We start from the raw sequence: 144,179 nt of genomic DNA, 5'->3' as shown, positions 1-144,179 counted from the left end.
CCCCTCAGGCTCCCTGCCGCTACTCTTCCCCCACAGGGAACGTGACATCCTCTTCCCAGGGTACACACACCTGCAGAGGGCTCAGCCCATCCGCTGGAGCCACTGGATCCTGAGGTGAGCGGGCAGTGATGGAGGGGCGTGGTGGAGGGGAGGGGCCCAGCCCAGGCTGCCCTGACCCTCCTGCCTCCTGGCTTCCCACAGCCATGCTGTGGCACTGACCAGAGACTCGGAGAGGCTGCTGGAGGTGCAGAAGCGGATCGACGTCCTGCCCCTGGGGAGGTGAGTGAGGCCCAGTGCTCCAAGGGCGGAGTGGCTGCCACACAGTCAGCGTGGTCCTTGGGCTTCCAGAGAAGAGGAGGGGCCGGGGAGGGCGGAGGGGGCAGAAGCCAGGCAATCAGCCTCCCTAGCCACGGTGGGAGGGGGACCACAAATGGACCCTCAGCTCTAAGGTGGGGACGATGAGTGTGTCACAGCCAGGCCAGGGCTCTCCAGAGAGCCAGCCAGCTGCTCACATCGTGCCGTTTCCCCTGCGTGGGGACAACTCTCTGGCACCCAAGCTGACCAGGCCGCAGCCCTGGCAACCAGAGCTCGGCACAGGTGTGCATGCAAGTACGTGCCAGGGCGTGCCTGCCGGGAGCCCCGGTCACTCAGATCCCCTCCCGTCTCTGCAGCGGGGCCATCGCAGGCAACCCTCTGGGTGTGGACCGGGAGCTGCTCCGAGCAGGTGAGGCACCCTGCCCCTCCTTTCCCAGGAGACCACCCTCTGCACTTGCCAGGTCTCACAGACACACACCTAGAGAGGGCAGGGGTCGGGTAAAACTCTGGTCTATTATCGATGGACAGTGAGGCTGGAGAGGCAAGGGGAGGCCACGGGAGAGGTGCGTGGTGCCGGGGAGACTCAGGGCTCCCGCCTCCCTCCTGGGACCTGTACCAAAGACCTTCCCAACCTCCTGCCCCTCCCTACCACTCCTCCCTGAGAGGGGGTCGTGGGGGGTGGGGCTGGGCAGCCTGGTTGGGGGGTGGGGGGGGAGAGAAGGCCCCTCCTCGCCCTTCAGCCCAACCCTGTTGCCTTCCCCTTCCCGAATTGGCCAGAACTGAACTTTGGGGCCATCACTCTCAACAGCATGGATGCCACCAGTGAGCGAGACTTTGTGGGTGAGTCCTGGGCGCTAGCCCGCCCGCCCTCCAGGGCCAGTCCCCTGCAGTGTGTGCTGCCTTTGTCCCCCGGCCCTGCCTCCTCTCCAGCTTCCTGCCACCCCCGTATGGCCCACCGGACCTTCTCCAGGCTGGGTAAGGGGTGAGGCCTGGTGACCAGACAGCCTGCTCTCCCTTTCCTCCCACAAGCTGAGTTCCTGTTCTGGGCTTCGCTGTGCATGACCCACCTCAGCAGGATGGCCGAGGATCTCATCCTCTATGGCACCAAGGAATTCAACTTGGTGCAGCTCTCAGATGCCTACAGGTAAGGCTGCGCCTGCCCTCCCCCAGCTCTGCGCCCACCAGCATGGCTTCTTTCCACCTCACCCCAACCCCTGGGCAGAGCTGCCCAGCAGACCAGCCAAGGGGCACCGGAGCCCCTTCAGCCCCGGCATCTTGTCTCTAGCACCGGAAGCAGCCTGATGCCCCAGAAGAAAAACCCAGACAGCCTGGAGCTGATCCGGAGCAAGGCAGGGCGAGTGTTTGGGCGGGTAAGCAGGGCAGGGAGTTGGGGCAAGGCCTCTGCGCTGAGCCGGAGGGTCCTGAGGGCAGGTTCAGGACAGGCTCCGAGGCCCAGCCTCTTGATCCTCACTGTCCCTCCCCTTAGTGTGCTGGGCTCCTGATGACGCTCAAGGGACTTCCGAGCACCTACAACAAGGACTTACAGGTGCGAGGCTGGGCACCCCGTTGCATACGCACCACATACCAATTCTCGGGGTCCTGCCTCATCTGGGTAGGGGCCCCACAGAACTGCCACCTCCTGTCCTGCGCACCCAGCCCTGGGAGTGCTCTCCTCTCCCTTGGTGCGGGGTGTACAAGGTGCTGAGTGTTCCCAGTGGAAGGCAGTGGGGCGGCCTCACTGGGGACCGGGCTACTGGGCCCTTACCTCCTGCCACGTGCCTCCCAGGAGGACAAGGAAGCCGTGTTTGAAGTGTCCAACACCATGAGCGCCGTCCTCCAGGTGGCCACTGGCGTCATCTCTACACTGCAGGCAAGACACGCCTCTTCTCCCCGAGGCCCCTAAACTCAGGGCTGGGATGCCAGGAGGGTGATCTTGAGAGGAGGCAAGCGTGGGTGGGTCCAGAGGCCGTGGGGCAGAGGGAGGGGGTATGTGCTTGTTCCTGCCCTGGGAAGAGCGAAGAGACACACTGCAGTAGAATGGAAGTGGGTTAGACTCAAGGAGCCCCATCAGCTGGCCTGGCCAGATTTCTTCTTTAACCATTTACTGTGGGAAATTTCAGTATACAACAGTTGAGAGGCTGTATCATGAACCCTTACGTACCAACACTCGGCTTAAACAACAATCAACCCATGGCCATTCTTGCTTCAGCTGTCTTTACCCACTGCCCCCTCCGCCGTTGTTTTTAAGCAAATCCCCCTCATCATTTCATTCCTAAATAGTTCAGGATGTGTCTCTAAAGCAGTGGTTCTCAAAGTGTCGTCCCGAGATCAGCAGCATCAGCATCACCTGAGAACTTGACAGACCTGCAACCCTAGGCCCCCCTCCAGACCTGCTGAAGCAGAGACTCTGGGTTAGGCCACAGAGATCTGTATTCATTATAAACCCTCCAGGTGATCCTGATGCTAAAGATAAGGAGGCAACCCCAGCAGCAGAGCTAATAATTATCAATAATTATGAAATGATGGTTCAAGCAGAGAAAGCAGAAGAGGGTGGGTAAGAGGGGATCTGCCCAAGGCAGGGGACTTCCTGGCTGAGGCGGGGTAGGCCTTAGGCTGGCAGCTCCAGGACCAAGGGCCCCCCAGATTCACACTCGCCTGGCCTGCTGTCCCCAGATTCACCGTGAGAACATGGCACGGGCTCTTAGTCCTGACATGCTGGCCACTGACCTCGCCTACTACCTGGTCCGCAAAGGGGTGAGTGTGGGGCGGCCAGGGTGGAGGGGCGAGGGGGCGGGGATGTTCCTCAAGCTGGGGGTGGCGGTGGTCATGGTGGGGGGCGAGCGCCGGCACCCCCATCAGAACAGGGAGCTCAGGAAGCCTGCGTCAGCACCCCTCTCCCCCCGCGCCCCCAGATGCCATTCCGCCAGGCCCACGAGGCCTCCGGGAAAGCTGTGTTCATGGCCGAGACCAAAGGGGTCGCCCTCAACCAGCTGTCGCTGCAGGAGCTACAGACCATCAGGTGCGCTCCCCTCGCCTCGCCTCCCCTCCCCTCCCCTCCCGGAGGCCAGCCTGGGCCCACCCCCTCCTTTCCCCCCAGCCCCCTGTTCTCGGGAGACGTGAGCCACGTGTGGGACTATGGACACAGTGTGGAGCAGTACGCAGCCCTGGGGGGCACCGCGCGCTCCAGTGTCGACTGGCAGATCGGCCAGGTGCGAGCTCTCCTGGGGGCGCAGCAGGCCTAGAGCCCTCCCCATGCCTCTCCCAAATAAAGTGGGCCCGAGAGGAGGCTGTGTGTGTTTCCTGCCCAGCCTGTCTGCCTCGGTGGGTGGGGATGCAGTAGGGGCCACAGAGGAAGTGGAGGAACTGGACACGCATGGCTAGAGTCAGGGATGGGGAAGGGGGGAGGGGATGCGCATCGAGCCTCCACCCTGCGCAGGCCCCACCCCCTTCACCGCGGGCCTCACAGTGACTTCCTGCCTTGGGTGTCTTGGCGGGACTGGCTTCCTGGGAGCCCTGGTGGGAGCTGATGGGCTTGGTTAACCCAGTAAGCCCCTGTCCATCCCCCTTCCTTCCAGTGTCCTTCTTAGGCTGCCCTGCTCACATTCTCCCCTTGCTTAACCCACCCTTCCCCAGACCATCAGGGTCCTGTACCCTCTGAGGGGAATGGTGTATCTGGTGGTAAAGTCGGTCGTCTGGCTAGCATGTGATGCCAGGCACTAGGTGAGCTGCATACACAGGTAAAGAAGACGCTTCCTCCACCCTGAAGAGTAACGTACAAATTCCCAGACACTAACCGTGAGGTGAGGGCCACGGACAGGTGGTGCCAGAGGGGCCTGCCCGTGCTGCAGTCAAGGGAGGGACGGTCTCACTGAGTCTGCAAAGAGCCCGAGGCCAGGCCTAGGACATGGTAAGTATTCAATAACGGTGGGTGCCCAGAGCCAGCAGAGATGCAGAGGCCTCGTCTATACAAATCTCACCAAAATCCTGACAATAAAACATAAATTTCAGACGTTTCTTAACAACAAAGGTAAGCAAGCTAAACACAAAGAATAACTCCTCCTGAGCGATTCTGGGAGCAATGAAAAGACTTTGTAAGCTAAAGAACCAAAACTCCAGCAGTGGGGACACTACACCAAATTCCGCAAAGGGTGAAAGCTGTGGGTCACACATAGAATCTTCTAGAGTGGTGGTTCTCAAAGTGTGGTTCCTGATTATTATCATCATCATCTTCAAACTTGTTAAAAAGAAAATTTTCAGTCCTCACCAAGACCTACTGAATCACATTCTGGGTGGGCCCAGCAGTCTGTGTTAACAAGTCCTTGAGGAGATGCTGACGTGTGCTTAGGTTTGAGAGCCACTGATCTTCAGAACCTTGTTACACAAAGTTGCTGCAGACGAGCAACATCAGCCTCCTTGGGCCCCTGCCCTGACCTGCTGACTCAGAATCTGCAGCTCAACAAACTCACCAGGTTATTCTTGTGCACATTTAGAGTCAGAAGTGCTGATCTGCAGATAAACAACAAGGACTTATTGTATAGCACAGGGAACTATATGCAGTAACTTGTAATATCCTATAATGGAAAAGACTCTGGAAAAAAAAAAAAAAATATATATATATATATATAAAACGGAATCACTTTGCTGTACACCTGAAACTAACACAATATTGTAAATCAACTATACTTCAATTTTTAAAAATAAAAAATTAAAGAAACCCAGAGGGGTCAAACAGAAACAAAATTGTAGGATTAAAAAAAAAAAAGTGCTAATCCAGAGAATGCCTAAAATCTAGTCTCCAAAATGAAGGAGGGCCTCAGCCATCCAACAGCAGACAGGATTAAAATAACTAATACATTTAGCACAAGGAGAACTGGAATAGAGGGAGGCAGGAAGTTGCTGCAATGCCTCCCTCCATCTCTACCGCCTCCATTGAGGGGGCACACCCCAGTCTAAATGGGGACTCTTTCCAGACAAACCTGTTAAAAGTTCCTCCTTAATTGAATTGCAGTCAGCCTCGCTGGGCTTCCCAATCATGAGACTGGCCTGACCAGAAGGAATGGCCTGTCCTAGCTAAGGAAGGGCAAGAGTTTGTGCAGCTTTTCTCCCAGACTCTGTCCATACATGACTGAGCTACTCCCCACATCTGCCTCTTTCTGTTCTGCTACAGACTGGCTACATACTTTCCTCTTGTCTACTGTGTTTTTAACCTCAGAAGCTGTTTACACCAAAGCTCAGTGTGACCTTGTATTGATTTCCTATTGCTGTAACAAAGTACCACAAACTTCATGGCTTAAAATAACATAAGGGACTTCCCTGGTGGCGCAGTGGTTAAGAATCTGCCTGCCAATGCAGGGAACACGGGTTCGAGCCCTGGTCCGGGAAGATCCCACATGCCGCAGAGCAACTAAGCCCGTGCGCCACAACTACTGAGCCTGCACTCTAGAGCCCGCGAGCCACAACTACTGAGGCCCGCACGCCTAGAGCCCGTGCTCCACAACAAAAGAAGCCACCGCAATAAGAAGCCCACACAATGCAACGAAGAGTGGCCCCCGGTCTCTGCAACTAGAGAAAGCCTGCACGCAGCAATGAAGACCCAACGCAGCCAAAAATAAATAAATAAATAAATAAATAAATTTATATATATAAAAAAAAAACACTTTTATAATTCTTGAAGTCAGAAGTCTGAAGTGGGTTTTTTGTTTTAATTTTTTTCATTTATTTTTGGCTGCGTTGGGTCTTTGTTGCTGCGCGCAGGCCTTCTCTAGTTGCGGCGTGCGGGCTTCTCATTGCAGGGGCTTCTCTTGTTGCGGAGCACGGGCTCTAGGCGCGCAGGCTTCAGTAGCTACAGCACACAGGCTCAGTAGTTGTGGCTCGAGGGCTCTAGAGCGCAGACTCAGTAATTGTGGCGCACGGGCTTAGTTGCTCCGCGGCATGTGGGATCTTCCCAGACCAGGGCTCGAACCCATGTCCCCTGCACTGGCAGGTGGATTCTTAACCACTGCGCCACTGGGGAAGTCCCTGAAGTGGGTTTTATTGAGACAAAATCAAACCTCAGCAGGGCCATGCTTCTTCCAGAGACAAGAGGAAAATCTGTTTCCTTGTCTGTTCCAGTTTCTAGAGGCCATGTGCCTTCCTTGGCTTATGACCCTTCCTCCATTTTCAAGGACAGCAATGTAAAATCGTCAAACCTCTTTGACCCTCTGCTTCCACTGTCACATCGTTTTTTTTTTTTACTTTTTATCGACGTGTAGTTGAATTACAATGTTGTGTTAATCACTGCTGTGCAGCAAAGTGACTCAGTTATATATACATTCTTTCTCTTTTCCATTATGGTTTATCACAGGATACTGAATATAGTTCCCTGTGCTATACAGTAGGACCTTGTTGTTTATCCATTCCAAGTGTACCAGTTTGCATCTGCTAATCCCAAACTCCCTCCAACCCTCTCCCATCCCCCGCCCCCTTGGCAACCACCAGTCTGTTCTCTATGCCCCTGATTCTATTTCTGTTTCACAGATAGGTTCATTTGCATTGTCACATCTTCTGACTGACCTTTCTACCTCCTTATAAGGACCCTTGTGATTACATTGGATCCACCTGCATAAACCAAGATAATCTTGTCTCAATATCCTTAACTTAATCACATCTGCAAAGTCCCTATTTATCATGTTAAGTAACATAGTTACAAGTTCCAAGGATTATTATTCAGCTTACTACATTCTGTCTGGCTCTCAAAGATTTATGTCCATCCCACATGCAACATACATTCACTTGATCCCAAGGTCCCCCAAAGTCTCAACTCATTACAGCATCAACTCAAGTTCAAAATTTCATCTAAATCTCATCAGCTCAAAAGTCCCATATCTCATCATCTAAAATGGGTATGACTGAGATTCTGGGTATGATCCATCCTGGGGCAAAATTCCTCTCTATCCATGAACCTGTGATTGTGCTGAGGATTAAATGAGTTCACACACAAAAATTCAAGACATAAGTTATCTACTCACTTTCTAAAGTAAGATGCTGGTTTAGGTACAGTATAACAGTTATAGACATTTCAATTTAAAAAGGAAGAAAATGGGAATTCCCTGGCAGTCCAGTGGTTAAGACTCAGCACTTTCACTGCCATGGGCCTGGTTTTGATCCCTGGTTGGGGAACTAAGATCCCACAAGTTGTGTGGCGTGGCCAAAAAATATAAATAAATAAATAAACAAATAAATAAAAGGAAGAAAATAGATAACACAATATTGTAAATCAACTATACTTCAATTAAAAAAAAAAAAGGAAGAAAATGGAAAGAGAAAAGGAGTCACTGGTTCCAAGCAATTTTGAAATCCAGCCTAGCAAACTCCATTAGGTTTCAAGGCCTGGAAATAATCCTCCATGGCTCTCAGCTCTACCCTCTGGACGTGCACCTCTGGACCTGCACCTCCATCCTCACAGTCACCACTCCTTTTTCTTGAAGGGTAGCACATGTTTGTAGCTGAGTAACATATAAGCATATTAGCATATTTCCTAATATTTTGAGAGAACTTTTAGACCTTTCTTTAATTTCCCCCTCTCTTGTTCCTTTTAGTCCTTGCCGGCAGAGTTTTTGCTGATATAACATCCTCAAGAACTTTGTGGGTCTCCTGTGTATGTCACAGGACACTTCACTGGACAAGAGAGTCCTCTTTCCTAGATAATCCCATCTCTATTCCTGGCTTCTGCTGAAATATCTGGAGGGATCCATGAGTCATGTGCCAAATCTCTTAAAGAGCACTCTTAACAGGATACTCTGGCCTTCTGATCCTTTCCAGGCAGTAGCAAAAGTTTGTCCAACCACACCCTAGGCTTTCTCTCTAAAGCATGTTTTCCTGACAGTGAATCTCCTAATTTTAGCATCTTTTTGCAATCTAGATAGGCTGAGCATTTCCCAAATCATCAAGGCCTGTTTTCTTCTTGCTTACCAGTTCTTACCTCAATTTATGTCTTTATTCTTGCATTTTATACTCAAAGCTGCAAGGGATGCTGAGGAAGCAAGTACCTGGCAAAAGGGAATGAGGTTGTCTTATTGGCTCTTATACTAAACTTTAATCATCCCTTGGGACGGGGCAGGGCCCACTTCACTGTGCCTGTTGTCTCTGAACAATATTAGGGTCCATAACTAAGGAAGAAGGGAGAGGAGCAATGACTGTTCATTTAGCAGACAATGGAGTCCAGAGTGGGTGATTACTGTCCTGTTGAAGCACCAAGATGGCACTGACATGTTTGGCAATCACAAAGTTGGTAGACTTCACAGGACCGGGGTCCGGTGTGGAGAGCCCTTCATACAGGGACACAGGGCACGGCTGGAAAGGCAGCCACCCCCTTGCCCATCACATACTGCACGTTTGTGGGGACACTGGTGCTAGATCATTCGTAGACGACCTGCTTCTGGGCCGGGGTTTTGTACGTAGCAGAGCAGCTCCCTTGCCGCCAAACTTTTTTTTTTTTTAACTCGTGATTTTTTTCTTTTCTTTTTTAAAATAAATTTATTTATTTATTTTATTAAAAAATTTTTGGCTGCGTTGGGTCTTCGTTGCTGCACACGGGCTTTCTCTAGTTGTGGTGAGCGGTGGCTACTCTTCGTTGCGGTGCACGGGCTTCTCACTGCGGTGGCTTCTCTTGTTGCCGAGCACGGGCTCTAGGCGCACGGGCTTCAGTAGTTGTGGCTCACGGGCTCTAGAGCACAGGCTCAGTAGTTGTGGCACACGGGCTTATTTGCTCCGCGGCATGTGGGATCTTCCCGGACCAGGGATCGAACCCACGTCCCCTGCGTCGGCAGGCGGATTCTTAACCACTGCGCCATATCTTTTTGAACTATAGTGTTGTCTGGGTATATACCCAGGAGTGGGATTGCTGGATCATATGGTAATTCTATTTTTAGTTTTCTGAGGAAACTCCACACTGTTTTCGGTAGTGGCTGCACCAACTTACATTCCCACCAACAGTGAAGGAGGGTTCCCTTTTCTCCACACCCTCTCCAGCATTTGTTATTTTATAACAGCTCTATTGAGCCATAATTCACATGCCATAAAACACAACATTTTAAAGTGTTCAGTTTAATGGTTTTTAGTATGTTCACAGAGTTGTGCAATCATCACCACAATCAATTTGAGAATATTTCATCACGCTAAAAAGAAGCCCACAAGAAACTTGCCCTTCAAAGGAAGCGAAAAGACACACAGAACAGATGTGTGTAAATCATATACCTGATATGGGTCTCGTATGCAGAATATAAAAAGAACCTTTAAAACTCAATAATAGAAAAGACAAATAACCGAATTAAAAATGGACAAAATATCTGAATAGGCATTTCTCCAAAGAAGATATATAAATGGTCAATAAGCACATGAAAATATGTTCAATATCATTAATCATTAGGGAATAGCAAAGCAAAGCCAAAATGAGAAATTACTTTATACCCACTAGGATGTGAGTTAATTTTTGTATATAGTGTGAGGAAAGGGCCCAACTTCATTTCTTCTCCATGTGGAAATGCATGTGTCCCATCACCATTTGCTGAGATGACTGTTTGTATCCAGTTGACTTGTATTAGCACCCCTGTCAAAAATCAACTGACCAGGAATTCCCTGGCAGTCCAGTGATTAGGGCTGGGCACTTTCACTGCCAGGGCTGGGTTTGATCCCTGGTCGGGGTTCTAAGATCCTGAAACCTGTGTGGCACGGCCAAAAAAAAAAAAATCAACTGACCAATATAAGGGAATTGTATGGTATGTGAATTATACCTCAGTAAAGTTGATACCCTTCCCCTAAACTGATTATTCTTTTACTTTTAACAAATAAGTGTTTTCTACATGTGCCAGATGCTGTGCTGAAGGCACACTAGTCTATTAAAGTATTTGTGGGATTCACCTTCTTCCCATTCGTGAAAACTTAACGGTCCTTCCAGCCTACCCTGCCTCACCAGCAGCTACCACATTGCCCACAGTAATTCTGAAAAATCATCAGCTTGTCCTCAGTTACCCTGATCTCTTACCAACTCCTGTGGCCGTCTGAATGTACAAGGTTGGGCTTATAAGCTCAGCCAAACATTTAGTTTTCCACTTATTCTTGCTCAACTTTTCCTGCCCTCCCCTGAGGGGAGCTAATCCAAAGGCTTCACACCTTCTTCAAGCTCCCAACCTTATCCAAACATCTTCCCCAAACCCCCAGAAACTACTAATCTACTTCCTGTCTCTGTGGACTTGTCTATTTGACTTTCATATAAATGGAATCACATAGTATATGGCCTTTCGTGCCTGGCTTCTTTCACTTCATTCATCCATGTTGTAGCATGTATCAGAACTTCATTCCTCTTTATGGCTGAATAATACTCCATTGCATGGATATACCACATTCATGAGTTGATGGAAATTTGAATTGTTTATACTTTTTGGCTATTATGAATAGTGCTGCTAAGAACATTCAAATACAAGTTTAACAAAAAACCTCTTAATAACAAAATCCCCTTCAGTCCTTCCCCTACTTGACCCCTCTGAGTTTCCTGACACTGCTGACCATTCCTTCAAGAAATCTTTTCTTTAAAAAAAAAAAAAAAAAAAAAAGTGCAATATGCCACAGTTTTAAAAATAACAACATTAAAAGGATTATATATCATGACCGAGTGGGACTTTCCCCTAGAATGCAAGAATGGTTCAACATACAAAAATCAATCAGTGTACTATACCACATTAACAGAATGAAGGGGAAAGAAAGCCACATGAATATCTCAATTGATACAGAAAAAGCATTTGTCAAAATTCAACACCCTTTCATGATAAAAATACTCAACAGACTAGGAATAGAAGGAAACTAACTCAATATAATAAAAGCCGTATATGAAAACATATACACAGCAAACATCATACTCAATGGTGAAAGAAAGTTTTTCCTCTAAGATAAAGAACAAGATAAGGATGGCTCACTCTTGCCACTTTTATTCAACATAGTACTGGAAGTCCTAACCAGAGCAATCAGGCAAGAAAAAGAAAAGTCATTCAAATTGGAAAAGAAGAAATAAAATTATCTCTGTTCACAGATGTTATGATCTTATATGCAGAAAACACTAAAGATTCCACAAAAAATCTGTTAAACCTTATAAACAAATTCAGCAAAGTAGCAACCTACAAAGCAACACACAAAAATTCAGTTGCATTTCTATACACTAACAATGAACAATCCAAAAAGGAAATTAAGAAAATAATTCCATTTATAATAGCACCAAAGAGAATAAAATATTTAAGAATTAACCAAACAGGCAAAAGATTTATACCATTAAAACTATCAAACGTTGCTGAAAGAAATTAAAGACATAAATAAATGGAAAGACATCCCATGTTTGTGGACTCTAAGTGATCTATAGGTTTGATGCAATCTTTCTCAAAATCCCAATGACATATTTAACAGAAATAGAAAATCCCATTGTAAAATTCATAATGGAATCCCACGGGACCCTGAATAGCCAAGCAATCCTGAAAAAGATAAACAAAGTTGGAGGTCTCAAGCCTTCTGATTTCAAAACTTACTACAAATCTACAGTAATCAAAACAGTGTGTTGAAAGATCATTGGCCTAAAGACAGACATATGGACAATGGAATAGAGTCCAGAAATAAACACTTGCAAATATAGTCCAGTGACTTTCAACATGGGTGTCAAGACCATTCAGTGGGCGAAAGACAGTCTTCAATAAACGGTGCTGGGAAAACTGGATATCCATATGCAAAAGAATGAAGTTGGACACTTACCTAACACTTTATACAAAAATGAACTAAAATTGATCCATGACCTAAATGTAAAATCTAAAACTATAAAACTCTTAGAAGAAAACGTAGGGGGAAAACTGCATTACATTGGATTTAGCAATGATTTCTTGGATATGACACCAAAGGCACAGGCAACAAAGGAAAAAATAGATTGCACTTGATGAAATTTTAAGAATTTTGTGCATCAACAGGCATAGCAACAGAGTAAAAAGGCAACCCACAGAGAAAATATGGGAGAAAATATTTGCAAATCATATATCTGATGAGTTAATATCCAGAATATATAAAGAACTCCTTAATAATAGAAATAAAGTGCACAATAAATGTAAAAAAAAAAAAAAAAAGAACTCCTACAACTCAACCACAATTAAAACAAACAAACAACCTGATTCAAAAATGGGCAAAGGGGACTTCCCTGGTGGTCCAGTGGTTAAGAATCCGCCTTCCAATGCAGGGGATGCAGGTTTGATCCCTGGTTGGGGAAGTAAGATCCCACGTGCCGCGGGGCAACTAAGCCCTCACACCACAACTAGAGAGAAGCCTGAATGCGATGTAGAGCCTAAGCACCACAACAAAGACCCGACACAGCCAAAAAAAAAAAAAAAAAGCCAAAATACATTAAAAAAAAAAAAATGGGCAAAGGAGTTGAATAGATATTTTTACAAAGAAGACATACAGATTGCCAATAAGCACATGAAAAGATGCTCACCATCACTAATCAATAGAGAAATGTAAATCAAAACTACAGTGAGATACCACATCACACCCATTAGGATGGCTACTATCAAAAAACAGAAAACAGCAAGTGTTGGCAAGGATGTGGAGAAATTGGAGCCCTTGTACACTGCTGGTGGGAAGGTATAAGAACACTAGTCGGGCTTCCCTGGTGGTGCAGTGGTTAAGAATCTACCTGCCAATGCAGGGGACACAGGTTCGAGCCCTGGTTGGGGAAGATCCCACATGTCGCAGAACAACTAAGCCCGTGCGCCACAACTACTGAGCCTGCGCTCTAGAGCCTGCGAGCCACAACTACTGAAGCCCATGTGCCACACTACTGAAGCCCACATGCCTAGAGCCCATGCTCCGCAACAAGAGAAGCCACCAGAATGAGAAGGGCACGCCCTGCAATGAAGAGTGGCCTCCGCTCGCCACAACTAGAGAAAGCCCGCGCGCAGCAACGACGACCCAATGCAGCCAAAAATAAATAAATAAAAATAAATAAGGACACTAGTCATTGGATTTAGGGCCCATCCTAATCCAGTATGATCTCACCCTAATCCATTACGACCCCATTTTAACTATAACATCTGCAAAAACTCTATTTCCAAATATGGTCACTGTCATGGGTTAAATTGTGTCACCAAAAAAATAGGCGTTTGAAGAGGAAAAAAAAATCAATGAAACAAAAAGTTGGTCTGGCTTCCCTGGTGGCACAGTGGTTAGGAATCCGCCTGCCAATACAGGGGCCAAGGGTTCGAGCCCTGATCCAGGAAGATCCCACATGCTGCGGAGAAACTAAGCCTGTGCACCACAACTACTGAGCCTGCGCTCTAGAGCCCGCAAGCCACAACTACTGAAGCCCGTGCGCCTAGAGCCCGTCCTCCGCAACAAGAGAAGCCACCGCAATGAGAAGCCCGCGCACCGCAACGAAGAGCAGCCCCCGCTCGCCGCAACTAGATAAAGCCCACGCACAGCAACCAAGACCCAACGCAGCCAAAAAAAAAAAAAAAGTTGGTTCTTTGAAAAGCTCAACAATATTAACAAAGTTTTAGCTAGACTGTCTTACTCTGGTCAGGCTGCTATAACAAAACACCACAGACTGGGTAGCTTATAAACAACGGAAACTTATTTCTCACAGTTCTAGAGACTGGAAGTCCAAGATCAAAGCGCCACCGTGACTAGGTGAGGGGCCTCTTCTAGGTCGCAGACTCTCATTATCACATGTGTAAGGAGCCAGGGATTTCTCTGGAACCTCTTTTATAAGGGCACATATCCCATTCGTGAGGGCTTTGCCCTTATGACTTAATCACCTCCCAAAGGCCCCCACCCCCTAATACCAACACATTCAGCATTAGGATTTAATAGACGAGTTTTGAGTGGACATAACATTCAGAATATAGCACATACTTAGAAAGGAAAAAGAGAAAGCTGCAAATAACTGAAATCAGAAGTGAAAATGGGGGGCTTCCCTGGTGGCGCAGTGGTTGAGAATCTGCCTGCCACTGCAGGGAACACGGGTTCAAGCCCTGGTCCGGGAAGATCCCACATACCGCGGAGCAACTAAGCCCATGCACCACAACTACTGAGCCTGCACTCTAGGACCCACGACCCACAACTACTGAAGCCCACGTGCCACAACTACTGAAGCCCAGGCGCCTAGAGCCCATGCTCCACAACAAGAGAAGCCACTGCGATAAGAAGCTTGCGCACCACAATGAAGAGTAGTACCCACTCGCCACAACTAGAGGAAAGCCCGCGCGCAGCAACGAAGACCCAACGCAGCCAAAAATAAATAAATAAATAAAATACAGCTAAGAACATAGTCATAAAAAAAAAAAGTGAAAATGGGGACATTATTACTGAGCTTTTTGAGATAAAAAGGGTTTATAAGAGAATATTCTGAACAACTGCACACCAACAAATTAGATAACCTAGAAGAAATGGACGAATTCCTTGAAACACACAAATTACCTAAACCAACTCCAGAAGAAACAGGAAATCCCAACAGGCCTATAACAAGAGATTGAGGGCTTCCCTGGTGGCACAGTGGTTGAGAATCTGCCTGCCAATGCAGGGGACACGGGTTCGAGCCCTGGTCTGGGAGGATCCCACATGCCGCGGAGCAACTGGGCCCATGAGCCACAACTACTGAGCCTGCGCGTCTGGAGCCTGTGCTACGCAACAAGAGAGGCCCGCGCACCGCGATGAAGAGTGGCCCCCGCTCGCCGCATCTAGAGAAAGCCCTTGCACAGAAACGAAGACCCAACACAGCCAAAAATAAATAAATAAATAAATTTATTTTTTAAAAAAAAGAGATTGAATCAGTAATCAAAAACCTCCCAACAAAGAAAAGTCCTGGACCAGATGGCTTCACAGGTGCATTCTACCAAACATTTAAAGAAGAGTTAACACTAATTATTCTTAAACTCTTCCAAAAAACTGAAGAAGAAGGAGCAGTCCCCAGCTCATCCTATGAGGCCAGCATTACCCTAATGCCAAAGCCAGATAATGACATCACAAGAAAATAAGATTACAGACCAATTTCCCACATGAATATAGATGCAAAAATCCTCAATGAGATATTAGCAAATTGAATCCAATAACATATTTAAAGAATTATTCACCACGACCAAGTAGGATTTGTCCCAGGGATTCCAGGGTGGTTAAACATAAGAAAATCTGGAAATTCCCTGGCAATCCACTGGTTAGGACTCCGTGCTCTCACTGCCGAAGGCCCGGGTTCAATCTCTGGTCAGGGAACTAATATCCCACAATCTGCGCAGCGCAGCCAAGAAAAAAAAAGAAAGAAAGAAAAAGGAAATTCAATCAATGTAACATATCACATTAGCAGAATGAAGGAAACAAAACTGCATGACTATCTCAAACGGTGTAGAAGAGGCATTTCACAAATCCAACATCTTTCTATGATAAAAACTCTCAGAAAAGTAGGAATAAAGGGAATAGAATATTTCTCACCATGATAAAGGCTATTTATGAAAAACCCACAGCTAACATCATACTGAAAGACTGAAAGCTATCCCCTTAAGATCAGGAACATGACAAGGATGCCTGCTTTCACTGCTGCTATTCAACACTGTACGGAAGGTTCTAGCCAGAGCAAATACAGTTGACCCTTGAACAATGCGGAGGTTAGGGACACCAACCGTCTGAGCCATCAAAAACCCACACGTATAAGTTTATAGTTGGCCCTCTGTATCAGCGGTTCTGAATCTGCTTGTTAACATTTTATCTCCTTTTTTGTGTGTGTTTTGCCCCTCTCACGCTCTCACTACAAGCCAGGTCTCCATTTGGCACTGGACCTTTGTTTCTGTCATCCCTCTACTCCAGCTCAGCCAGAACAATTCCTTTCCCCACCCTCGGCTCACTTGAGATTGTCCAAGTAGAACCTGGATTTTGAGGTCTCCAGTGCCATCCTCCTCCTTAGAGTATCTACTTCACACCACGAGTTGGCACTGCAACAGGCGCTCACCTTCTTTTTTTCAGGATCTTAGTTCCCCAACCAGGGATTGAACCCACGCCCCCTGCAGTGGAAGCTCATAGTCCTAACCACTGGACCGCCAGGGAAGTCCACAGGCGCTCACTTTCAGGTCTTGTCCTAGAGTCATACGATTCCTGCCCAATATTTGAGACAAAGGATTGTCATTTTTGCTGGGTAAAGGGGCTATGGTGGAAGCAGGGACTTGGTTGACCTTCCCTAAAGGTGAAGTCAGAGGGAGAGGATCAGTTTGACGAGTTCCCTCCTGAGGGTCAGGACCCAAGCAGAGCTTCCATGTACCACCTTAGCAGATGTCCATCCTGTGGCTGACCTTGAAGGACACCCCACCCGCTGAAGTACGCTGGGGCCCCCCTAGGCAGGCTTGAGAGCTGGTTGGGCCTGTTGGCAACTGCCTCACTTTCAGCCCTTGCTCTGACAGTGTTCCCTCCTCCAGGCAATGGGACTTTCACCTCTTCTCCACTCTTGTCTCTCTGCATGTCCGCCTCTAAGGTGTCCTTGGGCACTCCTCCTCTGGCAGGCAGCTCTGCAGTCTGCACGTGGGGGAGGAGAGGCAGCCCTGACCCACCTTGGTGGGCTCAGACCCCATAGCAGGCAGGGCCTGGAGATCAGGGGTCTGGATGATGAGAACCTCAATAAAAATTCAAAATGTCCCAAATTCCCTGGGTTGTTATTTGTCCTTCTTTTCATTTTGTTTCCCCTAGAATGATCTCCTAAAGAAAGAGTCTCTGGGCTTTCCTTCAGAGAAGGGAGAAGAAAATATAACTTACGGGTTTGCTATAATGTTCTGCTAATCTTGAAAAACATGTAAAATCACAGAGTTAAAAGCACTGTTTCTGATGAACTCTGGTATAAAGCAGAATTACAGTGTAAACACATTTAATTTAAAAACATTAAGAGGCAAAAGATCACATATTACATAATTTACATAAAACATCCAGACTAGCCAAATCTGTGGAGACAAAAAATAGATTAGTGGTGGTTTAGGGCTGGGTGGGAGGGATAGAAGGATAGATAACTAAAAGGCACAGGGTTTCTTTTTGAGGTGATGAAAATATTCTGAAATTGATCATAATGATGGTCATACATATACACAAATATACTAAAAATCATTCAATTGTACACTTTAAGTGGATGAATTATATGATATGTGAATTATATCTCAATAAAACCGTTTAAACACAACATTGTAAATCAACTATACCCCAAGAAAAATTTTTTTTAAACTGCTTAAAAAATAAACCTTAAGGGGACTTCCCTGGTGGCCCACTGGGTAAGACTCTGCACTCCCAACGCAGGGGGCTGGGAGGTTCGATCCGTGGTCGGGGAACTAGATCCCGCATGCACGCCGCAACTAAGAGTCTGAATGCCACAACTAAAGATCCCGAGTGCAGCAACTAAGGAGTCCGCATGCTACAACAAAAGAGTCCGCATGCCGCAACTAAAGATCCCACGTGCCGCAACTAAGACATGGTGCAGCCAAAATAAATAAATAAATTAATTAATTAATTTAAAAAAACAAAAACAAAAAAATACCTTAAGATGCTCTCTTTTCTGAATCTACCGTGAGAATGAAGACTATTTTCAGCAACCAGACTGTCGACATTCCAGAAAATGTCAACATCACTGTGGAAGGACACACAATTATTGTGAAGGGCCCCAGAGGAATCCTGCAGAGGGACTACATCAGTATAGAACTCAGCCTCCCTGGAAAGAAAAGGAAGGGACTCCAGGTTGACAAACAGTGGAGAAGAGAAAGGAACCGGCTCGAGTTCATGCAGTCCCAAGTCCAATACAACACATGATCAAGGGTGTTCCACTGGGCTTCCATTACAAGAGTACATCTGTGTATGCTCACATCCCCACCCACGTCTTTACTCAGGAGAGCAGGTCTCTTGTTGAAATTGGAAATTTCTTAGATGAAAAATCTGCAGGGCTCATATGAGGCCAGGCATTGCTTATTCAGTGTTTCAAGCCCAGGAAGTGATTTGCACTGACCTTGCATCAAATTCAGCTGCTTTGATTCAGCAAGCTACACAGTTAAAAATAACGATATCAGAACATTTTGGATGTTATCTATGTCTCTGAAAAAGGAACAAATCATCAGGCTGATGAATAAGATCTAAGAGTTGTCTTGCTATGGAAACAAGAAGATACCAAATGATTCCCAGGACCTCTTTGTGATATCTTTAAAATGCAATGAAACTTATCTATTGGAAAAAAAAAATAAGAAGTCTCACACTTGTGCTCTGATCAGCTGAGTGTCCTGTGACTTGCTTGTTATGCTCAAGGCTGGAACCCTCACATCTTTGCATGGACATTTTGTGTTGATGCACCTCACCACCAGGGGCAGCTTAGTCTATCAATATTATTTTCTGTCCTAGACATAGAAAGTCCTCTGGATGCAGGGTAATTTGGGGGAAGGAGAGGAGTGAATGTGCCAGCAACAATGGTAAATGTAGGGAATTCCCTGGCGGTCCAGTGGTTAGGACTTGGCGCTTTCACTGCCAGGGCCCGGGTTCAATCCCTGGTCTGGGAACTAAGATCCCGCAAGCTGTGCCAAAAAAAAAAAAAAAGTCAATGTATTTTGGGTGTGTTTCCTTGAGCAAGTCATTTCATCTCTCCTCTCAATTCAGCCTCAATTTCCTCATCTGTAGCAGAGAAAGAATAACCCCATTTTACAGTCTTTCAGAGCTGTAAGAATCTCTTAGCAGAGTGTCTGCTGGCGGGGGGCGGTGGGTTGCTGATACTACTGTTACCAAGCGGTAGGAGTCCAGTGGGCACCCTAGAGGCCCCAGGTCACCTGTACCCAAGTGATACTCTGAGTGCTGTCACCTATGGCATGAGGCCCACATCACTGTGGTTACGAAAGGAGGATCAGTTGCCAGAGAGTCACAGTTTGGCTCAGGCCAGGTGGCCAGGACTCCAGTTCAGGACCCTGACTACAAATGCAGTGACAGCTGCTTATCCTAGGAGGAAGTCCTGTCCCCATCAGGAAACAGAAGAGCTGGCACGTGAGCCAAGCTTAGAAAAATGACCCAGAGAAGACGAGAAAGAACTATGTCGCCTTCAAGACAAGCCTGGGAAGGTATTTCTGGGGCCAAGGAGCAAGTATACCAGTAGAAGGGCGCCCAGGGATGGGGGAGATGCATAGAAAAGTCACTTAGGACAGACTTACAGTCAAATAGCATCATGACTCCATGCTTCAGACATATAATAAAGACGGATAAAATACAAAAGGAGAAAAGACCCAGAAAGATCTAGTCAAGATAAAAATAAGCAAGACCTCTTTGTGAACCAGACACAAGCAGAAGTGGTGAAAGGGGAGACACAGGGGCCTGTGCTGGGTCCAGCGAGGGGCTGGCGGCTGGGTGATTTTCTTCATCTTCCATGGGGTAACTGGGAGTAAAAGCAACTGGTGTGCACAGCCCCCGTGGAGAGTGCACTCAGCCATAGTAAAGGGGAAGATGCACAGGGCCTCCAGCCTAGCAGCAACACCCCTAGGAAACACCTGGGGAAAGTCTCACGTGTGAGCACAAGGTCAGGAGGTACATGAGGAATGTGTTGATGGAAAGTGAAAAAGGGCAACAACCTAAATGCTCAACAGGAAAAGGGGTGAAATCAGTGGTGGTGTATTCACACAATGTAATACTCTCCAGCCATTAACATGGATGGGCCTGAGCTACATTTGTCAGCACGGCTAGAGCTGGCCAAGGCATGCATCTGGCTATGCCGGCATTCTGGAAAGGAAATGGGCATGGTCGTTTCAGATTGTGAGAAGTGTCAGGGGTAGATCAGGTAGAGGTGAGAAGGTGATGGGAGAGGTGCTAACTTCTATCAGGTTTTTCTTTTTTCTTTTTTTTGGCTGTGCTGCCAGCTTGCGGGATCTTAGTTCCCCCGACCAGGGATCGAACCTGCCCCCTCAGCAGTGAAAGTGAGGAGTCCTAATCACTGGACAGCCAGGGAATTCCCTACCAGGTGTATCAGAGAAGAACGTTACATGCCCCTTATTCCTCTGACTTAGAATTCTCTTTTGCCTTTTTCCTTTCCATTGGGTGGGTTTGGAGCTCCCCGGAACTTTCTTTTCTCTAGGTGCTAATGGAAAGCTGGTATTGAGTTTTGAGAATGTTGCAAGAGAAAAGGAATTTCAGGAACTTCCTGTTTCCAAGCAGCAGAGGGTAGACACCATTCCAGGTCATAAAATTGGTTCAAAGACTCTTATCTGAATAAAGTATGGAATTGAGAATAGTTACGAAAGTTCTGCCCAGAACCGAAACTTGTTCTATTTTCTGTTACTAAAAACTGTCCTTGGGAATGACATATTGACATGTGCAATAACATGGAGAATCTCAAAAACATTTTACTGAATGAAAGAAACCAGACACAGAAAAGCACCCTATATCATTCTGTTTATGTGGCACTCTAGAAAAGCCCAGTCTACTCTATGGTGACACAATTGCGATCAGTAGTTGCCTGGGGCCAGGGGTGGAGGCAGGACAGACTGGACAGGGTCAGGAGGGAGGTGCCTGGAGTAATGGAACTGTTCTGTATTTTGATAGTGCTGGTAGGTACTCAGGTGTGGACATCTGTCAAGCCTTATCAAACTGTACACTTAGAATGCACGTGCAATTCATTATTTGTAAACTATACATCAAGAGAGTTTGTTCTAAACAATTAAAAAAAGAAGTCCTTGGAAGTATTTCTACAAGGTGGGGGAGAGTCTTTTTAAGACACTCAAACTTATTTTCAGATCTTGTAAAAATAACCTTTAACTTCTAAAATATTTGTTATTCTAGGGAATTCCCTGGCAGTCCAGTGGTTAGGACGCCGTGCTTTCACTGCTGTGGGCCCGAGTTCCATCCCTGGTCGGGGAATAAAGATCCTGCAAGCCACATGGCGTGGCCAAAAATTTTAAAAAAAGAAAAAAAATTTGTTATTCTAACTGGTTGCTATACTTGATAATTGTTGTCCGGGTATTGATATTAAAATAGCAATCAATATATCAAGTGACATCCTTGTATTCCTAAAAGATACACACACACACACACACACACACGCGCACACACACACTCACACTCTCTCTAAGGATGAAAACTGGCAGTTCCCTTTTCTCTATATATGTATGAATATGTAATAAAACTCATGACTCTGTCAATTCCTTGTTCAAACATGAGTTTGAACGTCTTTTAGAGGCCGTATAGCAGAGTGACCAAGAGCATAAATCTCTAACCAGGTTCAAACTCTATCTCTGCCCTTTACTTAACTTTTCTCACTCACTGTATTAGTAACATGGGAATAATAATAGTACCTACTTCATGTTGTGAGAAGTGAATGAGTTAATACATGTAAAACACCCAGATAAGTACCTGGCCCTATAGTGTATAAGTCTGGATAGGCTAGTTATGCTGTAATAGCAAACAACCCCACAATCTTAGTTGTTTGAAACAGTAAAGGTGTTTTTTATTTTTTTTACCATTTTATAATTTTTTTGATTAGAAATTGCCAGATTCTTGATGCACACTTCTCAAATAAAATTAGATTATAATCATTAGCATGATTCTAAACATGCTAATTTATAGATAAAGTAATGCCAAAGTTAAGACAAATTTGAGACCTATCATTGAGAAGAAATAGGAAAGGATTTTGAATTTATAAAAGCACAAGTTCTACCCCGAATTTTGCTACAGGTTTTTCTCTGATCTTGGCAAGTCACTAGCTCTATTTGTCTTAGTGTTCCCATCTGTAAAACTGTGGTCATGATCCTTGACACTGCCTTTCTTAAAAGAGAATGTTATGAGGATGAATAAGGTAATGCCTTGTGGTAGAAATAATAAAGGTTTATTTCTCACTCATGCCACACATCCATCACAGGTTGGAAGGGAAGCATTGATCACCCTCAGTCACTCAGGAATTCAGGCTGATGGAAGCTCAATTTGGACACACGCTTCCATGATCGCCAAGGCAGGAAAAAGGGATGTGGCAGATCAGCACTGGCTTTCAAATTTCTGCTATCAAAATCTCATTTGGCAAAAATAGTCACATGATGACACCTAACTTCAAAGGGGCAAGGACCATGTGTCTAGAAAGGGGGAGGACCAGAAAAACGTTTGGTGAAAAGCACTAACAACTACCATGGTTAACTTTTTTTTTTTTTTTTTGGCTGCACCTTGTGACATGTGGGATCTTAGTTCCTCCGACCAGTAGAAGCGTGGAGTCCTAACCACTGGACCACCAGTGAAGTCCCATGGTTAACTATTATAATTAAATTTTAAAGTAGGCAGAGGAGGAGAACTCGAAGAGGAAGTGACATTTAAGCCAACGCCTGAATCACAAAAAAGGGGAAACTATGAGAGCATTGTGTGCAAAGTCCCTAAAGCAGGAATGGGCTTGAAGCATTTGAGGAATAGGAAAATGGCTCAAGTGTTTGCAAAATGGTGAGTAAGAGTGAGAGCTGGCAGGGCTGGGTCACACGGGCCCTTGAAAGCCATGGTAAGGAGTCTGAATTTTACTCCAAAGTGTACTGGGAAGCCACTGTTTAACCAGATAACATGGTATAATTTTTATAAAGACCACTCACTCTGCTTGCTCTGGTGGGATGGGCAAGTATGGGGAAAGGGAAATCAGTGAAGAGGCAACAGTCCAGGTGAGAGATGCCTGTGGTCTGGGCCATACTGGTCTGGGCCAGTATGATGTTGTGTGGAACGCCCAGTCCCTGTAGACTATACTGACAGAGGATTAAGAGAGCGTAGGCCTAGGGCTAGACAGTGAATGTCTACCACTGCCCCATATAATTACGACCTGCTTTTGATCCTGTCTCGTTGCTGAGGATTGAAAAGAACACATTTATACCACATCATTAGCCACATATCAAGTGCCAGAGGCTGTGTTGATATATTCTAGCAAAGAAACAGCTTCTGAGGGGCTTCCCGGGTGGCGCAGTGGTTAAGAATCCACCTGCCAATGCAAAGGACAGTGGTTCGAGCCCTATGCTCCATGCTTCATCCCCTGTACTCATAATATGGGGTGTCTTGGGGCTAATGTTTGGACCTGTTCTCCATCCACACTCATTTCTTTGGTGACCTCATCCATTCTCACTGCTGACAATTCCCAAATTTTCATCTCCAGATCCATATGTTTGTACCAGGCTGCAAAATTAGTGGGGAAGGAAACTGGCCAATGGGCTTTACCCATCAGGGTCTCGTCGTCGGGTTCACACGTTCAGAAACCAAGTTTTATTTGATCTCTATTAACAGTCAACTTGTAGGACTTCCCTGATGGCACAGTGGTTAAGAATCCACCTGCCAATGCAGAGGACACAGGTTCAATCCCTAGTCTGGGAAGATCCCATATGCTGCAGAGCAACTAAGCCCGTGTGCCACAACTACTGAGCCTGCGCTCTAGAGCCCACGTGCCACAACTATTGAAGCTGCTCGCCCTAGAGCCTGCGCACTGCGACCGCAACTACTGAGCCCACGTGCCGCAGCTACTGAAGCCCGCGCGCCTAAAGCCTGTGCTCCGCAACAAGAGAAGCCACCGCAATAAGAAGCCCGTGCACCGCAACGAAGAGTAGGCCCTGCTTGTGGCAACTAGAGAAGGCCTGCGCGCAGCAACGAAAACCCAACGCAGCCAAAAATAAAAAATTAAAATTAAAAAAAAAAGAAAATCAACTTGTACTAACTAAATATATATAGGTTGACTCGCAAATGGAAAATCAATTTATTAATTTATAGAAGCAGATTGACCTTTACTTATTTATTTTTGCCCATTTGCTAGTTTTAAAAGGCTCATTGGTTTGATTCTGATTATAAAAATAATGCATGTTCATGATAGAAATTTTCACAAAATCAGAAAATACGAAGAACAAAATGAAAATCATCTATATCACCCATAATAACACTTTACAAATATCTAGATCTGTGTGGATATAATTTTAGCACTATTGGGATCATACTGTATATACTTTTGCATCTTACTTTCTCTTATTTTTATATGGTAAGCATTTGCGGAAAAGAAAAACCTGTAGGCCTTGTCATTTCTTACAATATATTTATTTTTACCACCCTGGGAACTACTTTGTTTACGGCGTCAAGGTGCATTACCAGAAGGTTGCTTTGGTGAACATGAAATCAGAGCAAAAATTAATAAATTAAAAATAGAGTAATTGTACGAACAATTGCATCCAGGCCAGGTTACCGGTACCATAGACCCCCTCTCCTTGCATCTTTGTGTGCCCGCAATGCCAAGAGGGAGCGCCGGGCCCCTGGGTAGGGGTTCGGGGCCCAGGGGACCGCAGGTGGAAGCCCAGGGTCAAGGCTATAAGCCAGGTGGGCCTGCGCGAAAGTCACTAGACATGTTGAGGCTTCGTCTGAGCTCACCGGTGTCCCGCAAGCATAAGCGAGTGGAGGTGTCCCAGGTCGGCCTCCTTGAAGCATCGTGGGTAACCCGGCCGTCTCCCGGATTTCGCTGCGGCCCGCGTCCCTGGACCAGCCGCCCTGGGCGCTAGCAGCCGGGGATGGGAGGGCGGGGGAGGGCGGCGGACGGCAGTGACCTCGCGGGCGCGGAGCCTGCGACCACCGCCCTTCGGGGCCCGCGGTGGAGCTCGGGCTCCCCGCGGGCCCTCCCCTGCCGCCGCTCTCGGTCAGGAAGGCGGGCCTGGAACGGCCTTGTGGGAGCGGGCCTCCGGCGGAAACCTGGCCGCGGAATCGCCTTCAACGAAGATAGCGCGGGGGCGGGACACGTGACTTCAGGCTCCACCCCGGCCCCGCCTCCCGCGCTCACGGCACCGGGCGCGGGGCTGCTGGCAGCTAGGGGCCCGCGGGAACCATGCTCCGGGGGCTGGCGGGCGCCTGGGCCGTGCTCGGCCCGCTGCTCTGGGGCTGCGGGCTGGCGCTGCTGCAGGGCGGGATGCTCTACCCCCGGGAGAGCCGGTCGCGGGAGCGCAAGGAACTGGACGGCCTCTGGAGGTTCCGCGCCGACTTCTCCCAGAACCGGCGCCAGGGCTTCGAGCAGCAGTGGTACCGGACGCCGCTGCGGGAGGTGCGGGCTCTGGGGACGGGGACCAGGGCAGGGAAGCTCCTGGAAGCCGGGTCTGGGGTGTGGGGAGACTTCCCCTGAGCCCTCGGAACTGCCGGCCAGGAGGAGGTTAAAGATGGACGGGTCTGTGGGGCTTGGGGTCGACCCACCCGGAGAGTGACCGGGAAGGAGGAAATGGGCGGGCCCGATGTCGGTGGGGGAGGTGGAGCCGGAGCAGTGTCCCGGCACCGACCTGGGGGCGGGTGGCCGCGCAGTGGCAGGAGGGGAGGCTTTGGACGTCTTGGGGCCAGCTCTGCCCTGGCAGGAAGGACCTTGGGTTCCAAGGTTCAGGTGGAGGACGGGGCTTGGCATCCAGCCGAGGACCCCCCTCTAGGTCTCCCCTCTGACTTGGATCGGGTGGGAACTGAGAACTGGGGCAGGGGCAGGCCTGTGTGCCCATCCGACACTCACCTCCCTTAGATCCTCTTTTTTCAGTCTTTGCCGCCCAGCCCTCATCGGCGGAGGAAGAAAGGGTCGGGCGGGGGCTGGTGCCAGGCACTTGCCCCACTCAGAGTTTCCTCAGGGAAGCGGCCCATGCGCCCCGGCCAGCCTCCCTCCCTGGGGCAGTCAGTTGATCATCTTCCTCTTAGTCAGGGTCTGGTTTGTCTCTGCAGATCCTTCTTGCCCTAGGCTGGTTGTGGCCATAGGCTCACCCCATTCCATGGAGACCCTGGTGCCTGCTGCCCGCTACCCTGAGAAAGAACTTATGGCCTCACCAGACCTTGGACACAAAGCATCCTAGCAGTTGGTCTCTCATCAGCAAGTTATCCATCCATTCATCCAATATTTGTTGAGTCCTTACTATGTGGCGGGGCTTGTGCCAGAAGCTGGGCAGACAGCTGTGAGGGACAGGAAATCCCTACTTCCTTGGAAGTCACATGTGTCTTCAGGAAGCTCTTCCCCAGGCTGCTTCCAGACTCCCTGAGCTCTCTGCCCCACTCCAGCCTTGCCTTCTCCCTGAGGTGTTCAAGGGTGCGGAGGTTCAGGGGATTCCCTGCGGGGTTCCGATTCACCTGGTTCTGCCGGGACGTCCAGAGGTCGTATCTCAGGGGCCCTGGCCCCTAAGATTGTCCCCCGCCATGCTCCACGCTCTCTTCGTAGAGCTGCTCGCCTGGCAGCAGAGGCCTTGTTCACTCTTTCATTCCCAGCGCCTAAAACAGCACGTACGTGTTCACTGTGCGCCACTGAGTGAGTGAGTGAGTGAGTGTGTGCGTGACTGGGTCTACTTCATGGAGTCGCGAAAATTAAATGAGTCCGTAAAGGACATTGGTCAGTTGCTGGTGGGGTGGCCTGGAATCCGGGAGGGTCTGGGAGAAGTCATCTCGTCCAGCTTCTTCCTGGAAGTGGGGTTGCCGGGGGGGCCCCTTAGCTTCCCAGATGATCTGGACCTGATTCCAGTCCTTGTCTCCTCAGTCGGGCCCCAGCCTGGACATGCCGGTTCCCTCCAGCTTCAATGACGTAGGCCAGGATGGGCGGCTGCGGAGCTTCGTTGGCTGGGTGTGGTATGAACGGGAGGCCACCCTGCCCCAGCGATGGACCGAGGACCTGGGCACAAGAGTGGTGCTGAGGATCGGCAGCGCCCACTACTACGCCATCGTGGTCAGTGCAGCAAGCGGCAGGCGGAACGAGTAGGGTGCCTGGATCCCAGCCGTCACCTGACAGCCTGCCTCCTGCGGTGCCCGCGGGGTGGGGGGCACACTCACGCCCCGCACTGGGGTTCGTGCCCTGGGTGGGGGGGGGTGGCCTCATTTGTTCCCCCGGAGCTCCCTTCCTCCACTTCTGAGGCGGGTGGCAGCTGGCAGCCCATCCCGCCCGCTCCCCCCATACTGCACTTCTACGTGAGGGAGCGCCTGAGATGGCAGGGCCCCCTCCTCATATATCCCTGTGTCTGCAGTGGGTGAATGGGGTCCATGTGGCAGAGCACGAGGGGGGCCATCTCCCCTTCGAGGCTGACATCAGCAAGCTGGTCCAGAGTGGGCCCCTGTCCTCCTGCCGCATTACCATCGCCATCAACAACACGCTCTCCCCCCACACCCTGCCGCCAGGGACCATCCTCTACAAGACGGACACCTCCAAGTGAGCAGCACCTCGCCCCCCTCCCCGCTCTGCCCAGTGGTCTTCCCGTCAGGGGCAGGGTGGCCTTAACAGAGGTGAGGCCCTGGCTCTGGGAGGCCAGGGAGACGTGTGAGCTGAGGTCGAAGGACCCAGGGCAAGGCCACTGCCCTCCCATCCTAGGTACCCCAAGGGTTACTTTGTCCAGAACACAAACTTTGACTTCTTCAATTACGCGGGACTGCATCGGACTGTGCTCCTCTACACCACGCCTACCACCTACATCGATGACATCACCGTCACCACCGACGTGGACCAAGACACTGGTGAGGCTCCTGGCAGGGTCTGCCGTCAGCCAGGCCCCCAGCGGCTTTGTTCCCTGTTTGGAAAGATCCCCTAGGAGAAAGACTGTCCCATCCACCTCAGCAGCTGGAATCCAGCCTGTCTGAGCTGGCAGAGGCTGCGGAAATCACCCATCTGCTCTGACTTCACTTTGGGAGCAAGTGGGGCTTGCCTCAAATCATAGCTCGTGGTGAATAATAGCCCAGGATGCAGGAGAACCCCGTGTCCCTTCCCCACTGTGCCGCCCTCACTTCATCTCCCCTCACTGCAGATTGAGCTCAAGAAATAAACGGCTGTCAGCTAGGGGCTCCTCAGAAAGGTGGCCTCAGGGCACTCTCATCTGTGTGACCCCAGGTCACATCCCTCCCTCCTCTCTCTTGTCTGATCTGTCTTGTCTCCTGCAGGGCTGGTGAATTACCAGATCGTCGTCCAGGGCAGTGAGCACTTCCAGCTTGAAGTGTGTCTCCTGGATGAGGAAGGCAGGGTCGTGGCCAAGGGGACAGGGGGCCGGGGCCAGCTGCGGGTGCCCAGTGCCCACCTCTGGTGGCCGTACCTGATGCACGAGCACCCTGCCTACCTGTACTCGTTGGAGGTAATGGTGGTGAGGATTGGGCTGTGGGAGGCCTTTTCCCCCCATCCAGCAGCCCTGGCTTCAGCAGGCATGGTCCTCTGATCTTCCTAGTCAGTTGGATTGAAGAGTCCCCAGCCTGCTTTTTTCCAACCCTTGGTGGGGAGGCCCAGTTTGAAGAGCAGGCCCCAGGGGCAGGGTGGGCAAAAGTTCTTTCTTTTTTTTTTAAATTTTTTATTTTTTAACATCTTTATTAGAGTATAATTGCTTTACAATGGTGTGTCAATTTCTGCTTTATAACAAAGTGAATCAGTTATACATATATATATGTTCCCATATCTCTTCCCTCTTGCGTCTCACTCCCTCCCACCCTCCCTATCCCACCCCTCTAGGTGGTCACAAAGCACCGAGCTGATCTCCCTGTGCTATGCGGCTGCTTCCCACTAGCTAGCTATTTTACGTTTGGTAGTGTATATATGTCCATGCCACTCTCTCACTTCGTCCCAGCTTACCCTTCCCCCTCCCCGTGTCCTCAAGTCCATTCTCTAGTAGGTCTGCATAAAAGCTCCTTCTTGTTCATGGCGGATGCCTGTACTTCCTGCATCTCTCTACTTGCCGTCCCAGAGGTGGGCTGCCGTGGTTTGCAAGGGGCCATCCTGCCGAAGTGCGGGCTGCGTGGGGTTCAGGCTGTCCAGGATGCCTCATGCCCAGTGCTTGGCTTTTGCAGGTGAAGCTGACCGCACAGACGGCTGCTGGGTTTGTGTCTGACTTCTACACCCTCCCCGTGGGGATCCGCACTGTGGCTGTCACAGAGAGCCAGTTCCGCATCAACGGGAAGCCTTTCTATTTCCACGGGGTCAACAAGCATGAGGATGCAGACGTGAGTTGGGGCTCCTGAGTCCCTGGGGGGGAGCCATTTCTTGCCATCCCTTCCTCCGTGTCCCTTGAAGTGGTTGAGGGCAGCTCAGAGCAGTGAAGCAAACCGCTCAAAACCACTGCTCAAAACCACGATGGGGCCTGTGCTTGGCCTGGATAGCGGGCTAACGGGGTGACTCTTGAGGGGCCCAGCTCTAGAAGGAAGCGCATCTTCAACGGGGACAGGGGGCAGGGGCTCACGCTGCTGTGCTGTCCCCTAGATCCGAGGGAAGGGCTTTGACTGGCCGCTGCTGGTGAAGGACTTCAACCTGCTGCACTGGCTGGGTGCCAATGCCTTCCGCACTAGCCACTACCCCTACGCAGAGGAGGTGATGCAGCTCTGTGACCGCTATGGGATCGTGGTCATCGACGAGAGTCCCGGCGTGGGCATCGTGCTGGCGTGAGTGCCCGCCGCCCGCACAGCCCAGCCCGCCCAGCTTGGCGCCCTGTGACCCGCTCCCTTTCCTCCCCCTGCCCCGCAGCCAGAGCTTCAGCAACGTGTCTCTGCAGCACCACCTGGAGGTGATGGAGGAGATGGTCCGCAGGGACAAGAATCACCCGGCTGTTGTGATGTGGTCTGTGGCCAACGAGCCTGCTTCCTTCCTGAAGCCGGCTGGTTACTACTTTAAGTGAGTGCCCCTGCCTTCCCCGGGTCAGGGGTGAGACCTCAGCCCGCTGGCCCAGCTCAGCCTCGGCTGGCAGCTGCGGGCGAGCTGCAGTGGGCCCTGGGGTGGGTGTGGGCTGTGAGAGGGTCAGCACCTGCTCCCAGCCCAGGTGCATCCATACCTGGTCAGTGCAGGGGACCAAGTACCCACCCACCCAGATCGTGATTTTAACCCAGTGTCTTCTTTGACACACCTGAAATGAAACCCAGAGTTAACCTAACCTATTTATACACATAACTTCAAATTAAGAAAGAAAAAGAAACAGTGACGTGGCCTAACCATAATATAAAGGAGAGTCATTTGTAAAATAATCCGTGAATGCGTGGGCCTAGACTCCCCAGAAGATCCAGTGAAGGGGTCAGGAGCTTGCACCTAGACGTGGCATCTCCCTGACAGCACAGCTACAAAAGCTGATGATGGGGGCTGGAAAGCATAGCTGGTGACTCTGATACCGTGAGCAGCGTTTTCTTCAGTGCTGCCCTTCTCTAACACACTGAGCCACCCCAGGTAAAGTTGCAACCAAAACCAAGTATAGTCTTCCCTCGATTTTTATGGTATCTCCGTTCCTGGGAAATTTAGTGCGTGTTTGTTAAAACTGCACAAAACCACTTTGTGATGCTTCGGGTTCATCTGTAAAGGGGAATTAAGCTTTATAAAGCCGGCTTACCTAGGCGTGTAATTATAAACAGGTTTTCAATGACGTGCATGTTCTAACCATTCTAAGTTACATTGTTGGATGGGACCAGGCCATCTAAAGTTCATGGTCCATTCACTGAATGCGAATAGCTTGTAATTTGTTACATTCGCCTGTGTGGCTTCACTCCTTGGAGCTTCACAGCTATTTAAGTCTCTAGTGAGTGCCCGGCGCACAGCCTGCCTCCCAAGCCCCCGACTTAGGTGTTAATATCCATCCTAATCCACACCCCGTCCTATTTTCAAGAGCTTCGCCAGAGATGCAGAGCCCAGCTTTTGGCAGTGCCCAGCCCAAGGACCTCTGCTCTGTGCCTCCCACCCCTGGAGGATGGCCCCTCCTCTGGGAGGGATGGGGGACTAGGATCTGGGGAGGGAGGAAGGAGGAAGAATGATGTCAGGAAACGTGACGCCTAGAAGAACATGTTTGCTTACCTGAAATACACTGGAAGGCAGGGAGGAGAGCGGTGTCTTGGGGCTTTTTTTGGCTGGGAAGATGGGAAGGAGAGGATGCGGGATGAGAGCCCTCCCTGGACTGACTGACGGTGCCCTGTCTTCTGCCCTCCGTGGACAGGACGCTGATTGCCCACACCAAAGCCTTGGACCCCTCCCGGCCCGTGACCTTTGTGACCAACTCCAACTATGAAGCAGACCTGGCGGTGAGCCTGGGGGTCTCCATGCCACGTCTCCCCTCTGCCTGTCCTCTCATCCTGCCCAGATGCTGGCTGACATGAGCCGCTGGGAGGGACCACGAGCAGCCAGTCCAACCATTTCCATAGATGGTCTTTAGGTTAAAGAGGACTGCCCGTCGATTTGCCAGGCAGTGTGGCTTCTTGAATCTAAGGAGGCTGGGCACAGGGAGGTCGAATTCATTCTCAGTTCAGACTCATCAGTTTTTATGCACCTCAATTTAATTTTATGCCCCTCAGTTTAATATGCTCAGAAAAGGGTAGAGGTTTAAGGGAGCCTAAAGTCATCTTTGTCCCGTGTTTCTCAAACCAGGCTGATCGTCAGAACCACTAAGGGAAGCTTTTTGAAAGTGTAGATATCTGGATTCTGAGATTCTGATTTAGTAAAGTCCAGGGTGGGAATCTGGGTTTTAAAAAAACTCCTCAGTGATTCCCGTCATCAACCCAGCTTTGGGAACCGGACTAGACTAAACTAGATCCAGACCCTGGGATGGAGAATCAAAGGAACAGGCCACACAGCCGGCCAGACCCCACGGCCACCCTCACGGTCCCTGGGCGCAGCAGCCCCTCGGAAACCGTGTTGAGTTGCACGGAAGCTGTAAAACATGGGAGCAAGAAGGTGCTCCTCCACTAGAGAACTGAGGCCAGTACTTAAAAGTGCTCCAGAGAGAGGAATCATCTAAAGGAGAAAGAATGGATGAGAAAACGCTATGCACAAGTATAAATTGTGAGCACTGTCATTTTGACACGGATGGGACAGTTTGTAGCCCTGGTGTTCCTGTGCCATCCCTCGACAACGCCCCCTTGAAGGAGTGCGAAGACTGTGGTCAAATACCAGTGTGACACAGGCAGACCTGGACTTTCCCAGAGCCCAAGTGGTGTCCCTTCCCATTCTAGTGGGCAGGGGAGCCTGTGCCGGTCCCCCCAGAAGGTTGCCAGGCTCACCTGGTGGGGGGTGTGGGCCACGGTCATGGTCACGTGCCCACCCAGAGGCACCGCTTTCCACCTGCATCTTTCCGCCGCCAGTTCGGAAAGGTGCCGAGGTGACTTGGGAAAGACGGACCACAACAGTCACGGTGCAGACTTTGGAGGTGAGGGTGGGTTCAGGTGAGCTCTGCTGCCCACTGCGCACCACACTGTTCAGACTCGAGGCAGTCCCGCCCCATCATCCGGGCTACCCTCCTAGGAGGGAATTTTCCAGCCACTTTTTGGCCCACAGTCCTAGCTCAGGAAGGTGAATCAAGAGCCTTTGTGAGGAGAAAAACTGCCTTTGTCCCTTAGTTGGGAACACTTTTCCAGGGCCAGGGGGACAGCCAGTGACAGGAGCACAACCTAAAGAGGAACACAGTCGGGTTGGGATGGGCCCTGGGCTCCCACTGGGGCCAGCGCGCTGGGCACCCTCCCCTGAGCCCAGCTGCAGCCAGGTCAGGGGCACCAGCCCAGAGTTAGAGACTTGTTCCATTCAAGTCTCTTCTAACTCCGTGTCCTATACGTGTGAGCATCCAACTCATTTCTTTTTTTAAATTAATTAATTAATTAATTTTATTTTGGGCTGCGTTGGGTCTTCGTTGCTGCACGTGGGCTTTCTCTAGTTGCGGCAAGCGGGGGCTACTCTTCACTGCAGTGTGTGGGCTTCCCATCGCGGTGGCTTCTCGTGGCGGAGCACGGGCTCTAGGTGCGCGGGCTTCAGTAGTTGTAGCACGTGGGCTCAGTAGTTGTGGCTCGTGGGCTCTAGAGCGCAGGCTCAGTAGTTGTGGCACACGGGCTTAGTTGTTCCACAATATGTGGGATCTTCCTGGACCAGGGCTCGAACCAGTGTCCCCTGCATTGGCAGGCGGATTCTTAACCACTGTGCCACCAGGGAAGTCCCCTAACTCATTTCTGCATCCCCTTCTTAACTGCTGTGCCAGAAGCGCCGCCCCCCGGCCCAAGTGTAAGTCCGAAGGCTATCCTACACTCTCCTGGTTCTTGAACACGTTTTAACACTCTTCCAGGTGCCGTATGTGGACGTCATCTGTGTGAACAGTTACTACTCCTGGTATCATGACTACGGGCACATGGAGGTGATTCAGCTGCAGCTGGCAACCCAGTTTGAGAGCTGGTATAAGACCTACCAGAAGCCAATTATTCAGAGCGAGTACGGAGCAGAAACCATCACAGGGTTTCACGAGGTAAGTAGTGTAGAACATTCGAGTTATTTTTTCACTCTCCTGGACCGTGATGTCATTCACTGCCCCAGGCTAGAAAGGTGCCTCCTTCCCGGTCCCTCACTTGTCCTGATGACCGCCTATAGCTCACCAGGCTCACCTTAACCTACCCCTCCACACAGCTGCCCTGGACTCAGCCTCTGCCTCACTTGAGTGGTCCTCAGACAGCCTCCCACTAGCTGCCCAAATGGTCTTTGGAACAAATCCAAACCTTGGGAGTCCCGTCACTGGCTTCTCCTGGCCCACAGGACGAAGCCCTAATCTGTGGTCAGGGCTGTCAACATCCTTTGCCCTGTGCCATCTCCCCGGTCTTCGTCCTCCTCTGCCTTCAGTCCTGGACCCTGGCCTGTTTTCACTGTGCTCACTGGCTTCTGCTCTGGCTTGGCCTGTTCCTTCTGCCTAGAATGCCCTTCTTAGCACCATAATCATCAACTAGTGGATTCTGTTTTTTTTTAAAGGGATTATTTATTTATTTGTGTATTTATGTATGTATTTATTTATTTATTTTTGGCTGCGTTGGGTCTTCGTTGTGCCGCAGGCTTTCTCTAGTTGCGGTGAGCGGGGGCTACTCTTTGTTGCGGTGCGCGGGCTTCTCACTGTGGTGGCTTCTCTTGTTGCAGAGCACGGGCTCTAGGCACGTAGGCTCAGTAGTTGTGGCGCACGGGCTTAGTTGCTCTGCAGCATGTGGGATCTTCCTGGACCAGGGCTCGAACCCATGTCTCCTGCATTGGCAGGCGGATTCCTAACCACTGCACCACCAGGGAAGCCCAACTAATGGATTCTTACTCAGCATTCGAGCCTCAGCTTAGGTGGCCCCTCTTTGGTGAGGTTTACCCCACCTGCCCGGGCAGAGGAAACTCTTCCCCCTGCTCCGTCTCTGTCTCAGCATTTCTCAGTGTGCACTGTCACGATCTCTTTGGCTCTCTCCTTGACCAGACCGAGGGCTCCAGGAGGGAGACTAAATCCTATTTATTGTTGCTTCCCAAGCACTCAGCAGGGTCCGGCACACAGCGGGTGCTAAATGATACTTGTTAAGGGAATGAGTGAGACCTTGGAGCAAGATTTTGGTTTTTTTGGGAGTTTTTTTTAGCTGCGTCGCACTGCATGCAGGATCTTAGTTCCTAGACCAGGGATTGAACCCACACCCCCTGCATTGGAAGCGTGGAGTCATAACCACTGGACCACCAGGGAAGTCGTTGGAGCAAGGTTTAATCACTAGCTTTTTCTCATTGTTTTGTCCATTTCCTCACCAAAGATAGGCTGTTTTGTCTTGTGGGGATTGTTTTCATGTGGATTCTTGAACCCCAGCCAGCTGACACTCACCTGTCACAACGGCTGGGGTTCCTTGTTGACACATTTCTTCATTTGCTGATCCTTTGTAGGTTGAACAGTAACCCAAATGGACTCTCTTATTCTGTTCACACCCTTAAATTCATCTTGCCTACACAGAGTGCCACTTGGACAGACTGCTAACGTAGGGGGAAGTATCTTATGAAGATAAAGTATGTACATTTGTCCTCCCTCTTTAAAAAGGTGACCAACTCTGAATTTTTAACAAATTCTGAAAAGGACTTCCCTGGTGGTCCAGTGGTTAAGACTTCCCCTTCCAATGAAGGGGGTGTGGGAGCTAAGATCCCACATGCCTCCTGGCCAAAAAACCAAAACATAAAACAGAAGCAATATTGTAACAAATTCAATAAAGATTTTTTTAAAAAAAGGAAATTCTGAAAGAGTCTGGGTCAGCACTCTCTGATAGCGCCTTTGTGGTGATGGAAATGTTCTAGATCTGCACCGTCCAGAAGGGGAGCCACTGCCACGTGTGACTTCTGAGGACTTGGAACGTGACTGGCGTGACTGATATAGTTTAATGTAGTTTTAAATTTAAATAACCTCGTGTGGCTAGCATTAGACAAGGCAGGGTCATTTCCATTAAAACACAGTAAGGAACTCGACATCTTGCCCTGCCCTCAAATTCCACTTTGGAACTGCAACAAAACAGGGCTCAGTGGTACAGTTGTATCTTCGGTGTATAGTAGCTTTCACTGTTGTTGTTGTTCTGCATCTTTTTTTTTTTTTTTGGCTGCGCCACGAGGCATACAGGATCTTAGTTCCCCGACCAGGGATCAAGGCCTGTGCCCCCTGCAGTGGTGCAGTGGAAGCACAGCGTCTTAACCACTGCACTGCCAGGCAAGTCCCTATAATAGCATTTTTTTCCCTATAATAGCATTTATATTTATTTATTTATGTATGTATTTTGGCTGCGCCAGGTCCTAGTTGCGGCACTCGGGATCCTCACTGCGGCACACGGGATCTTTAGTTGTGGCATGCGGGATCTAGTTCCCTGACCCTATCTTTCTAGTTTGCCACTTTGTCTCCAATGCCTGCCATATAAGCAGATACTAAATAATTATTTGTTGAATGGATGAATGGGCTAAACAGCAGCTACTTACCCAGACGAGATACAGATGAATCTGAGGCGAGTTAAATCTGAGTCACACTAGTTCTCAAATTATACACTGGCAGCTACTTCAAACTTGAGTTTTAAATTTATTATCCAGAGACATACTTTTACTCCTAGTGTAGTTCAGCTTTAAGACTGCACTGGGGAATAGAGGTGTTAAAGATAAAGCAAATATTAAATTCTGTTTATGGGAATTCCCTGGTGGTCCAGTGGTTAGGACTTGGCACTTTCACTGCCGTGGGCCCCAGTTCAATCCCTGGTCAGGGAACTAAGAACCTGCGTGCCATGCAGTGTGGCCAAAAAAAAACCCCAAAACAGTTACTAATTAAGGTTTTGTTTTTTTTTCACCCTGGGCTATGTCATACCCTGGCTGTGTCCCTACACCAGCATCAGCAAATCCTGCAGTCACTATAGCCCACCATGAGGACAGATATTTTGGTCATCACGTGGATCTTTATTTTTATCTAACATTTACAGTCCTGCTTGTTCTGAGTCCTAAATTCTCTTTGCCTTGACTTCCAGGATCCACCTCTGATGTTCAGTGAAGAGTACCAGAAAGGCCTGCTTGAGCAGTATCACGTGGTTCTGGATCAGAAGCGAAAAGAATATGTGGTTGGAGAGCTCATCTGGAATTTTGCTGATTTTATGACTGACCAGTGTAAGTGGCAGTTCGGTGCATGGAATGTACCGCTTCTCCTTTTTTCAGGTTGGCATTTCAGTTCAGGACATTTGGTTGTAAGAACCCTGGAAACAAGAGGGGGAAAGCTGATGTAATCAATGCAGGCTACATAGAGGATTCCCTAGGAAAAGTAAGTTGTGTTTAGCAAGCAGCCATCACTTGCTGGCTGCCTAAATCATTTTATGGTGAACAAGCAAATGGGAGAGGCTGCCGTCTCAAGGCACACATGGCTAGCTTACCTCTGTGTTTCACCACAGTATGAGGAAAAAGTGGACCTCGTACTGGATTTATTTGTGCGATATACTCATTATTCCAGAATAAGGTACAAAGCCCGAGAAACTTCAGATATTTCAGTCTGTTTTATATTATTCACTTACAAAAGGCAAGTTCGCCAAATACAGGTAAGTGTCAAAGGGTTTTGAATGCGGGAGTGTTTAAAAGCCTTCAAAGTGAATACGATCTGTACTTTCTCAAGTGGGGATAATGAGGGCCACTTCACAAAAGTTCCAAATGAGTTTCCCATTTCTTTCTACCCCTCTAGGTAACTAGCTTCTTGATATACCATGAACTTAGGATAGCAATCTGGGGAGGAAGGGAAGGATTTGGTAGTAGTGGGAATTACATTACATTACTTACGGGGAAAGACAGGTTTTTAGAAGGTTAAAGTTTTGTTTTGTTTTGATATATTTTTATTTATTTATTTGGTTGCACCGGGTCTCAGTTGTGGCAGGCAGGCTCCTTTGTTGCAGCTCGCCGGTTCCTTAGTTGTGGCATGCGAACTCTTAGTTGCGGCATGCATGTGGGATCTAGTTCCCCGGACCGGCATCAAACCCGGGCCCCCTGCATTGGGAGCACGGAGTCTTAACCACTGTGCCACCAGGGAAGTCCCTAGAAGATTAAGGTTTAATTAAAAATCCGAATGGGAGAGGTGAAGAAGAAAAGAGAAAGCATGAGCCTCCACTCTGCTTGGCAAATGAGATTCACAGCTCCTGGAAATAAGCTTGGATGGAAGTCTAGTTCTGTGACTAAGTGCAGTGCTTTGCGTAGTAAGGAATTAGCTGTGTGACCTTGTACAAGGTACCTACCTTTTCACAAGCCTGTAAAGTGGGGCTAACGCCTACCACCTTGCAGGTTGACGCAGGGATTCCATTTGACGAAGCGCTTGGCACAGTGCCTGGCGTTTGCTTTTCGTGGAAGAAATTGTTGTCTTGAACTTTTCAGTGGGAAAGACCTGCTTTCCATTTAACAGAAGCGGTGGTTTCTCTAGGAGATGGAGGGGTTCTCTGGAGTGTAGCTGCTCCCTTCCCAGCTCCAGCTCCGGCGGACCTGCCGCCAGGGGTGGGGACCCAGCTGGAAGTCTGCCCAGCAGGACTTTAAAATCTACGAGTAGCTCCCACTTAGGCGCCTGTGACTGGTCAAGACTCTGGCTCCCACTAGCACAGCTGTCTCCTCAGAGAGGCGCAAGCCTTTCCAAGGGGAACTTCGTCTCAGCCCCGCTCCAGTTACCAGGCAGGTGGGTACCCATAATGTCTTAAACCTTATTTTGCAAGTAAAAGATAAATAATTTTGGATTATTTCCCTAACAGAAGAAAAATTAACACACCAGGGAGCTCAGTGTTTTGGGGGAGCAGTGGTATTTAAATCTTTAACCCGTTAAGGGGCCACTTCATCAGATACCGCTTCAGACCAAGCATCTCTAAACCATGAGGACCTCTCTGTTTAGTGCCCAGCTTGGCTCCAGGCTGGTTCTGATTTGGCCCATCAGAAGTCATCTGAAATACCTTTTGCCTTGTTTTTAGCACCACAGAGGGCGATAGGCAATAGAAAAGGGATCTTCACTCGTCAGAGACAACCGAAAAGTGCAGCATTCCTGTTGCGAGAGAGATACTGGAAACTTGCCAATGAAACCAAGTACCACGGGTCAGCTGTGAAGTCACAGTGTGTGGGAAACAGCCCGTTTACTTTTTAAGCAAGAACTACCTCTCTGCCGACACGGGCTCTGTCAGCCCCTCCTTCCCAAGCAGGGGGCGACTTCCACAGGACACAGAGCAAGCGCTTCCTGGACTGTGCATGGCAGACCGGGAAGTTTCTGGTCTGGATTTTGTGGTCATTTGCTAGAAGGGAACGTTAGAGGTGAAAATAAAGGCTTCTGGAGTATGAGAATAAAGAGTTGGCTTAAAAGTGACCATCCATAAATTCAGTGATCTGTACCGCTGAAGCATCTGAAATTGTTCTTCTGTGTCAGGCTGTTTTCATGGCCTTAACCGAGTACGGAGTCTTGAGAAACCTCTGCTTCAGCACTCGCCACAATCAGAGTCGCTGGATACAGACTGTGTGCTGCCACAGGAACAGCCCTACCGCTTTAGGGCCACCTGTGCTCAGGTGCCACCTGTGCTTTAGGCCAGCCTTGACTTGAGTGGGTGACAGTAAAAGACAAGTGCTAGTAACTCCACAGATAAGCCAAAGTCCCAGCAAATTCACAGAAAGTAGTATCATGCTGGAATAATGCACAAGGTCGAGGTACCAGTGTCCAGAGTTAAGCTGACATGTAAGCATAAGAAAGGTAAGAGTTGAGGAATGTCAGAATTGGAAGGGAGCTGAGAGGTTACCAGTTCTTCTGGGACGTTCTTCCAACCTCAGCCATAGTTTTTTCTGGACTGAGAGGGACAGATGGGCGTAGAAGCCCACTGGGCCATCACAGCTGATTCCAGTGAATGTGATAAGGCCTCTTTAAACGGGCTGGGCCTGCAGACAAGTAGGACAGGCTTTTGTACCTCTGGGTGACGCCACCCGCTCTGCTCCTGAGGATGGTCTTTCCTTATGGAATCTTTCCTCCTCCTCCTCTTCCACAGGCTCCATTAAGGCAAATAAGGCACACTTTGTAAGAGTTCAGTGTTCACCTATCTTGGTTTAAAGCTGAAAGCTTTGGAAAAATACTGTCCAATCAAATAGAAGACCATGAAACAATACAATTCTTAATACAGAGCTTGATCTACTTCACTTGCGGGGGATTTCACATCTCAACACATGCCCTTTTTTACTCTTCCTTTCCAAGCTCCATGAAAGAAACAGTACAGATAATTTAACCTCATTTTAGTGGCCATCTTTAGACCATTTTTAAGAAATGAGAGTGTAGTCAGTTCAAATAATAAGTTAGGAATTCTAGTGGTTACATATTTCTTTCATTACCACTAAACTTAAGTCCCTTGAAGTAATCAAGTTTTGTGTTCCAGTTTAATGTCAAGGAATAATATATAAAACTCTTTACTTGACAGACATTAAAAAAAAATTAAACATCACAAACACACTTAAATGTTTTACAAATTAGAGGTAAGGTCCATTTCTTAAGTCCTAAGGTTCTAACACAGGGCACATTTGTTCTATTCAATAAAATATGGCTAACTGCATTTCAAATGGAATCATCTTTCTTACAGATGTTAACTTTTTAGAAGTTTATAACAGTGGAGTGTTCGAGGTGAGCTAAAGTAAAGCAGTGGAAAAACAGCTGATTAATACATTCTATGTGCTTACAGAACTGTAAGCAGTAACATCTTTTTCATTAATTCTCGACAACCACATACATCATAAATCAACAGGAATTCCAAGAACTAGACTCTCTGAGAATTCTGCTGTGTCTCCTCTAAGTTACATATAATTTAAGAGAAGAAGAATCAACTCAGTACACCTGTAGAAATGAAGCTACAGAAACAATTTCAAGAATAATTTATAAGACTGAATTCATTTCTGTTGCTTTTTTGAAATGCAATACTGCAGTATAAGAATGAGGGCAGCACAACTTCCACAGGTAACTTCTACATTTATTTTATACCAAAAAGTTATGTGCAACAAATAAACATTCTTACATATTTACATTTGTTTTTACCAGTTAGCAAAACTGTGTCCTAAATCTCTGATAAAGAATATTTCTATCTATATTAAAGGGGAAATCTGCCCAGTGAACTCCATTTTAAATGAATGTTTACTCTGGAGCTTAAAGCACTAGTAATAAATATTTTTGATGGAACGTACTATACAGATCATACACCTAATACTTAGGCCATGCTTAATAGTTTTATAACAAAACATTTCACCTTTTCTGGGCTAATTTGTCGAAAAAAATGTTTAACCAAGTAGCCTGGACGCCTACCCCCGCCCCCTTTGATTTATTGAAGGGTAGCTCTCACAAATTAGGAATCATAAGTGCTGCCTAAAATATCTGAATAGAAATGTTTCACCAGTGCTTGCCTGTTGGGGAGAAATACACGAGGACAAAGACTGAATATTAGGTATTCCTTCCCAAATAGGTTACCAAAAATGATAGTGGGCTTCTTGTTGGCATTTGTTCAGTACTGATTTTTCAGGAAAAGATCTGTCAGCATTCATTGGTGTCAAGCTTTGCTGAAGACAACTTTGCACTTTTGCTGATAGTCTTAAAAATAAATGAAATACAAGAAAAGTAAAGCCAACTAACAGTTTTAATTTCACTGTAGTCTTGGTCCTGTATCCTACCTAGTAGGTCCAAGGATCTCTTGTACCAAATGATAGATCTTTGTCTCTTTGTAAGAAAATAGTCAATGCTTTCAACATCCTTAGAAGTAATGGATTTAAGGAGAGGCTCTATACATCAACTAAAGTAATTCCTGGCACACAGCTAGTTAAACCTGAGTTATTCACCAGACGTTTACCCTCACTGATAGCAACTAGCTGCAGTGAAAAATACCAAACCCTCCAAACCACCTAGATTCCCTAGAATCTATCATCTAACCACAACTTCTCTTATTTCTTCAAATGATAGGACTGTCAAGTAGATAAGAGGCTTCATTGTTACAAATCATTTTGAAAACCAAGAAGCAGAAATTCAATTTCTTCCCTAATCTGTTCTTCCACATTGGTGGCTAATAATGTTGCAGTGTTTAAATATTCTGTCTAAAATAGTCAAAATAGCCCTCAGATTTTATAACATGGGGTTTTCTCCCTCTTCTGGGATGTAACTGAGGATGTAGAGGGAAGCCTAAATTCTTCCCGGGCAAAAATACCAAATCACACGCATGGGGGGGGGTGGGGTGCGGGGGACAGGGGCAGGTCCTTTGCTTACAGCGATATGGGTGTCACCACACTGGTATTTCAGGCAGCACGTGGTCATCACCCAGTGAAAAGAAGGATATTAATTCTGGGGTCATAGGAATGTGGCAACAATTTTTCTACAACTGAAACAGTGGTTTCCCCAAGGCTTAGAAAAGCAAAGGAAAAACTCGAAGGGTCTGGCTGAACACTGACGTTCTCTCATGTAAGAGTTGAAGATGATCGCAAGAACGCAACATCAAGACAAGCTTTAACTCTACTCTGCTGATTGATACAAAATATGGTGAAAAACAATTTTAAATTGGGACACGAGGAACTTGTTTAGCACGACCAGAGTTATATATACCACGAAGTCTTCACCATGAAGCCAGTTCCACTCTAGCGGAGAAAAGAGAAGCAGTAAACTGCTGGGTAGGCGGGAAGCACTGCTACAAGATGACCTTGTTGCACGGTTCTCCAGCGTTAGGACTTGTTTCTCCATAAATATCAGACATCTAATCAATGCTTTCTAGAGTTCTTTAACTATAGAAACAAGAACAATACATAGATAATAAAACAGGCATTGAAATATTCACATTCTTGGGAGAACATAAGCCTTGATGAAATCTGAATTAAGCTATCTTTTACAAAACTCGTTTAAACTGGTTGAAAGTACATTACAACTCAGATTTTATACCTGCCTTGGGCCAGAAGAATACATTGCATCAATTATGACAGTTAGTTGGAAACTGCTGAACAGTTGCTGACTCTGCACGTTACAGTTTACAGAGCAGAGCCTGTCCCCTCCCTTCAAAAGAAGGCAAATAAAGCACTCAGAAGTTACCGGTCTCTTTTTAACATAATGATGAATGGAATTGGAAGCAAAAACATGGCTACTACTTCTCAATCTAAGGAATAAAATGATCATACAGAACCTTTCTATAGAATGCAAGTTTTCTACTTCATGCTAAGAAAGGAAGGAAGGACACTTCTGCCCAAGTTCAACACACAAAATATTTGGTTTGAGATTTAAGACAGAAGGCACTTTGAACAATCTGATATAAGATGTTAACCATAGAAACATACTATCACTATTTCATTTGGGTTTATTCAGATCACTTTCAAAAACTCTGCATTTGGGTAGTTATTAGAAAGAGTACTGTATTTCACCTTGAGATATTTCTACCTTTAGTACTCCTCCCAGTTAAGCAAACTGAGCAGCATGTCAGCCCTAAAGTTTACAAATCCAGTATCTGACTCTAAAACAATTAAACTAGACATCTGGTTAATTAGTGTAGAAAGAAACAGGGAAAACACTACAGAGTTACCCAAGAGCAATCCTACTCTGGAGCGACTGGGCTTATACTGATGATTTCAAAGTCAATACTGTTTGGTTGACTGGCACCAATGTTAAGGAAAATAATCTGCATGAAAATTCAACTGTTGTAAGAGATTTTACCTAAAAATGCCATATTAATATTTCCAGCTTTTCTCCAAAGAAATCTACCCATTTTCCCATCTTTAGTATACTGAAGGCCTTGGACTTGAAAGTCTGGTCACATGACTCATTCTGTAATGTTATAATTGATCCAGTTTTATGACTAGGTACAAGCTTGACTTGAATGTCCAAATTTAGTTTCCTCCTTTCAGAGGAAGGAGATGAAAGGGAACCAATCACCCTATTATTTTTGCTGTCAATGCTAGACCCACAGCTCTCAGTGCTTTTCACAAGATGCTCTGTATGGACTTAACTATTTTCACTATTTCTTCAGTCAACGTTGAGCTGACATTTCTTCATTGCTACACTTCAACTAAACTGTACAGTAAGTTCTGCAGGGATGGATCCAATATTTCTACCTTTATTTACAAATATCACATGAATGGATTCTAGTTGAATCTACATGTTTAAATCCATCAGCTAAAAACATTACATATTGTAAACATGGCAATATTTAATACAGTATCTATTCTAAAATATTTTCATGTCATGATCACATTTGTTATAGCTGAAATTTAATTTATACACATTAGAGAATTACTAGCAATGGTTGCTCACTTTACAATTGAGGGAAGGAGGCTAGGGCTACATTTATTATTTCAGAAACATCTCCAAAGTAAAGTTAAAGCTTGTCTTTGATTGGCTCGGCGTATCCTCTTTGTTTTTTTGTATCCATATTTAAAATGAAGATTGACACAGAAAATAGCTAGAGCCCCTTCTAATTTACAGGATTTTAAAAAATCAGTTTAAGATTCTTAGGGAAAGTGTCTGTTGTGAAGAATTAAAAAAAAAAAAACAAAAAAAAAACCAACCAAACTGCTGCAAAATAAACTTAATGGAAAAAGGGACTTCAGACTGTCAGTTAAGAGTTCGTCAGGTGGTTAGTCCTGCTTGGGCTGCAGTTGCCGTTTCCAGGCCTCATTCAAGTAAACTAGTCGTTTGTAGTTGATGATAAGAAGAATGAAGTTCAGCACGTATGTGATGACGCAGATTATGCAAAACTCCTTCAGCACAAAGTACAGGATGTAGGCCAGGTACAAAGACCCCACTACAGACATGATGGAGGACGTCATGAGGATTAAAGCTGCAACTGCACTTGCTGTCAGGCCTGCAAGAGAAAGAGACACGTGGCTCAATCAGACCTTGACACTGGAGAGAGAGTTTCTGAGTTAAAAGGTAACATTTTGTGATTTGCTGCAGTGTTGGAATACTGATCTTACAACAAAACATTCTGAAATTGGAGGACAAAAACTACAGGTCTATTTTGTTAAGATTATGCAGGTTGACTCTGCACATAGGATACCAGTTTTATAGCTGCAATATTTTTGACTTGTCAATATTCTAGATGAAATATTAACTTATTTCATAAACCAGCCTCAGTTAAGGCACACAAAGAAAATATGCAGTCTCTCAATCACATTATGCAATGAGCAGATTTGTAAAACTGACAGCCCTACCTCCTCTAATGAATAAAGTAACATGAGGACCACAACCTTCTCATCCAAGCAGGACACATTTGGTGAGACCCTCCCCCTGGCCTTTTCGCTATAGGTGGACTCCCCACCTGTGGAAAGTAAAATTTGCTTTCCCATGTTCAGACAAAAAAAAAAAACCCATAATGGGAGATGATTACACCAACATGCTGCTGAAGAAAAAAAAAAATCATGATAAACATTTCAGAAAGGGCTCACCCTGGGGCATAACGGAAACCGCATTTGGCCAGTTGGCCACACGTGGGTCAAACCAGATCAAGAAAAAAGGCAGTTATGTGTGCTAAGCTTGGTTCTCAAGACAAAGGCTTGCCTGAATTTTTGATGCTATCTGACATCTTCACATGTATGGTTTTGTAATTTCCTGTAGCCAACAGTATTGAGAACATGTGCATTTATTTTCAAGGACAGAGGAGACAGCAGAGCATATTAAACTACCTATACCCTCCTACCCAGCAAGTAATGGATAAGGATCACAGAAACAGGAAAAAATAAGAAAAGGTGATAGTGGTTTGAAAAGGTTAGTTAAGAAGCTGAAATTCCCGCTGCAAGTAGAATGAGAAGTTGCCTGTGGGCTGCAGCTTGGCCATGGGGGCTGACTTGCCCCAACACCAGTCAGTACTAGAGAATATGATGCTTTAACAAGGCTGTTTAAGACTAAGATGCTGTTGCATTACTTATGCCACCTGCTTTTGTAAATAAAGATTTATCGTAACCCAGCCACGCTTATTCATGTATGTAATGTCCATGGCTTCTTTTGCACTAGAGTGACAGAGTTGAGAAGTTGCAACAGTCAGAAAAGCCTAAATTATTTCCTATCTGGCCCTTTACTAAAAAACATAGTTTGCTGACCTCATCTATGCTAACATCTAAAACCTCAGAAATTAATGCTGTCAGGGACTTCCCTGGCGGTCCAGTGGTTAAGACTCCGCACTTCCACTGCAGGGGGTGCGGGTTCGACCGCCGGTTGGGGAACTAACTAGAGTCCCACATGCCGTGTCGTATGGCCAAAAACTGGAAAAAAAAAAAAAATTAGTGCTGTCACCTTAATTTTATCTAAGAAAGTTAATTTCAAAATGATATGGGCGAGTTATTTACTCTCTCTCTGCAACTCTTTTCCGTAACTGTAAAACTGTGATGATAATCATGACTGCCTCCGAAGACTGTTGTGCAGATTAAAAGAGCTAATAGGATGGGAATTCCCTGGTGGTCCAGTGGTTAGGACTCGTCGCTTTCACCGCGGTGACCTGGGTTCGATCCCTGGTCGGGGAACTAAGATCCCGCAAGCCGAGAGGCGTGGCCAAAAACAAAAAACAAAACAAAACCAAAAAAGGCTGTATCTCGAACAACTTAGAAGGGAGTGAAGATGATGTGCTCTGGAAAACTATGTTTGAGGAGTTCAAATGTGCCACAGTGGTAAAGACACTGACACTAAAAATGCATGTGAATGCATAAAATGTGAATAGAAAAGATACATATGGGGACTTCCCTGGTGGCGCAGTGGTTAAGAATCCACCTGCCACTGCAGGGGACACGGGTTCGAGCCCTGGTCCGGGAAGATCCCACATGCCGCGGAGCAACTAAGCCTGTACGCCACAACTACTGAGCCTGCGCTCTAGAACCCGCAAGCCACAACTACTGAAGCCCGCGTGCCTAGAGCCCGTGCTCCCCAACAAGAGAAGCCACCGCAATGAGAAGCCTACGCACCACAACGAAGAGTGGCCCCCGCTCGCCACAACTAGAGAAAGCCCGCGCGCAGCAATGAAGACCCAACGCAGCCAAAAATAAATACATAAAAATAAATTTAAAAATAAATTTATAAAGATGCATATGATACACATGATTTAAAATGTGTATATAATGAAATTAACAAATTAAATATTGTAAACAGAAATTTGTTTAACCCCTATCTCCAAGAATTAACATAGTCAAAGCTTTTCTTAGGTTATTTTAATATGGGCTTATACTTTATATTCTTTAGAAATCCAAACAAAACAATTAAATGAAATAAAAAGTGAAAGTCTCAACCCTGGCCCCCAACCACCACACCATTTTCTGTGCATTTACATGCATATATATAAACATATACTTATCCTACATCTATTATACCACAATTTGCTTTTTTCACTAAACTAGTCTGTATCTTCCAGGGTTTGTACACCTACTTTTCCCTTCAATGGCTACATAGTATTTTCTAGTATGCTTGTAACCTAATTTATTCAACCATTACGTTTTGCCTAGCTACTTCCAATTTTTTGCTATTTTAAACTGTACTGCTGTGAATATCCTTGTGCATATTTTCATATTTCTGCAGGATATACAGATATGGAATTGGGCAAACATGAGGGAGTATTGAGAAAAATTGATACACAATTTGCCTTGTAATAAATCTACTGCAGCTAGACAGAAGACCTGGCAGATAACAGGATAAAATATTAACAATTGAAATGCAAGGACAAAAAACGATGGATTTAACTCTAAAAGTATGAAAACTTTTGTACAATCAGAACTCACGAAACTAACATTAAAAAGGATAAAGAATGGGTAAAATGTCTGTAACAAATATGAAGTGTACTATTATCAGGATCCCAATAACTAAATTGGCAATAAAAGTAAATTAAAATACAGTAAAATTAAAATAATGGCTACTAATATATAACTACTGAATTAGAAATTTTACAGAAAAAACTTTAAAAAATGAGGATGGATGAAGCTTTGGGGAAACCTGACAACTGAGGGAAGAGCAGTTTGGTTATACCTATTAAAATCCATACCAAAAAAAAATCTATGTTTGTTGATTCATTCATCCTACAGTTAGATATTTATTTTGCAGAAATAATTCAAAGAGGGAAGGGGGTATGAGAAGGGGACTTCAAACAAATTTGATCACTGCAGTGTTATTTAGGATATTAAAAAATCTGAAGCCTTGATGTTCACAATAACAAAACACTTAAGAGGATAGACAATATAAAAGAGTTCACATACAATTAAGTGAAAAAAGTAGACTACAATGGCAATAGTGGCTATGTAAAGGTGATGGAATTATGACTGAATATCATATACCATTAATGTTTTCTCGATGCATAATATTTTAAAATAGTTACAGAGTATACAAAATAATAAGGGAAAAGGTTTCCAGGGCAAACTGTTTGGAGTAATAATTTCCCTGAATGGGACTTGTTTTTCTAGGCATCATGGGATGCTGCTATCCCTGATTAAACACCAACAGATACCAAGTTCAGCATGAGCTTCGTCAAAATCTTAGTGAACCAAGTTTTCACAACACCAAAATGTATTACAAACCAGTGGTTCTATCACTAACATATGCTTTTATTTAATATAAAGACACACATCAGGGCAAAGACACAAAGTACTAAATGAAATATAACAAACTTATTTTTGTATTGCTGTATAAATACTTACCAAGTAATAACTGTAGTATATAAAATATAAGTCCAAAGACACTGTTTGGCTGGTTTAATACACCATCCTTTCCAAAAATGGAACCCAAAAGACCAAATCCTCGACCCCATCTGTAAAATAAAGAAAACCAGTAACCCTATACTTGAGTTTTCCTATTTTAAAAAATGTAGAATTATCTGAGTATATCATGCCCACATACCCATCTGAATCTCTAAATTGCCCATTTCTATATAGTCTCTTTTCCTGACAGCATTAGTATTTGCAGAGGAAGGGCTCTTTCGATTTAAGCCAGGGTCTCTTAGCAGCAGCACCACTGACACGCTGGGCTAAACGCTTCTTTGTGGTGGGGGGCTATTCAGTGCATTACAAGATGTTCAGCAGTATCCGTGGCCTCCACCCCGCTGCCAGTTGTGCCTCCCAAAATGTCGTCAGCCATTGCCAAATGTCCCCTGGGGGCAAAATCACCACCAGTTAAAAGTCACTGATGTAAGCTCTCCTATTTCTTCATTCAAAGTACATAGACCATAATGTTGCTTCCTGACCGGGACATGCATGAGGAAACATATCCTGGGAACATACCTTTAAATGTACGATAGAATATCAGAAACTAATGTCTTTCCTAGAATCTTATCTCAAGAGTAAAAAGTTGATACGTTATTTGCCCCATCAGTTTTTATTTGCAGTTTAACTGAAAATTTTGCATTTGACTTTACATTTTCAGAATCTTATTTTCTTATTAAAATTTAAATTCTGATTTAATAAAATTTGATACTAATATCAAACTAACATTTACTTTGGATAAAAACCTTTGAGAATAACTTTAACTCTGAATGAAAGTGCTTTTTAAAATACCAAAAAGAAAATGTTTTCAGTCTGTAGCAAATTACTCAATAAAATCTAAACTTGGGTTCTGAAGACAAACTACCTGAAAATAAGGATAAATAAGTGATTCTTTACTAGTCACACGACTTTAGTGTCTAAGAAAGAGAGTGAAACCTCTTCATAATGATGATGTTGGGAGAGAACCCCAATTTTACAAGCAAGTGAGAACCATGAAGATTGTTATTATACAATTATATGTGTCAAGGAACACAAAATAATCTCGATCATATTTGTATATTCTTTTACACATCAAATACTCATTGAGCGTGTTCCAGGTGCAGACAGTGGGTCAGGTGCTGACTTGTCCAGAGTGAACAAGTCAAAGTGGTGCCCTTGTGGGGCTCATATTCCATTTAGGGAAAAGTAATAGACAAGTAAATGACTAACTTATCTTCAGAAATGGATGCACTATTAACAGGAAAGTTGAGAAGGTGGGTTATTCTAGATCAGAGCTTTTGAAAATTTTAAGCTGCATGCAATCACCTTGGAGTTTTGTTAAAATGCAGATTTTACTGCAGCTGGTCTGTGGTGGGGTGGAAGACTGCATTTCCAAACAAAACAAAATAAAATGCTCCCACGTGATGCTTATGCTTCTGGTCTGAGGACCACACTCAGCACCACTGCTCTAGACGGAGAAGGGGTGGAAGGAGCTACTCTAGCTAGATGGTCAGGGAAGGACTTTTTCAGGAATGAAATCCTGAATGAAATCCTGAAGCAGCCAATCTCATGAGGAATGGCAAGTACAAAGGCCTGGAAAGAGCTATGAGTGTGTAAAAGAAGACCATCAAGGCTGACACTGATGAGGGAGAGTGGCAAGAGAATGAGGCACCGTTCCATCATTTATATAATTTATAGCCTTGTTTGTAGGCCATGATGAAGAGTTTGAATTCTATTCTAACTGCAGTGGGAAGGCATTCAGTGGCTTTTAAACAGGAGAGTAATATAAGCTTATTTACGATCACTCTTGACTATCGTGTAAAGACCAAACTGCAGGAGGGCAGGGACAAACTATGCAATCACACTTTGAAGCCCTGCTCATCTGAAGTAGGAATTCAAATGTAAATCACCAACTTTGGCAATGGAAATAACTGGGCATAGTGCCAGAATTATCGTACATAAACATAATTTTTATATTCTAAGCATTGGTCTATGCCTAATTATTCACATATGATCATGTGGATATTTTCCTTGAAAGCAAAGCAGTAATCCATAGAATGAATGCATCATTTTATCAAAGTAATACATGCATAAGGTTTAAAAATCAAGTAACACTAAAAGCCTTATAAAACAAAATAGAGCTATTTCCTACTCCAGGCCTCTCCACGCTCAGCTCTGATCCCCATAGCAACCACTTTGATGCCTTTTAACTGTTTTTCCCTTCTATTTACTTCCACATTTCTAAATAATATGCTTACACTGCTATTTCTTGATTTATCAGTTCTAAATGCTATCTTTTGACCTTCTAATATGGTAGACCAAAATGTTGCTTTAAAAAAAATAAAAACATTTTGACATGGAAAGCTTCAAATGTATATACATAAAGTGAAAAGAACAGTGTAATAACCTCAGGTCCCTATCACCCAGTTTCGAAAATTGTGCCTTTCTTGTTTTATCTCCACCTCTACCCCCAACCACCTGATGATTATTTTTAGATTTTTTTAAGGTACAATGTACATACATTTAATGCACAAATCTTAACTGTATAATTTTGACAAATACATACACCTGAGTAACCCTGGTATACAAATTGTAATCCTGGTATACTAGTCCTGGTACAGTAATTCTGGAGTGTGAAGTAATTCCAGGAGTGTGAAGTGAGAATGTGAGTACCTTTCATAAAAAAAAAAACAAACAAAAAAACACCTCAACATTCTATAGAGTGCTTCCATCTCCCAAATTAAATTGTTAGTCGCTTTCCAGCAATCCACACTCCTCTCCACCCATGAGCAAGACGCATGTGGCTGCCTAGGCTTGTAGGAATCCAGTCTCGGAACCAAAATTAGATCTCTGGTCTCCTGGATCACAGTGCTGGGCTCTTTCTCTCATGTTGCATTAAGTTATAAAATGCAGTTACCATTCCAGCATTTTCAACCAAACAGAATAATAGCTTAATTCCTTGATAAATACAATTAATAAAGTTGAATAACGCTTAATAAACTTTGATAAGGCTGATGGAATAACTGTTAGCAAGTGAAATCACTAGCAAAGTAGACTGGCATTACGTAAGATTATTTTCCTAGGAAAGGTGAATAAGAGCAGATTTTCATTAATGACACTATACTTCACAATTGCTAAGGATGGTGTGAGTAATTAAAAACCCTTAGTGAATCTTTTTTTCAAGTTGGAACATTTGAAAATACCGTAGTTTTCTCCCACTTCTAAAAGCTATACAAAAGTGTATGAAATAAATTTTATGTGCTAACTTTATGCTTGGCTTTATCTTAGTTTCTAACCTTTTTCTTCTTGTCCCATCTATATTCAAAACTCTATTATACTACTTATCTGCAGAGTTGCCCCAAGTACTTTACAGAACAAGATGGCATATTAACCAACGGTGCAAAAAGAAATGTTTTCTTAAAGTACTACTTATACAGATGTTCACTTTGCTTCAGTATAGTATTGAATAACATCAATGAAGTGATTATGCAAATGAGAACTCCTCTTTAATCTCTGACTCTAAAAAAAGGTTCATCTTTGACCCAAATAGTAACTTCCTTGGATATTCTGTATTTGAGTGCATAAACAACCCACATCTCTTCCCTAAGGTATTATGAGGAATTGTTGAAAGGTTTCTAAACACTCCTAATTTTGCCAGAAACAACAAATCTTAAAACTAATTGCTCTCCAACTTGGGTATCCTAGGTCCCTGAGGATAAATCTAAGACATTATTTGCCTCCTTCATTATCATTCTCTCATAAGTGTATAGGGGAGTTTTCCAAAGGCTACATGCATCACATGTGATAATGCAATAGATTGAATATAGGAGCTGATGTGAGAATCCAACAGTCTTATCTTATGGCAGGCTTTAAAGAGATTTGCGATAAGAGAAACTACGCAAGTCTTTCCACTATTTTGTGTGTGTGTGTTTGGAAAAAGTTATTATTCATGAAAATATTTTGTTAACATGTAATGGGTTTATTACGTTTCAATGAATGAATACATATTTAAATAATTTCTCAGTTTGTAACTTCTAATACAGTAAATACCAAAGATATAGGGGCTTCCCTGGTGGCACAGTGGTTAAGAATCTGCCTGCCAATGCGGGGGACATGGGTTCGATCCCTGGACCGGGAAGATCCCACATGCCGCGGCGCAACTAAGCCCGTGCGCCACAACTGCTGAGCCTGCGCTCTAGAGCCCGTGAGCCACAACTACTGAGCCCATGCACAACTACTGAAGCCCATGCTCTGCAACAAAGAGAAGTCACCACAATGAGAAGCCCGCACACCGCAACGAAGAGTAGCCCCCACTCGCCACAACTAGAGAAAGCCCGCACACAGCAACAAAGACCCAACGCAGCCAAAAATAAAATAAATAAATAAATAAACCCCACAAAGATATAACCCACACAAACAAAACCTTTTAGGGGTATTCAATAATTATTAAAGATATAAAGGGGTTCTGATATCAAAAAGTTTGAAAATCACTGCTTTTGACCAATTCTCCCCCCCCCACAACAAAAAACAAATCACAGGTCAGACAAAATTTTAAAAACTGGGGTGAGATAAAGTAGAAATAGAACAAACAATCCTAAAATTTTTGTGAAATCACAGAAGACCCTGAAGAGCCAAAGCAATGTCGAGAAAGAAGAACAAAGCTGGAGGCATCACAGTCTCTGATTTTCAACTATACTACAAAGCTACAGCATTCAAATCAGTATGGCAGTGGTATAAAAAGAGACACATAGATCAATGGACCAGAATAGACAGCTCAGAAATAAACCCACATATATAGGGTAAATTAATTTATGATAAAGGAGCCAAGAATCTAAAATGGGGAAAGGATAATCTCTTCAACAAAGGGTGCTGGGAAAACTGGACAGCCACATCAAAAGAATGAAACTAGAGCACTATATACATCATACACAAAAATTAACTCAAAATGGATTAAAGACCTGAATGTAAGAACTGAAACCATAATACTCCTAGAAGAAAACATAGGCAGTAAGCTCCCTGACATTAGTTTAGGCAATGATTTTTTGGATTTAACACCAAAGGCAAAGGTAACAAAAACAAAAATAAACAAGTAGGATTACGTCAAACTAAAAAGCTGCTGCAGGGCAAAAGGAACCATCAACAAAATGAAAAGGCAACCTACTGAATGGGAGAAAATATTTGCAAATCATATATCTGATAAGGGGTTAATACCCAAAATATATAAAGAACTCATACAACAAAATAGCAAAAAACCAAACAATCTGATTTTAAAAATGGGCAGAGAAACTAAATAGACATTTTTCCAAAGAAGACACAGATGGCTAACAAGTATATGAAAAGGTATTTAACATCACTAGTCATCAGGGAAATGTAAATCAAAACCACAATGAGATAACACCTCATTACCTGTTAGAGTGGCTACTATCAAAAAGACAAGAAATAAGCATTGGTGAGGATGTGGAGAAAAGAGAACCCTTGTACATTGTTGGTGGGAATGTTAATTGGTGCAGCCACTATGGAAAACAGTATGGAGGTTCCTCAAACAACTAAAAGTAGAGCTACCACATGATCCAGCAATTCCACTACTGGGTATTTATCCAAAGAAAACAAAAACATTAACTGGAAAAGATGTGTATTATGTTCACTGTAGCATTATTTACAATAGCCAAGGCATGGAAACAACCTAAATGTCCATCAATGGGTGAATGGATAAAGGAAATGTGCTGGCTGTGTGTGTGTGTGTGTGTGTGTGTGTGTGTGTGTGTGTGTGTGTGTGTGTGTGTGTATAATATATATATAATAGAATATTATTCAGCCATAAAAAAGAATGAAAGCTTGCCATTTGCAACAACATGGATGGACCTTGAGGGCATTATGCTAAATGAAATAAGTCACACAGAAAAAGATAAATACCGTATGATCTCACTTATATGTGGGACCTAAAAAAACAACAAATAACAAATGAACAAAAAAACTGAGCTCATGGATACAGAGAACAGATTGGTGGTTGCCTCAGGGAGGGAGTGGGCAAAACTGGTAAAGAGAGTCAAAAGGTACAAATCTCCAGTTATAAAATGAATAAGCCCTGGGGATATAATGTATAGTATGGTGACTATAGTTAAGAATACTGTATTGTATATTTGCAAGTAGCTAGGTAAGTGGATCTTGAAAGTTCTCATCACAAGAAAAGAAATTTTGTATACCTATGTATGGTGATGGATGTTAACTGGACTTATTATGGTGATCATTTTGCAATATATACAAATATCAAATCAATGCATTTTACACCTAAAATGATATGTCAATTATACCTCAATAAAATAAATAATATACCTTTTAATAAATTATATTTTTATAGATTCCATGGCTATAACTTTTTTTTAAAAAAAAGAAAATAACAAATGTTGGCGAGGATGTGGAGACATTGGAACCCTTGTATACTGCTGGCGGGTAAAATGGAGCAGCTGCTGAGGAAAACAATTTTTTGGTTCCTCAAAAAGTTAAACATGGAATTACCATATGACTCAGCAATTCCACTCCTAGGTATATACCCCAAATATTTGAAAACAGGTATTCAAGAAAATACAAGTACCTGTTCACAGCAGCACTATTCACAATAGCCAAAAGATGGAAACAACTCAATGCCCATTAACTGATGAATGGATACACAAAACACAGTATATCCATACAATGGAATATTATTCAGCCATAAAAAGGAATGAAGTACTGATACATACTACAACATGGATGAACCTTGAATACATTATGCTAAGTGAAAAATGCCAGACACAAAAGATCACATTTATATGAGAGTTCCAGAACAGACAGATCCATAGAGACAGAAAGTAGGTTTGTGGTTGCCAGGGGCTGGGGGAGGGGGCAGTGAGAAGTGATTGCTTAATCGGTACAATATCTCCTTTGGGGGTAATCAAAATGTTTTGGAACTGGATGGAGATGATGATTGCACAACACTGCAAGTATACTAAATGTAACTGTACCCTTTAAAATGGTTAATTTTGTGCCAATCTTTCTCAAAGTCTTCCAAAAAATTTGAAGAGGCCAAACTCACCTTATGAGGCCAGCATGATCCTGATACCAAAGCCAAAAAAGGACGCTACCAGGAAAGAAAATTACAGGCCAATACCCTGATGAACATAGATGCAAAAACTGTCAATAAAATACTACTAGCAGGGGCTTCCCTGGTGGCACAGTGGTTAAGAATCCACCTGCCAATTCAGGGGACACAGTTTCGAGCCCTGGTCTGGGAAGATCCCACATGCTGCGGAGCAACTAAGCCCGTGCACCACAACTACTGAGCCTGCGCTCTAGAGCCCACAAGCCACAACTACTGAGCCCGTGTACTGCAACTACTGAAGCCCGCGCACCTAGAGCCCACGCTCCGCAACAAGAGAAGCCACCGCAATGAGAAGCCCGTGCACCGCAATGAAGAGTAGCCCCGCTCGCCGCAACCAGAGAAAGCCTGCGTGCAGCAACGAAGACCCAACGCAGCCAAAATAAATAAATAAATAAATTTATTTTAAAAAATATTACTAGCAAACCAAATTCAGCAGCATATTAAAAGGACCGTTCACCATGAGCAAGAGGAATTTACATTCGGGATACAAGGATGATTCAATATATGCAAATCAATCAATGTGTCATCACATTAATAGAATGAAAAAAAAATCATATAATAATCTCAATAGACAAAAAGCATTTGATAAATTTTACTGCAAACAATCTCTTTCATCATGGAAAATCTACCAAGCCTCTAATACCATGATTAAAGCATTCAGGAATACAAAGTTAGTAAAGAGAAGAAGTGAATAAAAATATAGGAGCTCCCCTGGTATTTTCCTTACTCTGAGGAAGAATTTGTTGAGATGCTTGCTTACACATACCACTTAAAAATATTCTCTTCTGGTTGGGGAACTAAGATCCCAATCCTACATGCCGCACGGCATGACCAAAAAAAAAAAAAAAAATTCTTTTCACTTGTAAATATATGTAAGGGCTTCCCTGGTGGCGCAGTGGTTAGGAATCCACCTGCCAACACAGCGGACATGGGTTTGAGCCCTGGTCCGGGAAGATACCACGTGCCATGGAGCAACTAAGCCTGTGCCCCACAACTACTGAGCCTGCGCTCTAGAACCCACAAGCCACAACTACTGAGCCCGTGCACCACAACTACTGAAGCCCGCGCACCACAACTACTGAAGCCCACGCGCCTAGAGCCCATGCTCCGCAACAAGAGAAGCCACCACAATGAGAAGCCCGTGCACCGCAACGAACAGTAGCCCCCACTCGCCACAACTAGAGAAAGCCCGCGTGCAGCAATGAAGACCCAACACAGCCATAAATAAATAAATGAATAAATAAATAAATAATTTTTTAAAAATCTATGAATTGCATTTTTTCCCCTGGAGACATCTTCCCGGTAACACTTGACCTTCCTGATCCACTCTAGAGGACTTGATTTGGGCTGGCTGCTCTCTGGGCTTGCTGCACAGCTGTCATCCTAAGACTTCCAATCTCTTCCTTACACTGAATCTTTCATTTCTTAGGTTTGGCATGCTCCTTTCCCCCTTAGTTTAATCACCTGTTTTGGTGAAACAATCTTCTAATAGCTTCCTTGAGAAAACACATACTAGAGGTAAAATTTCTGAGATGTTGAAAGTCTAAAAATATCTTTCTAGGGAGTTCCCTGGTGGCCTAGTGGTTAGGATTCAGGGCTTTCACTGCCGTGGCCCAGGTTCAATCCCTGGCTGGGGAACTGAGATCCTGCAAGCCATGTGGCACGGTCAAAGAATATATATATATATATTTCTTCTACCATCACACTGGACTGACATTTTGTTTGGGTATATAATTACAAATTTAAATAATTTTCCTTCAGAATTTTTAAAGACATTGTTCCACTATCCTACTTCCAGAGTTGGTCCTTGAAAAATCTGATGCCACTCTGACCTTTGAATATGACCTGTTTTTGTCCCTCCATGCAGCTTTAAGAAACTGCATGTTAATTCTAGTGATATAAAATATCACAAAGGATGTGCCTTGGTGTGGGTCTTCAGTCATTCATTGTGAAGGGCCCTTAGTAGGCTCTTTCAGTATAGAAATTTGTGTTCTTCAGTACAGACAATTTTCACATATCATGATTTAGACAACTGCTGGACTTGTAAAACAGAACCTCTAATTTTCTTTTACCTTTCCTTCTATTTGCCATCTCTCTTTCCTTTGGTTCCATTTTCTAGGAGATTAACATGATGTACTCTTCCAAGCAATCTTAATTCATTTATTAAACTTATTGCTACCATACATTGGATTCTTATTCTCTGATGGTTCCTTTTACATAAATAGCATCTTGCTTTGTTTATGGGTAACCACTTTTTTTTCTTAGATTTAAGGAGATAAAACCATTTATATGTTTAAGTTTACTTCAGGCAGCTTCATTTTGTTTCCTCTGAGTTCCTTGGTGTGTGTCTATGTGTGTCTGTCTCTCATACTGAAGACTTTTCTCAAATGTCTGAGGACCCTTAACTGTCAACTCATCTGTAGACCAAGGCATTAAAAATATGAATGCTGGGACTTCCCTGGTGGCACAGTGGTTAAGAATCTGTCTGCCAATGCAGGGGACACAGGTTCGAGCCCTGGTCTGGGAAGATCCCACATGCTGCAGAGCAACTGAGCCCGTGCACCACAACTACTGAGCCTGTGCTCTAGAGCCCGTGAACCACAACTACTGAAGCCCTCGCGCCTAGAGCCTGTGCTCTGCAACAAGAAGCCACCGCAATGAGAAGCATGTGCACCACAACGAAGAGTAGCCCCCAACTCGCTGCAACTAGAGAAAGCCTGCGCGCAGCAACGAAGACCCAATGCAGCAAAAAATAAATAAATAAATACATAAATTTATAATAAAAAAAAATATGAATGCCAATTCCAGTGCTGGACAAAATAGATTATACCCACCATAGCCTCTCTCTCTGATTACAACTGAAAATTGGAAAGAATATGAAAACCAACCACCTGAGTACTCTAAAAAGTAAAAACAGTAAGTGAACAGGGGAGAGAAGTTGAAACTTGAACAACCAGTACTGTGGAGTTTTCTGGGGGTTTCCCCCTCTTCTATCTTCTGCCTTTGAAGCAAGAGTAGCTCAAGTTTCAGAATTGCCCAGGGGTAGTAGACAGCCAAAAAAGCCCCTCTTTCTGGCTAGAAGATGAAGAAAAGGGACCCATGTGAGCTGAGTAGTGTGGGGGGGGCAACCACAGTTTGTTTTCATATTATTTTTTCTCTCCTGGCCTTGCTTAAAGGTGAGCAAGGGTTCTGAAACTGCATCTCAGGGATGACAGTCCAGGTACCTCAAATTGAGAGAAAACCTGTCTCTGCCTGGAAGAAATGAGAAAAGGGGCCCCTGTGGTCTTAAGCAAGTAAGGGGAATCCTGTCATTTTTGTTCTCTTTTCTCTCACTGCTTTACCCTGAGGGTGAAATCTGTCATGTGGAACTATGTGACAGCAAGGGGAGTAAAATGCTCTGTGAGAAACCTGTCTATCTAGCTAGAGGAACTGGAAAAGGGGCCGCTGAGAACCAGAGGTTAGGAAGAATATCCCAGCAAGGAGGAAGCCAAAGAAAGGATCTCCTAATTCTGTGTAGCAACTAACACAAGTCCCAGCCTCACCCCTGAGCTGCAAATGCATGGAACAGAACCAAGGAAGCCCACCAAAGTCTTTGAGAACTAAACACCACTCAAGTTGCAGACTGACTGTTGAGTGGGGCATGTGAGGGCAAAGGCTTTGAAAATGGAAGTGACACTGAAACTGTCGCCCACAGAGGAGATAGAACTTGTAGTCTTAATCTAACTGGGTTGATTGCATGTTAAAACAAAAATCAATATTCTCAAGATTTTAACAGAAGCCAGAGTCTAAGAGCAAAATATTCAAGATACATTCCAAATGAGTTGAGGATATATTCCAAAATTATATGATGTACAATGAACCGAAAAAAGAAAAAGTGACCAATTCTCAGGGGAAAAAAAAATGTCAATCCTAAAATGACACAGATATTGGAGTTATCAGAAGAAGATTTAAAACAGTTGTATCTATGTTCCACAAGGTGAAGGTAATGAAAAATGACTGGAAAGATGGAAGTTCTCAGAAGAGAAAGAATAACTATAAAACAGGAACCAAATGGAAATTATATAACAATGAAAGATCTGAAATTAAAAATTCACTAGATCAAGTCAAAAGCAGAATGAAGATGGCAAAGGGGAAGATTCAGTGAGCTGAAAGATTGATCAATAGAAATTATCCAACCTGAAGAACAGAGAAAAAGAAAAAAAAATGAACAGGGACTTAGGAACTTGTAGGACAATACCAAACGGTCTAACATTCATGTCACTGGATTCCCAGAAGAGGACAGAAAAAGAGATTGAGGCACAAAAGTTTTTAAGAAATAGTGGCTTAAAACTCCTCAAATTTAGCAAAATATAAACATTATGGGTTAAAAAAAAAAACTCAGGGACTTCCCTGGTGGCACAGTGGTTAAGAATCCACCTGCCAATGCAGGGGACACAGGTTCGATCCCTGCTCCAGGAAGATCCCACATGCTGCGGAGCAGCTAAGCCCGTGTGCCACAACTACTGAGCCTGTGCTCTAGAGCCCACATGCCACAACTACTGAGCCCGAGTGCCACAATACTGAAGCTCATGTGCCTAGAGCCCGTGCTCTGCAACAAGAGAAGCCACCGCAATGAGAAGCCCACGCACCGCAACGAAGAGTGGCCCCTGCTCGCCACAACTAGAGAAAGCCCACGCGCAGTAACGAAGACTCAACACAGACAAAATTAGTTAATTTTTTAAAAATTTTAAAAAAGAAATATTAAAAAAAAAACTCAGTGAACATGAAAGAGTTGATAAACTCAAAGAACATCATACCCAGACCAACCTGATCTGACATCTGTAGAACATTCCACCCAACAACAGCAGAATATATATTCTTTTCAAATACACATCAAGATAAACCACACTATAAACAAAACACAAACATATTATATACAAACCTTAACAAATTTAAATAATTGAAATCATACAAAGTATACCCTCTGACCATAATGAAAATTAAACTAGAAACCAGTAATAAAAATGTATCTTAAAAATGCCCCCAGTTATTTGGAAATTAAACAACACACTTCTTAAAAAATAAAATCCACAGGTCAAAGACAAAGTCTCAAGGAAATTAGAAAATATTTTGAACTGAATAAAAATATAACATATCAAAAGTGGTGGTATGCAGCTAAAGCGGCGCTTAGAGGGAAATTTATAGTATTAAAAGAAGGAAGGAGGGAAAATAAGATTAGAGCAGAAATCAATGAAGTTGAAATAGAAAAACAATAAAGTAAATGAAATAAAAAGTTGGTTCTTTGAAATGATCAATAAAAATTGATAAATCTCTAGCTACACTTGACAAAGAGAAAAAGAAAAAGAGACAGAGAAGACAAAAGGTATCAATATCAGAAATGAAAGAGGGGACATCATTACAGACAGGTACAGACATTAAAAGAATAATAAGGGAATACTATAAACAATTCTATGCCCACAAATTTGACAACTTAGATGAAATGGACAAATACTTTGAAATTCACAAATACCAGAACTCACTGAAGAAGAAAAAGAGAATCTCAATAGCACTATTAATAGTTTAGAATCTTTCAAGAAAACAAAAACTCTCTAGGTCTAGATGGTTGCACTGGCAAATTCTACTATATACATATATATACACATATATATATATATATATATATACATATGGAAGAAATAATACCAATTCTTCACAATCTCTTCCAGAAAACAGAAGAGGATGCAATACTTCTCAACTCAATTTATGAGGTGAGCATTATGTTGACATCAAAACCAGACAAAAACATTACAAGAAACAAACAAAAACAAAAAAAATTACAGAACAATATCTCACTCATGAAAATAGACACAAAAATCCTCAACAAAATATTGTAAATCAAATCCAGCAATATACATATAGGATAATACATCATGACCAAGGGGGATTAATTGTGAGAATGCAAAGCTGGTTCAACATTCAAAAATCTATCAGTGTGATTCATCATGTTAACAGACTAAAGAAAAAAAACCACATGATGATCTCAGTAGATACAGATAATGCATTTGACAAAATGCAACATCCATTCATGATTTTTAAAATGCTTAACAAACTAGGAAGAGAAGGGGTTTTCTTTGATCTGATTAAAGTCATCTACAAAAAACCTACAGCTAACATCACACCCAACAGGGAAAGACTAAATCTTTTTTTCCCTAAGATCAGGAACAAAATTAAAGATGTCTGCTCTCACCACTCCTATTCAACACTGTACTGGAAGTCCTAGCCAGTACAATTAGGGAAGAAAATAAAGGCCTACCAATTAGAAAGGAAGCAATAAAACTCTATTTGCAAGACCACAGCATTGTCTGCATAGAATATCCCAAGTGAGAGACTGAATATACAAACGGACAATAGCCAGACCACATCCAGAAACAACTCTGACCCACAGCCTCTGCAGCAACCAGTCCAGGAAGCCAAACCACAACTTCTGTAGCAATCAATTCCAAACAGCCAGGCCTTGATCAATAACTGCCAGCTTCCCTAATTTTTGCCCCCACTTCCAATTTAGGACCAACCAGAGAAAGCCAAATATGCTCCCCTAACCAATCACACAGGATGCCCTACTTCTAGTTAGGCCTGCTTCCAGCTTCCCCATGCCAACAACTTCGAATTAAGACAACCTGAAGCTTTGCCTTTTTTCCATTCTAAAGCTTTTATACTCTCCTTTTAGATTTCCTTTTGAGTCTGTGCCAAATGCAAGTAATGGTGGCTGGTGCCCTACTTGTTCTTATTTGGGTGGTCTTCATTTATTTCCATACCATGAATCTACTAAAAAGCTCCTAGAATTAACAGGTGAGTGAGTTTATAAGGTTATACAACACAAGGTCAGTATACAAAAATCAACTGTATTTCTATATACTAGAAATGAATTATTGGAAATAAAACATTCAAAATTATCATTTACAATAGTACACAAACACACAAATAAAATACATAGGTACGAATCTAACAACATATGTGTAGTATCTGTATGCTGAAAATTAGAAAACGTTGATAAAATAAAGAAGACCTACACAGATGGAGAAAGACTGGAAGACTCAATACTGTTAGGATACTAACTCTGCTCAGACTGCAATGCAGACTCAATGCAATTCTAATCAAAATACCAGTGGGATTTTTGGTAGACAGTGACAAATATTTACATAGAAAGGTAAAGGAGGGAATTCCCTTGCAGTCCAGTGGTTAGGACTCTGCACTTTCACTGCCAAGGATGCAGGTTTGATCCCTGGTCAGGGAACTAAGATCCTGCAAACCACGTGACTCGCCCCCCCCCCCAAAAAAAGGTAAAGGAACTAGAAAAGCCAAAACATTTTTGAAAAAGAATACAGCTGGAGAAAACACTAATTTCAAGATATTGTAAAGCTACAGTAATCAAGATAGTGTGCTACTGGAAAAAGGACAGACTCAGAGATCACAGAGCAGAATATAGAGCTCAGAAGTAGATACAATTGGTGATTTTAACAAAAGTGCGAAGACAACTTAATGGAGAAAGAAACCTCAAGCACTATTCTCAATAGAGAAGATTAGAAAGTGGACTTTGAAACTTAAAAACATTTGCTTTGTGAAAGGCACTGTTAAGAAAATGAAAAGATAAGCCAGAGACTGAGAGAAAATACCTGGACATTACATATAAAACAAAGGACTTCTATCCAGAATACATAAAGATCTCTAAAACCTCAACCATAAAAAACAAAAAAACAAAAAAACCCAACTTAGGTTAAAAAAAAAAAAAAGCAAACGATTTCAATAAGCACATCACCAAATATACAGAGATGACATATAAGTACATGGAAAGATGCTCAACATCTTCAGTCATTAAGAAAAATGCAAATTAAAATTCCAATGACATACCACTACACACCTACCAGAATGGTAAATATACACAATAAAACAAAACATACACACCTAAGTGTTCATAAGGATTCAAAGCAAATGGAACTCTCATACATTGTTGGTTGTCATGCAAAATGGTATAGTCATTTGGAAAACAAACTGGCAGTTTCTTATGAAGTTAAACATACACTTATCATATGACCCAGCACTCCCATTGGTTGTTTACCCAAGAGAAATGAAAACTTATGCTCACACAAAAATCTGTTTGTAAAAGTTTATAATAACTTTATAATGGCCAAAAATTGGAAACAACCCAATTGTCCTTCAGTAGGTAAATGGATGAACAAACTAGTACATATCACGGACTATCACTCAGTCATAAAAGGAAATGACTACTGATACATGCAACAACATGGATCAACTACAAATACATTATGCTTAGTTAACAAAGCCAAACTCAAAGCTAGACACTGTAAAATTCCGTTCAAATGGTATTTTGGAAAAGGCAAAACTTATAAGGACAGAGAATAGACCAATGTTTCCCAGGGGTTAGGGATGGAAAGGGGCTGACTGAAAAGGGGAACTGTTCTGATGTTGGTGGTACTGGTGGCTACCTGACTGCCTTTGCCTAAACTCAACAAACTGGAAACCAAATAGCAAATTTCCTTTATGTAAATTTAAATTAATTTTAAAAGTAATTTAGATTTTAAAAGCAGAATGGAATTTTTATTATTGTGTATGGTTTTGTCACCATTAGATGTTACTATAGGTGGGTTATTAGGTAGAGAGCTAATCATATCATTAAAGGTCCCTGAATGTCAGTATCTGTACTTTTTTTTTTTGGAAAATAAATGTTTCTCTAGGGAAAAAAAAAATCCACCAGTCTCCTACTGCTAGGGGTAGGGATATGGCTGAAGATGCCTGGCTGCCAGTGTTCTTAGAGCTGCGTCTACTTTCCCATTCTTTTTGTCTTTGTGGTTTTATACAATTTCTTTTATTCCTTTACTCTCATTTCCTTGGAATTTCCTGAGGGTGTAGAGATAAACACATGCATAAAATCCATTATGTTTATCCAGAAATCTAAAATTCACTTATTCAAATTTTATCAAATTTATCAAAGCAGTAGGTGTTTGAAGCAGTAAGGCTGTGAAGTTGGACATATAAATGCATAAAGCACAGTCCATACCCTCAAGAAGCTTTGTCTTAAAGAATAGAGAGAAAAATGACATCCAGAAACATAATGCAAACTAATAAACACTGTAAAGTACCTATGTTCCTAAGCAAAGAAGGTTTAATTCTGCCTGAGAAGGTTAACAAGGGATTGTGGCACTGGTGGTATATAGCACAGACAGATGCAAGGGGTAAGAATTCGAAATAGTGAGACCAATTTGTAAACTACTGTAACAATTTAGGGGAAATATGAAGGTCTGAACTAGAAGTAAGAGTACTAAAGATGGATCCAAAGGATCGTTAGGAAGTAAAATTGAGAGGATTTGATAATGTACTGAATTATGGAGGAAGGATGACTGACTCCCAAGTTTCCAGGATGACTGGGTAGACGGTGAGGACATTCATGAGACAAACACAGGAGGAAGAATGATGGAGGACAGAGTTGAGTCTTGACATTTTGAGTTTTCATGTCTCTGAGCCACACACATAATTGTGTTTAATAAGCAGCCAAAAATAAAAATCTGAAGGATTATAAATCGGTCTAAAATGTGGATTTAGAAGTGCAGTTCTAAAAACTACAGCCACGAATAAGATGGCTCAGGGAGTCAAGTTAACTGGGACAGATCATGTGGCCCACAAAACCTCAAATAATTGCTATCTGGCCCTTTAAAGAAAAAGACAGCCACAGAGAAAGACAAATATCATAATCTAAAAAAAGAAATTACACTAATGAACTTATTTACAAAACAGAAACAGACTCTCAGACTTAGAGAATGAACTTATGGTTACCAGTGGGGAAAGTTGCGGGGGAGGGATAGATTGAGAGTTTGGGACTGACATGTTCACACTGCTATATTTAAAACAGATAACCAACAAGGACCTACTGTTAAAAAAAAAGAAAAAGTCAGCCAATCTTTGTATTTGACCAGAATAATGTCACTATTGATAAAGATTATGCAGTTACAGAATGTAAAGATAGACTGTCCAGACTAACAGAGGGTAAAAACTAACCAAAAAAAAGAAAAGAAAAGAAAAATACCAATTGTGAGGCCATCAGAGGTCTCACAAATTGGTATTTAGCTTGGTGCATTGGTCATGGTCAAGGGCCTCGCTTTGGGTTTCAAATCTCAAAACCCTGAAAAGCCTTGAGAAGCTATTTCCAGCCTCAGTAAGCCATGAATGAAGATATTAGAGCATTGAGTCTCCACTGCGAAGCCTGCCCTCGCTAAGTCACCCTATCCAATAAACTCATAAGAACTAATACATTAAAGCACTAGGAAGGCACCACCTCATTTCCCCATACCTGAAGGGGAAGCCTTCATAATCAGGAGAGGAAATCTGGTAGGCCGTCTTTATCTCAGAAACTATCAGGACCCTTCTCATTATGCCTCATGTCATCCCTTTTACCTGTCACTGCCAGAAGGTCAGACTTCCTACATCAGGCATCATCACGTGAATCTCACACTGCTCTGTACTTCCCATTAAAATCTAGTATCTCATTCTTCTCCCCTACCTCCCAAACCTCTCAGTTATATCTTCTGAAATCCTGCTCACTGACCCGTAAGCTCTTCACTTTTAAAAAACCCTCTTCTGCCTTCTTTAGCCCTCTGACAACATGAATTCCTTTACAGCCCATTCAAATGCTGACACGTTTTTGTCTCATAGGCATTTGTCAGAGCCAGGAAGGAAAATATGCTCCTTACTTCTAATTTTTGCTTTCAAGTCTTTACCTCTGTTTCCCTCTTGCAAAACTCCCTGCTCCTTGCAGTTGTGTTTCAATATACAAGCCCAGCCACCACTTTCACTGTTGCCACCTACCAACCTTGTAATCACATCGACAGTCATACTCTCACATCCTTATATTCAAGGAAGCCTTTGGCTCCTGCTTCGTAGTCTTTCTCTCCTCCCCAACTCCCATAATCTTTTTGAGAGACTTCAACATCACAGAGATGAACCAGCCAACCACATCAATTACCCACTTAGTAACTCCAAGTCAGTCATCCATTCCCATGATCAAACCTTCCATTCTGTTGTCACCAGAAACAGAGGAGAGAACAGGACAGAAACAATATTTGAAGAAACAGATAATGGTTAAGAATTTTCCAAAACTGAAGACAAATACCAAGCCATAGATTCAAGAGGTGCTGAATCCCAAGCAGCATATCTAAAGAAAAACACACACAGGAATATCATAGTAAAACTCCAGAAAACAAAAGAAAATTAGACATCTTAAAAAGCAGCCAGGGTGGGGCTGGTGGGCATAAAAGGACACATTACTCTTAAATCAACAACAATAAGACTGACAGCTAACACCAACAGAAAGGGAAGCCAAAAGACAATGAACTGCCAACCTACAATTCTATATCAAGTCTAAATATCATTTGAAAATGAAGGGAAAATACTTTCTCATATGACTAAAAACTGAATGTGTTCACTAGAAGACCCACACTAAAAACAGTTCTTCAGGCAAAAGAAATATGACCCCAGACAGAAGCACTGCAAACTGGAAGAATGAAGACAAAAAGGAGAAATATGAGGGAAGAGCTAAATGAATATGGACTATGTTATTAAACAATGTTAATATCTTGTGGGGTCACAGTATGTAGAATTAAATGACAGTAACAACATAAAAGGTAGGATTGTGGTAGATGAAGCATAAATATTCTAAGGTCCATGCACTGACAGAGAAGTGATAAAACTATTAATTTATACTAGACCTCAATAATCCAAGGATGCATGGTATAATCTGTAGGGTAGTGACTAAAAGGATATTAATGAATGTATATGAATAAGATAACACAGTGGGGAAATGGAATAATAAAAATGTTTGATTAATCCAAGAGAAGACAAGAAAGAAAAATAAACACAACTGGTGGGAGAAATAGAAATTGTTAGATGTTCTTTTTAAATTCAAATATATCAGTAATTAAACTGACCACGTAAAAAGTCTGTTAAAATACCTACTAAGAATATCACTACCAACAGTTGTGGGTTTTAGCTAACACTGTTTAAAGGGAATTTATAACCATAACTGCATGCATTAGTGATATAATTATTAATTTCAGAAAGTTAGAAAAATAACAGCAAATTAAACCTCCCCAGAGTGGAGGAAACTAATAAATGTAAGATAAGTAGTCAATGAAATAGGAAGCAAGTATAATGGCACAAACCAAAGATTAATAAAAGGGATCAATGCCTATAAAGGCCCATCTTTAATTAAAAAAAGAGGAAAACAGTTTCAGGAATGAGAAAGGGTAAGCCACTTACAGAAACTACTTAACTTTCATCTTTCAGATCCCAGCTTTTGACACTTGACCAGGGAAGCGCCTCCCCACCCCTCTTGTCAGCTTCCTAGGTTTTATACTCTCATACAACCAAGCTCCTTTCCTGGAGAGCTTTTATCTCAGATTCTGTACATACACTGATGTGCTAATTACTGTGTTGCTGTACTAGTCTCTGCTCCATACTCCATGAGGAGACAGATCACTCACTACTGACTACCCAAGGTCTAGCACAGTGTACAGCATGCCATAGGGTAGGCACTCAACACTCATTTCCACAAATACTGAAAGCCCACCATGTGCTTGGTACTGTTTTAGGTGCTCAGAATACAATAAGCAAAATAGACAAAATTCTATGTCCTCATGGAGTTTACATTCTCATGGAAGGAGAGACAAGCAAACAAGTAAAATATATACTATGCCAGATGGGGATAAACAGAAACAAAGTCGAGATGAGTTTAGGGCTGAAAGAACTGCAATTTAAACTTTACATTTAAATTGTGAAGTCAGGGGGGGTCAGGGAAAGCCTCCCTGAGGTGAAAAAGCAAACCATGCCCACCTGGCAGGTTTGAAGAACAGTCAGGAAGTATGGATGGAACAGAGTGAGCAAATGAAAGAAGGTAATAGGAGATAAAGTAAAAAAAAAAAACAAAAAAAAACCAGGGCAAGGGTCACAGAAGATCATGTAGGGTGTTTAGGCCATTATTATGACTTTGACTCTTACTCTGAATGAAACAGGAAGCTAATTTGCAGGTTTAGCCACTGTTTATATTTTTAAAGGATCACTCTGACTGCTGTATTTAAAACAGTCTACGAGGGAGAAAGGTGGAAATAAGGAGTCCACTTATGAGATTACTGCAATAATCCCAGAAAGAGATTATGGTGGCAGATGACGGCAGTGGAGATGACGGCAAAAAACGGTTATTCCCAGGATAAATTTTGAAGGTATAGCCACCAGGACTTGCTCACAGACTGGTTGTGCAGTGTGAGACAACGAAAATGGTCTAAGATGATACGAGGATTTTGACTTGAGCTGCTAGAAAGCTGGTTATTTTGAGATGTGAAAGAGAAGACTTTAGGGAAATGATAAGAGAGAGAATCCAGTTCTAGAAACATCAAGTTTGAATTGTCTTTTATATATCCAAGTAGAGATGTCAGGTAGGCAATTGGATTTATGAGTTTATAGTTTAAGAAATTTGGGAGTTGTCAGCATATAGGTGGTATTCAAAGTCATGAGACTGAAATGACATCACCAAGTAACTTTTGACATAAATGAATCAATTCATCAATCAATGACTAATAAACATGACTATTAGTCATCAGAGCTGTCAAGGATGAAAAAGTGGTGGTTAACTTGGGAACCAGGGCTTCCGTTGGAGTGAAAAAAACTATGCTATTTGTTTTGGTTTTTAAAGAATCTTTCTTTGCCTTCAGATATTCTCAAATACCACCTTCAAGGAAAAAACTGCATAGCCAACATTAAGGCAAGGCAAGTTTCTTCTTATGTGTTCTCCAAAGTTGGTAGATTTCCCCTTAACTGGCACCATGTTATCTGCACTCTGTATATACCTTGAAATGGATGCTGTACATGTCTTATCAAATCCTGGCTGCAAAAAGTACCCTTTGTGGGGAGTGTTTGAAGATCACCCCAAACATTCATCTATGGATTTTAATTTGAAATCAACTTGGACCATCAGAAATCTATGCTTTTGGACAATATTGTCTCTATGTAAAGTTGCTTGCAGTGAGTTTCATGTTGGCATTATGTCTTGGTAATTCCTAAAGGAAACAGTCATATGAATGAACTCCTTTACAATTGACCCTTGAATAACACAGGTTTGAACTACATAGGTCCACTTATATGCAGATATTTTTCAATAAATACCTATAGTACTACATGATCTGAGATTGGTTGAATCCGAGGATGTGGAACCATGAATACGGAGAGAGCCGACTGTGGGCCTTGAGCATCTGTGGATTTTAGTATCCACAGCAGGTCCTGGAGCCAATCCCCTGTGGATACCGAGGGAATACCTGTACTTTGTTTCCTATAGGAATGCTGCTGAAAACACTGTCTATATGTCTCTGTGTCCTTTATGTGAAACCCTGCAAGACATTTCTTATATAGTTAATAGGGAAAAAACTGCCTCCCCTGATGAGTTATAGGCAATGTTTTGTTTTGGTTTCTTTAGACAAGACTGCCATGAAGTATATAATGTATGGTCCCATTTATATGATATTCTAGAACAAGCAAAACTATAGTAGAAAAAAATCCCCACACCAATGGTTATCTCTGGAACGTTGGGGGGTAAGGGGGGGATTGACTGGCCAGAGAAATGATGAAACTTTCCAGGGTTATGGTAATGCTCTACATCAAGATTTCTCGAAAGTGGCATTACAGACACAGAACTGTAACTAGACTCTACCCACTAGGTGTCAGCACTACCCCATCCTTACCCTGCCCAGCTTGGACAACCAAAAATAGCTCCAGACATTGTCAAATGTCCCCTTGGAGGCAAAACTGCCCCTAAATGAATACAATCGCCCTATATCTTGACAGAGTTTTGGCTTACATAGGTGCATGATTTGGTAAAACTCAGAGAACATACACTTGTAATCTGTGTATTGCATTGTATGTGTATTTTAGCTTAAAAGAAAACACTGTAAACAAACAATAAACTCTAGTTAATGATATGTATGCTGACGTTTTTAGGAGAAAGTTTTTAGTGATAGTTGGATAGAAGTATAGATACCTGTATAGGCATGTAATAATGCAAGTATAGTAAAATGTTAAAGGTAGAATCTACGTGGTGGGTATACAGGCACTCTATAAAATTCTTTAAACTTTTCTGTATGCTTGAAATTTTTCATAACAAAATGTTGGGTTACTCTTACACATTTCATCACACATTCTCATCCATTACATAAATCAGAAGATACCCAGTGGTGCTAGTTCAGAAACATGGGGGTAAGTATGCACTGAAAAGTGTCAGCTGTAAGCACTGTGATCTTGGAAAGAGCCACAAGTAACACCACACAGTGGTTCTTTTCTTGATGGCTTCTTGGGGAAGAAACAATACTGTACAGCTGCACCATCACTAATAAGTTACATTTGCAAATTCACATCTCACAAACATTTAAGAACAGCTCAAATCTACTTTAAATGTTCTGAAATTCCAGTTAAAACAGTAGATGCCTGCACATTTTTTCACAAAAGCACTGTCAAATATTTGAAAATTAAAGTATAATAATGACTAAATATAAGTATGGCATTTCTTATTGTTTCTAATAAGATATTCTTTTACCTTAATATTATCTTATTATGGAATTATATCTCAATAGTGTGTAATGTGCTCTGTTATATAATAGGTATCAAATAAATCCTTTTAAAAGATGCAGTGAAACTGATTATTTCCTATAGATTTAAGTACCAGTGCACATAAAGCACTACTCTATTGGTAGTCCACTGCCATTGAAAGCATGGATCGCACACCAGTGATGGTCTATGAACTATTTGTTATAGATCCATGATGAGATCAGTTCAGAAACTGAAACTAAGCACTTGGAAGCTTTTACAGACATTTGACATTGCCATGACATTAAAGCACATGATTAGTGGATTTGTCTTGTTGAAGAGCATACAGATAGATCCAAGTGTTATCAAACTTATCAATTCAATAGTGAATTGCATCTGGCATGACGTGCTAGTGAGGCATCGTAGAACAAAGTTACATGTAATATTTTAAGGTTATTTTGTCAACTACCTAAAGGTGTATAAAAATCTGAGAGAAAACACAGGTTTGGGGCTTCCCCGGTGGTGCAGTGGTTAAGAATCCACCTGCCAATGCAGGGGACACGGGTTCGAGCCCTGGGCCGGGAAGATCCCACATACCGCGGAGCAACTAAGCCCGTGCGCCACAACTACTGAGCCTGCGCTCTAGAGCCCGCAAGCCACAACTACTGAGCCCACGTGCCACAACTACTGAAGCCCACAGGCCTAGAGCCCGTGCTCCGCAACAAGAGAAGCCACCGCAATGAGAAGCCCCCGCACCGCAACGAAGAGTAGCCCCCGCTCGCCACAACTGGAGAAAATCCACACGCAGCAATGAAGACCCAACACAGCCAAAAATAAATAAATAAATTAATTAATTAAAAAAACAAAAACAAAAAAACCCACAGGTTTACTCATTTTTAATAACTAGTTAATTTTATAGACATTTTAATCTTAATCATGCCTGCTTTTTAATTTATAATTTAATATCATTAGCTAAATGAGAGAAGTGAAATTTATATTATTTTTAACCAAATTTACATGGGGACAAACAAGCTTCAGTGGATTTTTCAGCGTTGTTTTAGTGGAAAAGACACACTTTTTCTGAATGCACCAGCAGTAGTAAACCAAATAAGGGTAAAGGAAGGGATTCCAAACAGAGGAAGACCAAAGAGGCCTTCTTTCATTCAGGAGTATGATCCCTTATATACTGAGTTCAGTTTTGTAGCCATAATTGATGGTGAAGTGCTAACATCAGTGTGTTAACTGCAGAGATATACTAGTTAATGGAGCAACAAAAACATCAAAATTTAAGGAGCATTCACTTACAAAACGTACACAAAAATAAGCTCACAGACAAAAGAATTTTTTGAAAGAAAGAGCACTGAATTAAAAAGGCTAACGGAAGCAGATATTCAGTATTTCATCGATAAATGTTGGTTTTACAGGCTTCCTATCCTTGCACTTTGGATTGCAAGACTAAAGTGCTAAATACAATTGTTAAGAGACAAGTGAACAAGTACATCAAAGATATTTGCTTGGAAATACTGGGTCAATCTGCACTTTCCAATGATAGCACAGCTCACCACATTTAGAAACTAATGACATGGAAGACCAACTTTCAAAGTATTTTTCATTGCCCCTTGACAAGCGCACAGGTATTGCTATTTGAACATGATGGTGATATGGAGGAAGAACACTTGTTCTCAGTTTTATAGCCAACAAACACAATCCGCTCTGGAAAACTATAAAGAATTACATCATCAACAAAGGTTGTCTGGAGTTTTGTAGAGAAGAATGTTCTGATGGCACAGCTGCAAAGACAAGAAAACATTCTGGAGAAATTCCCCAGATTAAGAAGGAGCACCAGAAAGTAAATCAACACAGTGCTTCTTTTGTTGACAAAGTCTTGGTACAAAAAAAGTCAGTTGAACTAAACAGCATGTTTAGTGTCACAATAAAAATCATCAAAATGTTAATGCTAAAGCATTAAGTTAGAGATCATTCTCATTATTATATAATAATAAAGAAGTATCTTATAAATGACTGCTAATGAATTAAACGTTAAAACAATGTCAATGTTAAAACAATGTTTTTTTTAAAATTTATTTTTATTTTTATTTATTTTTTTTAATAAGTATTTTAATTAATTAATTAATTTTATTTTTGGCTGTGTTGAGTCTTAGTTTCTGCGCGAGGGCCTTCTCCAGCTGCGGCAAGTGGGGGCCACTCTTCATCGCGGTGCGCGGGTCTCTCACCATCGCGGTCTATCCCGCTGCGGAGCACAGGCTCCAGACGCGCAGGCTCAGTAATTGCGGCTCACGGGCCCAGCCGCTCCGCGGCACGTAGGAATCTTCCGGGACCAGGGCTCGAGCCCGCGTCCCCTGCACCGGCAAGCGGATTCCCAACCACTGCGCCACCAGGGAAGTCCCTCTTCAATACTTTTAACAACCTTAAGACTTTCTCACAAGGAAGAAATGACGGGTGCTTTTCAGTGACGGGTAAGATTAAAGGGAAAAACAAAAACTGGAAACTTGAAAGAACAGTTTCTACAGATTACCACCGTACATCTTATAAATGTCATAGACCATTTTGAAATTTAATTTTCCAGCCAAATGAGATTCACAGATAGTAAATGTAATAGAACTAAACCCATTTCTTTCATTTAAAGATAATATAACTATTCACTATATAAACTGTTGGAATTGGCTACTGTTCAATGGTAAAGGATACATTTGAGACTACAGCACCACTTTTTTTGAATAAAATTCTAAATGAATATACTGAGCTTGAGGAAATTGCTTTTAGTATCTCTTCTTCCAATCCCATCAGCATAACTCAGTAAAGATAGTTTCTCTACTTGAGTATTACTAAATCAAAGCACAGCAACAGTTTAGTTATGTTATTACCTGAAAGTAGTGCTGTCTTCCACCCAACCTACGTAAGTTAACAAGCAAGAAGTGAGCCTGTCACATCAAAACTTTAAATAGTGATAAAACAGTGTTTGTTCAAGTGTGTTAGGTGTTTAGAACACCTAATTGCTATTGCATAACTTTATTTAGTTACAATCACAAAATTACATTAAGAATATATCCGAGAAATTCACCCTAGTAATTGACTATACATACATAGTGGTTTTTTTTAGTTTTTGTAACTCTTTGTATTCTACGGTTATTTTACTGATTATATTAATCAGTAAAATGTAATTTTGTGAGATGACTAAACTACTTGAGCTTGTATTTAGCATGTCTGTTGTTTTCACCTATTTGTTAATAATTCATTTTATAAATATACCCGTCCATAATGGACTGGAAATTTCACTCTTCCTTCATCACAGTTTGAGAAACACTGGGCTAGCCTCAAACAGTGAATCCAAACTTGTATCCTGAGTTTGTGTCAACAGAGTAAATTCATGTAAATCCTGAACACATCTTTATTGAGATTTTGTGAAGTAAACCTAAATTTTTAAGTATCTAGAAATTTGACGGGTCTAGGAAAACATCTTAACCAGTTGTTGGTATTTATATGCAGAGTACTCATGGCCCCCAGGTAGCGGAGGAGTTAACAGGCCTCACATATTGCTTGCTTGTTTTCACAGTAAATAATGAAAGCTCAGACTAGAGCACATTTTCATATTTAATCCAGTGTCCTATCCATTGAAACTGTTGTCTCTGATAGGAAAAAACAAAAAACAAGGAATATTCCCTTAAGAACAAAACTTATCGGGCTTCCCTGGTGGCGCAGTGGTTGAGAATCTGCCTGCCAATGCAGGGGACACGGGTTCGAGCCCTGGTCTGGGAGGATCCTGCATGCCGCGGAGCAACTGGGCCCGTGAGCCACAGCTGCTGAGCCTGCGCGTCTGGAGCCTGTGCTCCGCAACGGGAGAGGCCGCGACAGTGAGAGGCCCGCGCACCGCGATGAAGAGTGGCCCCCGCTTGCCACAGCTGGAGAAAGCCCTCGTGCAGAAACGAAGACCCAACACAGCCAAAAATAAATAAATAAATTTAAAAAAAAAACAAAAAAAAAAACTTATCTTGTTTAGAGTTTAACAAACTGAAGAAAATTGTCTTTGGAAATATCAAAGTGTTCTGATTTTAATGTCAGACCCCCTGAAGTTTAAGTATATTTCAACTTGAAAACCAATTAAACACCTGGTTCGGAGATCTGCAGATCATTAGCCAGCTAGTATTGATGAGAATATTAGACCTTTCCACCACGATTAAAATACAAAACAAAAAACAAAACCAGTAGTATTCACAGTGGCATATTTGGCAGTCACCAAAACTGAACACTAGGAGGTCTACTGTGGGTCATTCTGTAATGTTAAAGCAAATCTAAGCTATTCTTTCAAGACAGTAATCAGTGTTGGGAAAGAGGATGCCAGAGGCCATCAGAAATAGTGCTACCATGAATAGTTTTCAGGTATGAGGAAAAACATTTTAAACTTCCATTTTAACTTGAGGTTTTAGTAATTAATTTCACATTAAATATGAACAGTAATGAGGATTCTAGCAGTTATATGCACAAAACTGAGTTTGATTGTCAAGCACTTTGTTGCTCAGTCCCATTTTCCTCCAAATCACCCTATCGAGTCAATACATTACTGTCATTTTCTACCCCTACATGAGGACTCACACTACTAGGAAAAAAAAAAACCTTAAGCATTAATTTGTAATTTTTTTACTCATCCCAGGTTCAAGTCTATTACTCCAAAATGCAATCTCAAATCTCCTTCACTCTGCATAAACCTCTCCTGGCCTCTCTCAGTAGAAAATGGAAACCAAGAATTATGGATCTGCCTCACCATCTGGTACACCACCACCACCACCACCACCACCCTTCTGTCTAATGCCAGACAAGGTGATGGACTCCTTGAGAACAGAACTCTTATTCACCTCGGGGTCCCCAGGGTCAAATTCCAAAGTGTATGTAAAGAAAAGGAATAACTCCAACTCTTTCAAGTTCTGAATGTGGTCTTCTCAAAAATAGGTAGTTTGTATTCAAACTTTCTTTGATCACTTGTTTCTTTGATCCAGTTCTCTACCTTTGGAGGTCTCAAAAAATAGCTCAAAAAGTAGGTGTTTTCTAGAATACTCCCACATGGAAATATTTGCAAATAAGAACTCTTGAGCCTAAATTTCTACTACTAAAAATCTTGTGATACCACATTTAAATTGTGCTGAGGCTTGTTGAAGTAAAGGAAAAAATGACAAAACTAATCAACAAATGGACACTCCATTTTCTTTTATTTCCCATTGAAGTTTAAGTTCCCTAGAGCTGACAAAAAGATATAAAAAACTGAGTCTCAAAAAGCTGGTATAAATTGAGGAGAAAATAATAAAATGCAGAGTACTTAATGTTATAAAAGAATTTGAGGGGCTTCCCTGGTGGCGTAGTGGTTAAGAATCCACCTGCCAATGCAGGGGACACGGGTTCGAGCCCTGGTCGGGGAAGATCCCACATGCCGCAGAGCACCTAAGCCCACACGCCACTACTACTGAGCCTGCGCTCTAGAGCCTGCGAGCCACAACTACTGAGCCTGCGTGCCTACAGCCCGTGCTCCACAACAAGAGAAGCCACCGCAATGAGAAGCCCGCACAGCACAATGAAGAGTAGCCCCCACTCAACGCAACTAGAGAAAGCCCGTGCACAGCAACAAAGACCCAACACAGCCAAAAGTAAATAAATTAATTAATTAATTAAAAGAATTTGAGAGAATTCTGCCTATGTAAATCATCACAAAGTGGGAATAATCTAAGATGAGGAAAGATTTCACAGAGATGTAAAGATTTTCCAAGATGAAAAACATGATTTGCCAAATTTGAAGTAACAATAGAAGCAGTGAATGGCAGATGAAATATTACCAAGTGAAAATCAGTGGCATAATAAAATAAATGGATAAATTATCCCACAACTCTAATCAAAAAGACAAAATAGATCAATAAAATGAAAGAAAAAAAGTCAGAATTATACAGATCAACCTTACCAATAATAAGAGTTGTAGAAAGAAAAACAGTATTTATTCTTCTACAAATTTATTGAGCATTTAGTATACTATAGCCAGGCACTGAGGAGACAACAGTGAACAAGACAGACATGGAAAAGTTCACATTCTAGAACAAATGAGGCTGAAGCAACAACCAAAGAAATGAAAACTCTACTGCTGAAGAAGAGAGAAAGGAAGAAAAGAAGGAAGGAGGGAAGGAAGGAGAAGGAAAAATGTCCACATTTTGTCTTCTAGCTAAATTTAATACAAAGACATTCTGGTAGAATTTCAAACTTCAAAGATAAAGTATCCTATAAGCATTCAGAGTGGAAGTCAAGTTACCTACAATTAAAAAAAGAAATCTGATTGGCAATGTTTAACTAATATTACATGTGGACAAGGATGAGGTTAAATTGGCACTCCTATATGCTATAGAGGGAACGTAAATTGGTAAAATTTTCTAGAGATAAATTTGACAATTCCACTTCCAGGAATATAGCCTAGAAAATAACCAAGGAGGTAAAGATTTACATAAAAGTGTACGAGAGTGCTCATCACAGCATTATTTAAAATGGCAAATTAAAAAACAACCTAGGACTTCCCTGGCAGTCCAGTAGTTAAGATTTGCGCTTCCAATGCAGGGGGCGCGGGTTCGACCTCTGGTTGGGGAACTAAGATCCCACATGCCGTGCACCACAGCCAAAAAAAAACTACATGGCAAACAATCTAGGATGAAACAAATCACATTTTGGCCATTCAGTGGAATACCATGCAGACATCAAAAGCTGTTTTCAAATATTTTATTACATGTCAAAATGCTTACAATTCAAAATTAAATGAAAACAAAGAGCACAGTCTCAACTTTGTTTCTTAAAAAAAGCACATATTTATGTGTATACGTAAACATTTGTACGAATATACATATTTACATGTACATATGTATAGACAAAAATCAACTGGAAGGAAGTGCACTAAAAATGTTAATCGTGGTGACACTGGAAATAATATTTATCTTCTTTACTTTGTAAATTTTTAAAAAACCAGAATAAAATTTTCAAGACCATTTACACTCAATGTAATGACAGACCAATACGTCTGGGTTTAAGTCTACCATCTTGCTGTTTTCTATTTGTCCCATTTGTGCTTTGTTCCTTTTCTCCTCAATTCCTGCCTTCTTTCGGATTAACCGAGTAGTTTTTAGGATTCTGTTATATCTCCCCAATTAGTTAACTAGCTATACTTCTGTTTAATTTTTCTAGTGGTTGCTCTAAGCTTTATATTATACGTATTTAACTTCTCATTCTACTTTCCTATGGTATATCTCTTCATGTATAATGTAAGAACTTTACAACTGTATGCTTCCATTTACCTCCCTCCCAACTTTTGTGCTGTTGTCAAATGTTTTACTTCTACATGTTGTAAAACCTATAATATGTCATTATTTTTGTTTTAAAAACAGAGCATCTTTTTTTAGCTACTCTCTAATTCCAAAACATTTCCATCACCCCAAAAGAAACCCCTATACCTGTTGGCAGTCACTCTCAGTTCAATCGTCTTTTAAAAGGATTAAAAAATAAGAATAAATTTCTGTATATTTGCCCCCACATTTACCACTTCCAGTACTTTTTAATCCTTTGCAAAGATCCAGATGTCCATCTTAAATAATCTTCCTTCTGCCTGGAAAACTTCTTTTAACATTTCTTGTGTGGGTCTGCTGGCAACAAATGATTTTGGAATTATTAGCTTATTCAAAAAGTATTTTGCTCCCACTTCTGAAAGGCATTTTCCTAGGTAAGGAATACTAGGCTGTCAGTTTTGTGGGTTGTTTTTTTTTTAAGCACTTTAAAGATGTCTCTTCACCATCTTCTTCTTTTTTTATTTTTTTAAAATTTTATTTTTGGCTGTGTTGGGTCTTCGTTGCTGTGCTTTCTCTAGTTGTGGCCAGCAGGGGCTACTCTTGGTTGTGGTGCGCAGGCTTCTCATTGCAGTGGCTTCTCTTGTTGTGGAACACAGGCTCTAGGCGTGCGCGCTTCAGTAGTTGTGGCACGCCGGCTCAGTAGTTGTGGCTCTCGGGCTCTAGAGCTCAGGTTCAGTAGTTGTGGAGCACCGGCTTAGCTGCTCCGCAGCATGCGGGATCTTCCCGGACCAGAGATCGAACCCGTGTCCCCTGCATTGGCAGGCAGATTCTTAACCATTTGCCACCAGTGAAGTCCCTCTTCACCATTTTCTGATCTGCTAAATTTCTGATGAAAAATCTGCCGACATTCTTATGTTTGTTACTCTGTACATAATGTGTGTGGTTTTTTTTTTCCTACCTGCTTTCGGGATTTTTCTCGTTATCACTGGCCGTCAGCAATTTGACTATGATGTTCCTTGGTGTGGTTTCTTTTATATTTATTTTCCTTGGAAATTTATTGAGCTTCTTGGGTCTGTGGATTTGTAGTTTTCATTAAATTTGGAAATTTCCGGTCATTATTTTTAAAAGTATTTTTTGTCCTCCCCTTTCCCTCTCCAAAAAGGGCTCAAATATATGTACATTAGACTGTTTTTTGTTCCTGACTTCTGTCCGTTATAGTCATTGGTGATCTATTAATTTTCCCAACATTTTTCTTCTTCTCATTTCAGACACTTTCTATTGTTACATAAGTTCACTGATCTGCTGTGCCTCACTGTTGTCAGTTCCATCAGAGTTATTTTTTCATTCCATTTCCATCTCTAAAAGCTACATTTAGGTCTTTTTTATATCTTCCATTTCTCTCCCCATTATGTTAATCATTTTCTCTACCTGCCTGAACATACAGAACATATATATATTTTTTAACATCTTTATTGGAGTATAATTGCTTTACAGTGGTGTGTCAGAACGTATTTATAACAGCTGCTTTAACATCCTTGTTTGTTAATTCCATCATCTCTGGGTCTATTTCTACTGATTGATTTTTCTGATTATAGGTCATATTTTCCTGGTTCTTTGCATGCCTGGTAATTTTTGATTGGCTTGTGAATTCTATGCTTTGGGTGCTGGATTTTGCTATATACCTTTAAATAGTGCCTGACTTTGTTCTGGTGTACAGTTAAGTTTCTTGGAATCAGTTGGATCCTCCAAGGCTTGCTTTTGTGCTTTATGAGAGTGAGTCCAGAGCAGCCTTTAATTTAGGGCTAATTTAGCCCTATTACCGAGGCAATACCTTTCTGATGCCCTGTGCATGCTCTGGCAAGTGAGAACTTAGACTCTTCCCAACCTGTGTGAGCTCCCACCTACCATTTTCCAGTGAAGTTATTTCTCTGGCCTCAGGGGGTTTCCTCTCATGCATGTGCACATCAGTACTCAGCCAGACTCAAGGGGACACCTCTGCATATCTCTGGAGTTCTCTGTGCAACTTCTTCCTCTCTTGTCTGCCCCACAAATCACAGCTGCCTTCAAACTCCTGTCTCTGTCTTCTCAACTCAGTGAGACCACTGGGCTCTATTTGGGTTCCCCATTCCTGCTCTGCAGCCTGAAAACCACCTCCAGATAATAAACTGAGGCAACCATAGAGCTCAGAAGGTTTGCTTCTCTTCTTTCAGTGATCACAGTTCCTCTGCTGCCTGTTATCCAATGTCTCTTAACTGTTATTTCTTACATTGCCTAGTTTTCTAGTTGCTTAAGGTAGCAAGGTAAATGCAGTCCTTGTTATTCCCTCGTTGCTGGACAGAATAACTTTTGTAAATCAACTAACGATTTTACAATTTCCTATCTAAAGCCTTTTTCTTAGTTCATTCAGCTCTACCTCTTTTTAAAAAAATATCTAACAATGCTAACTACTCCTTTTTTTTCTTAGAATCTGCTCCACTCTCAGTTTGACACTAAACTCTTTTAATTCTGCTTCTCTGATTATGATTTATTCTTGAATCCTCAAATACAGGCAAGTTTCCAAAGTTCTGTCCTTGCCACATTTTGTTCTCCATCTGTGCAGGATCTCACCATGTGTAATTTCAACAAGCCCCACAGTTTCCTTTATGACCTCTTTTGCTGCTGACTCTTAACACAACAGAAGCACCATATGTAACTGGCCTTGGACTTCTTCATTCATGAATAGAACACAAAGAAAAAAAGGCAGAATACAAAATGTAAAATCTCAACTGTATCTTAAAATGTGAGTTGATTTATGTACATTTATATGTATATAACCATAAAAAAACCCAGGAGTTAATTCAATTAAATGTTAAGAATGATTATCTGTTTTATGAATACTTTTTATTCTATATATTTTTCTGTATTTTCTATACACACATATACACATAAACAATAAATTTATAATAAGAAGTTTATTTTCTAAATCCCCATGTCTAGCTCACAGCTCCTGCTATTTCATAGGCCAGCATCTCAAACCAAAATTTTCAAAAACCAGTCACATATCTTCCACCTAGAGCCTGCCTGTCCCCCTCTGTTCCATTTAATGGTACAAAGTCCTCCCATAAACTTCAAAGCCACTTCAACTTGTTCCTTTGTCTCCACATCAACCCCCACAGTCAACAATTCCAATGAAACAATGAGTTTCAATTCACGGGAAACAAGATTACTGCAGAAGGCTCTAGACTAATGATCTCAAGCAGTACTGAACAGCTAGCAGAATGAGAAACCCTCTTAAACAGGTCAGAGATAGAGGAGAAATCTGCAAAGAGGAAGCAATGCCCTTGGCAGAGAACCAGGATGTGCCCGGGGTAAAGAACTAGATTTTGAGAAGACCAAAGTTGGACAATAAGCCCAGGGGAAAAACTACTGAGCAGACTGAGGGTCAAGAGACTGGGGACTTGATAAGCCTGCATTTTGGTTGGCACCTACAGATGAAAAAAGGAGAAACATGAGGTGAAATAAAGCTTCAAATGGCACGTTGGCGTAAAGTCGTTTTGCTGCCAAAACTGGCATTAAATTTTGGTTAAGGTGAATAATACACAGTATCAACTTTTTACCATATAATTAGCCAGTTCTGAATAATAAGCTCATAACTTTTTATTTTAATGATCTTTTAAAAATAAGTAATAAATGAACAAGGTATAGAATTCAAAGGTCACAAAATAGGTTAAATGAACCTTGAGGACATTATGCTAAGTGAAATAAGCCAGTCACAAAAAGACAAGTACTGTGTGACTCTACGTTTATGAGGTATCTAGAGTAGTCAAAGTCATAGAAACAACAAAAGTAGAATGGTGATTGCTAGGGGTCAAGGTGAGGAGGAAATGAAGAGTTATTTAATGGGTATGAAAAGGTTCTGGAGACTGCTTGCACAAAAGACGTGAATATACTTAACAGTAAGTACTGAACTGCACACTTAAAATGGTTAAGATGGTAAATTTTATGTTATGTGGATTTTGCCACAATTAAAAATTTTTTAAATTTAAAAGTCACAAAACAGTATGCAGAGCAAGTATCTCCCACTTTGCCCCCAGCCACCCACTTCTCCTCAGAGAAAGCCAGCATTAATATGCTTTTCTATCCTTCTAGAGATATTCTATTTATATATGCTTGTATGCACATGCCTTAAAAGAAAATACCCAAATGGAAATGGTAGCATACTACATATAGTGTTCATGCACATTGGTCTTTTCATTTAAAGCATCTTAGAAATATTTCTAAAGGAGTTCATATAGAACTGCCTTACTCCTTTTAAGAGCTACTACTAATTCATTGTATGACTATACCATTAGTTATTTTACCAGTTCCCCACTGATGGATAAATAGGTTTTGTCCAAAATTTTACTATTACAAACACAGCAGTTAATATGCTCATATTATTTAACCCCCATATATACAAATGTGTATGCTTATGTATGTGTGTGCTTACAAGCATAGAAGGGAATTGCTAAAACAAAGGTATATGCTTTATGACTATGTATATACACTTATTTTAAAATTGTTATTGAAGTATAGCATACATTCAGAAAAGTACACAAATCCTAGGTTTATAACTTGATGAATTTTCCCAATGTAAACACAACCGTGTAACCAGCACCCACATCAAGATACAGGACGTTACAAGCCCCTCAAAGCCCTTCTTGTGTTCCCTTTCAGTGAGCTCCATCAAGGGTAACACTACCCTGACTTCTAACACCACAGATTAATTTTGTCTGGTTTTGAACTTAGGTGTCTGGCTCTTCCACTCAATATTACGTTTGTGAGATTCATCTATACGGTGTATGAACTGTCATTCATTCTTTTTTTTTTTTTGCTGTGTCACGCGGCATGTGGGATTTTAGTTCCCCGACCAGGGATCAAACCCGCGCCCCCTGCACTGGAAGCACGGAATCTTAACCACTGGACCGCCAGGGAAGTCCTGTAATCATTCATTCTTTCTCTCTGTAATATTCCATTGTGTAATACATCACAATTTATCCATATTACCCTTGAGGTACATGCATTCTTAATTTTAATGGATATCGTCTGCCCTCCATAGTTTACATCGAAATAGACAGTGATGAGGAGCCCAGGGGTGAGTTACTTTCTCTTCGGGACATTGAACGCCTTCATAAAAAGCCAAAGTCTGACAAGGAGACAAGACTAGCAACTGCAATGGCTGGAAAAACAGACCGAAAAGAATTTGTGAGGAGGAAAACCAAAATGAATCCATTTTCCAGTTCCACGAATAAGGAGAAGAAAAAACAGAAGAACTTCATGATGATGCGGTATAGTCATAACGTCTGGTCAAAAAATAAGCGTTCCTTCCGAGAAAAGCAGCTGGCGTTACGGGATGCTCTCTTGAAAAAGAGAAAAAGAATGAAGTAACTTCCAAGCAAGTTTTCCATTCCAAGGAGAATGCTAAATTCATGTCATTACTCTGAAAACTAGTACATTAAGAATGTTTACATTAAAAAGTCCAAAAGCAAAAAAAAAAAAAAAAAGAATCCTACCATTACTAAATGGAAGTAGCTATTTCTCTAGATCTTAGCTACATTAATCAAACTTTTTTCTCTTTGCCAATCATATATATTAAAAATGCTTTCAATTTGCTTTTCTCTTATTATGATTGAAACTGGGGATCATTTCCTGTTTAAAATTATTTGTTTTTACTTTCAACTATCTTTGAATGTCCTGTCCCACTTGTCTATTGAGTTGTTGGTCTTTTCTGAATTGATTTAAAAGGATTCCCAGGTTTTTTGCTTTTTTGTTTTTTGTTTTCTTTTTAAAGAAAGTTAGCTCCTTAAATATGATGCATGGCAAATTTTTTTCCCAGTTTATCTTTGGAGTTCCAACTTTGTTTTATGCTAGTTATTGCCACGCATAGGTTTTGTTTGTCTTTATGTGAATTCATCAACTGTTTTTTCTTTATGGTTTCCGGGGTTCTGCAACACTTAGGGCAACTGGAACTGTCATATGTTGCTGATGGGTATAAGCTGGTACAGTCACTCTGGAAAACTGTTTGGCAATATATACTAAAATTAAACATACACATATCCTATGACCCAGCATTTCCACTCAATTCCAACAGAAAATGAGCACTTCTGCTCCCCCCACAAACATGTACAAGAATGTTCTCTACAGTTTTATTCATTTTATCCCCAAAAATATAAACAACCAAAATTTCTATCAACAGTAGAATAAAGTGTGGCATATTAACACAACATAATACGACACAACAGTAAAAAAAGAACTGCTACATGCAACATAAATAAATTTCACAGACATAATGTTAAGCAAAAGAAGCTAGACACAAAAGAAGACTTACTATATGATTCGCTTTATTTGAAGATCAAAAGCAGGCAAAACTAATCTATGGATAGAGGTCTGAATAGTGGTTATCACTGGTGGAGGTGGTATTGACTGGGAAGAGCATAACGGAGAATTTTGAGATGTTGGAGATAGTCTATATCTTGATTGAGGCGGTGAGTACTTTGTGTATACATACATAAAAATTTGTTGAGTTGGTCCCTTAAAGTATGCGTACTTTCCTGTGAATTGTATCTCAATAAAAGATTTTCTTTTTTAAAGTGAGATAGCAAGCTAGCTTTTTTTTCCCAAATGGCTACTCAGTTGACCCCATACTATTTACTGAAGAATTGTTTTCATCCTTATCACATATAACATTTCTATAAATGAGGGCACTTCAGTACTCTCAACTCTATCCGGTGATAACTTGTCTACTTTGGTGCTCTTAATTACTTTAGCTTTAACACAGACTTTAATAGCATTAATACCTCCTTCATGAACACTGGTTTTCATAATTCTTATGAAAAATTCCACATATGTCCTTTCATATGAACTTCAGAATCAAGTTTTGAAAACCCTGTTTGAGATATTGTTATTACACTGAGTTTACAGATTATATTTTATAAACTTCAAGATACCTTCCATGTGAAACTAACACAACACTGTAAATCAACTATACTCCAATAAAAACTTTAAAAAAAAGATACCTTCGATGTAAGATTTACAATTATTTTATGTAGCACTAAAAAATAAGACATTGCCCAGCTATGACATAATGCTGAGGATTTTTATTTTGCCTATTGTTAAATTACCTTTTTCTCTTCAAAAATTCTGTTAGGAAGATATGCAAAACCTCTATTTAGAAATCTATAAAACATTATTGAGAAAAAAATTAAAGAAGACCAAAACACATGGAGAGAAAATATTCATGAATTGGAAGACACATCGGTGTAAAGATTTCAATTACCACTAAACTTATCATTGTGGAACCTCACAAGCTGATTCTAAAATGTATATGTAAATGCAAGGGGCTCAAAATAACCAAGAATTATCTACTGCATGTCAAGATTTATAAAACTAGAGTAGTAATTCTCCAACTTTTTGGTCTTATACTCCTACAAGTTATTGAGACTCTAAAGAGCTTTAGTTTATGTGAGTTGATTTTTTTTCACATTTGAAACTGAAGCAGAAAATTCTGAAATATTTATTTATTCATTTAAAAATAAGAAACCCATTACATGCTAACAGAAATAACTTTATGAAAAATAACTGTTTTCCAAAACTAAAATATTTAGCAGGAAGAGTGGCACTGCTTTACATTTTTATAAATCTCTTTAATATCTGGCTTAATAGGAGACAACTGGATTCTCAAATCTGCTCCTTTATTCAATCTATTTCAATATCACATGTCATGCATCCTCTGGAAAATCTACTGTAGACTCATGAGAGAATGAGAGTGAATAAGGCAAATAACATCTTATTATTACTACGAAAATAGTTTTGACCACAGAGACCCCCTTAAAGGGTCTCAGGGACCCTACATGGTCCCAGGAGAACTACTGAAATAGACTATTTAAGACAATGGCACTTTGGCATAAGGACAGACAAAATAGAAAAATGGAAGAGGAGAGCCCAGACAAATCCTTGTACATACAACCAGCTGATTTATGACAAAAGTGACTCTACAGAGCAGGGGAGAATGGACATTTTAAAAAGTGGTGCCACAATAATAGTAATTGGACAGTCATATAGGAAAAGAATTAAACTGACCCCTATCTCACACCATTAAAAAAATTCCACATAGATTGTTGATCTAAATGTGAAAGGCAAAACCTAACAGAAAATAATATAGAATATATCTTCATCACCAGGATACAAAAAGTTCTAATTATAAAGGAAAAGACTGACATACTTAACTACATTAAAATTAAGAATTTCTGTTAATCCAAATATACCTTTAAGAAAATGAAAAGGCAAGGCAAGCCAGAGTGGAAGAGGATATCTGCAATATGAGTATCTGAATACACATACACACACACACACACACACACACACACACACAAGACAAAGAACACCAGATAGAAAAATGGGCAAATGACTTTAATGAGCCTTTAATGAGCCTTTCAAAAAGACGATGGTCAATAAACATATGAAAGGCTGCTCAACCCTACTGGTAATCAGGGGAATGCAAATTAAAACCAAAGAGGAGTGTTAAATAGTACAACCACTTTGGGAAACTGTTCTGTAGCTTCTAATGAAATCAAACACCTACCTGATGACCCAAAATCCACTCCTCGATATATAGTCAAGAGAAATGAGTATGTATATATAGAAAGATGTGCATGAGAATATTTATAGCAGCTTAATTCACAATAGCCAAACTTAGAAACAATAATCAATAAGAAAATGATAATCATAAAATGGGACTAAGCAGTAAAAAAAGAATAACTAATAAAACCAACAACTTGGATGAATTCCAAAAATATTATTATGCTGGGCAGAAGAAGCCTGACACAAAAGAGTTCATACTGTTACAAACCCATTTACATGAAGTTCAAGAACAGGCAAACCAAATTTATAGTGGTAGAAGTCAAAACAGTTTTGTCAGAATAACAGCTTCCGACTGGAAAGGAGTATGAGAGAACTTTCTGGAGTGATGGAAATGTTCTATCTGGATATGGTACATGCATATGTAAAATATTCTTCAAGCTGTACATTTAAGATTTTTGCAACTTATTGGATATGACATATACCTCAAATTACACACAAAACTCCATTACATATAAACTAGAATGGTTACTTTAACAGATTGACAATTCCAAGGCTTGGCAAAGAGGTGGAATAACAGGAATTCTCATACATTGCTGGTAGGAATCTAAACTAGTGCAACCACTTTGAAAAATAGTCTGGCATTATCAACTAAAACTGAAGAATCACAAAAGTGTTCACAGCAGCATTATTCATAATTGCTGCAAAGTAAAAACAATTTAAATACCCATCCAAAAAAAGAGCAAAAAAATCAACCGTGATATATCTGTATAAAAGAACATTCCTCAATGACAAACTACAGCTCCATCACACACAGATGAATCTCACAAAATAATGTTGAATGAAAGCAGCCAGAGTAAAGAATACAAAATGAATGGTTCACTTATATAAGGTTGAAAAAGCAGGCAAAACTAAACTACCAAGTTTGGGTGCAACCTTAGGTAGAAAAGTAAGAAAGTGGTTATCATAAAAGTCAGGGCAGAGATTATTCTAGTGAAGGAGTAGAAGTATAGTTCATAAGAAGAGTTTAAGGAGGGCTTTCTGCAGCGCTGAAAATTGTCTGTTTAATGACCTGAATGTTGGTTACAAGGCTTATGCTTTATAACCACCACATCAAAAAAAGATGCACAGATCAATGATTTTTCTGTATGTAACAGAACAAAACCAAAAAGGTTACAAATCAGAAAAAAGGTTTAAAAAAGTCAACTGGACCTGGTGACTGATTGGGTTGGGGTGGGGGTTAGTAAAGGCAACCAAGGAAAACACCCGGGTTGCTGACTTGCAGAACTGTTTGGGTGGGATGCCTTTCACTGAGATAAGAAACAGCATTTCAGGGGAAGAATATGAATTAAACTTTGGACATGGTGAATTTAATAGTACCTTTGAGACATCCAAGCAGAGATGTCCAACAGGCAATTAGATATGCAGATCTTGAGCTCAAAGGAGAGGTCCAGGCTAGAAATATAAATTTTGGATTCATCTATAAGTGAAATCATGAACAGGGATGTGATTGTTTAGGGAAAGAAGGCTGACGAGAGGGTGTACGGCTGATCCCTGGTATGTCAACATTTAATGGGCAGGTACAGGATGATAAACCGGTAAAGAAAACTGAGAAGGAAGCAAGCGGTGGGAGGACAATCAAGAACATGTCATGAACCATTAAGCAAGGGAAGAGAACATCTCATGAGTAATTAGTCATTCACTGCAGGTTGATGCATAGTTAAGAAAACATACGGGTTATGTGCAATACTCAGCAAGCCAGTTTTTACTCCACCTCTCTCTGGCTGATTTGAGAGAAGCAACACCCAGAGAGAAAACCAATGCTTCTGAGAATGGTTGCAAGTTTTTGTGTTATCTTTAGAAGCGAGGAATTTAGGCCCCTCTCACTCTTCTCCCTGACTCTCAGGAAGGAAGAAGACAGATTTGGGAGCACTGATAGGTCTCTGTGCTACTGGGTAGAATCACCATGAAAAGGTCAGTACACACGTGTGGGCTCATTTTTCTGCTGCTTCCATGTGACTGAAGTGGTATGAGACGCCTTCAAGAGAGGACTTCCTCTATTCCAAGTGACAGCCAGGGCCAAACCTACTACTTGGGCAGAAAAGGCCAGAGGCAGGTGGCCAAGACCAGATAAGCAGTCAGCCAGGGCAAATGGGCTCTCTCTGGTTACAAGGCCCTGAGCACTGATAGGAATGAGTTAGGGCAGCTTTGCCCACATCACAAGGGAAAGATCTAGCCACGTTTGAAAACTGGGGAGATGGAGGGTGTCCATCCCATGGCCTGTTTCAGTTTGAAACAAATGAAGCTTAACTAAATTGAGAAAAACAGCATCTCCACATGAAGCAGCTGGGTTCATTCCAGTCTTCTGTCTTAGATTTTGATGCCCAAGTCCTACTCAAGAATAAGATGCAAAGTATTTTGGTTTTTCATTGCCGGTACAAATATAAATCTCTCCCTTAGGGACCCTATAGACTTGAAAATAATGGCTGTGGACTGGAGGGAATTCTAGTATTCCTGGATCCCACCGGAATACCATCATAAAACTTCTCAATTTCTAGCACCACATAAATCACATACAAAACCAAACCAAACCACAATGGGCATTTGGTTAAAATGGCATCAGATTAGCAACTCCAGAATAAGTAGAAAGTCACAATATGTTTGTTCCTTGATGTAAAGATTTTAGTGAAGGTTGTCTCCTTCCCAAATCATCTATAAATTCAGTACAATTCTAATCAAAATCTCAATGGGATTTTTTTTTTAGAGCTCATCAAAATAAATTCTAAAATTCACCTGAAACAATACATGCATGAGAATAACCAAGAAAAATTTGAAAATGAGCATATTTGCTCTGTCAGGTATCAAACTGTACTATATAAAGCCACAGGGGAAAGGGGGACTGTGGTAATGGAATTCTGCAGAAACATACACAAACAAATCACTGGAACTGAACTGAGAGTCCAGAAAGAGGCCTTATATATATAAAGAAATTCTTGTACCATTTCAAATGTGGACAAGTCAATAAGTGGAATTAGGCAAAAGCCTATCAATTCAAAAAAAAGTACATTAGATCCCTACCTCAAATCCGACAAAAAAGTAAATTCCACACAAACTAAAAGAGTTAAATATGAAAAAACAAATTTCAAACATAACATATGAGAGTTTAAAAAAAACTCTTGGGGGGACTTCCCTGGTGGTGCAGTGGTTAAGAATCCGCCTGCCAATGCAGGGGACACGGGATTCGAGCCCTGGTCCGGGAAGATCCCACATGCTGTGGAGCAACTAAGCCTGTGCGCCACAACTACTGAGCCTGTGCTCTAGAGCCCGCGAGCCACAACTACTGAAGCCCACGCACCTAGAGCCGGTGCTCTGCAACAAGAGAAGCCACCACAGTGAGAAGCCTGCGCACCGCAACGAAGAGCAGCCCCCACTTGCCGCAACTAGAGAAAAGCCCACGCGCAGCAAAGAAGACCCAACGCAGTCATAAGTAAATAAATAAATTTATAAAAAAGAAAATCTTGGGATTTCCCTGGCGGTCCAGTGGTTGGGACTTCGCCTTCCAATGCAGGAGGGTTTGATCCCTGGTCGGGGAGCTGGGATCCTGCATGCCTTGCAGCCAAAAAACCAAAATATAAAACAGAAGAAATATTGTAACAAATTCAACAAAGACTTTAAAAATGGTCCACATCAAAAAAAAAAATCTTAAAAAAAAACAAAACACACTTGGGATGGTAGAGATTTTGATAAACAAGATTAAAGAGAAAACAAAAAAACTCAAAAGCTACAAAGAAGTTGAAGATGGGACCACATAAAAAGTTTAAACTTCTGTATGAATAAAAATACCACAATGAAATTTAAAGACAACTGAGGGCTTCCCTGGTGGTGCTGTGGTTGAGAATCTGCCTGCTAATGCAGGGGACACGGGTTCGAGCTCTGGTCTGGGAAGATCCCACATGCCGCGGAGCAACTAGTCCCGTGAGCCGCAACTACTGAGCCTGCGCGTCTGGAGCCTGTGCTCCGCAACAAGAGAGGCCACGAAAGTGAGAGGCCTGCGCACCGCGATGAGGAGTGGCTCCCGCTTGCCGCAGCTAGAGGAAGCCCTCGCACGGAAACGAAGACCCAACACAGCCAAAAAAATTAATTAATTAATTAATTAATTAATAATAATTAAAAAAAAAAAGACAACTGAGAAACTAGGAGAAAATATCTGTAATACATATAACAAAGGATTAACTACTGTGATATCTAAAGAATTCCTGCTAACCAATAAGAAAAAGAGACTACACTGAAGGGAAAAAATGGGCAAAGGCATGAACAGGCAATATCCAAAAGGAATACGAATGCCCATTAAACATATGTCTGTACAAAAATTAGGTTACAGACTCATCTAACACCTGATAAGCTACATTCTAGATGATTAAGAAATTAATTTTTTCAAAACTAAGAGAAATTATAAATTCATCTGATATCAGAATGAGAAATGCCCTTCTAAACTTAAACCTATGAGAAAAAATTACAAAGAAAAGTAATTAAATTTTATATACTTTAAAAAACCCCATAGTATTGCAAAAATTAATGAAATAGAACTAAACTGGCAAAAACATTAACAAATATAATAAAATATTCATATCCTTTAAGTATATAAAGCATTTGTCTAAATCAATATAAAAATTCTAAGATCTATATAGGCAAGACTGGAGAAGAAAGGCAAAGAGTTAATAAAATGTGAAAACCATTAAACCTTACTTATACCTTGGGGGGAAATGCAAGTCAAAACAATGAGATGACATTTTTCATACATGAAACTGATAAAGGTCTAAAAAATGAGAATGCCCAATACTGGCAGGGGTACAGGGCACTTGACATTCTCTTACATTACTGGTGGAATTTTTAATGACATAAGAAAATAGTTGTGACATGTTAGATGAGGAAAAAAGATATAAAATACGTACAGTATGATCCCAACCATATTTTAAAATAAGAGCTAAGTTTTATGAGCACTTACTTCTGTGCCTAGCACTGTGCTAAGACCATTTACAGGTATTGGTGCATTGGTGCACTTCATACAATAATCCTGAGTTAGACGCTATTATTATCCTCATTTTATGGAGGAGGAAACTGCGACAAGATCAAGTTATGGAACCAAGGTTTCAACCCAGTTACACTTGCTCTAGAATCTGTGATCGTTAACTATTAGCACAGCGCAGAGGAGGAAATAAATCAAACTCCTAAGACAAAGTGATGTTGAATATACTCCACTTAATTCCTATTTTGTCATGGATTTTCCATTATTTTACTTCTCAAACACAGCGATGGTTTTTAAAAGGTCAATAATCACACAACAGTGACAACAGCATCCTTGAAATGCTCCTAAGTTACAGGTGCTAACAACAAAAGAAACTTTATAGATCATAATCCAGGGGATTTAAAAATGTTGTTTAGCAAAAGAACTTTTTTGTAAATGAAAATTTAAATGGATCTATGATATGAGAAACAGATTAAAGCAGTACTGCATTGTATGAGTGTATTTGAAAAGCTCAAATTTATAACATTTACAATGAAGCTCTTCTGGTGAATACAAACTTCAAATTATGAATGATTAGGGCAGTTGAATTTGTTTTGTTTGATTGCCCAGTATCAAGAAAAACCTGATTCACAGAGAGTAGCAGCTGCAAATAAGAGTTTTTGTGATTCTTTAAAAAACAGCAAAAAAAAAACAAAAAACAAAAAACAAAACAGCACATAGGGCTTCCCTGGTGGCGCAGTGGTTGAGAATCTGCCTGCCAATGCAGGGGACACGGGTTCGAGCCCTGGTCTGGGAAGATCCCACATGCCGCGGAGCAGCTGGGCCCGTGAGCCACAATTACTGAGCTTGCGCATCTGGAGCCTGTGCTCCGCAACAAGAGAGGCCGCGATAGTGAGAGGCCCGCGCACCGCGATGAAGAGTGGCCCCCGCTTGCCACAACTAGAGAAAGCCCTCGTGCAGAAACGAAGACCCAACACAGCCATAAATAAATAAATTAATTAATTAATTAATTAATTAAAAAAAAAAAAAGCACATAAATGCTATCTGAGGATTTTATTACACCTGTCCGGAAGTCCAAGCAGAACATTTCTAAGTTAAATCTCTAATAATATTAGGAATGAGAATACTTGGTAACCACAAATATTTTGGTAAAAAATAAAAATCTTAAAATATATACTAATCATGACATCAAGACATTATACATAAGGCAGTCACATGTTATTGCACAATGCAATAAGAGTTGTCTACAGGAGCAAACTTGCTCATGTAATTTTACATAAGCAAATAAGGACTGGTCTGAATTTTTAAAAGACCAGTATAAAGCTACAATCTTTCCAATCAATAAAAATTTTAAAAATTCACGTATATGCACAAAGAAAGCAATAAACACTATTATAAGTATTGTTATCTGGCTGTTGGCATTATGGGTAATTTCATTTTTTCTTTTTGCTTATTTCCCCTCTAACACCCTAAATACACTCTTTTTTTTTTTTACTCTTTTACTTTTATTTTAAAAATAGTTATAAATCACAGGAATTTGCAAAAAAATGTACAGGAAGGTCCTGAGGACCCTTCACCTAACTTCCTTCAATGGTAATATCCTACATAACTCTAGTGTAAGATCATAACCAGGAAACTGACCTTGGTACAGAGTTTACGCATATTTCACCACTTCTACATTCGTGTGTGTGTATGTGTGTTCTCTGCAATTTTATCACATTTGACATTTGTAGCTTCGAGTAACCACATTTGAGATATAGAACTGTTCCCTCCCCACAAAGCTCTCTCATGCTGCCTCCTTAACCACCCTTTCCCCCATTCCTAACTCCCAGCAACAACTAAGGTATTCTCCATCTCTATAATTTTGTTATTTCAATAATGTTATATAATGCAATCATATAGACTGTAACCTTTTAAGACTGATTATTTTTTTTACCTAGATAACCCAGCAGTACAAATCAGCAGTTTCTAATGTAAAATTTAGCATGAGATACATCTGAGTGTATATAAATGTTTATAATGTTTTAAAGTTTACAGTGTTAAAAATGTGACTCAAATGCTTATGAAATCCCTGTTGTATCACCACAGAACTAGGATTCTGGGGAATTAATTTTTAAAATTGATAATCTGATACAAGTCTAGTGCAATCTAGTACAAACACAGTACAGAAGAGAAGCCCAAGGCACAGTGCTTGTTAAGTTTTATCTATGTTTACAAGAACACGTGGCTTACAAGAATGCCTGGTTTTGCATTTTTCTGGCCAAGCTCTAGATTCCAGTCCTTCCCTAACCCAGGTAAATCTGTATTACATTCAAATATGACCATTTGCTATTCCCCTCAAAATGGTCACCGTTTTCTGCCTTTCCTCACGTTGTTTCCTAGAATCCTTCCAAATCATCAAGGAAATGAATCCCTCTTAAATTCCTGGTTCTGGTGATTTAACCCCACCACACCCCAGGCCCAATTCTTCTGTCTCTATATGCAGTAGGTCCTTATGACTCAACACCTCTCTCAGGAAGGACTACCCCACCCCAGTACAAATTCATACTAACATTTTCCCCACCCCTCTACACCTCCAGGTACCTAGATCCACTTTATCTTTCTTCCCTCGGCTATTCTGTTAGGTCTTCCTGATAGCTCACCCCACTGTATACCTGTTCACTCACTAGGTGTGACAAATGCCTTATCTTCACAAGTTTAGACTTTGAAGGCAAACACTCCAAGGATTTACTTCTTGAATACCGTGCCTTCAGAGTAATGTCCTTGCTTTTCCAAAAAGATTGCTCCCAATAAGTAAAAGCTAAAACACAAACATACAGATGCAAAAAAAAAGCATAGATGTTTGCATATTTTTAAAAATTTGGCTGATATGGGTATCATTATATCAAAATCAGATCAAATGGAATTTAAAGTAGTGGTAAAGAGCCAGACTGCCTGGGTTAAAATGTGGCCTCTGCCACTGTACTATCTAAATCAAGTTTCATTTACATTCTGTGTGCCTCAATTTTCTCATCTGTAAAATGGTGATAAAAGTGCCTCACAGGACAGCTGTGAGAATTAAATAAACTGCATTTAGAACACTGCCTAGTACACAGTAAACATTATCCAAGTATTAACAATTATCTCTAATGCATGGCAATCCAGGTTCACCTCTTTGTGATATCCCTCTATTCCCCTTACATTCTTTGAAGTCCATACCGCTTCTGAAATTTCCATACCAAGAAACAATGGTCACATGAGAACCTGTATTTTATTGATTAAATTCATCTTGGTCAAAACTAACCAGTAGAACAAATTGTTTTTTACATAATGGTACCAGTTATTAACATTCACCAAATATGAATGTAAGCACTTAAAAGTATGGTGGTGATGGAAAGAATGCTAGCAAAGAGTAAAGTACAGATCAGAACATAGAATATGGTAGTTTTATGTGTAAAAAATGGGGAGACTAATATGGTCATATTTATGCTTGTATATGCATAAAATGGCTCTGTAAAGTTTCATGTCTGCTTAAGGAAAGGGAGAACTACAAGTCTGGGGGCAGGGTTATGAAGGGGGCGGTTCACTATATATGCTTTAGTATCTTTCAAACTTGAAGCAGTGAATATATTACCTATATAAGAATTTAATTTTAAAAATGGAGGCGGGTGGGGGGGTGGTCCCTCTAAACAAGTACTCTGGAAGCCAGGCTTCTAGTCCCAATCTGCCACTAACTGTGTTACCTTGCACAAGTCATTTAACCTCTGAGTCTCGCTGAACTAAGCAAGGGGCAGCACAGATTCCTAGGTTCTATTCTAATTCTAAAAATGTATCTCAAAGAGGGGGGTAGTAAACAGATGGTACTATTTTTAAGACATGAGAGGGGTACTAGTCCAACATTTTGCGAAATAAGGCAACTTTTTGAGGACATGAATTGCCAAGCCTCTTCATTTCAAAATCATTTTTTTCTTACATAAAAGCTCTTCTTAGAAGGGGTCTAATGCAACGTATAGGAAATACCTATAAAGAATATTCTACACATTATTTTGTGTCTCTTGCCACACTTTTGGAGTTGTTTTAAATGGATTTTAAGTCTTTATACTATGCCATGGAGTGAGCAATAAAGTACTCTAAAACAATTTACATTTAAAATACATAAATGACTACACCTAAGACAAGTAACTTGTACTACTTAAAGGCGTTTATGATCAGACACTGCAAAAAAATAATCATACCACCTCCAGTCAATAACAGCCATAACTAATGGAGTACATACTTTATTTCAAGTATCATCCATTTATTTATTCCATGTATCCTCTTTAATCGTACCCATTCATCTGGCAAAGTCGGTTTTAATATCCCCATTTAACCGAGAAGCAACTGTAGCTCCATGAAGATGAGTGACTAGCTCGAGGCCAGCTAACAAGTGGACAAGCTAGGAATCCACCCAGAGCCTTTGGATCTGAACTTAGTGCACTGGACAGGGATTAGCAGGCAGGCTGGTGCAGACTTGCAACAAAGTTTTTAGTAATTTAAATAAAAATGAGGAAAAATAAGAAGTAAACTTTTTAATAAAGCTAAGTGATTCAATTTAAAGATCTTTCATACTGAGCTTCAGTTCTTTCTAATTATTTGAGTTAAAATATCCTTATTTACAATGAAATGACAGTGACAGTAGACAGTGGTACGGGTTACTGTTGCTGTTTTTATTGACTATAGCCAACAGGACAAACTGGCACCTCTAGTGCAGCCTCCCAATTTGGGGGGGAAATACTTCTTTTGAAATCCAAAAATCTGGAAACTACTTCCTTAGACAATGATGCCTCCCAAAATAATAGAGGACTTACACACACACACACACACACACAGCCCTCAAGATTCTCGTATTAATCTCTACTTTATTTGGATTAGAACTCTTAAGGATTAAGAAATGAGAATAAAGTGAGTTTCAGCAATCCAAAATCACATGAGTTAATGTTGGATTCTGGCAAAGAACTTTCCTCAGGATTTCCTTGGTTAATTTTTCTCATCCTTTATCTTTAATTCTACTCAAACCTGGGCTCAAACTTTCTGTTCCTAAAATAGTCACACTTATGGACTTCCCTGGCGGTCCAGCGGTTAAGACTCCACGCTTCCAATGCAGGGGGCGCGAGTTCGATCCCTGGTCAGGAAACTAAGATCTCACATGCCCCTGTGGCATGGCCAAAAATAATAAAATAATAATAATAATAATAATAAATTTTTTAATAAATAAAATAGTCACATTTTTTACTACTACTGCTAACTAGCAATCAATACTTAAGTCAAATAAAAAGAACTACTACTTGAGGTCTCCAATAATCTGCTTTTATTTAAAGCCTTTTTCACTTCGACAAAATGAAAACTTTTAATTATGTTTAGTCTACCTACTTCCAAAAGAAAACTGATCTATAAATCAGACTCAAGCCACTTTAATTTCCAAATTTCTGTGTCTCCATCATATATATATAATATATATAGTTTATATATATATATATAGTGTATATATGTATTGATATATATGGTTTGGAAGTAGTTTATAAACAGGTTGGTCAAACTGTCTAAATTTCTTGAATTTTATTGCGTACACAGCAAATAAGCTATTTATTCCTCTTATTAGCATGTCTTATTTCTTACCTATCTTCCTTTAGTGAGCATCAAATTTAAAATATTCTATGTACACAGCTACACAATTAAACACTAGTGTCAGTCACAACATATTAAGTTCACATTTAAAACTATAAAGAGATCCAGATATTTTTAGTCTTACACATATACTTTACATATAATCTCACTTGATGTTATTTATATTATCTTATGGTGCTTTATTAAACAGAAATCAGAGCACAAAAACCTGGACCTTGCAGGACACATAACTGAAAATATTTATAATCTATACTTATTACATGGTTCAAAAACACTCTTTTTTAAAGGAAAGCCAATTTTAAGAACTTAAACATACAGTCTGGATAACATAAAGCACTCTTTCCAAGTCCAAATGTTAAAAGGTCTAGTTAAATTTATGATAGAATACAGTGTTTCCAAAAGCTAGAAGTGGCAATAATTCTGCTTAAATTCCATATTAATCTAATATCAAAAGTTATTTTTATTCCTTTTTTCAAATACCTGAAATATACTGCTGCTTAGTCTTTTCATTATATATTTAGTTAGCTAACTTTGGGTGCAAGGTACTTTAAGTATAAAAGTCCTTTCCAATGGATAGTGAAAATAATATAAAAATGTTTGTATAAAATACACTCAGTGATTCTCAAAGGATATCTGAGAGTCTGTTAGGTCTATTAACTTGGTTCAAAATACCCAACAACAAATGTGAGGTTTTGTCACATTGACATATTTTAACTGTTAACTGGTATCTACATTTTAAACACATCATGTCTAATGTAGCAATAATGATGACTATTTTCCCACTAAAAAGCTACAGGATTTTGGTTTAAGGGCAAATGAGAAAGAGTACGTGGCTCACCAAGAAGGCGGTCTAAGTGGAAAAGATCAGCAGCCTGAAATTTGCAAAGAGTAACAAGACAAACTCCAGTGCTAGGTCGTTCATGTAATCACCAATATGTAGGTCAAAATAAACTAGTGAGCTATACATTACTGTCTACCTAGTAATTTACAGATCAATATGAGAGGAAGAAACTGCTCAAATGTGACTACTGTTAACAAACTCAAAATATTAGGCATAGTATGCCTCTATTAAAATTATAACCTATCAATTGTGAAATAATTGAAATAATTTCTTTCACTGTTGCTACTTTTAAAAAATGAACCTTCCTCAATTAAAAAAAAAAAAAGAGCAGCCACTTTTAAGATGTAAATTCCTCTTTTTTTCAAAGTAACGTGCCCAGAAAAATCTAATGCAGAAAATAAAGTGTAACAGATAAATCGACTACAACATTTTAAAAAACCTAAAAGTATCAGTAAAACAAACCAATCCCTCCAGTTTAGCAATGCGCGTATTTTTAAGCTTCGGTGGGTATTCCATTATAATAACCAACAACATTGAAAAGGCACCCTAATGCCCCAAACATCATCATTACACATGACATACTCGTATTTTACTCAAATTATGCTTAGACCAGATCCAAACTCAGGCCATTCCCCCCTCGCGGGCACACTGAAATATACGAGGGGGAATCCAAGAAATCAGATATGTTAAGTGCAGGTATCTCCTTCCAGAGCAGGGTCAAATTCTTGTTTGCCCGCAAATGTCACTCTCTCAAGAAGTCTGCAAATTCTCATTAGCGCTACAGAGTACAAAGAGGCCTGACCACGGAAACACCTGTCCTAGCACCGGGAAGACAGTGGGAAATGCAAACCCCGAGCCCACGCCGGCCGTACAGCCTTGGGCAGCAGCAGCGACCCCAGACGAGGGGTGGACACTGACCTCATGGCTCCCTCGGGCAGGCTCCCACACCCCCGACTCGCCTCCCCGGGCGAGAACCACGAAATCTGTCAAGCCGGCCGGGACCCACCCTCCGCGAACCCCGCTCGCTCCCTCCCAGCCCGGCCCCAGCCTGCCCAACTGCCCCCGGTCCGCTCCGGCCTCGCGGCTGCACTCTGCCACCTCATCCCTCCTTGCCGGTCTCGCGGCCCCGCCACCTCAGCCTCGGCGGCCTGCACTCGGGCCGCCCCACCCCGGCCGCCGCCCCCCGGCCGAGGCTCCCGGCCAGGCTCACGGCGCCGTCGGTCCCTTCGCGGCCCGATCCCCGCCGCCCCCCAGGCCCGAGCTCCCGCCGCGCGCTCCCCACCCCCAGCCTCCGCCCTCGCCCCGCTCGGCCGCTCCCGGCCCGCTCCCCCTAGCCGGGCTACCTGGAGGCAAGGGCGGCAGAGCACTTCACCCAGGGCCCCAGGTCGCAGAGGGCCCGGTGCTCGGGGTCCCGCTCCTTCTCCCGCTCCACGTGGTAGGCGTAGATGGAGAGCAGGATCCCGGCGGCGCACACTGCATACCGGGCCACCCGCTCCCAACGCGGCACCGACACTCTCAGCAGGACGGGCGCCGCCATCTTCCCCCCTCCGCCGCCGCCGCCTCCTTCGCCGCCGCCGCCGCCTCCCTCCGCCTCCACCTCAGCCGCCGCCGCCCGTCGGGGCCCGACCCAGCCGCCGCCGCTACCGTTACCGCCTCCGCCGCCGCCGCCACCGCCGCCGCCGCCGCCGCGCCCCATTGGCTCGACCGCCTCCTCCGGGCCCCGCCCCCACAGGCGCGCGGCCCAACCGCCCCAAAAGGAGAGATCCTGGCGGGGCGGGGAAGGCGCGCGCGGGCGCGGTGTGGGGGACGGAGCGCGCAACCGGCCGGGAGGCCGGCCGGGGGGCGGAGCCAGAGGTAGTGCGGCGCGCTCAGCGGGCGGGGCCGAAGGAGGGGCGGGGCCAGGGGAAGGGAAGGGCGGGGCTCTGGGAGGGGAGGGGAAGGGTGGCGCGGGAGGGGAGGGCTGGCGCGGGCGGGCCCTAGGGTACCCGGTGCAAGGAATAAATTTCAAAGATACCAACATGTGTGACTGGATAAGCCCTTGGCACCACCTCCTGGGGGTGGTAATCAATTGCCATACTTTCTGCCTTTTTTTTTGTCATTATCACTTGATATTTTCTGACCCAATCCAAATTAGCCTTGGCTATTTCCCAGAGCTCCAGAGCCAAGCTCCAGAGCGACGTTTACATTACCTGATCTTCCCCATCACCACCTCCACGCACTTCGTGTTCAACAAGTGCAAACTTAACTATTTTTGAAACATTATTTCTGAATGCCTTGCTTCCCTGTAAGCTGAATTTGAGATGGCTTAACATAATTCGTGTAATATAGTAAAGTATAAAAATGAACTAAAAAATCAGGACGAAGAAAAAGACAAATCAAAATAAAAGACCAGGGGCTTCCCGGGTGGCGCAGTGGTTGGAAATCCGCCTGCCAATGCAGGGGACATGGGTTTGAGCCCTGGTCCGCGAAGATCCCACATGCCACGGAGCAACCAAGCCCGTGCGCCACAACTACTGACCCTGCGCTCTAGAACCCGCGAGCCACAACTACTGAGCCCACGTGCCACAACTACTGAAGCCCGCACGCCTGGAGCCCATGTTCCGCAACAAGAGAAGCCACCCCAATGAGAAGTCCGCGCACCGCAACGAAGAGTAGCCCTGGCTCGCCACAACTAGAGAAAGCCCACCCGCAGCAACGAAGACCCAACGCAGCCAAAAATAAAAATAAATAAATTTATTTAAAAAAAAAAATAAAGACCAGGAGTAAGAACACAGACAAGGGACTTTGCTGGTGGCACAGCGGTTAAGAATCCGCCTGCCACTGCAGGGAACACGGGTTCGATCCCTAGTCTGGGAAGATCCCGCATGCAGCAGAGCAACTAAGCCCATGCGCCACAACTATTGAGCCTGTGCTCTAGAGCACACGAGCCACAACTACTGAAGCCTGCGTGCCTAGAGCCGGTGCTCCACAACAAGGGAAGCCACAGCAGTGAGAAGCCTGCGCACCGCAACGAGGAGTAGCCCCCACTCACCGCAACTAGAGAAAGCCCACGCGCAGCAACGAAGACCCAACGCAGCCAAAAATGAATGAATAAATAAATAAATAAAATGCCTTAATGGCTCAGGCTGATTAAAAAAAAAAAAAGAATCCGTCTTGCAAAAAAAGAATCCTTCTTGCAATGCAGGGGACTTTGGTTCATCCCCAGTGGGGGAACTAAGATGCCACATGCGGTGGGGCAACTAAGCCCTCACACCACAACTACTGAGCCCGCGCTCCTCAACTACAGAGTGCAAGCGCTCTGGAGCCCACACACCACAACCAGAGAAGCCCGCATGCCACAACTAGAGAGAAGCCTGCGCACACACTGCAATGAAGCGAAGAGCCCACCCTCCACAGCAAAAGATTCCGCGTGCTGCAACTAAGACCCGACGCAGCAAAAAATAAATAAATTAATAAATTATCAGCTCTGTGCTTTGTGACCACCTAGAGGGGTGGGATAGGGAGGGTGGGAGGGAAGGAAATGCAAGAGGGAAGAGATATGGGAACATATGTATATGTATAACTGATTCACTTTGTTATAAAGCAGAAACTAACACACCATTGTAAAGCAATTATACTCCAATAAAGATGTTAAAAATAAATTAATTAATTAATTAATTCATTTTTAAAAAAAGAACACAGACAAGCAGGCCATAGAGTATCACATAATTATTAAAACCGAGCCATAAATTTGGCTCTGAGCTTCCTGGTGGCCAAAACTAAAAGAAAAATACATGTATGTTATTCTCACTGTCTCTAAGAAGAAACACACTGTTCTTGGAGATTGCTAGATTTTTCCTGGTTGCCACTGGCCAAGAGATTTCAATTTTATATAGTGATTTTGAGTAATTGATGTCCTATTAGTTATGTACTGTTGGGTAACAAATTACCCCAAACTTGCAGCTTAAAACAACAACAGCAAAAATCTCTTATTTTCTCATAGTTTCTGTGGGTCAGGAATCTGGGTGTTATTTAGCTGGGTCCCCTGGATCAGGGTCTCTCACAAGGATGCAGTCAAGATGTTGGCTGGGGCTGCAGGCATCTCAAGGCTGGAGAATCCTCTTTCAAGCTCACTCACAGGGCAGTTGGCAGGCCTCACGTCCTCTCCGGACCACCTCTCAGTTCCTGGCCACTTGTACCTCTCCATAAGAAGCTGCTAGCTTCCCTTAAAGCAAGGAATAAGGCAGAGTGAGGGAAATGGAAGTCACAGTCTTTTTTGTAACCTAATCTCAGAAGAAACAGCCCATCACTTTTACATATTCTGTTACTTAGAAGCTAGTCCACCAACCTAAGTGTCCATGGATAGATGAATGGATAAAGGAAATGTGGTATGTACCCACAATGGAATATTATTCAGCCACAAAAAAAGAAGGAAATCCTACCATTTGAGACAACAAGGACAAATCTTGAGGGCATTATGATAAGTGAAATAAATCAGACAGAGAAAGACAAATACAGTTGACCCTTGAACAAGGCAGGGGTTAGGGGCACCAGCCCCCCTGTGCAGTCAAAAATCCAAATATAACTTTAGAGTCAGCCCTCCATATCCAAGGTTTCACAGCCACAGATTCAACCAAGGATCATGTATTACTGTCTTATGTGTGTATTGAAAAAAATCCACATATAAGTGGACCTGTGCAGTTCAAGCCTGTGTTGTTCAAGGGTCAAGTGTACTATACAATCTCACTTGTGGAATCTAAAAAAGCTGAAATCATAGAAACAGAATTGATTGGTAGTTGGCAGGGGCTGGCAGGTGGGGGAAACGGAGAGATGTTGGTCAAAGGGCACAAACTTCTAATTATAAGATAAATAAATTCTGGAGATCTAATGTACAGTATGGTGTCTATAGTTAATAATATTGTATATGTGAAAGTTGCTAAGAGAGTTGCTAAATCTTACATGTTCTCATTCCCTCCCTCCAGGCCAAAAAAAAAAAAAAAACGGTAATTATGTGAGGTGATGGATGTGTTAACTGATCTTATTGTGGTAATCATTTCACTACATATGTATATCGAACCATGCTGTACATCTTAAACTTTCACAATGTTATACGTCAATTATATCTCAATAAAACTGGAGGAGAAAAAGAAGCAAGTCCCTAGGTCCAGTCTACACTGAAAGGGAGGGGATTACACAAAGGCATGAATACCAGAAGGGGAATCACTGGGATCATCTTTTTTTTTTTTAATAAATTTTTTTTTTTTTTTATGGTTGCTTTGGGCCTTCATTCCTAGTTGTGGCGAGCGGGGGCTACTCTTCGTTGCAGGGCTTGGGCTTATTGCGGTGGCTTCTCTTGTTGTGGAGCACGGGTTCTAGGCACGTGGGCTTCAATAGTTGCAGCATGCAGGCTCAGTAATTGCAGCACGCGGGCCCTAGAGGGCACGGGCTTCAGTAGTTGTGGCTCGTGGGCTCTAGAGCACAGGCTCAGTAGTTGTGGCGCACGGGCTTAGTTGCTCCGCGGCATGTGGGATCTTCCTGGACCAGGGATCGCGTGTCTCCTGCATTGGCAGGTGGATTCTTAACCACTGCACCACCAGGGAAGCCCTCATTGGGATCATCTTAAAGCCTGCCTACCACTGTCCTCAAAAAGATCGACTCTCTAACTCTCTGGTGGTTTTCATATTTCTGAGTGGACTCATTCTCCTGTAGCCCCCCACCTTCTGGATTCCTTTACTGACTTGATAAGATCTATTGATTATCTGGTTTCTTTTACTCATCATTATGTCTGTGAGGGTTTTCCTATGTTATTGTACACGGCTGTGTAATAGTCCACTATATAACTAACCACAGTTTTATTTATCCAGTCTGTCCACTGTTGATGGACATTTGGCCAGTTTTTAGCTATTATGAATAAAGCTGCTGTGAACATTCTGTAAACGTCTTTTGGTGGCTGTATGCAGTCATGTCTATTGGGAATACATCCAGGGCCGGAATTAGAGTCAGACAGTATTAGTTATACTGCCTCAGCCAATTTAGGTCCTCCAAGGAGGAGATGCCAAAGTGAAATCAGATGTGTAAGAGACTGACAGGGGGCAATTCCTGTGAAGGATAAAGGAGACAGGGAACAAGAACAGGCATGGAGAGCCTCCAGATCAGCACAAAGCAGGTCTGACCACTATGAAAGCTCTGCAGTCTCATCCAGGCTGACAGGGAGCAAGGCAGGAGTAGCCCCTATCTAGTAGCCCTGCCAGGCACAGTCATGGGCTGGGAGCAGCCTGAGACTGCATGGTCTCAGCTCGAGAGCATGGCCTCAGCATGAGTGCTGTGATCGATCCAAAGGTGTAGCCAGCCACTGGAGGCTACTGGCCAGCTAGCCTCTTTGCAGCAGACTCTCTTGAAGGGAGACTGACTGGTGTACCACCAGGGCCACCACACTACCAAACAGTCTTCCAAAGGGGTTGTACCAAGTTAAGCTCCCATTAGCAAAGTATGAGAGTTCTGGGTACCCCACATCCTCACCAATCCTTGGCAAGGTCAGTGCTTTCCGTTTTAGAAAATCTGGTGGCTCTCTAGAGGGATCGTGGTGGTTTTAAAATTGCCTTTCCCTGAAGACCAACGAATTTGAGCTCCTTTCATATGCTTTTTGACTACTTAGATGTTCTCTTTTGTGAAGTGCCTATTTAAGCCTTTTTCGCACTTTAAAAAATGGGTCGTCTTTTTCTTATTGGTTTGTAGAAAGAAAGTCTTTATATATTCTGGATACAAACCTTTGTCAGTATGTGTATGGCAGGTATCTTCTATGCTTTTTTAAAAAAAATATTTATTTATTTATTTATTTATTTAGGCTGCGCCAGGTCCTAGCTGTGGCAGGCAGGATCTTCATTGCGGCATGCAGACTTAGTTGCAGCATGTGGACTCTTTAGTTGCAGTATGCGAACTCTTAGTTGTGGCATGCATGCAGGATCTAGTTCCCCAACCAGGGATCAAACCCGGGCCCCCTGCATTGGGAGCGCAGAGTCTTCCCACTGGTCCACCAGGGAAGTCCCACCTTCTCCTATACTTTGGCTTGCTGTTTCCCCCTTTTTTTTTTTTAATTTTTATTTGCCTTTATTTTTTTGCAGCATTTATTCCTGGGCCATAAGTTTCTGTTTCTTCAGTTTCTTCTGGGACGTCTTTTTCTTCTGTGCAATGTCCTCTTCTGGTTTAGGAACAATCTGTTCTTTTTTAGTAAGGATCATCTCAATGTGGCAGGGAGAGCTCACGTATGGTTTGATCTGACCGTGAACTCTGTAAGTTCTGTGCTGCATCTTGGGGGCTTTGTTCAGCTGGATGTTCTCAATGACCAGAGAATCTACATCTAAGCCCTTAAGTTCAGCATTACTCTCTGCATTTTAGAGCATGTGCAGTAAAAATTCAGCACTCTTTTTGGGTCACCGACCCTGCGTCCAGCCCCACTGTTTGGCCTGGGCACACCTACCAACTCCACCATTGTAACGATGGAATGGCACATGTTGCTTCTTTAAAGTGACATCCTTCAGATACTTGGTGGCTTTTTGGATACGCATACCCTTAACGGCCTGGGCAGTTTCACGAATGTTCTTAAAGTGAACACGAAGAGCTGAACCTCTTGATTTGCATGATTTTGTGGGGTTTTCTGGGTCAAGTGAATAGCACACCATTTTTAGAGGTCACCTCAGGCCGCTTACCAGAAAAAGTGCCCTTTCTCCTTCTTAATGGTGTTTTTTACTGAACAACTGAAGAGACTTCTTTGAATTCCTCATACACATTCTACCACCTTCACCTTGGAGCTTTCAAACTCCTACTTACCCACATTTTAGATACCTCTTTCTCCTTGAAGGCCTTCCCACTTCTATTGTACTAATCGGGCTCACTAGGCCAGGGATTCAAACCCCCTCAAGACTCTCTCTGTCCACCTCCTACCTCTATGTGTCAATTTTGTTCTCTCAGGCCAGTTTTTTGCCTATAGAAGGAAAAGTGGTCCCATAGTTCCTCCATTTGCATCTTTGTTTTCTCCTGCCAGTAAGGGACTGCCTCTCCTCCCTTAAATCCAATTTTTAAAATCCTGATGAAGAATTCAGACAGCTCGACCAGCCTCAGGTCACTCATGAGCCCTGTAGCTAGAAAAGAAAGAGTGCTGGAGATGGCAGCCGCCCCCCAAGACCTACAAGAGAGTCTATGCAAAACCAGTTCTCCTAAAAACAAGAAGGTGCTGTTCCCAGAAGCAGGAAGGGGTAGCTGGGCAGACCCAGCAGGAGGAAGCTGCTGTGGGAGGATGCTGGGGGAGGCTGCCACTGTTGGGGGCCCACAGGGAACAGCCCTTGTCTCTGTCCAGAAGAAGCTCTTCTGCTCTGTAAAGCGGTTCATCAACCTTTCTGTAGTGCCAAGAGGCAGCTGAGGCCTTCTGTACTTGGTGGGCACAACTCTGGGAGGTCACTTTGTGCCAATCCAAGAATGTGAACTTCAAAACTTGTACATAGGGAATTCCCTGGCGGTCCAGTGGTTAGGACTCTGAGCTTTCACTGCCGAGGGCCCTGGTTCCATCCCTGGTCAGGGAACTAAAATCCCGCAAGCCACGCAGGGCGGCCGAAACAAACGAACAAACAAAAAAACTTGTACATAGATGGAAACTTCATACATTGCTGGTAGCAGTGTAAAATGGTGCAGCCCTTCAGAAAACAGGTTGGCAGTTTCTCAAAATGTTAAACATAGTTACTCTATGGCCCAGCAATTCCACTCCTGGCTATATTCCCAAGAGAACTGAAAACATGCGTCCACACAAAAACTTGTACATGAGTGTTCATCACAGCATTATTCACAATAGTCAAAAATGCCCATCAACTGATAAATGGATAAACAAAATGTAGTATATGCATACAATGGAGTATTATTATTCAGCCATAAAAAGGAACGAAATGGGGAGTTCCCTGGTGGCCTAGTGATTAGGATTCTGGGCTTTCACTGCCATGGCCCCGGTTCAATCCCTGGTTGGGGAACTGAGATACTGCAAGCCACACAGCGTGGCAAAAAAAAAAAAGGAATGAGGGCTTCCCTGGTGGCGCAGTGGTTGAGAATCTGCCTGCCAATGCAGGGGACACGGGTTCGAGCCCTGGTCTGGGAAGATCCCACATGCCGCGGAGCAGCTGGGCCCGTGAGCCACAATTACTGAGCATGCGCGTCTGGAGCCTGTGCTCCGCAACAAGAGAGGCCGCGATAACGAGAGGCCCGCGCACCGCGATGAAGAGTGGCCCCCGCTTGCCACAACTAGAGAAAGCCCTCGCACAGAAACGAAGACCCAACACAGCCATAAATAAATTAAATAAATAAATAAATAAAGCATGACACAAATTAAGCAATGTGAATACCATCAAGCTTTAAAAAAAAAAAAAGTTAAAAAAAAAAGGAATGAAATACTGATATATGCTATAACATGGATGAATCTTGAAAACATTATGCTAAATTAAAGAAGACAGACCCAAACATAAAAGGCTACGTATTATGTCATTACTTTAATTTATTTTTTAATTGAAGTATAGTTGCTGTACAAAATTAAATAAGTTACAGGTGTGCAACATAGTGATTCACAATTTTTAAAGGTTATACTCCATTTATAGTTATTATAAAATATTGGCTATATTCCCCCTGTTGTGCAATATATCCTTGAAGCTTATTTATGTAACATTCCTTTTAAATGAAATGTCTAGAGTAGGCAAGTCCCTAGAGAGAGAAGCTAGATTACTGGTAGCCAGGAGCTGGGGTGATGGAAAATATGGAGTGATTGCTAACGGGTATGGGGTTTCCTTTTGGGGTAATCTAACATTCTGGATCTAGACAGTGGTGGTGGAAGCACAACTTTATGAATATGCTAACACCACTCTAAAAGGGTGAATTTTATGGTATATGAATTACACCTCAATAAAACTTATTTTTTAGGGACTTCCCTGGCGGTCCAGTGGTTAAGACTTCGCCTTCCAATGCAGGGGGTGCGGGTTCAATCCCTGGTCCGGGAGCTTAGATCCCACATGCCTCACGGCCAAAAAAACAAAACCAAAAAAAGAAAAGAAAACTGTTATTTTTTAAAATGTGTACATAGAGCTTCCGTGTTGTAATTGCTCACTTAATGTCTGTCTCTACCAACTGCAAATTCCGTGAGGGCAGTGGCTGGGTCTTTTGTATTCCCAGCAGTTGGGGTAGTGCCTGGCACAATAACACGCGCTGAAGAATTATTTGGTGAATGGATGACTGAATGAATGATACCAGCTTAAATGCCACCTCATTCAGGAAACTCCTCCCCCTGTGCTCCCGAAGAGCACCCCCCTCCCCCACCATTCTCTTTCCTGGAAGGACAGATTCAGGCTGGGACGAGTCTCCACTCCAGTTTATCACCCCAGCTTCTGGGGCCAGCTCCCTGGCCACATCCCCTTGGGCCACTGCAGCTACAGCACTTAATTCCTGGGGCTGGTTTTAGGGTCCCTTTCATCAACACCTGGAGATGTGCCTTTCTTCCTACTGAGCTTAGCTATGTGTTTAAGCTTTTCTTCTTTCTTTCTTTTTTTTTAAGATCTCCTATTTATTTATTTATTTTTAATTTTTGGCCGTGCCGCGCGGCTTATGGGATTTTAGTTCCCCAACCAGGGATCCAACCCAGGCCCTTGGCAGAGTCCTAACCACAGGACCATCAGGGAATCCCCTAAGCTTTTTTTCTTCGAAGGTTTTATTTCGTATTTCTGTATTTGTATTTCTGTAGTTTCTGTGTTGGCTCAATCCATCATACCAGAACCAGAAATCCCAAAAGGCTTCTATAAGCTTGTTCATGACCCCAAACTTGCTTTGCTGGGTTAGAACACTGTATATTTTCCGTCCAAGTTTTGAGAAAGGTCACAGCAAGGATACAGCAGGACGCTGTAGGTGTGGCAGTCGCTGGCTAGAAATCTTTTTTTTTTTTGGCCACACTACGCAGCTTGTGGGATCTTAGTTCCTCGACCCGGGATCCAACCCGCGCCCTCAGCAGTGAAAGCCCAGAGTCCTAACCACTGGACCGCCGGGGAATTCCCTAAAAATCTTTTTATAACAGAGTCTGTGAAATCCCAGGCCTCCCAGTGTCCTTCGGGAAAATCCCACTCAAAGTGAATATCCTATTGAAAGGGGATGGATGTGTCATCTTTGCTTTCAAGCGATAATGGATTCTGATATTTCATTATTGTCAGCACAGATGAAATGCTCTTTTTATAATACTGGATGAGGAGTGGACTAGTAAATATCCTATGTACATAGATGACCTGCCGACCCACCAGATGAAGAGGCCGTCCACTGAGCACACATCTACATACCAGGCACTGTGTTGGCTTCTGATATGTTATATTTAAATTTCATAAGCTCTGTACAAGGTAGGTATCATTATCTCCAGTTTCCATGGGAGAAAAGTAAGTCTCAGAGGGCTAAGTACCTGGCCCAATTACTGTAAGAGGTAGAGCTTCAATTAGTACCCAGGCCGATCTGGTTTGTGTTCCCCATCTTTCCACCAGCCCGTGTGGCTTCCCTCTGAGAAGGCATCTCTCAATTTGACATGGGTGCTCTGTTTGTTCCCAGATGTATGAATGGATTATTCACCAACCCTCCCCTTCCATTCTACTCTATGCGTGTAACCAAGTTCCAAGGTCTTTCCCTGTTCCTGCCTCAGTGTAAAAACCAATATATCCCTGTGGTCTGTGGTAGGCTGGACGCAGGGTTAAATGCTGACGTCTGCTGAAATTCCATCTGCTCACTGCCATCCCAGATACCATGCTGGGGCAGCCTGAGGCTCCACTGAGATCATTTCCTCCCAAGATCCATGAATCTCAGCATGGCCACCCTGACCACCCAGCCTAAACTTGGTCCCAGAGCTCCAGTAGGAACCCTGAAGCTGGTGACGTTCCCCACCAGGCCCTCACCCCTGCCATCCTGTTCTCAAGATCTTTACCTGTATTTAATTATGACAACAACCTTTGATGTAGGAATTATTGTTTTCTATGTTTTACAGATAAGGAAACTGAGGCTCAGAGAGGCTAAGTAAACTGCCAAAAATCACACAGCTGATAAGTTGTAGAACTGGGATTCAAGCTCCAGCAGGCTGGCTTACTGAGCTATGCTCTTAGCTTCTGTGCTATGAGCTAATATACACAGAGAATTTAGATTTCCTTTTCCTTAGCATTTACCACCATATAACATAATATATATTAATTTTTTAAAAATCTCTTTTATGTCTGTCTCTCCCACTAGAATATAAGCCCCCCAAAGGCAGAGATCTTTGTCTGCTTTGTTAGCTACTGTATCAGCATCTAGAACAGGACCTGACCACAGAGTAGGTACCCAGTAAGTACATTTTGCATGAATGAATGAATGAGCACTGAAAGAATGTTAGCTATCAGTACCTTTGCACAAATAATAAGCCCACAGCAAATATCTTTTTCCAAATAAAAGAGAAATTCTCCTCCCAGAGACTACTTCTTTCACCACCCGGTAACAAAAGGCAAAAACTCAAGAAAGCCTTTATAATAGAATTTGACCTCTCTGCCTTCAGCACACCTCTCTCAAGTCCTCTGCTTTCCTGAGGATGTCAGTGTCCTTGTGAATGGCCATGCAACTCTCCTGACTCATTGTCCCATATCTTCTTCAACTCTGATGACCTTTGCTTCCATTCTACTTCAGCTGCCCACAGGAGTGGTCCTTGTGATCCTTTTGAATGGCCAGATTTCTGAAATCTTAAACACCTATACTCTGCTCTTTGTTCTTCTCTATTATAGCAGATTGCATTTACCAAGATGGCAGCAATAAGGTCTCCCATCCTACATGCTCTTCTTCACTGTGATATTGGCCCTGCTCCCATCCAGAGTTTGGGGCTATGTTCCTTCCCCTTAAATCTGAGAGTCTGACTGTGGCAGAAATGATGCTCTGTGCTTTTTGAGGTCAGATCGTAAACCATTCTTCCATGGTCTTCTTGGGGTGCTTGCTTGTTGAAGCCAGCCACCATGCTGTGAGGAGCCCCAGGACACATGGAGAGGTTGCATTTAGGTCTTTGAGCCAACAGCTGCAGGTCTTAACTGACAGCCAACATCAGTCGCCAGACATGGGACTAAAGAAGCCTTTAAGATAACGCCAGACTCAGCCGCAGCAACAGTATCAGAGACTCAAGTGCAAACCACCTAGTGGAACCCAGTCAACGCCCAGAACCATGAAAAAAAAAAAAAAGACTATTGTTTTAAGCCTCTAAAGTTTGGGGTTTATACATTATGAAGTAAGAGTAATTGAAACACCCTTCTTTCCTTCTAGCTCTCTGATTCTCTCACTCACCAAACCTAGTCTCTCCCTAGAGACCTGCTGTGTCCTAATCAACGTTTTCCCCATTGTCCCAGCAGGAGACAGGTTGGGACATCTCCCTGATCTTCATGGCTATTTCAAGACCATTTTTCATCCTGCTTGGTTAACCTAAATGTCTCTCTCTTCTCCCGCAGTCTATCACCTTAAATACTCAATCTACGTAGCAAGCCCTGACTTTGCAGGGTTCCCTCCCTAAGAATTTCTGAGATTCTCTGAGGAGGGCCATATGCCACCCATAAAGAGATGAGTTAATTTGTCCAGGGTCCACACTCCAGCCAGCAGTGAAGCCAAATACAAGCTGCACCTGGCCCTCCCTGCACAGCACACTTTCTCTTCTTGCATATATTTTCTACACTATATGAGGATGAGAACACTTTTGAGCTAATCAATGTGCATGCTTTCTGTTTAAAGGAAGACAATAAATAACCCCTGCCAAGTTGCTGAATTCCTAGTGGGATTGAAACCCAATCCCCGTAAAAGTGAGTTCCCTTATGGAGTCCATGATTAATCTCTCTCCAAAACTTTATTCCCTTTCTTGTCCCCTCTGACCTCAATCCTCTGCTAACTGAACACTCATCAGAGTCAGATGACAAGAATGGCTATTGTCAGTAACATCGTTAATGTGCTAAAATTGTTATTATAGATATCATCTTAATGTACAATCTCAGGTTGTTTCTCCAGAGCAAGATGAGCTAACGGGCCTCGAGCCATGGACCACCTGGCCAGAGAATCATACACCAGATACATCCTGACTCCCAAAACTGTGATTAAGAAATGTCACAGAAAGCAACCAACTCAGCCAGCTTTATTTGTGAAACAAGGAAATAAAGGCTTACTTCTCTTAAAAGAGAAAGAAAGGAAGAAAGAAAGGGAGAAATGTCACAGAAAATTGGTGTAGCCACTAAGGAAAACAGCATGGAGTTTCCTTAAAAAACTAAAAATAGAGTTACCATATGATCCAGCAATCCCACTCCTGGGCATATATCCAGAAACAATGAAAACTCTAATTTGAAAAGATACATGCACACCAATGTTCATAGCAGCACTATTTACTATAGCCAAGATATGGAAACAACCCAAGTGCCCATCAACAGACGATTGGTTTAAGATGTGATACACACACACACACACACACACACACACACACACACACACACACACACACAGGAATATTACTCAGCCATAAAAAAGAATGAAACACTGCCATTTGCAGCAATGTGATAGACAGAGAATATCATACTAAGTGAAGTAAGTCAGACAAAGACAAATATTATATGATATCACTTATATGTGGAATCTAAAAAATAATACAAATGAATCTATATACAAAAAGAAACAGACTCGGGGCTTCCCTGGTGGCGCAGTGGTTGAGAATCTGCCTGCCAATGCAGGGGACACGGGTTCGAGCCCTGGTCTGGGAAGATCCCACATGCCGCGGAGCAACTAGGCCCGTGAGCCACAGTTACTGAGCCTGCGCGTCTGGAGCCTGTACTCCACAACAAGAGAGGCCGCGATAACGAGAGGCCCGCGCACCGCGATGAAGAGTGGCCCCCACTTGCCGCAACTAGAGAAAGCCCTCGCACAGAAACGAAGACCCAACACAGCCATAAATAAATAAATATAAATAAATTAAAAAAAAGAAACAGACTCACAGAAATAGAAAACAAACGTATGGTTCCCAAAGGGGAAAGGGGGCGGGAGGGATAAATTAGGAGTATGGGATTAAGAGATATAAACTACTATACATAAAATAGATAAGTAACAAGGATTTACTGTATAGCACAGGGAACTATATTCAATATCTTGTAATAACCTATAATAGAAAATAATCTGAAAAAAATATATAACTGAATCGCTTTGCTGTACACCTAAAACTAACACAATATTGTCAATCAAATATACGTACTTAAATTTTTAAAATGTCACAGAAATGTCACAGGATGATGATTAATCTCAGCCTTTTTGTTCTTCCCCTTTAAAAAATCCCCAAACTCAAAGCCCAGGATGGAGTGGATCTGAGGCTTGTCTCCCACTCCCTTGCTTGGTGCCCTGTAATTGCAGTAATTCTGTACTTTGCTGCAAACTTCTGCTGGCAGTTTGGCTTTCTGCACCGCAGGCACATCAGCCCTTTGCTCGGTTTCAGGATCAGGTGTTAAAAACAGTTGCCTTCAAATATAACTCCTATGAATGTTTATCCTCTGTTTATTTTAAAACTTCCTAATTAGAGGCTTTCCAAGGTACTCTGTGAACTCCTCAACAATTCAGAGGAAGCCCAAGAATAAATTATTCAAAAATCATTAACAAAAGGCTTTACCTTCTCTCACAATTTAGTTGGCAATCTTTTCTTGCTGGTATAGAAAATATTTTTTAGAAGAGGCCTCTGTGTGTTAGGAACAAGGATTCTTCTATCAATCTTTTGGCCAAGGAGATAGCAATAGTACCCGTCTCAAAGTGCCTGAGGAGGATTAAATGCATGGTGCCTGGCACATAGTGAGGGCCCAATAAATGCTAATTATTGTCATCTTAATCCTTGTCTCTATAGGTAAAAGAAAAATGAAGCATTCGGTGAAATTTAATTCGTCCATAAGCGATGGCTTAAAATAAACTGCTATTTGAAAACTAAAATTATCATGTTGGGTAAATGCTTTCCAAAATTTAACTGATCTGTATTTCAATAACTCCATGAAACACATAAATTTGTGTAGTTACTTAGAAGAACATTTAACAATTAATTTTTTTTTGGCCACACTGCCCGGCTTATGGGATCTTAGTTCCCCCACCAGGGATTGAACCCGCACCCTCGGGAGCGAAATCGCAGAGTTCTAACCACTGGACCGCCAGGGAATTCCCTTAACAACTAATTTAAAGTGCACATTCCTGGGCTTTGCTTCTTCCCTGATTCCCAGCAGAGGAGAGACCTGGGAATGTGTATTTTTGTCAAATCCTCTAGGTGATCCTTACAATCAGACAAATTCTGGCAGTAATATTGATTGGAGGGTTAATGAGTGCACGGCTTTCCTGGGGAGGCTAATTAGTACCCCTACCTTGAATATTCTCCAGGTTAAATGATGTTGGCCCTAGAGCGGCTGTTTTCAAATTCTAATGTGCTCAAAAATCACTGGAAAAGTTGTTAAAAATTCAGATTCCTGGTCCTACCACCAAGAGATTCTGATTCAGAGATGGGGGGGCAATCAGGAATCTACATTTTTCAACCAGCCCCTCCCCTCCAGGGCGAGTCTTTGAGAAGCACTTTCAACACTGGTCATTCACACGCTAGAGAGAAGCTACACATATTTTTTTAAAAGAAAAAGTCTGACTTTGCTGTGTAATTTGAATTTCCCAGACCTCATCAATGTGTGCAAATAAACAAGGTTACCTTAAAATTGTAACTGAGGCTTGTGAATTTTGAACACCAGATGATTGTGCAATAATCAGTTCTCCTCCCCAGGTTTATCTGGAGATCTCAAAAAGAGTGTCTTCGGGTATGCGTGTGTTGTCTTTTTATTTGCCACACTGACAGTTCAAATCTCAGCTCCATTACTTAACCAGGGGGGCAAGTTACTGTTGCTTATCTATTGCTGCCTCACGAATTATCCCAAAACTTAGTGGCTTAAAACAGCAACAACCGTTTTCTTATTTCTCAACGTTTCTGTGGGTTGGGAGTTTAAGAAGGGCTTGGTTGGTGCAGTATCTCCTCATATGGTTGAAATCAGACAGGGGTTAGAATTGGGGCAGCAGGGGGAAGGAGAAGCAAGGGCTGGCTGGGTATCTCTCACTCCCCGTCTTCATGTAGTTTCAGGACCTCTCTGTGTGGTCATACCGCATGGGTTAGTTTGAGCTTCCTCACAGCATGGCTTCCTCGGGCCACTCCTTCCATGGCAGCTCAGGGCTCCAGGATAAGTGTTCCAGTAAACAAGTTGAAAAGGGCATCTCCTTTTCTGACCTAACCTTGGAAGTCACACTGCCTCATTTCTGCCGCATTCTGTAGGTTACAAGGGAGTCAGAAGCCTGCCCGGATTCAAGCAGAGGGGAACAAACACCACCGCTCAGTGGTAGGAGGATCAAGGGCACATTGCAGAATAACATGTGGGTTAGGCAATACGGTGGCAGCTTTGGAAATCTTTGGAAATCTCAATCTGCGACATAACAACCTCTATCCAAGCCTAACTTTCTCATCTGTAAAAGAAGGATAATAGTAGTACCTACCTTATAGTGTTGTAGTGAGGACTAAGTGAATAAATACATGGAAAGCACTTAGAATAGTATCTGGCATGCTCCATAAACACTAGCTATTATTATCACCAGTACTATCATCAACATTTCCATTGCTAACTGAACCAGGACTATGCAGTCATGGCCCTCCTAGGTCCTCAGAAGTGCCTGAGTCCAAGTACACCACTGCCTCTGGCCTCTATTTCCCTAACCACTGTCACTGTCTGTAAATCTTCCACCATGGCTAGTGTCCCTGTTGGCTGAGCCAAGACCCTGCAGCCGCTGGTTCCCATAACTTCTCAGAGATGCCAATGAGTGGACCGCACAGGACTGGCTGCAATCCACTGCTGTCACTGCCTCAGTGTAATTATTGCCACAATCCCAAACTCTGGCAGGCAGCCCAATATTTCCACAGAGGAGGGTGTGGGGAGACCCACAGACCTTGTGTCAGGGACAGTAGATGCAATGGCAGCATTAGTTTCTGGAGGTGACAGTGACAGGGTTCTGGTGCCAGTGGGGGGGCAGGCCAGGGGTCCAGCTAGGGCATCAGGGAGGGGTGTCTTCACCAGAGCAGCTCCCAGACAGGACCTGGGCCCTTGTTGCTGCCTATAGAGCTTCCCATCATGTTTTCCCTGACCATCCAGCAATTTTGCAAACTATCCAATATCCTTTTAATAAATTTCTGTTCTTTTTAAATTAGCCAGAGTTGATTGTGATGCTTGCCCATAGTGCCTCAACCAGTACTGGAACTTTTAGCATTTTTTAACTTCAGAAGCTTCAGAGCACAGTGCCCTCAGCAGGGACACCAGCTCTATGAGAATGCCCTGGACCAGAAGACGTAAGGCCTGCCAAGGGGCTGTGGCCATTAACCAAGGAGGCCAGAGCAGGGGGAATGAACATGGTGATGCCCTGGGGTAACAAACCTGCCAGTTCTCAGGAGTACCAATAAGACACACTAGAAGACTCCCTCCAAGGGCAGGAGGAAGATCCTATGAGAGCAGGTGAGGCTAAGACCCAGAGACATTTGGGATGTTCATAACTATTGACGTGACCTTCTATTTACCCACAGGCTGAGGCAGGCCCTAGGAAACCTGTTAGTCCACAACAACCTCCACGAGCCACCAGGAGACCTGTTGCCCAGGTCCTGGCCACAGTACGTAACCTCAAAATAGGGGCCATCAAGGCTTGTTAGAATGTCTGGAGTTGAGAAGGAAAGAATTCTGAAATTCGTTGTTTGTTTACATTTTTAAAAAATTATTTATTTATTTTTGGCTGCGTTGGGTCTTTGTTGCTGCGTGTGGGCTTTCTCTAGTTGAGTCGAGCGGGGGCTACTCTTCGTTGCAGTGTGCGGGCTTCTCATTGCGGTGGCTTCTCTTGTTGCAGAGCACGGGCTCTAGGTGTGCGGACTTCAGTAGTTGTGGCACATGGGCTCAGTAGTTGTGGGCTCAAGGGCTTAGTTGCTCCATGGCATGTGGGATCTTCCCGGACCAGGGCTCGAACTTGTGTCCCCTGCATTAGCAGGCGGATTCTTAACCACTGCACCACCAGGGAAGGCCCTAAATTTTTAATTGATATATATATATCAACTTGTTTTTTTTAAAAACAATGTTTGTTTGTCTTTACCCATAGCAGATGATACAGGAAGGTGGTATAAAGAGAGGGAGAAAGGGGCAGAAAATAGGGAAAATAGAAAAAGAGAAAGGGAAAATAGGTTAAAGCTGACGATATCACTTTCATACAGCTCTAGAGAATTTAGGTAGCAGCATGAAATGTCCAAGTCAGATGATTCAGGGTGTGCTGGTAGCATCATCACCATTCTCAGGGAAGCCTAGAGTTCATTTCTCAATGAAGATACTTCAAGGTTGGGATGCCCAGCCGTAGGGAGGGAGGAGTCCAGGATCTGGCCAGGAGTGGGTCACTTACCCTGTCTTTGCCTCAGTGTGCTCAAAGGAACAAGACAAGTGAGGACTCAAGCACCTGTTCTCGAAGAAGAAAGAAAAAAGGAGTCTCAGGAGTATCTTTTAACAATGCTACGGGACTTCCCTGGTGGTGCAGTGGTTAAGAATCCACCTGCCAATGCAGGGGACATGGGTTCAAGCCCTGGTCCGAGAAGATCCCACGTGCCCGGAGCAACTAGGTCCGTGCGCCACAACTACTGAGCCCACAAGCCACAACTACTGAAGCCTGTGTGTCTAGAGCCAGTGCTCCACAACAAAGAGAACCCACCACAGTGAGAAGCCCGTGCACTGCAATGAAGAGTAGCCCCCACTCGCTGCAACTAGAGAAAGCCTGCGTGCAGCAACGAAGACCCACCACAGCCAAAAATTAATTAATTAATTTAAAAAAAAACAATGCTATGGGACAGTTCAGTTCAGAAACAGAACTGCTAAAGTACAGTTTGTTCTGTAAAGGAGCTACTGCAAAGGAGCTTGTAGGGGTCACAACTGCACACCCTGCTCCTGAATCCGCTCACACCAGCAGCCCTCTGCACAGCTGGCCAGTTAATCCTGTACCAGCAACTGTGGCCACTTAAGCCTTCTTATTTCATGAGGATGAAAAAATGAATGCTTGTTTTTTGGAGCAAAGAATGTGTCTCTGAAAATTACAGCTGAGAGGAACTTTCTAGATGACTGAGTCCAACCCCTTTGATAGCAAATTTCAGTCAAATTCAATCTAAAAGCAAAACACTTGATACACTAAAAGGAGTTCTGGTCAATAAAACAATGTTAAGAGAGTGACGGTTTTTGACAATCTTGAATGATGTATTGGTTATTTACTGCTGCATAACAAATTACCCCCAAACCTTAAACCTTTAGTGGCTTAAAACAACAATAGTTATTGGAACTTCCCTGGCAGTCCAGTGGTTAAGACTCTGTGCTTCCACTGCAGAGGGCATGGGTTCGATCCCTTGTTGGAGAACTAAGATCCCACATTGCTTGTGGTGCAGCCAAATAAATAAATAAAAATAAAACAACAATAGTTATTATCTCACAGTTTCTCTCAGTCAGGAATCTGGGCTCCCAGGAATCCACAGCTTAGCTGTGTCCTCTGTCTCAGCGTTTCTCACAAGGCTGTGCCAAGGTTTCAGCCAAGGCTGCAGTCTTATCTGAAGGTTTGACTGGAGAAGGGGCTGCTTCAAACCTTCTTCACATGGTTTTGGCAAGATTCACTTCCTCACTGGTTGTTGGACTGGGAGCCTTAGTTCCTTGATGACTGTTGCCCAGACATCAACCTCAGTTCCTTACTATCTGAGCCTCCCCAGATAGCAACTTGCTTCATCAGGGTAAGCAAGCAGAGAGAGCAAGAGAGAGTGCCAGCTAAAAGAAAGTGGTAGAGATGGAAGTCCCAGTCTTGTGTAAGTAACCTAATCATGGAAGTGACATCCGATCATCTTTGTGTATTCTATTCCTTAGAATCCAGGAATCAGGTCCAACCCACACTTAAGAGGAAGCTATTACACAAGGGAGTGAATACCAAGAGGCAGGATTATTGGGAGTCATGTCAGAAGCTGCCTACAGATGGTGTATAGAAGGTAGGGAAGGGGTTAGAATCACAGAAATGCAGAATTTTCTGGCTGAAAAGAAAAGGCCCTGTAAATCCCGCCACCCACATGATGCCTGAATTCCCAATATAGCTCCCTGCCAAGAGGCTTCTCATTCCACATCTGCACAATGACATGGTTAGAAATGGTCTCCTAGTCATGCTGGACGAGAAACCATCTGCCTATGATGTTCACCCATGCCCGTGCAGGCACCTTACAATTTGCGAAAATGGTGGAAAGGTCAGAAGATTCTATTCTCTTTAAATGATGGCTAGCTGCTTTCGCAAAAGCTGAAAGGTAAATTACAAATGAAGATTTGGTCTAATTTTTAAAGTAACCTGGAATATGTAGAATGTTTCTGCAATTATTAGTCCACATATTTTGACATATAAAACACCAAAGATCTCTCAAAGGAGCTGGAAAATCAGCAAGTGTTAAAGAAAACAGCAGTGGGAGTGTCTAGTACAACCAAACCAGTCATCAAAGTCAGCAGTTAAAAATTCCAGAACCAAGAAAATAAATGGATCAAAAGAAAGGAAAGGCCCTTGTGCTTTACTCCTTTCACACAAAGGATATTTTTCATGTGTAATTCTGAATTTGGCAAGATGTCTGAACTGTGGCTCAGTGACTGGCAGACAGCATTTCAGAGTTTACAGCACGCTCTCTGGGAAACTGTTGTAGCCAAAGTTATGGCATCATGTTTGACCCTCACTTATCCACAAGACCTGGCTCAAACGGCTGTTCATAAACGTCAACTTTAGTGTCAAAAGACGTAAGATTGTAGAAGGTAATTAAGGTTATCAAAAAGCAATGAAGCCAAGAAGGAAGGAAAACAGGAAGGAAAGGAGGAAGGAGGGGAGGAAGGTCTCTTCCTTCAAGTACTTCCCCCTCATTTTGGATGAATCCAAGAATATAGGAATACATTAATACCTACCTTCACGACCACAGCACTGTTTTGGGGTGTGTGCTTATTGGAAAACCAATCAACTAATTAACTCATAGAGTGGCCAAGATGAAAAGGATCTTGAGGAACATGTGGTCTTATCCCTAATTTCAAAGATGAGGAAATCAGGTTCCACAGAGGCTAAATTACTCACCAAGTAGACAGAGAAGAGGGACACTTAGGTCAACCATTCCCACAAGGGGTCCAACGAGGAACAGCTGAAGCCAACACAGTAGCGTCTCCTCCTACAGGGACAACCAGTTCCCTTTGCCTCTCGCACACCCTCCAGCAAGCAGGATTTCTCAACTTTGTGTTTGTGCAAACCCTTGAGCAGCGCCAGCTCCTGCACCAAGAGGCTCTCCACTCTGTTTGCAATGGAGGGCAAAGGCTGCGATGGTTCGGCCCGCTCCCAACTCTCTCCACAGAGGCCTGAAAACACATCTGTTGTTCCTAGTTAGGTGAGTAGAGACCAGGCTCATCGAGGAGGGGCAGAAGTGGCCAGACCAGCCTCAGGGACTGTGAGGTCCTATCCTGATCCCTCTGATGGCTGGAGGGGGCAGTGAGGACGGGGCCATCCAGAATGACTGCCCAGCACCACAGCCAGCAGCTCCCTGGGGGTCCAACCCAGGAGGCACCTGCCAGTCCTGACTGAGCGCTCTGAGCTGGGTGGGCAAGCCAAGTGACATCCCCAGGGGGCCTCCAGGGTGCCCCCCCAACTCCAGGATGAAGTCAAGGTCAGCCCCAGGCGCACACGGTACTGGTGCACAGCAGTAAAAGAGGACAATGCTGGCCCAGATCTGGCTGAGGGTCAGTGGGGACAGTTGTGGGCCTGGAAGAACCCCCAGGGAGAAGCCAAGGCCAAGAGCAGGCAAGGTTCCGGCCAGACGCCTCCCTAGTACAGGGCCTTTTCTCCTCCTGTTCTTTCTCTGCTTGGAGTGTGATTCCTCACGTGTGCTAGATCCCATGCACCCTGTTGTAGGCCTCTCCTTCGGGTATTTTGTCACCCTGTGCTTTTCCTTGCACTCTCTGAAACGAGCTCATTCCCTTAAAAAAAAAAAAAGAGGGGTTAAAGTTACTTTCCTCTTGAAGTAAAAGAAAAATAGTCAACCAGAGGAGAGCATTAACTGTTACTATTCTAGAAGACTTCACTGGCCACCACACAGGGAACAGATGGGAAAGGGGGTAAAACCCCAAAGAATTTTGAAGCTAATGTTAGTGAAGGTTGAAATAATTTGTCTGCTTTTCTATATATTTTCCCTCAGCCCAAATGAAACCTAACTTTTAGCTCTAGATGCAAGATCGAAAAAACACGGAAATGCAAGACAACACGTTGAAAAGACCAAAGAGTGGAAGGAAGGCGGTTGTATCCAGGGGTGTTCAGTGAACTCTGATGCTAAGAGATCAGGAAAGGAGAAAATGGAGGGTGAAGAGGGGGACATTTCAAGAGTTGAGCAGGTTATTTTTTATCAGACATAGTGTTTACTGGACTCTCCTCCATTAAAATATTGCCCATGGAAATAAGATTAATATTTATTCCCTATGGTTCCCAGAATACCAAAAAAAAAAGAGGGGAGAGAAAGACAGGGGAGGAAGTTAAAAAGAGAAGGAGGGTTTGAAGGAGAAGTGGGGAAATCCCCAGAAAATTCCAGACAGGTCTAAGCCCTTGCTTCACTATTCTCCCCTCCAAATCTGTATTTACCTCCAGAAAGGATTCCAAGCCCTATTTTGACTTCTCTCTCCCATTTCTCAATCCATGCTTGTTCCTCAAGTATTTAGTTAGGGAGGAAAGCTGTGAGCTAGTACAATCTGCTCCCCTACCACCTCTGGAATTTTCCCTGTGGAAATTGGACACAATAAACTCAGACAATGGAAGCATTCACTCCAGGGCAGCCAGGGATGCCTTTGTTCTGGTGAACCAGAATGAAGCTTAACTAAATATGCCAGGGAGCAACTTAAAGTGGAAATGGAAAATGACTTTCCACTTGGAGAGAGAGTAAAACACATTAGCAAGAGATTTGGGGTCTAAGAAAATCCAGTGAGTTACAAAGGATCATTTTCATTCTGGCCTAGTGAGATCATGGTAGAAGTAAGTTAACGATTAAAGTTTGAGAAAAGTGCCTACGTATTTCATTTCTTTAAAGTCGTATTCCCCCCACCACTTTATTGAGGTATGATTGACATATAGAAAGCTGTACATATTTAATGCATACAACTTAATGCGTTTGGGGGTACAACTGTGTCCTCTTTTGGATCATATGGTAATTAGAATGCTTAAACATTTTAGACACACAGACATGGTACCTGGATCATTTAAAAGGCAATGGGTCATTATACTAGGAAGTGTCTAAATTTAGCTGTTTTGTAGAGAGTTCTATCTCTGATTAAAAGAGGGAGTTTATATCACCTCACACCAGTTAGAATGGGCATCATCAGAAAATCTACAAACAACAAATGCTGGAGAGGGTGTGGAGAAAAGGGAACCCTCTTGCACTGTTGGTGGGAATGTAAATTGATACAGCCACTATGGAGAACAATATGGAGGTTCCTTAAAAAACTAAAAATAGAATTACCATATGACCCAGCAATCCCACTACTGGGCATATACCCAGAGAAAACCGTAATTCAAAAAGACACATGCGGGGCTTCCCTGGTGGCGCAGTCATTGAGAATCTGCCTGCCAATGCAGGGCACACGGGTTCGAGCCCTGGTCTGGGAAGATCCCACATGCCGCGGAGCAGCTAGGCCCGTGAGCCACAACTACTGAGCCTGCGCGTCTGGAGCCTGTGCTCCGCAACAAGAGAGGCCGCGATAGTGAGAGGCCCGCGCATCGCGATGAAGAGTGGCCCCCACTTGCCGCATCTAGAGAAAGGCTTCACACAGAAACGAAGACCCAATACAGCGAAAAATAAATAATAAAAATAAATAAATTTAAAAAAAAAAAAAAAAAAAGACACATGCACCCGAATGTTCATTGCAGCACTATTTACAATAGCCAGGTCATGGAAGCAACCTAAATGCCCATCAACAGACGAATGGATAAAGAAGTTGTGGTACATATATACAATGGAATATTACTCAGCCATAAAAAGGAACGAAATTGAGTCATTTGTTGAGACGTGGATGGATCTAGAGACTGTCATACAGAGTGAAGTAAGTCAGAAAGGGAAAAACAAATATCGTATATTAACACATGTATGTGGAACCTAGAAAAATGGTACAGATGAGCCGGTTTGCAGGGCAGAAGTTGAGACACAGATGTAGAGAACGGACATATGGACACCAAGGGGGGAAAACTGCGGTGGGGTGGGGATGGTGGTGTGCTGAATTGGGCAATTGGGATTGACATGTATACACTGATGTGTATAAAACTGATGCCTAATAAGAATCTGCAGTATAAAAAAAAAAAAAAAAAGAGGGAGTTTAAAAGACTCCAACTAGGAACTATTGCACTGCTCTGGGCCAGAAATGATTATCGCTAGATTGAAAGTATGATGGTGGGGATGACGGAGAGGAAGAGGCAGACAAGAGAGATGGTCCAGAGATACAACCAAACGGGACCTGGAGAGCAAGTGGATCTGGTGGCATGGGTAAAGGGAGAACTCAAGAAGGCTCCCAGGCGCCCGGGGGAGATGGCCAGTTACGGCACATGGCAGTGCCAGTCACTGAGCTGGCAGATAAAGCTGGGAGAATACATACCATCACTCAGCCAGTCAATACACTCTGACCAAGAGCCTGCAGAGGGCCGCGTGTCTCCAGCCCCATGACAGACATCTCACCCGCCCTGATTGCCTGTCTTCACGATTACAAAATGAAGCTTGTTTTAAGAATCCAATAACATCATTGTGTTTAACAGTTGGTGTAGATATTCAGAAGTCCTCAGACAGTGCACATTTAATGAATCTTATAAGTAAAAAGATTAGATAAAAGTTAGTGAACGCCATGAAGCCAAGAATTATGCCTTTTGGATGTTCCATTTGGTAATCCCTCCTTCTGCACCCTATGCCACTTAACAAGCATGCTGGGAGAACAGGGGAGGGAGGAGACGTGCAAGGGGCAGGGGGACACAAGCCACGGTGACACCCTCCTCCACCGGGCCGCCAGTTTGTCCAGTCCTTTCTATAATCCACTCATTTAAAAACAGTTTCCCAAGTGTAAAATATCAGCTTTGTTCAATGACAAAATGGATACTCAAGGTTCGAATTCACTGAGAAGGAAAACAGCTCAAAGACCATTTGGGAAATTTTAAATTCAAAGAAACTGAAAAAAAGTTCAGAGACAACAGTGGAAGTAAAACCAATTTTAAAGGACACTGTGTTGATCCAGGGAAGCCTGGTTGGTTTCTTGGCCAATCTCTTCCCTATGTCTTTGTCCCTCTCAAAGTGTGGGTGTCATTTTCAAACTTGGGAAAAGAGCTATTGGGGAACTCTTGTTCTTTAGAAGCCCACTGCTGCTGAAAGGCTGTTTTGACTCATAACTAAGCCACACCAACTGGGAGGCAGCCTGTGACAATGATTTCTGTTTGAGTAACACATGCTCTTGAGCTAAGAGACACTCCACTCTGTTTGCAATTGGATGCAGCAGGTGTCTGAGGAGAGACAGACCATTGTCTCCAGTCTCGAAGGAATGAATTAAGATGTTGATTTCAAGGAGCCAACAGTTTCCCGAGAAGCCTCCACAGTCTGGCCCCACTGGGCCTCCCCGGACACTGAGGGTGAGGGTGAGGGGACCTGGGGCTGGGCCACGTTTTCTCCGAGGCCCTGCTGAAAACTTGGCCTGGAGTGAAAAGGAGCTCCTCACCAGTTATCCTCCTCCCTCTCCCCTCCTTGTCCAGTTTCTGGAATGTTCTTTAAAACAAAGATCAGTTACTTCTCAGCTCACAACCTTTCAACAGCCTCCCATAGTTCTTAGAGTAACGACCAAAGATCTTACTAGGGTCTCAGAAACCCTTCCTGACTGGCCCCTGTTATGTCTGTGACCTCATCTCCTGCCTTTCTGTCCTGCTGTGGCCATACTGGCATCCCAGCTATTCCTCAAACACACCAGGCACACACCCTTCTCAGGGTCTTGGCACTTGCTGACCCATCTCTCTGTGGGAGGACTCTCAGATCTTCCTGTGGCTCCATCTCTCATTTCATTTGGGTCTTTGCTCCAGTCACCTCCTCAGACAGGTCTTTCCATCTAAAACAGTCCCCCTAAAATACTCACACTCTATCCCCTTGCCCTGCTTCATTCTTCTTCATAGATGTATCACATCCTAATATTACATTGTATCTTTAATACTTATTGTTTGTTTACCTCCACCTTCTGGGAGAAGGAATCTTGTGCTTGATGAATGAACGAATGAATGAATGAATGAAAAAAGTGAGGACAACCAACAAAAGGTTATTCTCTTTTAATTAATCCAGATTCAATACTAGGAAATGCCATCAAATGGAAAATTTCAATGCTTGCTAGGATTTCCATATAAAGGAGGTAAATCACAAAATCTCCCTCCCTTGATACGCATTCATTCTAAAGACATTTATTGTGTGCCTACTATGTGTCAATTACTAGGTTCTGAGAATGAACAAGATGAGACTCCTGCCATGTGGAGCTTATGTTCTAATTTGGGGGGAAGAACATACAATTTTTTTAAATAAACAAATAATGAGCTAATTTTTGAGTGTGGTATCTGCTCTGAGGGAACTAAGCAGGGTGGAGTGACCAGAAGGAGGATGAGTTCCTCCTTTAGACAGAGTGAGAGAGAAATCCTCTGCAGAGGTGATGCTTGAGCTGAGGCCTGAAAGACGAGAAAGATCCAGCATTGGAGAGAGGTATGGGAAGTCCATTTCATGCAGGGAAGAGCATGTGCAAAGGTCCTGAGAAGAGGAAACACTTGGTGCTTACAGGGCTGGAGCACAATGAGCAAGAGGGAAGAGATAAATGGAAGGTGGGGCCAGATCATGCTAGGATTTTGTTTTGATTTTACTTTAAACTCAATTCGAGGGAATTCCCTGGCAGTCCAATGGTTAGGACTCTGCACTTTCACTGCTGAGGGCTCGGGTTCAATCCCTGGTCGGGAAATAAGATCCTGCAAGCTGCGTGGTGTGGCCAAAAAAATAAACTCAATTCTAAAACATTCAATGCCGTCAAGTGGGGGAGTCACATAATATCATTTATATTTGAAAGTCACTCAGTGTGTCAGTTATCTATTGCTGTGTAACAAACCACCCCAAGCTTAGTAATGTAAAATCACAATCACAACACTCACTATCATTCTCACAATTCTGGGGGCTGACTAAACTCAACTAGGTGGTTCTTGATCAAGGTCTCTTATGTGGTTGCCTTTAAACAACAGCTGGGCTGGAGTCATCTCAGGGTTTCCTTGCTCAGATATCTGGTGGTTAAAGTGGGCTGTTGGCTGGGACCTCTGCTGGGGCTGTCCAGTGCAACATCTACAGGTAACCTCTCCACATGGCCTGGGCTCACTTAAGGAATGGGGAATTGGTCCCAAGAGCAACGATCACAGGAGAGAGAGACAGGGGGAAACCATATCATCTTTTACGATCTAGCCTTGAAGGCATGGGTATTCTATTCTTAGAAGCATGTGACTAAGTCTATATTCAAGGGAAGGGGAACTGGATTCCACATCTTGATGACAGATGCGTCAAAGAATTTGCAAACATGTTTTAAACCACCACATCCTGGTTCCTAAGTGGAGAATAAATTATAGGGGGGCAACGGTGGAAGAAGGGAGACCAGTTAGGAGTCAGTGGAATATCCAAGCAGGAAATAACAATAGGGTGGAGATGAAAGAGGTGCAGAATGCTAGGGCACACTTGGGAGGTAGACATAATAGGGCTTGGGTAGTGGACTGGACATGGGGCGTGAGGAGAAGGGTGTCTGTGAGGCCTTTTGCTTGAGCAACAGGGTGAATATTGGTGCCATTTACTCTAATGGAGATAACTGAGGGAGGAAGAGTGACTGGGATGTGGGAGAAGAAAACCAAGAAATTCGTATAGAACATTTGGATTTTGAGATACATATTAGCTTTGCAAGTGGAGATGTCAAGAAATCAGCTGAATTTTAATTTGAGTTCAAGAGATAGGTGTGGGCTAAAGGTATAACTTTGCCAGTCATAAGCATCTACATGGCATTCAATCATAGGATAGAAGAGATCACCTAGCCAGAGGATGTAGGCAGAGAAGGGAAAAGGACCAGTCCTAGAGATGCTGCAGCATTTAGAACGCTGTTTGTAAGAAAATGCCCCTACAAGTGCTTTGCACTATAGATGAATCAGTAAATAAGAGCACAAGGACAAGAAAATAGCACCCCAGAATGAGATGAAAAGGGAAATTATAGAACTAAGGAAGCAAAGAGAGGGAATTCCCTGGCGGTCCAGTGGTTGGGACTCTGCACTCTCACTGCCAAGGGCCCAGGTTCGACCCCTGGTCGGGGAACTAAGATCCCACAAGTGGCAAAAAAAAAAAGAAAAGAAAAGAAAAGGAAGCAAAGAGAGGACCAAAACACCACCATGAAAATCTAATCAATTAGACACAAGGAAGAGAACCAACATGATCAAAAATCAGAATTATTGGGCTTCCCTGGTGGCGCAGTGGTTGAGAATCTGCCTGCCAATGCAGGGGACACGGGTTCGAGCCCTGGTCTGGGAAGATCCCACATGCCATGGAGCAACTAGGCCCATGAGCCACACCCACTGAGCCTGCGCGTCTGGAGCCTGTGCTCCTCAACAAGAGAGGCCGCAATAGTGCGAGGCCCGTGCACCGCGATGAAGAGTGGCCCCCGCTTGCCGCAACTGGAGAAAGCCCTCGCACAGAAACGAAGACCCAACACAGCCATAAATAAATAAATTTAAAAAAAAAAAGTGCACTAAAATCTGAGAAATTATGAGTATGTCTTTAAAAAAAAAATCAGAATTATTAACGAAGGACGTGCTTGAGATAATCATAGTGAATTCACAGGAGAAAAGAAACAGATAAAAGCACCTAGAAAAAATTCATAATTGTGGAAATTAGAAAGAGATGATCCAGGGCTTCCCTGGTGGTGCAGTGGTTAAGAATCCGCCTGCCAATGCAGGGGACACGGGTTCGAGCCCTGGTCCGGGAAGATCCCACATGCCGCGGAGCAACTAAGCCCGTGCGCCACAACTACTGAGCCTGCACTCTAGAGCCCACGAGCCACAACTACTGAGCCCACGTGCCACAACTGCTGAAGCCCACGTGCCTAGAGCCCGTGCTCCGCAACAAGAGAAGCCACTGCAATGAGAAGCCCGCGCACTGCAACAAAGAGTAGCCCCCGCTCGCCGCAACTAGAGAAAGCCCGCGCGCAGCAACAAAGACCCAGTGCAGCCAAAAATAAATAAATAAGATAAATAAATTTATAAAAAAAAAAAAAAGAAAGAGACGATCCAACACTTGGTTGTAATTGATGACTCAGAGGCAGAGAACCTAAAAAAAGGAAGCAGGAAAAGTATGCAGAGATATAGAAGGAGGTCATCAGCAGTCAAAGGGCACATCAAATACCCTGAAAAATTAATAGAGTGACTGGCCCAGAGCCAATCCTGGCTAAGCTATTGAACTTCAAGGAAAGAGAAAGCATTCCACAGGACTTCGGGCAGGAAAGCATGACCTACATCTGAGAAGAAACTTCAGCTAACCTCAGAACTTTCCATAGCCTCTACCAGCTCAAAGGAAGGGCTGGAAAAAAAAATGAATCAACAATATTCCATCCAAAATGATGTCATCCCAAGTGTAAAAGCTTTAAGCAGAAACTCTCAAACATGTACCAATTTTGGAAATAAATATGAGCTAAAATGGACACTGTAGTTTAAAAAGAATCATCGTATTTTTTATGATCTTTTTTTCACAACCTTAATGAATCTCAAAGAAACAAATATCACTTGTACATAAGCATTTCTCTGAAGTTCAGAAAATCTTTCATCTTACTTTAGTTTCATTAGCTCCCAAGGAAAATTAAAGTTAACATTTGTATTTCAACTAAAATACATACATAATATGTAAAGTTATTTTTAATGCATTCATTTATCCAACTACCTATTAAACTACCTATTTGCACAGAAAGAGGTATGAAATGATTATCACCTAGTGTTAAAAATATAGTTATTTCCTGGTGGTAGGAAATTTTATGATTTGTTACTTTCTTCTTTGTGCTTTTGTATATGACTTGAATTTTACATAATCTCAAATTATTTTTACAAAAACAATAGTCGTTCTAAAAATTCTTAAATTAAGCAGTCATTAAGAATGTGCTACAGCCAGTTTGCAGGGCAGAAGTTGAGACACAGATGTAGAGAATGGACATATGGACACCAAGGGGGGAAAACTGCGGTGAGGTGGGGATGGTGGTGTGCTGAATTGGGCGATTGGGATTGACATGTATACACTGATGTGTATAAAACTGATGCCTAATAAGAACCTGCAGTATAAAAAAACAAACAAAACAACTAATACTTAACTTTCATTGGGTTATTTGTATGCAAATATGTTAATATAAATGTCTCAGACATTACATGAAATTTCTAAAAATCTTGTATTTGTATGGAAATATGTATGGAAATATGTTAATATAAATGTCTCAGACATTACATGAAATTTCTAAAAATCTTATATTTGTATTTGTATGGAAATATGTATGGAAATATGTTAATATAAATGTTTCAGACAAAAAAAAAAAAAGAATGTGCTACAGGAAATATTTAGTCAACCCCTATTATGTATTAGATATTTTGCACATACTGGATCATCTAATCCACATATAACTAACTCATCAAGGGAGGAATTATCATCTTCATTTTCCAAAAGAGGAAACTGAGGCTCACAGGTATTTGTTAATTTTCTAGAGTCACACAGCTAGGAAGGGCAGAGTCAGAACTTTGCCCAAAGCCAAAGCCAAAGCCAGTGTCCCCCTTAGCAGCCTGCCTCCTCCTGGTTTTATCAAGTTCAACCACCACCTCCACCCCCACTGTGTGCACGTGAGTGCTCGCACACACACATTTCTGCAATACTCCACCTGCCCAGGCCAGGAAACTGTTATGACAAGCCAAACGCAATACTCATATCCTGGCCAAAGCTGTTATTCAATAGCTCTATGATTGGGGAAATAGCTGGTGACTTCACCCTGACAAGGGTCATACTTAGGTCTTAAAAGAAGTCATCATCACAGAGCCTCCTGACCTCTGTGAAAGGGTCTGATGTTCAGATATATATCTAGCCCTTTGAGATGCTCTGCTGGAAGGTGGTTGAAGTACAAAGTACTATTGACTCGTCACCTCTGTCCACTTTCATTAGCAATGATACTTTGTACTTCTTTAGTGTTTGTTACAAGGGTTGTTTCAAAAGCCTGAGGAAACTTATCAATTTCTGGGTATTCAAATATCTCTTTCACAGTGAACGTTTATATATAGTCACACTATATGGATCAAAAATTCTTAATGATAGATGAAAAGCAAATGGCAATAAAAGTGTCACCCACGTTTCCCAGGCCATACTAACACGAGCCTGGAGATGAAAAATGAGTCCACCGTCATAGTTGTAAGAGACTGTCATGGTTTTGGTCCTACCCAACCTGCTCTCTGGGAACTCCATCTCATAAAATCTTGAGTTGCCCAGGGTGTGTGTGACATGTGTTCTTGGCTACCCCATCGGATCTTCCTCTGATGTGGCATGCTCTTAATCATGCCTCCCAGCATCGTGAAGGCCCCGTGTAGCAATGACTGCCAGGGCCATGGTCCACTTGAGGTCCCATCGGTGCCACAGGACCCACACAAATCTGACCCTACTTCCACGTGTCCCTCTACAATCTTGTTTCCACAAGACAGAGAGTGGTGGATGTAAAACATGAATCAAGCCATATAATTCCCTGGCTCCAAACCCTACAGTGGGGTCCCACCACACACCCTGAATGGCTCACCATGGCCTGGGAGACCCTGCAGCGTCTGGCCCCATCTGCCTCTCTCTAACAGCATTTCTCTCTGGGCTGTGGGCTGGAAGATGATGAGAGGAACAGTCTGAGAAGGCAACTCAGAACCACTTTCGCTTGATCCCGGCCCATCACTCTTGAACCAGACATGTGTGCCTTGGTGCTCTTTCCTCCTGATGAGTCCCCTATAAACAGACCCTGACAGCCTCGCACCAACCTCAGGTGTGCCAAGGGGTGGGTGCCAGGGTGCTTCAGTAGCCTCATCACCTTCAACACCTCCACTAAAGTCACGCCAAAAAAGTCCCTAAATGGGAGTTCCCTGGTGGTCCAGTGGTTAGGACTTGGCACTTTCACTGCTGTGGGCCTGGGTGGCACAGCCAAAAAGTCCCTACAATCTAAGCAAAAAGTGTGTGTTTGGTAGTAAGACAAATCAGGTAGCTGCAGCTCCCTCCAAACCCAACTACCCCAACCAGATTTCTGCCTCTACGTCTTCTGAGGTGGAGATTCTGGAGCTGCCACTAATGAAAATGCTATGGTAAAAATATGAAAAAAGGAGCCACAGGATCTCGGGCAGAAGTCTCCAACTTCAGCTAGAAAAGTAAGAGAAGGTGGCACAGGTGAGAGGTAGTTTTTAAAAAAAATTTTTTTTTAATTTATTTTATTTTATTTTTTATTTTATTTTATTTTTGGCTGTGTTGGGTCTTCATTGCTGCGTGCGGGCTTTCTCTAGTTGCGGTGAGCGGGGGCTACTCTTTGTTGCGGTGCGCAGGCTTCTCATTGAGGTGGCTTCTCTTATTGTGGAGCCTGGGCTCTAGGGTGCGCGGGCTTCAGTAGTTGTGGCACGCGGGCTCAGTAGTTGTGGCTCGCGGGCTCTAGAGCGCAGGCTCAGTAGTTGTGGCACACGGGCTTAGTTGCTCCGCGGCATGTGGGATCTTCCTGGACCAGGGCTCGAACCCGTGTCCCCTGCATTGGTAGGCGGATTCGTAACCACTGCGCCACCAGGGAAGGCCTAAAAAAATTTTTTTTTTTTTATTGGAGTATAGTTGCTTCACAATATTGTGTTAGCTCATACTGTACAGCAAAGAGAATCAGCTATACATATACATATATCCCCTAGAGAGGTAGTTTTTAAGCCAAGTTTTTGTTTGTTTGTTTGTTTTGATGTGGACCATTTTTAAAGTCTTTACTGAATTTGTTACAATATTGCTTCTGTTTTATGTTTTGTTTTTTTGGCCCTGAGGCATATGGGCTCTTAACTCCCCGACCAGGGATCGAACCCACACCTGCTGCATTGGAAGGTGAAGTCTTAACCACTGGACCACCAGGGAAGTCCCTAAGCCAAGTTTTATTGTCAAATAAAAGATATCATGTAGGCTTGGTATGCCAAGCTAAGCAGTTCATTTGTCCAATTAATAAGTGGTATTCAAAATGGGCAAATACTCCCCCAGGAGATTCCAAGAATAACTGTTGAGATGTGGAAAGGAAATATCAGAATTTCTATTCATATTTATTTTTACTTTGCACATTTTCATTCCTTTTTTGTATATATTTTATCATATTCATAATTTTTACCCACTGGAATGTATTTTTAAATTTTTTATTGAATTATAGTTGATTTACAATGTTTCAGGTGTACAGCAAAGCGATTTATTTATATATATATATATAAAATCGTGTGTGTGTGTGTATATATATATATATATATATATATATATATATATACTCTCTTTCGGATTCCTTTCCATTACAGGTTATTCCAAGATATTGAATACAGTTCCCTGTGCTCTACAATAGGTCCTTGTTGTTTATCTATTTCATATATAGTAGTGTCTATCTGTTAATCCCAAATTCCCAATTTATCCTTCCCCCCATATTCATAATTTTAAGTACAGCAGAACATATATATAACTTAATGTACACAGATTGTGGTTGCATGCTCAAAAACGTTTCACTGATGCGATGTAGGAACAAAGTTTGGAGACCACTGTTATAAGCACCGGGAACCCATTTGAAGAACTTAAGCTGGGGAACAACAGGATCCGATTTTATCTTAGTAAAATCACTCTGTCTGAAGTGTGGAGAGTGAATTAATAGAGGTGAAAATACAGGCAGAGGCTGTAGGCTAGGAGCTACTCAAACCCTGCAAGCAAGGCTTGAACAGAAGCAGTGGGAGTGGGCATGGAGAGGGGGTATGGGTGGGGGGCAGAGGGAAGGAGGGATGAGAAATATTCAGCAGACAGAATCCACTTGACCTGGTGGTCAACATATGGGACAGCAGGGGAAAGAGAAATTTCAACTGACTCTCGGGTCAACTGAATCACTGAGTGGAAACAGCATCCAGGATAAGGAAGCTACCTGTGAAGCAAGAGCTGGGTACTGGAGAAGCTGCTCACGTCACAGGAGTCTGCCAACAGGAGCACATCAGAAGCAGGAAGGAAAACTTCTTCCTCTTGCAATGTCTCCTCAGTACCTCTGCTGACAAAGCTGGACACATACTAGCTGGCATAGAAAACATATTTAAAGGACCCATCTTTATTTTTGCAGAGCAGGCAATGAAGGATGGATGTGGATCTGAGAAGCAATAAATTAATAACTGGATAATCCACCCCTTTGGCTTCTCAGCTTCCGTGAGAAATCGTTACTTTCATCTGGATCCAAACATACGTTCCCATTCCAAGTTTTAGAATCCCATTCTTTACCAATTCATGCCCTAACTTTCACATGAGAAACGTGGTGAGACTGTGAGCTCAACTCTTGCTGTAATTCAGCAACCCACATACTTAAATTTGTGTTTGATTTTCAACAATATAAGCCCTGTTGATACAAGAAATAAGAGATTCTTGTATAAGAATAAGAGGGCTATCATGGCAATCTCAGGTTCTTAAACCATGACTTAAGCTGAGTTAAAGACTTGAGCTTGTGGTTCTTCTCTCTGTAAGTGCTTAAGTACACTCACAAAAATCCGTCTCATACCACAGTCTTCAAAGTCATCATTACTGTTGTAACTGTCAAGTGCAGCAGCCACTTAGCCTCCAAGGTATGTGCTTCAGTTGGCATTTCATCACAATAAACAACAAATAGCTTGATTAATTGCAACCTCACTTCATGTGATAAATTACCAGCATCCCATTTTCCATTGACAAGGAGCTCAGCACTGTACTCAAAGCCAAAGCCATGACCAAACCTATCCCCAAATCCCATCTTTGCAAGTCTGTCTCCTGGTACCACTGCTTGTACCGATCCTGTATCTGTCAGGATCCAATCAGGAGACATAAACCACACAAAAATTAAGCAAATAAAGAATTATTGTAACAGAGGATCAGAGGAACGAAGGACTGGCTAGTAAGAAGTAAAGAGAACTCTAAAGAATATAAGAATGCAGATGTAAAGAGTAGCTATTATCCCTAAGGAAGGATCCCCCCGCCCCTCAGGGCTGAGATCCAGACCACATTGGTGGGGAGGCGGGGCGGGAACAGTCCTGAGTAATTGGATGGTAGAGTTGTGGTGGGTGGGGTGTGCTAGAAATCCCCCTCCTGGAACTTGCTGGAAATCTACTTTTCGGGGTGCTAGATTAAGCGGTTAATGAAGGCATGTCTCACTGGAGGCAGTCCATTATAAAATCACCCAAGGGGTGTGCTGCGGAAAGCTGCTGGCCGTTAGGTGCTGCTAACCACCGCGCACCGCAGGTGCCTGGGAATAGTACACCTGAACCAGAAAGAAAAGCCCCGTGTCCCTGAAATGGATCTCTAGCGCCCTCTACTGACAATACTTAATATTGCATCAGCTCACAAGGAAACACTTAAAGGACCCATCTCCACGTTTGCAAAGCAGACCATGAAGGGTGGATTTGGAGCTAAGAGGCATCAACTGGTAACTGGTACATGATACATCATTTCCACCTGCCAAACAAAGAAGGGATGAAAGAAGAAAGGGAGGGTGGAAGGAAGGAAAAGAAAGCCGGCCCTTTCAGGTTTGCAGAGCCAGTCTGAGGACAGGACAAAGACCCCATAACCACATAGGTTGGGGCCACTGTAACTTGATGACTGCCACCCTCCACTGGACCCCTGATACTTCCAAGGAGTTGTTTGCATGTTTGCCAGCTTTTTATCTCCCATGTTTTCCAGATGCTTCTCTGCGCTCTTCATCTGGCCCTCACTTGCCATCAGTGACCCCATCTCTTATTTCACAAAAACTTGGAAGCCACCAGACAGAAACTCTCTCAACTTTTTGCCCCTAAATCTACATATTATCCTGTATTCTGCCTTTCCTCCTTCCCTCATGTTATAAAGAAAGTGCTAATCCCCCATCTGGGGGGTTTTCTCTCTTCCTGCCTTCTCTGGAACCTCACATCAATTTTCTTTCCACTTTCCTGTATCTTTAATCTGTCCCTCTTTTTTAGTTCCTTCTCATTAGCATTTAAACTACTCATGTTTCTTCCATTTCGAAAAGCCCTCCCTAAACTCAGTGTGTTTACCTGTGGCTACCCCTCTATTTCTTCCACTTCATAGCGAAATTTCTTCAGGGAATTGTCTGTGCTCAGTGTGTCCACTTTCTCCCTCCCCATTCCCTCCTCAACCCGCTCAATAGATTCTCACCAACAACCTCCATGGGCCCGAAGCCATAAGACCCTTTCTAGAATTTACCTTGCTCTTCCCCTCAGTAATAATCAACACTGTTGACCACACCCGCCTCCACACATGTCATTCTTCTGGTTTCCATTATGTTTCTTCAATTCTCTCCTATCTCTAGGCCCTCTTGGTTTCTTTCTGCATTTGTTGACTTACATTCTACTATATGAAGAAGAGTTTCTCTTCCCCATTTATTTGTTCATTTTTTTAGATCCGTGTAGACCCATGAATTTCTGTATTTTTTCAATTGGTTTTAACCAATTATTATTCTTATTTACTTTTGTGGTCAAATTATCTCAGATTTGGCAAGTGAGAGCCTTCAAATCACCTTCTGTGTCTTTTGACACGTTCCCATCATTATTTGAACACTTCTTCCACAGCAAAATTTTCCAGGTCCGTCTTATACATTCCCAGGCCTTGACTGAAATTAGTCATTTCTCAAGGAGCCTTGGTTTCTTTTGCTATCAGGAGTCACAGCTCCCAGGCTCTTTCAGTGGATGGAACAGGGAATAAATACATGTATACCCCCCACATACACTTTTATATCTCTCTTTATAGCTATATCTTTCTACATTACAAAGCATGAATTTACACCAACAGTTGCAATTCCAAGCCAACAACACAGGGCCCATTCTCGTTTCCCCTTTCCACCATATTTCTTCCTCTCTTCTCCAACAGTGAGAAACTTGGCTCCCAGTATCTCAGTATATATTCAGAATCCGTCTCCATGTGCTCAATCCTTTCTATGTTGCCAATTAGTGGACCCCGGTGGGCTGTCCCTGCCGCCCCATTTCTTTGCTGTCCTCACACAGGCCACCATGACCACCTCATCTGGGCTCGTCAAGCCTAATTTTGGACTGAATTAGAATGGAATAATGAAAAGGAGGAAGGGAAAGGAAGCAAAGAAGGGAGTGAGGAAGAAAGGAAACAAGGGAAGAAAAGGAGAGAGGGAGGGTGGAAGGAAGGGAAAGGAAGCTGGCCCCTTCAGTTATAGGAGGCTGAGTCTGCCTTTCCAGCCCCTCCAATGTTTGTGCTCCTTACCCTGTGACTTCTTGACTTTCACTCTGCACCCTCCTCCTGCGTGAAACCATCCCCTCCCATGGCTTTCATCTAGTTGATGATCACACCAAAATAGGCATCTTCATCCTAGACTCTTCTTCTGGGTCTCTGACTTCCATGCTGATGTGCCTACCAGAATCCACACTAGGATGGCCACAAGCATCCCAAATTTAACACGTCCTAAAAGCATCTTATTACAACCACCGCCCCCCCCCACCCCCGCCGCCACAACGTGACCCTATTTCTGCATTTCTGTCTCTGTGAAAAGCACAAGCAGAAGCACCTGTTGCCCAAACAGAAACCCAGGCATTCCCTTTAACTCCATTCACCACCCCTGATGATTCTGTCTCCTCAGCATCTCCTACATCCATCCATCCATCCTCTCCATTTCTGCTGCCTCTCCCCTGGGCCCCTCCAGCTCTCCCACTGAGCTGTCCGCTCCTATCAGTGCCTTCTCTGCACAGCAGCCTGAGTGATGCCTCTACCCCATGAATCTGACCGTGTCGCTCCCCCATTTAAATACCTTGCCTTTGGGATAAGGTCCAAACTCCTTAACGGTCCCTGCTCTGTCCTACCTCGCAGCATCACTGTTTTCCCCTCTCCATTTTACCTGCTGTCTAGCCCTCCTGAATCTCTTCTGCCCCCCAAATCCCCCATGCTCTCTCTTCAGGGAGCCTCTGGAGTGTGTTATCCCCTCTGCTCGGAACCTTCTTCTTAAACCCCTACTCTCAACTGGCCTTGCTTCTGCTCCTGCTCATCTGACGCTTGTCAGCTTTGACATCACCTCCTCCTGGAAGCCCACTCCGATTTGCCAAACCTAGGTGAGGTGCTCCCCCCATGAATGAATGGAGATTAGGGAGCACGAGTTATTCATGCTTAATTTCCCAATGCTGAGCTCAGCACTTGGTCTTGTTAGTATAGTGACAAAATTGTCACTGTGGGAGGCAAAATAATGCCCCCCACCCAAGATATCCATGTCCTAGTCCCCATGTAACTATGTTATGTTACAAAGGAAGGGCGAATTAAGGGTGCAGATGGAATTAAGGTTGCTAATCAGCTGACCTTAAAAGAAGATTACTTTGGTGGAAAATCTTATCTAGGTGGGCCAGGTGTAATTACAAGGATCCTTTAAATGCAGAAGAGAGAGGCAGAACCAGAGGGATGGCATCATGAGAGAAACTCGACCAGCCATTGCTGGCTTTAAAGACAGGCCACATGGACTTCCCTGGTGGCGCTCTGGTTAAGGATCCGTCTGCCAATGCAGGGGACTTGGGTTCGAGCCCTGGTCCGGGAAGATCCCACATGCTGTGGAAGCAACTAAGCCCGTGTGCCACAACTACTGAGCCTGCGCTCTAGAGCCTGCGCACCACAACTACTGAGCCCACATGCTGCAACTACTGAAGCCCGTGCATCTAGAGCCCGTGCTCCGCAACAAGACAAGCCACTGCAATGAGAAGCCCGTGCACCGCAACAAACAGTAGCCCCCGCTCATTGCAAATAGAGAAAGCCCGCGCAGCAACGAAGACCCAGTGCAGCCAAAAACAAATTAAATAAATAAATTTAAAAAAAAAAAGGTCCCAAGAATCAAAGTGTTTCTTGGCCACCTGATGTGCTGTGTTTTGTGTCCTGCTGGAGACCTATAACCCAGCCGCTGCCTGATGCTGGGCTCCATGCACCTCCATATCAGAGCTGATAGGCTCTCTTCACCACGATCAAGCATTCCCAGAGTGCACCGGTCTATATATTATAAGCCATTAATACTGTATTTCAAACTAAGTGCTTGTTGCTATAAAGGCCCAGTAAGCACAGTTACAATTTTTCCGTTTTTGCAAATTCTGAAGAAACCAAGAACACAACTCAAAACTGTGTTTTATTTTGTTTTCCTTTATGACAAGCTACTCTTAAAAATAAAAATTGATACCTCTGCATTAGTGTTCCTTTATGGTTTATTAGACAGTATTACCCCATATATCAGTTTATTTGGTGCTTGGAACAACTTGCAAATTATGATTATCCCCGTTTTTCAGGTGAGAAGTCAGAGGTTCAAAGAGGTTTTGTAATTTGCCCAAGGTCACACAGCTAATAAATGGCAAAGCCAAGACTAAAATCCAGGTCTTTGGGTAGAAAATACTACTCTCTCTACGTTGGAAAGAACCTTAGTGATATTTATGTATGTATTTATTTATTGGCTGAGTTGGGTCTTCCTTGCTGTGCACAGGCTTTCTCTAGTCACGGCGAGCGGGGACTACTCTTCATTGCAGTGCGAGGGCTTCTCATTGCGATGGCTTCTCTTGTTGTGGAGCACGGGCTCTACAAGCGCAGGCTTCAGTAGTTGTGGCATGCGGGCTTCAGCAGTTGTGGCTCGCTGGCTCTAGAGTGCAGGCTCAGTAGCTGTGGCGCACGGGCCTAGTTGCTCCTCGGCATGTGGGATCCTCCCGGACCAGGGCTCGAACCCGTGTCCCCTGCATTGGCAGGCGGATTCTTAACCACTGCGCCACCAGGGAAGCCCCTTAGTGATATTTAACTCTGAGCCCAAATGAGAAACTGTAGCTCAAAGAAACTAAATGGCCTTCCCCAGGTCATCTGTCTGGCAGGCTCGTTTACAGCAAAGACAAAGCTTTCAGTCTCCACTCTTCACCCTCTACCCTAAGGATCTGCCATGTTCAAAATCACCCATATACCCAGAGGTATAGAAAGGACTTGAATTATTAATCATTTAGTGATTAGGTTGAATAACCTGAGAGATATGGGTCACATTCTCTTATCACAAACCTCCAAGGGACTCTCCAAACATCTCAGTTCTACTAAAATATTGTACTAAACATGCTTTTAAAAAGTGGGCTGAGGGACTTCCCTGGTGGTACAGTGGCTAAGACCCCGCACTCCCAACGCAGGGGGCCTGGGTTCGATCCCTGCTCAGGAAACTAGATCCCACATGCCGCAACTAAGAGTTCGCATGCCACAACGAAGATCCTGCACACGGCAACGAAGATCCCACGTGCCGCAACTAAGACCTGGTGCAGCCGAAAAAAAAAAATATATATATATATATATAAAATGTGTGCTGAAATCATCTTGGGACTGTACTGTGATATTCCCATGATGCTCAAATAGTATGCATTTTTCTGGGTTTTGGACAATGAAATTGATGTTACAGGGATTTTGTGACCGCTCTGCCTGATGCCACAATAGATATGGTCTGTGAGAGTAAAATCTATGGATGTTCAGAAGAGGAGAGACTTAAATCAACTTCTTTGATAGAAGTACAGTGAGGGACTTCCCTGGTGGCGCAGTGCTTAAGAATCCGCCTGCCGATGCAGTGGACACAGGTTCCAGCCTTGGTCAGGGAAGATCCCACATGCCGCAGAGCAACTAAGCCCATGTGCTACAGCTACTGAGCCTGCGCTCTAGAGCCTGCGAGCCACAACTACTGAAGCCCACGTGCCGAGAGCCCGTGTTCTCAACAAGAGAAGCCACCGCAATGACAAGCCCGCACACCGCAAGGAAGAGTAGCCCTGTTCACCGCAACTAGAGAAAGCCCGTGCACAGCAACAAAGACCAAATGCAGGCAAAAATAAATAAATAAATTTTAAAAAATAAATAAAAATAAACACTATGTATCAATAAATGCAGTCAAAATTCGGTTAACTCTCTTCACTGTTTAAAAAAATAAATAAACAAATAAATAAATAAATAAAATGGCATCTTCTTTAATAACAACACCCAGAATGTTCCAGGCTAAAAAAGCTCTAATTTCACATTTGCTCAAGCACTGATTTGATGTAGCCAATGTGACTCCAATCTTGGATAAAGTGTGCAAACAACATAATTTTATTTCCTCATTTATCAAAACTGATTAGGGAAAAATTAATTAATGAGGGAACCAATAAGATGTTACAAGCTGCTCAAAGAATTCCCAAAACCGCATGTATACAAGGCTATCAAGAATGATAAAGATGTGGAATCTAAAATATGACACACATGAACTTATCTACGAAACAGAAACAGACTCCCAGACATAGAAAACAGACTGTAGTTGCCAAGGGGGAGGGGGAGTGGGGGAAGGATGGAGTAGGAGTTTGGGATTAGCAGAAGCAAACTATTACATATAGAATGGATAAACAACAAGGTCCTACTGTATAGCACAGGGAACTATACTCATTATCCTGTGATAAACCATAATGGAAAAGAATATGAAAAAAGAATGTATATATATGTATAACCAAATCACTTTGTTGTACAGCAGAAATTAACATAATATTGTATATCAAGTATACTTCAATAAAATAAAATTTTTTAAAAGAATGATAAAGTAAGTTTGATTAACAGATGAAAAACAACAACAACAACAACAGGCACCAACTGTGCAGGGGTCTCTCCTAATCCTTAGTAACAAAAACCTGATTGTACAGTTGGGGTGTTATAAGGGCTGTATAGTCAAAGAGGGACTGGTCTGACTTGAGATTTCTTTAATCTAGCTTCCCATTCTTGGTAGGATTGGGAAAGGCAGTACTATTTTTAAAAATCATTTAAGAGTTCCACAAAAATAAAGACTATACTTTCAGGGATCATTTCTATAGTTTGTTACTAGAGAAGTCTCAAAAACCATAACTCAAAAAGAGTCATGTACCACAATGTTCATTGCAGCTCTATTCACAATAGCCAGGCCATGGAAGCAACCTAAGTGTCCATTGACAGATGAATGGATAAAGAAGATGTGGCACATATATACAATGGAGTATTACTCAGCCATAAAAAGAAATGAAATTGAGTTATTTGTAGTGAGGTGGATGGACCTAGAGTCTGTCATACAGAGTGAAGTAAGTCAGAAAGAGAAAAACAAATACTGTATGCTAACACATATATATGGAATCTAAAAAAAAAAAAAAATGGTCATGAAGAACCTAGGGGCAAGACAGGAATAAAGACGCAGACCTACTAGAGAATGGACTTGAGGACACAGGGAGGGGGAAGGGTAAGCTGGGACAAAGTGAGGGAGTGGCATGGACATATATACACTACCAAGTGTAAAATAGATAGCTAGTGGGAAGCAGCCGAATAGCACAGGGAGATCAGCTTGGTGCTTTGTGACCACCTAGAGGGGTGGGGTAGGGAGGGTGGGAGGGAGGGAGACGCAAGAGGGAAGAGATATGGGGATATATGTATATGTATAACTGATTCCCATTGTTATAAAGCATAAACTAACACACCATTGTAAAGCAATTATACTCCAATAAAGATGTTAAAAAAAAAAGTCTGTGAGGAAGTAGAGGTGAGCTACAACCTTGGGTAAGAGTCTCACTGTTCTATGTATATAAAGAAGTTAGAATGAGAATGAACTACAGTGTAGTACATTAATTATAGCTATCTAAGGTATTCTGATATTAAAAATAAAATATTTTCATTTTAATAAAAGGAGAATATTGAAGGTTATAAAAAAAAAAAAAAGAATTCCACAAAAATAAAACTCAACCTTGACACCCCATATCCAGTCTGTCAGGAAATCCCGCTGATGATCTTCAAAATGTATTCAGGATCTGACCACTTCTCACCACTGCTATGACCCTGGTCAGAGCCACTATCATCTCCCACCCACATGTTGCTATAGCTTGGTCTCCCTGCTTCTACCCAAATCTTCCTGGAGTTTTCTCAACTCAGAGCAGCCAGAGGGTCCTTTTAAATCAGGAGACAGATTGTGTCACCTCTCTGCTCAGAACCCTTTCCTGATTTCCATATCAGTCAGAGTAAAAGCCAAATCCTGGCAATGACCTCCAAGGGCTCACATGATCTGCACGGACCCCAGCTTGTCAACTCTCTGGCCTCTTCCCCCACTTCTCTCTCCCTCACTCTCTCTGCTCCACTGGCCTCCTTCCTAAGCCTCAGACACACCAGACAGTTCCCTCTTAGGGCCTTCATTCTGTTCCTTTTACCTGAAATGCTCTTTCCCCAGGTAGACCATTAGCCAGCTCCTTCACTTCCTTCAAGACTTTGCTTAATTTTTACTTTAACGAGGCCAACCCTGACCACTCTACTTAATACTGCTGTCTATGCCCACCCCCACTATTAATTTCCAATTGCTGCTGTAACAAATTACCATAAACTTAGTGGCTTGAAACAACACAAGTTTATTATCTTACAGTTTTGGAGTAACAACCAAATCTGCCTTTTGGAGAGAGAACTTTGGAGGGCAGCATGGATGATGGATTGGATGGGGAGACAAAAAAGAAGAAAGGAGGGAGGGAGAGGAACAGAGAGGAAGGGAGGAAATTAGATCATTTCTATTTACAGTTGACCCTTGAACAACACTGGGGTTAGGGGCACCCAACTGCCCAGTGAAAAATCCTCCAATAACTTTATAGTCAGCCCTTGGCCCTCTGTGGTTCTGCATCTGGATTCAACCAATTGCTCATCCTGTACTACTGTATATATTTATGCAGTGGGGAAAAAATCCACATATAAGTGGACTTGTGCAGTTCAAACCCATGTTGTTCAAGGGTCAACTGTACTAAGATTTTTCTGTTATGTTTTGTTTTTTGGGTTTTGTTGTTGTTGTACTAAGATTTAAATAATTGTCACACACAGGACTTGACAATTTCAGTTGCCATAACCCAGACGGTAACAGTGGGCTTGAAGAGAAAGCATCCAGAGATTCTTAGAAGGTAGAATCAATAAGGTTTGTGATGACTGGTTTGATATGGATGGTGAAAGACTACGAGGTCTTGAGAAAAAGGGAATCCGTTTTTGTGGGTGCGTATAATGAGTCTGGCTGGAGAGCTGTTGTCTTGGAGATACAAGACATCTATCTGGATAGGAGTAGAAGGCATCTGGGGAAGAGTCTGGTGCTAAAGAGACAGATTTTGAAGCAGATAGGGAAGGAGCAATTGAAGTTATGTCAGGGGATAATAAAGCAAAAAAAATAAAGCGGTGGGGGAACTGATTCCAGAACACTGAATATCACCTTCCTAGGGTGGACACTGGAGGAGATGTTAGAGCTGAGGGGGTGTCTCTCCCACGCCCAGCACGCAGGAGCCATGTTGCCTCCTCAGTCTTTCTTCCTAGATGGTGAAGCCCAGAGTAGAGCAGAAGACACCGTGAAGAAAAAGAAGGAACACACAGACAGCTGTTAAGTTCTTAAAAGTTTTAA

The 144,179-nt window shown here is 42.8% G+C and overlaps 3 protein-coding genes and 2 pseudogenes across 5 annotated transcripts in view; 4 read left to right on the top strand and 1 right to left on the bottom strand.

Moving 5' to 3' along the window:
* ASL (argininosuccinate lyase) overlaps positions 1-3,601 on the top strand; it is a 9,643-nt gene extending 6,042 nt beyond the window's left edge. The window contains exons 7-17 of one of the 2 annotated variants that reach the window (XM_036826882.1): positions 37-114; positions 202-279; positions 672-724; positions 1,093-1,155; positions 1,345-1,459; positions 1,601-1,685; positions 1,802-1,861; positions 2,102-2,185; positions 2,989-3,069; positions 3,228-3,334; positions 3,413-3,601. In XM_036826882.1, the coding sequence (XP_036682777.1) occupies positions 37-114; positions 202-279; positions 672-724; positions 1,093-1,155; positions 1,345-1,459; positions 1,601-1,685; positions 1,802-1,861; positions 2,102-2,185; positions 2,989-3,069; positions 3,228-3,334; positions 3,413-3,557 (949 nt within the window). In that variant the 3' untranslated portion in view covers positions 3,558-3,601. The remainder of the gene's footprint in view (positions 1-36; positions 115-201; positions 280-671; positions 725-1,092; positions 1,156-1,344; positions 1,460-1,600; positions 1,686-1,801; positions 1,862-2,101; positions 2,186-2,988; positions 3,070-3,227; positions 3,335-3,412) is intronic. The other variant, XM_036826883.1, reaches the window with a different exon arrangement.
* Positions 3,602-17,878: 14,277 nt separating this feature from the next.
* Positions 17,879-18,455, top strand: LOC118880641 (annotated as a pseudogene).
* Positions 18,456-25,094: 6,639 nt separating this feature from the next.
* GUSB (glucuronidase beta) lies at positions 25,095-44,042 on the top strand. 2 transcript variants are annotated; one of them, XM_036824370.1, is made up of 12 exons: positions 25,095-25,372; positions 26,822-27,007; positions 27,303-27,484; positions 27,644-27,786; positions 28,207-28,394; positions 29,098-29,250; positions 29,507-29,685; positions 29,768-29,914; positions 31,215-31,299; positions 33,324-33,500; positions 36,520-36,655; positions 38,476-44,031. In XM_036824370.1, the coding sequence occupies exons 1-12, from the start codon at positions 25,160-25,162 to the stop codon at positions 38,643-38,645; spliced, it is 1,959 nt and encodes a 652-aa protein (XP_036680265.1). In that variant the 5' UTR covers positions 25,095-25,159; the 3' UTR covers positions 38,646-44,031. The 2 variants fall into 2 exon arrangements, with proteins under 2 accessions (XP_036680265.1, XP_036680266.1); XM_036824371.1 differs by lacking the exons at positions 25,095-25,372; positions 27,303-27,484; positions 27,644-27,786 and having other exon boundaries at positions 26,941-27,007; positions 38,476-44,042.
* VKORC1L1 (vitamin K epoxide reductase complex subunit 1 like 1) lies at positions 42,339-100,026 on the bottom strand. Its single transcript, XM_036824372.1, has 3 exons — positions 99,705-100,026; positions 48,149-48,258; positions 42,339-44,343 (listed from the first exon to the last, which is right to left on the bottom strand). Exons 1-3 carry the CDS (start codon positions 99,896-99,898, stop codon positions 44,117-44,119), a joined length of 531 nt encoding a protein of 176 aa, XP_036680267.1. The 5' UTR covers positions 99,899-100,026; the 3' UTR covers positions 42,339-44,116.
* Positions 100,027-141,584: 41,558 nt separating this feature from the next.
* LOC118882129 lies at positions 141,585-141,658 on the top strand (annotated as a pseudogene).
* The last annotated feature ends 2,521 nt before the right edge of the window (positions 141,659-144,179 follow it).

This window comes from Balaenoptera musculus, chromosome 15, assembly GCF_009873245.2.
Source record: "Balaenoptera musculus isolate JJ_BM4_2016_0621 chromosome 15, mBalMus1.pri.v3, whole genome shotgun sequence".
Lineage (NCBI taxonomy): Eukaryota > Metazoa > Chordata > Mammalia > Artiodactyla > Balaenopteridae > Balaenoptera > Balaenoptera musculus.
The sequence above is the reverse complement of the archived record's forward strand: the minus strand, read 5'-3'. Positions and strand labels throughout refer to the sequence as shown.

Bases quoted from the DNA above. Each gene is read 5' to 3' on its own strand.
- GUSB (XM_036824370.1), top strand. From the start codon at position 25,160: ATGCTCCGGGGGCTGGCGGGCGCCTGGGCCGTGCTCGGCCCGCTGCTC. The intron at 27,485-27,643 runs GTGAGCAGCACC...CTCCCATCCTAG, and splicing joins TACAAGACGGACACCTCCAA to GTACCCCAAGGGTTACTTTG. The intron at 36,656-38,475 runs GTAAGTGGCAGT...CCTTGTTTTTAG, and splicing joins TGATTTTATGACTGACCAGT to CACCACAGAGGGCGATAGGC.
- VKORC1L1 (XM_036824372.1), bottom strand. From the start codon at position 99,898: ATGGCGGCGCCCGTCCTGCTGAGAGTGTCGGTGCCGCGTTGGGAGCGG. The intron at 48,259-99,704 runs GTAGCCCGGCTA...TTTATTTTACAG, and splicing joins TCTGCCGCCCTTGCCTCCAG to ATGGGGTCGAGGATTTGGTC. The intron at 44,344-48,148 runs GTAAGTATTTAT...TTTCTCTTGCAG, and splicing joins TATACTACAGTTATTACTTG to GCCTGACAGCAAGTGCAGTT.